This window comes from Sciurus carolinensis, chromosome 5, assembly GCF_902686445.1.
Source record: "Sciurus carolinensis chromosome 5, mSciCar1.2, whole genome shotgun sequence".
NCBI lineage: Eukaryota > Metazoa > Chordata > Mammalia > Rodentia > Sciuridae > Sciurus > Sciurus carolinensis.
This window is the reverse complement of record NC_062217.1, coordinates 103,159,326-103,303,504: the sequence shown is the minus strand read 5'-3', so window position 1 is coordinate 103,303,504 and position 144,179 is coordinate 103,159,326. Positions and strand designations below refer to the sequence as shown.

The 144,179-nt window shown below is 35.6% G+C and overlaps 1 protein-coding gene and 3 pseudogenes across 6 annotated transcripts; 1 reads left to right on the top strand and 3 right to left on the bottom strand.

Moving 5' to 3' along the window:
• Nucleotides 1-63,415: 63,415 nt before the first annotated feature.
• On the bottom strand, nt 63,416-106,527 carry LOC124984850 (serine/arginine-rich splicing factor 3-like; annotated as a pseudogene).
• Nucleotides 105,916-135,073, top strand: LOC124984851 (potassium voltage-gated channel subfamily C member 2-like). Of its 6 annotated transcripts, none has more exons than XM_047552940.1 (3): nt 105,916-106,908; nt 107,431-107,504; nt 134,974-135,073. In XM_047552940.1, exon 1 carries the CDS (start codon nt 106,312-106,314, stop codon nt 106,792-106,794), a length of 483 nt encoding a protein of 160 aa, XP_047408896.1. In that variant the 5' UTR covers nt 105,916-106,311; the 3' UTR covers nt 106,795-106,908; nt 107,431-107,504; nt 134,974-135,073. The 6 variants fall into 6 exon arrangements, with proteins under 6 accessions (XP_047408896.1, XP_047408894.1, XP_047408895.1 ...); XM_047552938.1 differs by lacking the exon at nt 134,974-135,073 and adding an exon at nt 110,996-112,412; XM_047552939.1 differs by lacking the exon at nt 134,974-135,073 and adding an exon at nt 107,666-108,960.
• LOC124984853 (UBX domain-containing protein 8-like) lies at nt 110,384-111,140 on the bottom strand (annotated as a pseudogene).
• Nucleotides 131,556-132,164, bottom strand: LOC124984849 (suppressor of cytokine signaling 2-like; annotated as a pseudogene).
• Nucleotides 135,074-144,179: the final 9,106 nt, after the last annotated feature.

Genomic DNA, 144,179 nt, shown 5'->3' with positions numbered 1-144,179 from the left:
GGGTACACTCATACATGGTTGGTGGGCTGCAAATTGGTTCAAGTACTCTGGAAATCAGTATGGAGATCCCTCAGAAAATTTAGAATGGAGCCACTGTTTGTCCCAGTTATCTCACACCTTGACATAGGCCCAAAGGAGTTAAAATCAACCTACTACAGTGACACAATCATACACTGTTTCTTGGAGGTCAGCTCATAACAGAAAAGCTATGGAAACAACCTGGGTGACCTTCAATGTATTAATGGATAAAGAAAATGTGGTAGATATACACAATGGAATATTTCTCAGCCATAAAAAAGAATGAAACTTTGGCATTTTCCAGTAAATGGATAGAACTGGAGAATATCATGCTAAGTGAAATAAGCCAATCCCAAAGTACCAAAGGCCAAAAGTTCTCTGTGATACGTGGATGCTAATCCAAATCAAGGGAGAGTGGGTAGAGGAAGAGCAGAAATCCATCAGATTAGACAAAGAGAAAAGAAGGGAAGGGAGTTGGGAGGGGAACAGGAAGGACAGCAGAATGAATCAGACATAACTCTCCATGCCTTGTATTTGAATACATGACCAGAGTAACTACATCATGTACAACCACAAGAATAGGATCCTAAATAGAATAAGTTATACTCTATGTTGTATAATTTCCCAAAATACATTTTACTGTCATGTGTAATGAAAAAGAACAAATTACAAAAGACAGTTAAGAAACCCATTACTCACAAAATAGTTTTCATGCCTCTTTATATTCCCTGATTAAGAAACTATCAAAGTGTTTTCCAAAATATTTCCACCATTTTCTATGCCCATGGTATGAGAGGTCCTATAGTTTTCTATCTTGAATATCACATAGTATTATCCATTTTTACAATTATAACCATTCTAATGGGGGTGCTCTGCACACATATACACATCAGTATGGTTTCAATATGCATTACACTAATGACAATTAATGTTGAGCATGTTGCCCTGAGCTCATTATTAATTTGGATAACTTTTTGGTCATTTATTGTTGGGGTCCTCTGTGTTGTGTCCTACGTGGAGGAGGAAAGTGTTGATTGCCAGAGGAGGATGTTGGCGGTTTTTCTGTCCATTTCTCAAAAAACTTATCTACTCAATAAACACACAAGACCCAATACTCTTTTTATGAGAGAGGGGGTGTAAGGGGTCTGGCCATACCAGCTCTGGCCTCTTTACATTAGACCTGAAGTAGCCCAACTCTCTTTTATTCATAGACACACAGGTAAAGGGGGCAAGGACGGGGAGGAGCTTCTTCTGTGATGGACAGGATAGGCTGGAGTTAGGAGAGCCATCCTCTTAGGGGGAAAATTCCAGAAGGAGACAGGGAACCACTCCCGTGCATCTATGCAGTTCCTAGAAGCCAGGCCTCTGCATCCCATTGCTTAACCTAGTCTGATTCTGTTAAATAAGGATGACTTCCCACAATTTATCCTTTCAACTCTCTTTGTTTATTTGTTCTTTTTAGTTATACATGACAGTAGAATCCATTTTGATATATTTATATAAGCATGAAATATAATTTATTCCAGTTAGGATTCTAGTCTTGTGGGTGTACACAGTTGAGATTCACTGTGGTGTTACAAATAAGTACATTGGAAAGACTTGTCAGATTCATTCCACTATCTCTTACCACTTAAAAAATTAGTTTCTTTCATTATTTGATGAGGATGGAGAGTTCATTATATGATCTGGATACCATTCCATTATCAGCTATTCTTTTAGCAAAATGTTTTCACCACTTTGTGGCTTGATATTTTCTCCTAACAGTTTATTTTTAAGAACTTCAGTTTTAAATTTTGATGAAGTCTAACATATATTTGTTCAATTACAGATATTGCCATTTGTGTTATAGCATTTTAATTTCTTTTGTAAACCATTTTATTTTTAGCTGACACAGTAATTGGATGTATTTATGGGGTAAACTGACATTTCAATTCATATATATAAGGTGTAATAATAAGCATGTTTCAGATATCTGTCACCTCGATTATCTTTTGTCTCTTTTAGAATCATGCATAATTCTTTCTAGAAAATAGATATTATGAAACCATCCTAGGTGCCCTTCAACAGATGAATGGATAAAGATAATATAGATATATTTGTTGTTGATTTCTGATCTGATGACTTTGTAATTAGGCAACTTACCGTGCATTGTTAAATCATTCTGACAATCTTTAATTACAATTTATTGTATGATGTTATCATGTGTTGTATTTTGGTGAGAAGAAAGGTGGTGGTGAACTCTTCTACATTCTGGCCGACTTTCTGCCTACTTTTTCTCTCACTTACTGAATAAGAGGCTTTGGGCTCTTAGATGATACCTGTACATTTGCTTATTACTGTGTGTAGTTCTATCAGTTTTTTTTTTTTTTTCGTGAATTTTGCATTTGTATGGGGTACATAAACACTCAAGATTGTGTGTCTTCTTCATTAATTGAATCTTTTATCACTGTGAAATGACCATGTCTATTGCTGTTAGTGTTTTGTAATTATACCTTTAAATTGCCATTCCTGTTAAGCCATATTCTACCAAGTGTCAGTATGGTTTGTCTTCTTCATATTTTTAACCAATTTGTGTCTGTATTAAAAAGGTATTTCTTGTAGGAAATTTATGATTGTAGGGAGCATATTTCTTCCAGGAAGTGTAGTTGAATCAGACTGTTTTGTCCATACTGCCTTTTAATTGAAGTTGTTAGAACTTTTTGATTTAATATGATTGTTATATGCATTTGACCCTTGAGCAGTCTTGGTGTTAGGAGAGTCAACCACCTCTGCAGCCAAAAAATCTGAGTGTATATTTGAACCCTGCAAAATCAGAGTTACTAAGGGACTGCTGTTGACCAAAACTTCCTTCATAATATAAACAACATTTTGTATGTTAAAGGTGTTGTGGGGGAGTATAAAAAACTGTGAGAGATCACTGCTTACAGTGATAGTCAATTTACTGGAGGTAAACTGCTCCCATGGAGTTGATTAGCTCAGGTGGCCTTTTAAGCAGATGCTTGTAACACTTGAGTTCACCTCAATACCCATAAGAGGTGACTACAAAATTACTAGAGTAGTGTAGTTATGTACTATGACATTTCCTGACTTCTCTGAGTTGTTTCAAATTGTTTCTAATTTCCTCAAATAACAAACAAATCCTTGTATAAGACAACCCACAGAGTTCAAACCTGTTTTGTTCAATGGTTAATGTAGTTGAGCTTACCTGTCATTGTGCTCTTTGATTTCTGTCGGTTTTCTTCCCTACAAGTGTAATTTGTGTTTCTTTTTTAATTATATCTTTCATGCCTCCTATTCTCCTTTTGAATTTTATTTTGGAATTCAGTTAGGGTACTGGTAATGAGCTTGATTCTTCCCAGTCTTGTTTTTATGATTTGTCAGGTGATTAACTGGTTATGAATTCTCCACTACTGGGACTTGTTGATGACTCTTCCCATGTCTTGTGAAATATCGGATATTCCACACTGACTGGTAGGAAGAGACACTCTTCCTGGCACTCTATGAACCGAAGGCAATTTCCTCCAATGCTTTGCAGTACTTTTGCCTTTGATCTCATGTTGCTTCTTGGCACTCATGGGTTTGTTGTCCACTGGTCTTCTAAATATTCAAAAGGGTCCCTCTGAAGATCTCCAGGATTCTCTCTGTACTGCTTTCTCCTCTCCTGCTCTATCCTGAGATCTCTCTGTGTCGTGGTTTTACCAGAATCTCAGTCCCATCATCTCAGCTCAGGGAGGCTGATAGACTCTACTGCTTGTTCTCCTTGAGTCAGGGCTGGAAGCTCTCTCACAACAGGGAGATGGCACACTTGCAAAGCTTACATCATTTGTTTCCTGTCTTCCGGGGAACATTGTCCTCATTGTCTGAAGTCCACTGTCTTGAAAATTGGTATTTAATGTATTTTGCCTGTTTGGGTTTGGGTATTTCAGGTGAGTATGTGTTACTCCATTTTGACCAGAAGCAGACTGCAATAGAGCTTCATTCAGTGCATGCTGTATGTTGACTGGAATGCTCTTCTTCACCCTCTACCCAGCTACTTCCTAATCATTCTTCATTTCTCTGTAGATTTGATTCCATTATGTGATTACAAAACTGTTTCCTTACATTATGCATTTTTTTGGTCTTCTCCTCTACACTTTAAGCTAAAGAAGAACATGGGTCTGGTAGGTACTGTCTTATTCCAAGGATGATTTTTAAGTTGTTTATAAAGTACATAATAATCAACAAGATCAGTTGAAAGTGTCACCCAGAAAGAAATAATTAAAAGTGTAATAACAGGAATTAGACTCCATGGACTAGCCTTGGGTTATATTAAAGTGCTGATATGTATTGTGTGAAAACATGTGAAGGTGCTATATCTTACATTGTGCATCATTTCTAAGAATATGTTCAATGTTTCATGAAGATAAAAGCTTATTTCTAGTAAACTTATAAACTGGTTTGTAAAAAATACATTTTTTAAACATCTTTAAATTATATTTATAATTGAGAAGGAAACATGACTTTGCCTGAAAGTTAAGTTTCAACTTGTCATTTTACAGAATCATCTCTAAATTCCTTTTGCATAATTTCTACCAGAGTTAATTATAACAGAATCTTAACCACTAATGGAATGTTCTTTATTACCTTTCTGTGTCTAAATCTTCTATATCTATATATAGAAATATCCCCTTTGAGAAAGATTGAAGAAGAAAATAAAATACAAAAACATGAAGGGAAATGTATTTGAGAACTCAGAATTTTGATTAGGATGATAAATTAACATGTGAAGAGCCAGATCACAAAATGAACTTTTCACTTTCTAGCAAAATGAATTTTAAGATAACCTATTTAACTGCAGGTGTGACCTACAAGAAGAAGAGAAGAGGAGAAGTAATGCTGTTCAGTTTTTTTAAAAAATTAAGACCAAGTTAAGAGAAAAAGAAGAGGATTATAATAAGGAAAGGGAAATAAAAACACAACTTGAAATCTCTCTTAAAACAAGAGATATGGAACTGAGTGCTGCAAGAAATAAGTTAATTGAGGTAAAGTAATCCTCAGTAAAGTCTCAGATTTCTTATTTCAGCATTAATTGTTTCAGCACAATTTAATATATGTAGTCATGTTTCACTTAATGATTAGGATAAGATCTGAGAACAATAGCATTGTTTAGTAATTTCATCATTATGCAATCATAAGCTTGTACTCACACTCACTGAAGATGTCTACCCTGCAGTATACTCTTATGATTCCACTGTTATATATCCAGTGTGTTGTCTATTAAAGAATTGTTATGCTATGCATGACTACATTATATAGATTTAAAACAAAAGACCATCTCATCCTAAAGATAAGTGATGGCCTTTATAGTTAAAATTATTTATTGCAAATGTTGACATCTAATAGATGCTCAATATGATTTCTGAATGTAGTAATGGAAGGTGAGTAGAGTTAACTCACTAACATAATTGTTAATTTGGGCATTTTATGTTATAATATAAGCTGAATCACTTTGAAAATATCAGGAGACTTGTTAAATGTTTTGTAAAATGTTGTATTTCATGATACTGCCTCAGTCTGCATTTAAGACATGTTTCTGCTCTGGCCAGTTTAGCTGTCATTTATGTGATTAAAATTTGAGCTATTCATGTGGTATAAAGTTCCACATGCCTTAATAGGCTCCTTCTTTCTAAAATATATTTATTAGAGTACCATAATTATACATCATATTTGGGTTCATTTTTACTAAATCTGACCTCAAGGAATTTGAATTCAAGCCCCTTTTCCCCTCTTTCCTCAGTTGCTTCCTTCCTGCTAGCCTCCCTTTCTTCTCTATTAAATGTCCTTTCTTTTACATATGCAGAAAGTGAAATTCCCTTTGGTATCTTTATATATGATCATAGTGTGATTTTGTTAAATTTAGTCCATTTATCTTCTCCTTTTCCTTCCTTCCTTCCGTCCTCTCATACTCCTACATCTACTTCACTATTCTTTCCTATATCTTTATGATCTCTGACCCCTTCCCCCACTGCCTTCTTTCCCTTATTTTGCTCTAACTTCCACATATGAAAGAAAACATTTAAACTTTGTTTTTCTCAATCTGGTTTACTTCCCTTAGCATGATTTTCCCTTTTTCCATCCCTTTGCTAGCAAATGCCATTCTTTCATTCTTTTTTAGGACTGAGTAAAACTCCATTGTGTATATTTACTACATTTTCTTAATATATTCATCCATTGATGAACATCTAGACAGGTTCCATAGTTTGGCTACTGTGAATTGTTCTGGTATAAACACTGAAGTGTATTGCTATGGTATGCTGATTTTAGATCTTTCAGACATACAAGGAGGAGTGGGATAGCTGTGTCACATGTGATTCCATTCTTAGTTTTTTGAGTAATCTCCACATTGCTTTCCAGGGTGGTTGTACTAGTTTGCTATCCCACCAACAATGTAATAATGTACCTTTTCCCCCACCATCCTCACCAGCATTTATCATTATTCATGTTCTTGACAATTACCATTCTGAATGGAGTGTGATGAGATCTTAGTGTATTTTAATTTGCATTTTCCTAATTGCTAGAGATGCTGAAGGTTTTTCTTATGTTGTTGGTCATCTGTGTTTCTTCTTTTGAGAAGTTTCTGTTTCATTTTTTTGCTCATTTACTGATTGAACCACTTGTTTTTTGTTGTTGTTGTTGTTTTGTTTTTTTTGTTTTTGTTATGTTTTTGTTTTTGTTTTTGTTTGTTATTGATGTTTTTGAGTTCTTTATATTTTTTGGATATTAGTCTCCTGTCTAAGAAGTAGCCAGCAAAGATTTTCTCCCATTCCGTAGACTCACTCTTCACTCCTTTACTTATTTCCTTTGCTGGTCAGAAGCTTTTTAATTTGAAGGCATCCCAATCTATTGATTCTTGGTTTTATTTCTTGCGCTTTAGGTGTCTCACTGAGGATGTCAAGAACTGAACCCATATGATGGAACGTTGACTATACGTTTTCTTAGAGCAGTTTCAAGGTTTCTGCTGTAAGTACTAAGTTTTTGAATGATTTTGATTTGAATTTTGTGCAGCATGAAAAACTGGGGATCTATATTCATTTTTCTACATCAGAATATCCAGTTTTTCTAATACCATTTTTATAAAGGCTGTCTTTTATCCAACATATATCTTGGCATCTTTGCCAAATACCTAATGACTATATAAATTTGGGTTTGTCTCTGTATCTTGTCTTCTATTTCATGGTCTTCATGATCTATGCTGCTTTTGTTACTATAGCTCTGTAATATGATTTGAGATCAGGTATTGCAGTGCCTCCTGAATCACTTTTCTTGTCAACAATTGCTTTGGCTATTCTGGTTCTTATTCTTCCACATGGATTGTAGGACTGTTTTCTCTAGTTCTGTGGAAAAAGTATGGGAATTGCATTGAATGTGTATACTGCTTTTGGAAGTATGGTCATTTTAACTATATTAATTCTGCCTATCCAAGAACATGGGAGGTCTTACATCTTCTGAGGTTGTCTTCAATTTTTTTTTTCTCAATGTGCTATGATTTTCATTGTCAAGGGCATTTACTTTCTTGATTAGGTTAATTCCCAGGTATTTAACTTATTTATTTATTTATACTATTCTGAATGGGGTTGTTTTCTTCATTTCTCTGCTGAATCACTGTTAGAGTATAGAAAAGATATTGATCTGTGAATGTTGATCTTGTATCCTGCTACTTTGCTAAATTTATCAGCTCAAAAGTCTTCTGGTGGAATTTTTTGGGTCTTCTAGATACAAGATTTTGTCATCAGCATATAGTAATAGTTTGACATCTTCTTTTCCAATTTGTATTCCTTTAATTACCATCTCTTTCCTGATTGCCTTGGCTAGAGTTTTGAGAACTAAATTGAATAGCAGTGATGAGAGTGAATGGTTCTATCAGATCATAATGGAATGAAAATATAAATTATCAGTAAGAAAATAATGAAGAAACCACATAAAGACATGGGAATTAAACAACACTCTTTTAAATGAAGAATAAATCCAAGGAGAAATTTTGAGAAAAGAAACCAAGAAATTCTTAGAAGCAAATAAAAACCAAGATATGACATATCAAAATCTTTGGGATAATATGAAAAAAGTACTAAGAGGAAAAATTCATTCCTTTGGAAGCCTACATTTAAAAAAAAAAATAGACAGAACCCAGATAAATAAGCTTATATGCCACCTCAAATCCTTAGGAAAAGAACAAATAACTTCAAAGTCAGTAAAAGTCAATAAATAATAAGAATTAGAGCCATAATTAATGAAATTGAGAATAAACAACAATTCACAGGATCAATGCAACAAAGAGTTGGTTCTTTGAAAAGATAAATAAGATTTATAAACCCTTAGCCAAACTAACCAAAAGAAAGAAAGAAAGAACCAGATCAATAAAAGTAGAAATGGAAAAGGAGATATTACTACAGATACTTCTGAAATCTAGAGGATTGTCAGAAACGATCCAATAAATTAGAAAATCTAGAAGATATTGACATGCTCCTTTTTTATAACAGTTTCTGGAGTTTTTATTTTATTTTTATTTTTATTTTTTATTTTTTTATTTTTTTTAATTTGAAAGTGCTGCTTTTAATTAAGCTTTTAGACTTACATCCCCCTAGTGGCAGGAGATAAAAAACTTACTGAAATGTATCTATATTTTAGAGGGACAAAAATGACACCCAGAGGCAATTTTTTAGAGACGAGAAAGCCAGAATATTGTAAGATGGGATTCTGGCAAATCATTCTTGCAAGCAACAGAGATAGACAAGCAAAAACAAAACAAAACAAAAAAAGCCTTATTACTTTCCTCTTGTTTTTAAAAATATATGTGTATGTATTCATATGTGTACATGCTTTAAACAAAAGCTCTATGCATCATGGAATGTGTAGAGAATTTTAGTGTCATCTATGTGTATCCTTAATGTACATATTTTTGGGATGGGGGTATGTTTATCCCATTGGATAAAGTACCATTCTTATTTCAACTAATCTTTTCTGCAGCAATTCAGTAGTCCCTTTCACAATGGCTTCATCCAGAGAAAATACTTTTAATATATTTCATAGCAATCGATAATTTTCTCATAATCTCTAAACCATTGCTACTAACAATAGATGTTCTAGTTTGGGGCAGTGATTTTAATCCCTTGGCATGTTAATGTGGAGGTCTACTTAAGAGTCCCACTAGTAAGCCAGGAGGAACAGTGTAGCCAGCAGAAACCTTAGTGTGAATATTCTTTCCTCCATTTTGAGAAGTGAAACAGTTTGCTCCAAGTAATCTCCTCTTTCCATACAAAGAGTTTCTGAAAACACCAATTCAGCATACCATATATCTAATGAAGATTTATTGGTACTTATTTCATTCCTAATAAAATAGGTCACTGTGTTTTCTCTATTTGTATTTCCTCATATTTCAAAAATTACAATGAAAAAATAAATATTACTGAACAGAAAACAATCTCAGGATTTTCTGAGAAGAGCCTTATACACTTTATTTGCTGTTAGGATTTTGAACCATATATGTTTAGAGTACAGAAATTACTGTCTTGGAGGATGAGAACTACAAATGGAATCAGAGGACTGAGAAGAAATTCTGAAGCCTATATCCACTTTTTGTTATTTGGGGGGGGTCTTTTTGTTGTTTTTCTAATTTGTTAAACAAAATAAGCCAATCCCAAAGAACCAAAGGCCAGACCTTTTCTCAGATATGCTGATGCTAATTCACAAGGGGGAGCTAGGGAAGAATAGAGGATTAGGCAGAGGATAGTGAAGGGAGGGGAGGGGACTTGGGTTTAGGAGGATAATAGATTGCTTGCACTTTCAGCCTCACTCTTCTTTTCAGAATTGTGGATTAAAAAGAATTCACTGGTGTATGTAGAATTGCTGAGCTTAGTGCCTGAATTTATCAATTATCAATAGATGTAATTCTTATAATGAAGTAAAAATATGTTAGAAAAGTAGAATATATGTAGAACATTTTCATGAAAGGAGAACCAAAAGAAGTTTGTGAAATTTTTATCTGTCATATATATGTACACTAAGGCTCTCACTATGGGTTGACTCTACATCTAAGTTATCAGAATGTAAACAGTTTTGTAACATGATCAAACCTATTTTTTTTTTAATTTCAAGTGTAAATGGACACAATATCTTTATTTTTTATGTGGTGCTGAGAATTTAACCCAGTTGCCTTACACATGCTAGGCAAGTACTCTACCACAGATCCACAACCCCAGTCCCATGGTCAAGCCTATTAATCACTTATTCTAAGTCTTGAGTCTGTTGTAATTCAGGAAAAGTGTTATTAATTTTGAGATTCTTAAAAATTACCATTTCTTTCGTATTTTTATAGATTCCTTTTCTTCAATTAACTTCTTGAACTTCTGGGAATGGTATGCTCTTATAAGATCTGAAGTTTAGATCTAATTTTTCTCCAGTTGGATATCCATTTACTGCAACCCTTTCACTGTACATATTATATAGGTTATCTTTCTATTTCAAAGTAAATCAAATCATTTTACTGAGTGTTAGCTAAATATCACCTTGTTTTTGCTTAGGTTTCCACTAGGGATGAAACAGGAAAACAGCTGTTGGATAAACATCACAGGATAAAGAATATAGTCACTATAATGAGACCAGAAGTAGACACAATAAAACATGAGAACCAAGAAAAGGAAAAGAAATACCTTGAGAGTATTGAAATTATAAAAGGAAAGTATGATGAACTTCAAAAGACCATCAAACTAGAGGAAGAAACACTTAGAATATATTCCAGTATAATGAACAATTTAATAATATGAAAGTTGAGATTACAATGCTTATATTTCAACTGGAGTATGAAAAACAAAACAGGGAAAGACTAGAAACAGAAGTCAAGTCATACCGTGCCCAATTCACTGCTGTTCCCTCCCATCTTCATGAAAGCCGGACATCAAATGGATACCAAGAACTTACTTTCCAGAGAGCCAGAGATGAATATTTGCATTCACAGGCCCAGATAAATTTTGATCTCTCTCACCTCAAAATTAATTATGAGGAGGTTTCCCAAGAACTTACTAAGTATAAAATAAAAGTCAGTAGCCTACAAAGTAAGCTCCATCAGACAAGACATGCTCTTAAAGAAATGACATTGGTTTTAGAAAATGTACAAAGAGATCTAAGGCAGACACAGTGCCAAATGGAGGAAATTACACACACATATCAAAGTGAACAAACTAAAGTGAATAATTATGATGGGAAGCAGGATTCCATGGAGAAGAGATCGCATTTGCAAAATGAAAATACATTTTCAACAGCAATTGCGTGAACTTCACAACAAATCTAACAGTAAAGACACAGTATAATACATATCCAGCAGGAATTTCATGATATTGTAGAAAAATTTTGAGCTAAGAATAAAAAAAAATCTCATTCTGGTAAAAAAAATTGAGAAATTAAGCAACAAATGCAATCATTTTGAAGAAAGACTACTTCAATATGAAAATGAGAAAACAAAAGTAAGTTTCAAGCATGAAAAACCCATGAATTTCCTTTGAAGCAAAATTTAAAGTAATGTTTGAATGGATAGAGGGCTGATTCTGTTGTAAGAGTGACTGGACATGAAGAGAATGTAAGAGTGGTTGGACATGAAGACAACACCTTCTGTATCCTTAACAGAATTCAGAAATAAATGTTTATCTCCAGAAGGTGAATTGATGTTTGTGGTGATATTTTTAAAAGAAATATGTAAGAGTTAAGTATTATTAACATACAGAAATAATAAGGTGATTTATACAATCATTAACACAAATATCAGGTGGTAGTGAGACCACTTCAACATGAACTGGCTTCACTACAATTTCATCTGATTATCACCTTAATTTAGAAGAGAAGACACAGGATTTAAGAAGAAACCAGATTAAGTCATAAGTGAAGTATCATGAAAGTGAGCATTTAACAGTCAATCTGAAGTTTTTTAAACAATAAAAAGTGTTTTAGGATACTAATTTCAGAGCACGGCATTCTTTGGCTTTCTATTATAATTAATTTTATTATCTTAATAGTGAACTTATTTATTCGTTTTTGTTTATCAGAACTAGGTGTTGAACCCAGGGCCTTCAACATGTGAGGAATGGACTTTCTCATATTAATCTTATAATTCTGATACTTGTCATACTACCTGACCATATGAATGTTGAACTGAAAAATGAAGAATGGGGAAAACTGAAGCTCTGATACTTAGTCACAGTGATAATTAAATCAGTGTACAACTATGGGGAAATGATATCTCATAGTAATGCTTTACAACATGAACAGTAACAGTGAAATTTTTGACAGAAAGAATGCAATAATAATAATTGTTTTCCATTCGCTACAGAATTTGAACCTAGACTTGCTAGACCTTCTGCAAATATAGTGTAGTAAAAATATCTACTTATTTAATAATCATTTTAAAAATCTTTTGTACCATGTGTTTTACTGCTTTCAAATCCTGACTTTATGTTTTTAGTTTATGTTTCTATTAAGCTTATTTTATATTTCTGATTTAACATTTCAAGTTTGCTTTTATTTATCCTTTCTATACATTTAGTTTTCCATGTTTCTTAGTTGTGCTTTTTAAATTATTTCTACTTTTTTAACTTTATTTTTAATGTACTTATCCTAGTTGATCATTAATTAGTAAATTTATATTACTCATTTTTGGACTTTGAAAAATAAATTCAGAAGACTGTTTTCTTTCAGTACAACTTGAACTATATTCACTGTGAAATATTTCTTTATAGGATATTATTTGGTCATTATTCCAAATTACTCTTTTATCCAGAGGCTATATGGAAAAGTGTTTGTTATATTTTTCCACTCAAGTGGATTTAAATTTTATTTTTGGCAGTGATAATGGTTATTTGGATGTATATGTGGAATACATAATTTCACAAAGTTGAATAAAGTGAGCATTTATTAAATTTTTAAAAAATATTTGAATCTTTCTTGGCATCTACAATTAAGTTTGAATTGCAAGTATGCAATCATTTCATTTTTATATACCCTAACCACCCAGAAACCTGCTGATTAAACACTACCCTAAGAACCAAGTGGTCATTAGTAACTTTATGAATCTAAATATCACATTATTGGTGGCTTATTTGTATTCTCCAATTTTTATTTCCAATATGGACCTAAAGATTTACACCAGCATTATTTTGCTATGTCCAACACTGTGGCCCATAACAATTTTTATTTTTATTAAAATTACTATAGTGTATTATATAGTTTTTTCAGTTTTTTACTGGTGCATTGTAGTTGTACACAATGGTGAGATTTGTCATTACATATTCTTGCATTCATACAATATAACAATATAATTTGGCCAACATCACTCTCTAACAATTCCCCGCCTCCTTCCCTGCCTTCCTCCCTTTGATCCCTTTCCTTTACTGATCTTCCTGAGATGAGACCCACATTTCTTTACCTTATTTCTTTCTAGCTTCTTGCATGTGAGAGAAAACATGCAACATCTGACCTTCTGAGTTTATTTTATTTAACATAATCCATTTTGCTATAAATGACATAATTTCATTTTTTTTTTCTGGCTGAATAAAATTCCATTGTTTACACAGGTAACATTTTCTTCATCCATTCACCTACTGATAAACACCTAGACTGGTTCCATAGTTTGGCAATTGTGAATTGTGCTACTAAAAACATGGTTATGCATGTTTCACTGTGGAAAGATAACTTTAATTCTTCAAGATAAATACTGAAAGATGGTAGAGCTGGGTCATGTGGTGGTTCCATGCCTAGTATTTTGAGGAACTTCCATACTGATTTCCATAGTGGTGGTACTAATTTGCCATCCCATAAAAATTTCAAAAGTGTTTCTTTTCCTCCACATCCTCTTCAGCATTTATCATAGGTATATTTTTTTAATAAAGATAAAATTTTATTTTGGCTCACAGTTTTTTTAAATTTTTATTTTGATTTATTGTACACAAATGGGGTACAATTTAGTTTCTCTGGTTGTACACGAAGTAGAGTCACACCATTTGTATAATCATACATGTACATAGGGTAGTGATGTTTGTCTAATTCTATTATTTTTCCTTCCCCCATCCTCTCTCCACCCCTCATTTTCCTCTATACAATCCATCCTTCCTCCATTTTTGCCTCCTTCCCTCTTCACTTTATGTATCATCATCCACTTGTCAGAGAAATCATTCAGCCTTTGGGTCTTTGGGATTAGCCTATTTCACTTAGCCTGATATTCTCCAACTCCATCCATTTACCTGCAAATGCCATAATTTTATTCTTCTTTATGAAAGAATAATATTCCATTGTGTATATATACCACAGTTTCTTTTTTTATTATTTTTTTTAATTTAACCTTTAATTTTTACAGACTGCATTTTGATTCATTGTACATAAATGGGACACATTATTTCATTTATATGGTTGTACACAATGTAGATTCATACTATTGGTGTATCATACATGTACATAGGGTAATGATGTCTGTCTCATTCCTCCAAAGTGGAATCTTCTTCATGTTGACTTAGGATCAGACTTCCTCAACAAGACTCCTAAAGCACAAAAAATTAAAGCAAGAATCAATAAATGGGATGGACTCAAACTAAAAAGCTTTTTATCAGCAAAGGATACAATCAAGAATGTGAAGAGAGAGCCTACAGAGTGGGAGAAAATCTTTTCCACACGCACTTCAGATAGAGCACTTATCTCCAAAATTTATAAAGAACTTAAAAAACTTTACAACAAAAATTGGGGTTTTTACAACAAAGAACCCAATCAACAAATGGGCCAAGGAATTGGACAGACACTTTACAAAAGAAGACACACAGGCAAATAATAAATATATGAAAAAGTGTTCAACATCTCTAGTAATTAGAGAAATGCAAATTAAAACAACTCTAAGATTTCATCTTACTCCAATTAGAATGGCTATTATCAAGAACACAATAATAGATGATGGTGTGGATGTGGGGAAAAAGGCACACTTTTACATTGCTGGTGGAGTTGCAAATTGGTGCAGCCACTCTGGAAAGCAGTATGGAGAATCCTAAGAAAATTTGGAATGGACCCATCTTTTGACCTAGTTATCCCACTCCTCGGTTTATACCCAAAGGTACATCCATGTTTATAGCAGCTCAGTTCCCAATAGCTAGATTGTGGAACCAACCATCTATGAAGGTCATCTAGGTTGGTTCCACAATCTAGCTATTGTGAACTGAGCTGCTATAAATATGGGTGTAGCTGTATTACTGTAGTATGCTGATTTTAAGTCCTTTGGGTATAGGCCAAGGAGTGGGATAGCTTGGTCAATATAGGTGTATTCTTGATATCTGTCATTCTGAGTGGTGGTGAGAGGAAATCAGTATAGTTTTGACTTGCAGTTTTCTTATTGCTAATGATGTTGAACATTTTTTCATATATTCATTGGCCATTTGTATTTCTCCTTTTGAGAATTTTCTGTTTACTTCATTTGCCCATTTACTAATGGTGTTATTTGATTTTTTTGGTGTAAAGTTTTTGAGTTGTTTATGTATTCTAGATATTAATGCTGTGTCAGAAGAGAAGCTAGGGAAGATTTTCTCCCATTTTATGGGCTCTTTTTTCACGTTCTTAATTGTTTTCTTTGCTGTGTAAAAACTTTTTAATTGGATGACATCCCATTTGTTAATTCTCAACATTTCCTAAGCTTAGGTGTCCTAAAATGTTTTGTTATACTTTTCCACTACAATGAATTTAGAATTTATTTTTTGTTGATGATAATGTTTGTGTGTGTGTGTGTGTGTGTGTGTGTGTGTAATACACAATTTAACAAAGTTGAGTAAAGTGAGCACATGCAAAATTTAAAAATATTTAAAACTTTCTTGGCACCTACAACTAAATCTGACGTGCAAGTGCACATCCATTTGAGTTTTACGTATTCACACTGCCCTAATGCCAGCTGATTAAACAGTACCCTAACAACCAAGTGGTCATTAATAACTTTATGGAATTAAAAGTCACTTATTAATGGTTTACTTGTATTTATTCAATTTTTATTTCTAAATATGGACCTAAAGTTTTAGGCCAACATTAATTTGCCATGTCACTGTGGCCATAGCAATGTTTTAATGTATTAGAAGTATTATAGTGCAATCAACATTATATACTTTATTAAAGTTTTCATCTTAAGCACTGACTTATGTTCTTTTCCTATGAGAAAGAATGTCTAAGGATTAAAATATGTCCCCTTTGTTTGTTTATGCAACTTTAATTTCTTGGAAATAGTCTTAAAATTAATGTTTCAAATTCTATTATAAAGAACTTTGTTTCCCTGAACCATTCAACAGTAAATTTCTGACAAGTGCCATCATTCATGATTGCTGAAGTATTTCTGGTAAGTCAGAACATGCTCCATAATTTCCATACAACTTTCATGGTGAAAAGTTAATACTAATACATTCTATTATAATACTTTCTATCACTTAATCCTCAGATTCTTTTCAAGGTTTTTGACTTGTCTGATAGTGTCCTTTATAGCCAAAGGGATTACATTCAGATCTGGGGGGAATGCACTTAGTTGTATTCCTTGGATTCCTGAAGTCTTCTCCTTCACACTTTCATGTGTTTGAAGCCACTCATGAAAGAGAATATCCAAAAAGAAATTGTCAGCCAAGACATACCAGTTTGAAGAGCACTCCAAGACAAGTCAGAAGCAAAAGATGATATGTACCGAAAAATTGGACTTAAAATGAGACATCTTAGTATTTATGTAAAAAGATAAGAGTGACAAAAATACTTCAGGCTTAAAAGTTCTAAATATTGGGCTGGGGAGATAGCTTAGTCGGTCGAGTGCTTGCTTTGCAAGCATAAGGCCCTGGGTTCGATCCCCAGCACTGTGCAAAAAAAAAAAAAAAAAAAAGTTCTAAATATTACTGACAATAAAAAATGAAAGACTTAGGAAATCCAATATCAGGAATAAGCTGTGAAAAATTTAAATGATCACTAAATTTGTAGCTCTCAATCTTTTTTTTTCTCCCCCTCTACAGCAATTAGTATGGAACCCAGGGTACTGTGCAATTAAGAAATAGTCCCAGCCTTTATTTTTAATTCATTGTCAGACAGGTTTGCACTAAATTGCCCAGGATGCTAAAAATTTGGACTCCTTCTGCATCAGCCTGGGGAACAGCTGAGATTTTAGGCATGCAGCACTGTACATAGTTTCTTAATCGTAAGAGGAAAGTGGGGAGTCAAGTGAAACTACAAAATTGGTAAGGAAAAAGAGAAGTAACCACAAGTCTAGAAGAGAGATATTTAATGTTTTTATTAATGCATTAGAGTTATACATAATATGGGGTTTCTCATTTTACATAACCATAGCATTCATGTTTTACCAAATTAACAATGCTAAAACTTCAAAAATGGTACAAAAATAATTATAGGTGATTGGAAATTTTAAAGACTATAATTAGAATGTTTGTAAGAAGAATCTACAAAAATATATTCTAAAAAAAAATCCAGAAGTGAAAAGAAAATTCCTTCTCAGATATTTAAGTCTAATCAATATAAGAAAAATCTGGTGATCATCTCAATAGATGAGGAAGGGAAAACTTTGGTAAGTATTTTTCCACCCCTCTGGTACTTGGGATTTGAACCCAGGGCCTTGTTCTTGCAAGGCAAGCACTCTACCAACTGAGCTATATCTCCAGCCCCTTTGGTAGGTATTTCTAATCAAAACAGTAGTGAGCCTTAGTTTATGGAGCCTGCTATTCTGGGGGCCATCTCCAGACTCCCTCTTATATGCTCAGGAGGCTCATTTGGTTTGGGTGCAGGTGCTGGAAGATCTGAAAAAGACACTGGAAAACTTGAAAGCCAGGAAATGATGGTGGAGTAGAGGAATAGTGCACTTCCCTGCAGTTTCTAAGCTCAAGACCTTAAAAGCAGGAAGACTTCTTCTCAGCAAGGTGGTCAACTGAATTCACTGAAAGTCAACTTTGGACAGCAAAATAATCATAGAGACACAGAATATTGGGTACTGTGAACACAAGTTATAATATGTTAGAGACATGCCAGCTTGGTTGGCACTGGTGTCACCAGCCCATGTCAGAGAGAATGGGGAGCGCAGGAAAAGAGAGAGGAAAACATGATGAAATTGGCTCAGTGGAACCTGTGGAACAGAGATTGAAGCTGACCTTAACTAACCCAGAGACAGTTGAGGAAGTTGTTGAATGAAAAACAAAATTAATTGACCAAGGAGTGGAGGGTCCAATCAGAATCAGTGTTGCACTGGCAGAAACTATTTTTGAGTGGCCCTGAAGGAGTGTAGAGGCTGGAAAAGTATAAGGAAGTTGCCAGCCTGACACAGCAGTTGTCTATTGTGGGGTCCAACATATGTCTGGACCAGCATGATTAAAGCAGGGCAGAAAGGAAGGTGCTAGGATGATCCAGTCGGGCATACTGATAGGACAGAGCTCCCTTTGTTACTGACAACCCATGTGAGCATCTCGAAAATGACAGTAATGCATCAGACAAGCATGTGTGTGTACTGTAGGTCTGATCCTGGGAAATTCACTATCATGAAGATGGTATATGTGAAGCCTTTTGAGGTTTAGACTACTCACCCCAAAAGTGGAAATTTTTAGCAAATATCGGTATCTTTTCAGAACAATGGTGGAGACCAAATCTCAAATACCCACCAACAGATTTGCCAAGGGTCAGTCAAAACTAACCTCCAGTTACCGGAACTTCAATTTTGAATTCTATACCAATCCCACTAAGGGAATACACCAATTGTCAACACTTCCCAGTCTATCCCATCCTGTAGTTGGAAATGGGACACCTAGAGTTTGATAACCAGTTTGGCTTCTGGTCACAATGACTGGCAGCTTGGGAGAAAAACTAAGATGTGGGACTAACCCCTATTTTTGACCCAAGCGTTGCAGAGACCACCCCTCACAATAAACACAAAGAATGGAACATCAGCATAAGCAGTTAACTTGAATCTTTGCCAATTGTTTTGATCACCTCAGTAGAAAGAGCCTATTGGTTTTTTCATCAGAATATTTTTTCAAGTTCCCATGCTTTTTCCTCCTATATCTTTAATTTTTATTCTATTTTACTTATTTATTTGAATTTTTAAAATGATTTTTCCATCCTCTGTGACTGTGTGTGTGTGTGTGTGTGTGTGTGTGTGTGTGTGCGCGTGCTCACTGCATGGATATATTCAAATATATACATATATATTTATTATTTAGCTTTGGCCTGACTTTGGTATGATAAAAATCTTCCATGGATTTGGTTTGTCTTGATCTTTTGCTTGCTTGTTCATTCCATCTTTTTTGTTGTTCTTACTCATTCTTCACACTCCTCCTCTATTCTCTACTAATACCTGAATTTTTTTATTCCCTCATCCTCTCTTCCTTTATTTCATTGCATTTAGATACTTTTTACTCCTCCATCTTTATAGCCATTATTTGCTTTTCCTCTGCTCACTATTTAAATATTTCAAACTTTCTCTTGCTTTTCAATAGTTTCTCTACCCTTAAGGAACTATAATTCCACTAGTGGAATTAGTTTTTGTAATTCTGACCCCATTTATGTTGCTGTGATTATTAATACAGTGTACAACATAGCAGACCCCTTATGGTTAATGTCAGATTTAGTTTATGGTTGTTTATTGTAAGCACTGATATCAAATGTTGACCCCACCATTCCTCTACGGATGGTAATTAGTGTTAGAGATGTCAAAGTAGACACCAGACATTTTTTTTTAAAGCCATACATCAGTTGTTAACAGTATTGCTGGTCCTTGATTCCCCCTTTTTCAAAGAGGAGCTGGGAAATAATTGGGATAATTCAAGTTCATAGCAGAAAGACCCTACTGATGAGCAACAACTCTGCCAAATAAGAGTGAACCTCACTAGTCTGACTTGAGCCTTGGCAATACTTCAACAAATAGAATAAGGGAGAAAAACCCCAAAACAACAACAATGCCCGAAATAGGAACAATTAGTGGGGATCATCGGGTCCCCTCCTGGACATCTACTCATACGGCAAAAACAGAAGTCCTGAGGATAAAAAAAAAAAAAAAAAAAAAAAAAAAAAGACAAAAGGATGCACACATAAATGAGGGGGAGAAAAATCCAACAGAACTGATATGTTTGAAAGCATGAGGAAACAGGAACACTAACCTCCATCCACCTCCAAATTTACAATTCCCCATCAAAGGAACCTACAGATATGGAAGTGAATAACACAGAAAGGCTAAAAAACTGATTATTAAATGTTCAATGAACTCAAAAAAGGCCTAAGAAATTAAGAGAGCAAATACAAAAAGTGAAATATCAATAAGAAATAGAGATACTGAACAAAAACTAATAAAAACTCCTGGGAATGAAATAGTCAATCGAATTTAAAAATTCACTGTAAAATATCATCAGCAAAATGGATTGCATTTTCACAATAGTCAACTTATGGAACCAATCAAGGTACCCTTCAACAGATGAGTGGATAAAGAAAATGTGGTATATATACACAATGGAATATTACTCAGGTATTAAGAAGAATGAAATTATGACATTTGCCAGTAGATAGAAGAAATTGGGGAATATCATGATAAGTGAAATAAACCAATCCCCCTAAACCAAATGTTGAATGTTCTCTGATATGTGGATGCTAACCCATACCAAGGGAGATTAGGGAGGGGAAGTGTAGAAGTTTGTTGGATTAGGCAAAGGATAATGAAGGGCAGGGAGGAGAATAGAACAGGAAAGTCAATAGAATGAATCAGATACAACTTTCATAGGATCATATATGTGACCAGTGTAACTAACTACACATCACGTTCAATCACAAGAATGGAATCAAAATTGTAATGGGATGCACACCATATACAAATAATCTATCAAAATACACTGTACTGTCATGCATATCTAAAAACAAAAAAAAGAAAATAGATTGCATAGAAAAGAGAGCTTCAAGTCTCAAAGAGAATTTCAGGTTCTGAAGACATGGTATATAAACTTGAATGCTCATTATCTAATAAAGGAATACAAAATAAAAGACCATGATCAGAATACACAAGAACTCTGGGAAAACATCAAGAGACCAAACTTGAGAGTCATTGTGATAGAAGAGAATATGGAAATACAGGTGAAAATACAGTGTTAAGCACCTCTTCAAAGAGATAGCAGAAAAATGTCCCCACAATAGAAATGAGATAGACATGTGTGTACAGGTTGCATATATGGTCCCCCATAGGCAAGACTGAAAAAGGTCCTCTTTAAGACACATTTTAGTCAAAATGCCAAAAGTACAAAATAGAGAAACAATATAATTGCAAGAGAAAAACCTCAGCTCACATTTAGAGGCAAACCAATAAGGTTCACTTGTGGCTTCTCAACTCAGACCCTAAAATCAAGAAGAGCCTAGAATAAGATATTCCAATCTCTAAAATAAAACAATTGTCAAACAATTGGATATAGCAATTGTTTGCTATATCCAGAAAAGCAATCTTTCAGAATTTATGAAAAATAAAAACTTAGTAATGAGGATAATCTAAAATAATTCATGACCACTAAGTCATTACTACAAATAATACTTAAAGATAAACTGCATAAGAAGGAACCCCTAAATATATGAAGCTCACTAGGACAGCAACCAACTAAATGAAAATCAAGATGGAATTAAATACAACAACCTAACTAAAATAGTATTAAATAACAATTGTTTATCCCCAATCACTATGAACATGTATGGTTGCAACTCCCCAATTAACAGTCATATCAGGAGACTCATATTATACTCAAAGACATACACTGAACGAAAGTTATAGGAAAAAGTGTCCTATGTAAAGGGAGTCTGAAAAGAAGCAGAGAGAGCTCTTCTTCCATCTGAAAAAGCAGGTTTCAAGCTAAAATTATTGAGAAAAGACAAAGTATGTACTGTTAAAGGGAACAACCCTACAGGAAGATATAACAGTAAATATCAATGCCCCATATGTCAATATACTTAATTACAGTGAAAAAATAAAAAACAAAATAAGACAAAACAACAATGACATAAACATCTCTTCACATTAAATCTCATATCCCAGTAAAATAATACTGGGTGATTTCAACACAACACCATTACCAACAGATTTGTCATACAAACATAAAACTTATAAAGCTTTTCTGATTTAAACAATATTACAAATGAAATAGACCTAATTAACATCTACAGAATATTTCACTCCAAACAGCTCAATTCACATCCTTCTTTTTAAATTTTTTTATTTTTATTTTTTATTTTGATTCATTGTATACAAATGGGGTACAACTATCATTTCTCTGGTTTTACACAAAGTAGAGACACCATTTGTATAATCATACATGTACATAGGGAAGTGATGTTTGTCTCATTCTATTATTTCCCCCCACCCTCTCCCACCCATTGTTTCCCTGTACACAATCCATCCTTCTTACAGTCTTCTCTTACCTCCCCCCACCACCTCCCAGTTATGTATCATCAACCACTTAAAAGAGAAATCATGCGGTCTTTGGCTCTTTGAGCTTGGCTTATTTCACTTAGTATGATATTCTTCAACTCCATCCACTTACCTGCAAATGCCATAATTTTATTCTTCTTTATTACTGAATAATATTTCATCATGTATATATACCACAGTTTCTTTATCCATTCATCTATAGAAGGACACCTAGGTTGGTTCCACAACTGAGCTGCTATAAACACTGATGTAGCTGCATCACTGTAGTGTGCTGATTTTAAGTCCTTAAGGTATAGGCCAAGGAGTGGGATAGCTGGGTCATATGGTGGCTCCATTCCAGGTTTTCTAAGGAATCTCTATACTGCTTTCCAGAGTGACTGCACCAATTTGTAACCCCACCAGCAATGTATGAGAGTACCTTTTTGCCAAAATCCTCACCATCACCTATTGTTGCTTGTATTCTTGATAATAGACATTCTAAATTGGGGTGAGATATAATCTTACAATAGTTTTGATTTGCATTTCTCTTATTACTAGAGATGTTGAACATTTTTTCATATATTATTGATTGCTTATAGATCTTCTATGAAGTGTCTACTCAGTTCCTTAGTCCAATTATTGATTGGGTCATTTGTATTCTTGGTGTAAAGTTTTTTGAGTTCTTTATAGATTCTAGAGATTAATATTCTGTCTGAAGTGTGTGTGGCAAAGAATTTCTCCCACTCTGTAGGCTCTCTCTTCACATTGTTGATTGTTTCTTTTGAGAAAAAGCTTTTTAGTTTGAATCTAACCCAAATATTGATTCCTGCTTTTATTTCTTATGCTTTGGGAGTCATGTTAAGAAGTATGGTCCTAAGCCCTATTAGGTGCAGGGATTCTGGTCTAATTCCTAGGAATTTGATTGATTTGGGGTTGAGTTTTGTGCAGGGTGAGAGATAGGGGTTTAGTTTCATTTTGCTGCATATGGATTTCCAGTTTTCCCAGTATCTTTTGTTGAACAGGCTATCCTTTCTCCATTGGATGTTTTTGGCTCATTTGTCTAGTATGAGGTAACTGTATTTATATGGGTTTGTCCCTGTGTCCCCTATTCTGTACCATTGGTCTACCTGTCTATTTTGTTGTCAATACCATGCCCTTATTGTTACTATTGCTCAGTAGTATAGTTGAAGTTCTGGTTTTGTGATACCTTCTGTATCACTCTTCCTACTAAGGACTGCTTTAGCTATTCTGGATCTCTTATTCTTCCAAATGAATTTCTCTATTTTTATGAGAAACATCATTGGGAGTTTAATTCGAATTGCATTGAATCTGTAGAGCAACCTTGGTATTTTGGCCATTTTGACAATATTAATTCTGCCTATCCAAGAACATGGTAGATCTTTCCATCTTCTAAGGTTTTCTTTAATTTCTTTCTTTAGTGTTCTGTAATTCTCATTGTAGAGGTCTTTTACCTCTTTGGTTAGATTGTTTCCCAAGTGTTTTTTTTTTTTTTTGTTTGTTTGTTTTTTAGGCTATTGTGAATGGGGTAATTTACCTAATTTCTCATTTAAAGTGTTCATCACTTACATGCTCCTCAGGCCCCACAGCCAGCCCTGGCTGCAGATTTGCCCCTTCACATCGCTCCAACCTCAGCCTTGGCATTCATGTCACATAAATTCATCTAATATGAAAACAGGACATACTTTTTAAGAATATAGCAGATTTGTTCATTTGTGCACATAATTTATTAGCTAAAAACTGCAAAGGCATACTTGCTTGCTTATATTTGTTTGTTGGTTTTGGTTTTACCTTAACTCAGGTCAACATTTAAAAAAAATTTTTCTCTTAATGAGTGATTAAAGGTGAAAAAAACTAATTCACTTAGAAAGACTTAATTATCTACTAAATGAGCAAAATTAATATTAGTTTTACCATTCTATATATAAAGGACTACATATGTACTATGGAGGCACCAATGTATATTTATTTGATAAGTTTGCAAAAATTCAAAACACAGAAAGATTCAAATAAAATCTCACTGCAATTTTCAAACATTTGAGAATTTATTTTCAAAAAATTGTTTGATAATACTAGACTGTTATATGTCAAAAGTGATGTCATTTAATATTATAATAGTAAAATCCCTACATAAACTATGGGGTGGTTTTGAAAGTTTATGGTGTAAAAATCTTCAATTAAACTAATTAAAACATAAGATAAAACTTATTTAAATGGCCTGAAGTGATATTTAATTAAAAAATTCAGAGAATAAATTTATAGAATTGTATAAAATAGGAAATATAGTATACACATTACAGATTTCAATATGTGTAATACAAATAACTCTTAATCTTGTTAATAGTTTCAGAGACAATCATAAAATTACACTTTCACTATTATGTTTTAAAACATGCAAGAGTAATTTAAAGTGCAATGTTCAAGGATCTATTGACATCATTGAGAAACTTAAGAATGAAATAAATTGTAAGGCATTTAAAGGAAGGAAGAAAAGAAGGAATGGAGAATGGAAGACCTCAAAACATTTATCTCTGAAATCCTAAAACAAAAAAAAAAAATAAAATAAAAGCATGAAATCTTATTTTAGATGCATTATGTTACAACTCAGGAACACTAATAATCATGAATGAATGACTCAATCAATCATCACATAATAATTAAATGTAGGAAATAGCATGCTCCATTTTCTTTTGATTCGTGTTCATTCCCTAGTTCTCTGATGACTATACAATGAACAACAGAAAAACCTAAATTGTATTTCCTCTTTTGGGGAGCCTCTTCCATAATATCTATGCATAAGAGCCAGCAAAGCTTTTAAAACTCAGTCCTGATTTTTTTCATGTAATGTAAATGTGATTTTTTTTTCAATTATACTTTTCCTTTTTATACTTTCAAGAAACTTTCAAGGACCGGGGTTGTGGCTCAGTGGCAAAGTACTTGCCTGGCACATATGAGGCACTGGGTTCTCAGCACTTCATATAACTAAATAATGGTGCATTGTCAACTAAAAATTTATATATTAAAAAAGATACTTTCAAACACAAGTGATTTACCTGTTAAATGTCTCAGAAATAGAAAAAGAAATGACTTTTTATTCTCTTTGATTAAACAGGGCCTTTTTGTTTATGCATCTACTTGTATCAACAAATATATCTTTTGGAGCACTAGTCAAAGTGTATCTCTTCAAGTGTGCAACACTAAAGCAGGGAGTTTTTCTTTGCAGCATTTGCAAAAACTGATTTTTGGGAACCTCAGACACATTTCTATTAGGCAAGACATCCATATAACAGCCATATTCTAAGGTGAGAATTTTCCTGAGTAACGTCATGACTATGATGCCATAAAACTAACCAGCTAACTGGCATCGTGTTATCACATCCAGTTTTATACCTTTAGTAATAATACATCAGGAGCCCCTGGAGTTCTATAAGACTGTGAAAGCTTTTCAGTTGCCTGCAATCCTCAGTCCTGTCAGATGCTGTGGGCCCTCCAAAGGGGCTTTCCTATGTCATGGAAAACAAGGATTAACTGTCAGTCTGCCAGTTTTTTGCTCAGCTTTGCCAAAGTCAGCTTGCTCTGCTATGATGCCTCAGACACCACAGAACTCTGCAAATATCTTTGCTCTTCACTCAACCCAAGGTGTGATAACTACAGTCCTGCCATCAGTAGGCACCCTGGGAAATTAAAAGGACAGAGAAAATTCCCAACTCATGAACTCAGAAACTGAAGGACAACCATACATATGGTCTAATTGCAGAGTCCTGGGTCTTTAGAATTAATTAAACAGCTCAAGTTCTCATCCATTAATCCATTTACACATTTTTTCATTCATTCCTTAAACTATGAAAATTGAGTTCATTCTATGTGTCTAGATTTAGACTAGGTATTGTTTGCTTTTTAAGACTGACACATTCAACATTTTTAAAGCATCCTAAATCAAGCAACACATACACAATAACCTGTATGCATGTGGTATTGCACTAACCTAAATGCATAATGACATTCAATCAAGGATGAAACAAAAATTAACTAGTACCTGATTACTACCAAGGTACTGGGGCAGAGAGGGGTTGACTTCTATATGTTTATTGAATGCAGCTCCTCATATAAGAAAATAAATGTAATTCAAATTTGCTTAGCTTGCTGTTTTTATGAGCTATAGGTGAAAACCCCAACCTTTCTGTCAGTTCAGTTTTCAAGGTCCTATTGCCATCAATGAACCCAGTATTTTTCAACAGAAAATTCTATATCAACTCTCTCAGATGATTAATGAAATGAAATCACATGAACAATCAGCAAACAATGCTCCAAAGAAAAACTCTTAACTCCATTTAAAAGAAAGCTGTTAGGAATGAAAAGATTGGATTAACATTTGACTATCACTGAATATAGTATACAAAAATTGCATAGTTATGTATGCTATAGTTACAAATATATGTTTGTATAAAACATTTGGATCACAGAATGAAAAAAAAACAGGAATTATTCAAACAAAATATATTAAAAACAGGGCTTGTTCAATTAAAACAGGGGTAATTTACCCTTCTCATATTCTGTGAGCCAGGAGGGTCCAGGGAAGAATTGTACAGAGGAGAAAACTTAGTGAAAAAACTATGATATCCCTAAACACCTGGTTTATGTGTGGGTAGTTCTTGAACTTGGGACTGTAAGGTCAGGGTTTTAGTTCAATTTTCACCACTGGTTTTAATTAATATTACATTTTAAAATCTCATAATTTAATTTTCTCCTTTTCTAGTGAGATAATATAACTAATAATAGAAAGCACATTGACAATGCCTGAGTATGTCATCACCTAGAATTGTTGGCTAAAATCCATTACATTCATTCAAAGGAAAAAGAAAATGTCAAATTACCACATATACTTTCTTTAATGATCTTTTTTATAATCCAGACTGATTTCTTCCATAAACTATAAAATTTTAATGAGGGATTCTAAATATAATGCCAACAGCCTCCATCAGTAATAATGCTGATGCATCACATCACATATTTCCATTTTTTTTTCCAATGCATCACATATTTCCATTTTTTTTTCTTTTTTTTTTTTTTTTTTTTTGCAGTGCTGGGGATTGAACTCAGGGCCTTGTGCTTGCAATGCAAGCACTGTACCAACTGAGCCATATCCCCAGCCCACATATTTCCATTTTTGAGACTTGAGAAAAATTTCTCTACATTCAGGAAATAGTGTTAAAAATTTTGTGCATTCAGCTGTAAAAAGCATGATAAATTCTATATGTTTATCACTATCACATCTTTGAATTATGATATTTCAGTTTCCAATATTTGGCATGAAAAAAGCTAAATAAAAGTAAATAGTAAGAGTCTGCAAAGACTATACGTCAGACTATAAATACTACACAAGTGATTATCAACATAATGCATACAAAATAATCTACTGAACTGTGTCAAAACTTGCAAAAGTAGCACTTTATTAACAGATGACATAAGGATATTCTAATGTTTTATTATCAGAAAACTGCCTGACTGAAAGTAATCTTAACAAAATAATCATGAGTCCTAAGAACTTATTTTTGCTTAATTTGAGCTGCAAGAATTAAAACCTTGTCAAAAAATAGTTTAATGAAGATTATGTCTATGAATATATAACAACACTACTACCTGCCAAACTGATCTTAAAAATAGAAAAGAATCATTCATATGAGTGATAAGTACAAAGATAACTCAAATTCAATTCCTATCTTTTAATATATTAGCTTAGTGTTTCACGAGTTTTTGTTTTCTAAATTTGGCCCTCCCAATCTTTTTTTAAACACTCTAAGTCAACACATTCTATTGGCAAAAGATAAAAATTTGAGTGTAGTACATCCCGACTGCAGCGGAACTGATATTCATTAACTCATTTATTCATTCTGTAAACACTTATCAAATGCTACTACTGTTGAGCAATGGTCCCTTCAAAACGTTCTTGCCTTCATTGCACTTTATGGTTTAGTGGAGAGATAAGTTAATCACAAAATAAGAAAAATATATATGTTGGTAAATAATAATATGTGAAAAGAAATAAATAGACATATGTATGAATGAATGAACAGGAAATGCCTGAGTAAAGATGGGAGGGAAGGAAATGATTTAGGTGTCAACAAGAGGGATATTTCAGGACAACAGAACAGCAAGTGTAGTCTTGGTGGAGGTGCAGAGTGGAGGGGGTGGACAACTTGTTTCTGATATCCTCAAGAAACAGCCTAGAGGCCTGTGTAGCTGGACAAAAGGGCACAAAGAAATGCATAGATATTAGAACAGTAATGAAAATCCAGATCACACAGCACTTTTAGCACAGCAGGGATTTTGCTTTTTATCATGAATGAGATGGGAGACATTGTCAGCTCTTGAGCAGGCTGGTGACGTGATTTGACTTCAATGTTAAAGAGCTCCCTCTGAAGGCCATGTAAAGAGACTGAAAGGAGTAAGACCAGATGCAGAACTGATCTGGTCAAATAGGTTTCCATCTGTGTAGAAATTTGTTGATGTCTTCGAGGTTTTCTGTTTTGTTGGAGTATGGATTTTCGAAATAGCTTCTAATTATGTTTTGTATTTCACTCGTGTCTGTTGTGATGTTTCCTTGTTCATTCCGAATTTTAGTAATTTGAGTTTTCTCCCTCTTTCTCTTTGTTAGTGTGGCTAAGGGTTTATCAATTTTATTTATTTTTTCAAAGAACCAGCTATTTATTTTGTTAATTTTTCCAATTGTTTCTTTTGTTTCAATTTTGTTGATTTCGGCTCTGATTTTAACTATTTCCTGTCTTCTACTACTTTTAGTATTGGTCTGCTTGGTCTGCTCTTCTTTTTCTACCGCTTTGAGCTGTAGTGTTAAGTCGTTTATTTGTTGATTTCTACTTCTTTTTTTGAATGCGCCCCATGAAATAAATCTTCCTCTAAGTACTGCTTTCATAGTGTCCCAGAGATTTTGATATGATGTGTCTTTGTTCTCGTTTACTTCTAAGAATTTTTTTATTTCCCTCCTGATGTCTTCTGTTATCCATTCATCATATAATAGTGTATTATTTAATCTCCAGGTATTGGAGAAATTTCTGTTTTTTATTGTGTCATTTATTTCTAATTTCAATCCATTATGATCTGATAGAGTACAAGGTAGTATCTCTATCTTCTTGTATTTGCTAACAGTAGCTTTGTGGCATAAAATATGGTCTATTTTAGAGAAGCATCCATGTGCTGCTGAGAAGAAAGTGTATTCGTTCTTTGTTGGATGATATATTCTATATATGTCCATTAAGTCTAAATTGTTGATTGTGTTGTTGAGATCTATAGTTTCTTTATTCAATTTTTGTTTGGACGATCTATCCAGTGGTGAGAGAGGTGTGTTAAAATCGCCTAGTATTATTGTGTTGTGGTCTATTTGATTTCTGGAATTGAGAAGGATTTGTTTGACGTATGTGAATGAGCCAATGTTCGGGGCATAGATATTTATGATTGTTATGTCTTGCTGATTTATGCTTCCCTTAAGCAGCATGTAATGTCCTTCTTTATCCCTTCTGACTAGTTTTGGTTTGAAGTCCACATTATCTGAAATGAGAATGGATACTCCAGCTTTTTTGCTGTGTCCGTGTGCGTGGTATGTTTTTCCCCATCCTTTCACCTTTAGTCTATGGGTGTCTCTTTCTATGAGATGAGTCTCTTGCAGGCAGCATATTGTTGGATTTTTCTTTTTAATCCAATCTGCCAGTCTGTGTCTTTTGATTGATGAATTCAGGCCATTAACATTCAGGGTTATTATTGTGATATGATTTGTATTCCCAGTTAATTGACTCATATTTGTTTTTGACATGATTTGGTTTCTCCTTTATTTGGCTATTCCTTTAGGCTAGCACCTCCTGTTGCTGATTTGCATCGTTGTTTTTCATCTCTTCCTCATGGAATATTTTGCTGAGAATGTTCTGTAATGCTGGCTTTCTTTTTGTAAATTCCTTTAGCTTTTGTTTATCATGGAAGGATCTTATTTCATCGTCAAATTTGAAGGTAAGTTTTGCTGGGTATAAGATTCTTGAGTGGCATCCGTTTTCTTTCAGGGCTTGGTATATGTTGTTCCAGGCCCTTCTAGCTTTTAGGGTCTGGATTGAAAAATCTGCTGATATTCTTATTGGTTTCCCTCTGAATGTAATTTGATTCTTTTCTCTCGCGGCCTTTAAAATTCTGTCTTTATTTTGTATGTTAGGTATTTTCATAATAATGTGCCTTGGTGTGGGTCTGTTGTAATTTTGTATGTTTGGAGTTCTATAAGCCTCTTGTACTTGGTTTTCCATTTCATTCTTCAGATTTGGGAAATTTTCTGTTATTATTTCATTGAATAGATTGTTCATTCCTTTGGTTTGTTTCTCTAAGCCTTCCTCAATCCCAATAATTCTCAAATTTGGCCTTTTCATGATATCCCATAATTTTTGTAGATTCTGTTCATGATTTCTTAGCATCTTTTCTGTTTGGTCAACTTTGCTTTCAAGATTAAATAATTTGTCTTCAATGTCTGAGGTTCTGTCTTCCAAGTGTTCTATCCTATTGGTTATGCTTTCTATGGAGTTTTTAACTTGGTTTATTGTTTCCTTCATTTCAAGTATTTCAGTTTGGTTTTTTTTCAGTATCTCTAACTCTTTATTGAAATGATCTCTTGCTTCCCGTATTTGGTCTTTTAACTGTTGATTGGTGCGATCATTTAATGCCTGCATTTGCTCTTTCATCTCCTCCTTCAATGCCTGCATTTGCTCTTTCATCTCCTCATTAGCTTCCCTGATCGTTTTAATTACGTACATTCTGAACTTCCTTTCTGACATTTCTTCTGCTGTGCTGTCATTGGGCTTTATTGAGGTAGTATCTAGGTTTGTTTGGGACATTTTCTTCCCTTGTTTTCTCATATTGGTCAGCTGTCAGTGGGACCCTGAGATATTGCAGTTTTCCGCTATTGGCTTATAGTGTCCCGGTAGATTTCCAGTGTATCACCTCCCAGCCTTCAGTAGCCTGATGTCTTGGAGGAATCTGATAATGCAGTGCATCCGAAGAAAACTGCCCCTAGCCCCCTACTGGTTCCACGGTTTGGAACTGGCTCTGTGCGGAAAGGCTCTCACTGTGGGCCTGCACCGTGCAGCTGGCCTGGTGGGAGGAGCCCACTGCTGAAGTGTGGAAGGCTACCTTGGGAAGACTCTAGCTGCCCTGCCCAGCTCCGATAAGCCACCTCTATCTGGGCCTGCCACCCGGGCCGAGCTTTACCCAGTGGGCAGACTCACCTGTGGCTCTATTTCAGTCCAAGTCTCTGAATGCCTCCCCTTCTTAACTCCTGGGTTCTGGAGCGACTGGGGGTGCAGTCACCCTCTAGACCACCATCTTGGATCCTCTTTAATCATTTGAAAGTAAACAATTGATCTGTTGTTAATTAACTAATGAAATTACACTATTTGGTGGTTAATTCTAAAGTAAATAACACTATTGAATATTTCTTGATTTTCAAAAAAGTTATGTTATTTCCTCAGGAAAAAAAAAGTACATTCAATTTATCTATTTCCTGTCTCTGGTAAGGGTGATACTGTCTTCCTTAAAATGTCATTATTAACATCTAATAAGCATCAAAAGTAAGTAGTATTTACAAAGAGAGTAATTGCAAAGAATATTACAGTTATTGTGAAATGGTCTATAAATTCTGAGAATAATGAACTATTTTAGTGAATCATAATTTCCTTGCCAACTGTATTCCTTCACTAAAAAAAAAAAAAGATTTGAAGAACAATCCACAAAAGATATAAATTTAAAAATATGGTCTTTGATGGTCAAAGTAAACATTAATTTGTGAATCAGTTGTAAATGTGCATTATATTGATGTAAGTGATTTCTGGGTTTTGCTTTCAAGAGTAAATCAGAACTTGACATGGGGACTCTGCAGCTTCAGTCATGGTCATATATCTGGAATCACAACCACTCCTACCATGCATATGTGCCTTAAAAAGACTTAAACAGATGGCAACCACTCTTAGTGTGTTTCAAAACAAAATTAGTCCACACAACTGGGAAAATCTCTTGATGAGTTTAACTGACAAATAATTTTTCTGAATTAATGTAAAATAAAGAGCACAAAGCTTCATTTACTGTGGCAGGATTCAAGGCAGTCTGACACATTTCACAGGTAAGGTATTGAAATAATATAAAAGGTCTATGGACGAAACTCAGTGGTAGGGCATTTGCCAGGCATGCACTGAGTCCAATCCCAGGTCTACACCCAACCTCATGCAGCAGCAATATAAATCACAATGTGAATATTCATCTAAAATTTAGACTTTTTATAAATGTATGTTTGGGACATATAAACAGATTATTATTAGTATTATTAGAGGGATTTATTTTTATTCTGATAGAGTACCCCCTTTTATAACTGATCTAAGTAGTCTAAGTAAATCTCTATATTTGTCAGCAGAACTTCATTCAGATGTGACACCAGAGGATGGGGTGAAAACTCTCCATGGTACTCAGAAGAAGCAGGCAAAGGTTTGTAAACTTGTCTAAGTTCCTGGTTTCCTATAGTTTTGCTTGCTTTAATAATGAAATTCACTTTCTGAATAGTCTTAGAATCCATAGGTCATCATTTCATACTTAAGTCAAAAAGCATTTCAACTGAGTTTAGAACTACAATTGCTTTCAGAATCCATGGTATCATATAGAACATTTTTGTCTTTGTGTTGAGGCACAGTTTTCTGATGATTTCTTGTGCTTGCTGTGGATAACCACCTTCTATTATCATTGTGTAAACAACAAATATAAGAGCTTAAAATCCATGTGGAATTTTGAACAAATAGAGTAGCAGTGGCCACTGAATGCATTTGTGGTAAAGGTTGATCAATCCCAGTGGATATAAAGGTTAGTTTCATATTATGAGTCACTAATGCTGAGGTCGCAGATGTCATTGTGCCTTGACTTCAGTGTCTAGGTCAAGGTAGGGTAGAGGTTCCTTATGCATACCAACTGCCCTTTGAAAAATCAGCTTGCAGGATGGGACATTTGCTCTGAGAAATTATTGCTAACAATAATTTCTCATTTCATTTTGTTCCCAGTAGGAAAATAATGTAATTGTATAAATGTTATTTATCAGAACCCTTCAGGAGATGTAAGACTATAAATGTATAAATTCAGATATTGTTGAATTTTGATATTTTGGAGGTATGTTAAGGCCCTGTTTTGTATTGTGGTCTGTAGAGTTATGCTGAGGTTCGTGCATGCATTTGGAAGAATTTCTCTTCCTCTGTTACATTTGAGCTCTTTTAGAAAGCTGATTTTTCGATTGGAGGTTTTGTGAGTAGGGGTTATATGTCAGTGAAATATCCTCAAATTCTTTCTGTGATATGCAGATGCTAATTCACAAAAAAGGGAGTCTAGGGAACAATAGAGATTCTTGCATTATCCTGAGGGTAGTGAAGGGAGGGGAGAGGGAATGGTGGGCAGGAAGGATGGTAGAATGAATTGGACATTATTATCCTAAGTGCACATGTGATTACATGACAGGTAAAATTCTACTTTCCAGACAACCAGAACAATGACAAGGTATACTCCATTTTGGGATGATGTGTAAAAGTGCATTCTACAGTTGGGTACAACTAATCAGAACAAACAACAAAAATATACCAGCATTTGAAATTATATGTGAAAATGGTACAGAATTGAAGACAGAGGCAAACCCACACCTTTTCAGTCATCTCATCCTTGACATAGGTACCAAAATACCCACTGGAGTAAAGACAGCCTCCTAAACACACGGTGCTTGAAAAACTGGTTATCCACATGCACAAGAATGAAACTAGGAACTTGTCTCTCACCTGCACCAAAAGCAACTGAAAGTGGATCAATGATCTAGGAATTAGACCCAAAACAATGCAACTGCTAGAAAATAAGACAGAGTCAACGCTCTAGCCTATAGGCCCAGGCAACCATTTTCTCCACAGGACACCTAAAGTTCAGGAAATAATGTCAAGATTTCATAAATGGAGTGATATCCAATTGAAAACTATCTGGTATTAAGAATGTGATCAAGAATGTGAACTAAGAGCCTGGAAAATGTGAGAAAATTGTTGCTAGCTATTCTTCTGACAAAGGACTAATATCAACAATACAAACAGAACTGAATAAATGTGACACACCAAAAACAAATAATGGAATGAATCAATGGCCAAATGAATTAAACAAGCTTCTCAAGAAGAGAAGTACAAATGGCCAACAAACATGTGAAGAGACGTTCACCTCCTTGGACACTGGGGAAATGCACATCGATACTACACTCAGATTTCATCTCACACCAGTCAGAATATAAGTCATCAAGAATACCAACAATAACAAATGCTAGAGAGCATGTGGATCAAAGGAGCACTTTTACACTCTCGGTGGGATTGCACATTAGAGTGACCATTATGGAAAGCAGTATGGAGGTTCCTTAAGAGATCAGGCATGGAACCACCATAGGACCCCACTATATCACTCATTGGTATTGATCTGAAAGAACAGTCATTATGCAATGGGGTTACACTCATAGCCAAGTTCATTGCAGCTGATTCACAATAGCTGTTCAAACAGGGAACAAGCCTACATGTCCATAAACTAATGAATGGTTAAAGAAAATGGGGTATATACACACATAATGGAGTTTCATTCAGCCATAAAGAAAAATGTAAGTGTGTCATTTGCAAGAAAACTGATGGAATTTGAGACGAATATGTTAAGGGAAACCAGCCAAACTCAGAAGGTCGAGGGTGTTGTGTTTTCTCTCAAATGTGGAAGCAGACAAGAAAAAGGAAAGGAGAGGCAGGGTGGAGGGACTGGGGGTGGGTCATGCAGGGATATCAAGAACTTCAGTGGGAGACCAATAGAGTAGAGGAAAGGGACCAGGGAATGGAGGAGGGGAGGGGAAAAGGAAATCCTGGATAATGATAATGCCAAAGTCATATTGGCATATTGTGTTGCATACACATGTGTAACCACCAATCCCAGCATTATGGTCAACTACACTGCACAAAAAACCAATGTGGAAAAAGATTTTAAAATATGTACATATATACATATCTTAGTGAAGCAAATACCGAAGGTCCACTGGATAAACAAGGTCAGAGTTAATGGAGTTATTCTGACAAGTAAATATCAAAAATCTACAAAACAGTCACCCAAAAAACATGGCAAAGGATAAAACTGACCCAGGATTATGAGCTGGAACATAAACTCTGGAATCATATGGCAACATATGACAGCATTTCAATGGCATTCTTTAGCAAGCTGAGATACTTTCATTCCTCAAATCTAACAACTATGACAACTTCTTACAGAAAAAAGTTCTCACAATTCTAGGTAAACATTTCCACAAAAGGAAAGAGGTGTTAAAACTTTGCATATCTGAAGTTGCAATTACCATGTTGATCAAAAGGTTTGTAAAATAATCTAAGAAATATACAGACTAACACACAAATGAAAATGGATGCAAAAATTCTGAATATAATATCGGAAAATATATGTCAATAATTCATACAAAGAACGCATCAGAAACACTGGGAATTTATCCTGGAATGTAAAGTCCATGCAACATTTGAACATCAGTCAATCATTCACAACGTTAAGACATTTACAAAAAGATACCAACAATGAACACTCACAAGGGCAACATCATGACTTGAAAACACTCTTAGGTTGAAAAAACTCTCTTGGCATCCACAACTTGAAAACTGTTGAACCAGATCACGCCTCAAGAGGACCTAACACTAACAACGTCTTTTCTGGTGAAGGAAGAGACTTTTTTCCCTTCAGCTAAGAAACAAAGCTAAGCTATCTACTCTACTTCTATCCAACATCTCACTGCAGGGATTACCAACACAAATAATAAAGGCAAATATGTTTGAAACCAGACCTACGAAACCTCATTGTCCCTGTAGAAAACTTTTAGCACCCTTCAAATACTTTATAAAATTGATGTGTGGTTCATAATGTTCAAAGATATCTGATCAATATACATAACAATATCATTCTTATTCAGAGGCCATCAAATTTAGAAATTTAAATTAAGAACATCTTTCAGGATAATGTACGGGAATGCACTGATGAAAGTCATGAACGACTTATGAAATAAAAACCATAAAACCTTCCTCGAATAAAACAAATAGCTAGTATGTTGAGTTGTAAGCCACAGTGATGGGTCCAATTCCTTTGCTTAATCTACAAAATGCTTTTTTAAAATCCACACAACGCTCGATGGTTGACATACTCTGTACACTTGTAATCATCCCTATGTCAAATAAGGGGGTTGGTTTGTTCACAAAGTCCAGAGTATTGTCAAATCACTTACCAATCAGCAGTCTTGCAATGACCTTCTCCTCCTCCTGACAGTCGTGTGTCCTTGTCCTGTTCTTTTCGAGGCTGGAGGAAAGCGGCGAGCACGTCATTTTCCTATGATAGACCCAGGTCTTCTCAACAGGGGTAGTAAATCTTCCAAGCGGTAGTGAGCATGTCAATAGGTCAACGTGGCACGTCCCTCGGGCCTTTCTCTCTTTGGCTGCACTGAGAGCAAGCGCCCTGGACCTGGGTGTCCTCACCTTCCAGGAGAAGTCCATCAGGCCTTTGCTGGGGCTGTGAACTCAGGCTGGTGGAGCAGGGCCCAGGTGTGCGGGCTCCGCGGGCTCCTCAGGCTCCAACTGACTGATCATCCCGGCAGCTGTTGCCACTCTCCACCTCACCAAGTCCTTGGCGGTGGCTTTGCCAAGCGGGACAGGGTTAGGCCTGGAGAACCAGCAGCCCGCGGGCTCTGGGCTCCCACAGGTCGCGAAGCCACACTTGCCTCCGCCACCACCACCATCGCTGCCGCCGCATCCGCCTCCTCTGCTTGGGGAGAGCCTTCCTGGACACACCACTGAGCAGTAGCACAGGACCGCTGGGCATGTGCAGGGCAGGGCTTCAGGCCTGGCCCCGAACCAAGAATGCCAGTATGCAATTCTGATTGGACAATCCAAAACAACAGTAATACAATTTTATTGATATATATTTATATACCAATGATTTATTGATTTAGAAGTGAACTTTGGATGGGGGTGACCTGTCTGTTCCACACAGCAAACTGTGATCAAGGTTAATGCTGGACTTCCCTAGCAGTTGACTATTTGGGAGACAATATCCACTTTTTTGGCAGGGAGAATACCAGGGATTGAACTCAGGGGCACTCAACCACTGAGCCACATACCCAGTACTATTTTGTATTTTATTTAGAGACAGGGTCTCACTGGGTTGCTTAGTGCCTTGCTAAGTTGCTGAAGCTGGCTTTGAACTTGAGATCTTCCTGCCTCAACCTCCCAAGCCACTGGGATTACAGGTGTGCACCCCTGCTCCCAGAAATAATATCCACTTTGAATGGAATAGTGCAGACTCAGGGGTATATTTTACAAATCATGTTCTATAAGCACAAAAGGAATCTAATAAACTGGGCAAGTTGCTATGGTTATTTTGTGTTAAATTTTTAAAATAAAGTTAAATATCTGCAATAATTTTAAATTTTACCTTTGAATATAATAATTACCATCACACATGTATGTAATAATTTAGAATATAAAAAATAATCTCTACAGTTATCACAATAGGACATTCAAAAATCTTCAAATAAGGATTCTATAAATCAGTTATCTTGTTATTACTGACTACACAAGTTAATTCTCTTTGTGTCAGATTTTAATGTCAGAGGTTGGAAATGTTTCTTAAACATGGTAGTCACAATTAGTCAAATTCATGTGGGATTTAGAAAAAAGAAACAATTTTAATAAGATGCCATTATTTCTTCACTTTTATAGGAGGTGCCTCTGCTGATACAATGTGTGTGGACTCTTTCAAACAAAGGACTTTTCTCATCCTAATGTGCCTTTGAATAAGACCACTGTGCTGAAAGATCCCTATAAAAACAGATAAGTGTCATTGCTCTCCTATTTTATTGAAAAAAAAAAAAAACACTTCATTGATAACTCTAGGGACATAATGATAGAATCACAGCAGTTACTATGTCATTATTCCATAATTTATTAAAAATGGAGTGAATAGTTAAAGCATTTGAATAGTATACATTTAACATGGTTTTTGTAGGAAAAGTGTCAAATACTGTTATTAATATAAAATGTTATAATTCATTATGAGACAACTATAGCACATATCCATTATTCAAAATTTAATAGATAATTCAAAATACAATTTGATGTGAGACATCAAGATATTAGTGTTATATTATTTATATATCATGTAGTATGATAGACATAATATAATCATAATAATTTAGAAATAACTGAATACTCCAATAATTAATTAGGACAAAATTTTAACAATATTAAAGATAAGCAATAACTAGAATTGCAGACAAAAATCTTATTGTGCTTTTTGTCAAGAAATTTGAATATGGGGCTGGGGTTGTGGCTCGGTGGTGGGATGTTTACCTAGCACCCATGAGGCCCTGGGTTCAATCCTTAGCACCACATAAAAATAAAAATAAAGTAATTGTGTCCACCTACAACAAAAAAGAAAAAAGAAAAAAGAAATTGAATATGTCTCATAAAAGTACATAAAATTTCTACCTAAAAAAGGGGTGAAAACTTGTTTATGCCTGAAGCAGTGAACTTATTTCTCATAGCTTGCGTTTTTTTATGGAAATAACATTTTAGTTATATGGGTAATACATCTTTCTTTTTATCATCCTGTCTTCCAGAAACATTTAATCTTATGTACTTTAGAATTATTATTCTTGCAGGCAAATCTATTTCTAAATTTCAAAAATGAATTAACGTTTCTGTTTGATTTTGTGTATCTACCCAGTATGTTCTTTAAGTAGCCCTTTCTCATTCTAGGCTATAAATTAAACTTTGTTAATGTGAACAGCTAGAGGAAGCACAACTCAACATTTCTTTAAGGATTTTATTTTTCATTCAGGAGTCCAACCTGACTGATCAGCATGTGTTAGCATCTCTTCAGGGATTAATTGAGAAGCTTGAAGCTTGGATCCAAAGACAGATGAACATTTGTACCACAACACAGTTACCTTGTTTTATTATGTGTAGAGCTCTGTCACTGCTGTTACATACCAGTGACACGAACTCTGTGAAACCATCTAAAAAGATACTACATGTCTGTGTCTCTTGATAGAATTGTCCCAGTGACAGGTCAGCTTAATGTCCCAGAGTGAGAAATTAAAAAACATAGGCAAGTCTGAGATATGACGTGAGCTCCCTCCTGTCATGGTCAAGGAGCTATACTTGGTGGTGATATGTGATGACTAAACTGGTATTTATTAACTTGGTTATCTTTTCTTTTGCAGAAGAAAATGATTCTTTCTAGGGATAACAAAGGAATCTAAAATCTGCTATAAATAATTTGTCAATGTTTTCATAACAAATTTCTTAATACAGGGGCTGGAGTTGTGGCTCAGTGGTAGAGCACTTGCCTGGCATGTGTGAGGTCCTGAGTTTCATCCTCAGCACTGTATATAAATAAATAAATAAAGGTCCATTGTCAACCTAAAAAATATTTTTAAAATGATTTTAAAAACTTCTTAATACACTCATAGCTCTTATTCCACTTCAATTTTATTAAAATATATTTGTATATTTTTAATATTAGAAAAGTTGTATCACTTTAAAAACCTTAAATTTTCAGTAACTTGCCAGCATTTATATAGATTAAAAATATGTGTATGTGTTTACAAAAACTATTGTTTTGAATCACATTATTATGACATCTAGGATGGATGCAACCAAAGTTGTTTCGGAAATGCCTTAAAATTTTTTTTGTTTGGAATTTGTTAATCCATAAATCTTTGGAAAAGGTTCAGGAAGATCCATGTGTATGTATCAGAAATAAGTTTTGTAAAGCTTCTAAGGATGATTTTGTAGTTTTTTCAGTTTTTAACTTTTGTATTGATTTTCAAAATATTTAATTTTGGTAATTTTCATATTATAAATTTCATAATTTTCCAAAATCAAGAAAAAGCTGTATCTCATAAATGAAATCTTATTTATGAGCTACTCTCATAAATGCATTATTTGTAGTTCTTTAAATTTGGGGTAGATAAAAAAAAGAAAAGTTGTTAGAGTTTGATATTTTTTAATTGACTTAAAAAATTCCATTTTTTTATGGTATCTTGTGATTTAGTTATCAGTGTTTTGGAAATGTGGAAGCTTTATTGAGATAAATATGTAACTGAAAGAAAATCATATAAACATTTTGAAAGTGAACAAAATATAAAATATACACACAACTCACATAATACCATACATAACAATGAAGTAAATATATATTACTCAATAGTCACTTCCCAATTATTAATGAGATCATTTAAAATTCTTGATTAAGCATTCTAATATTAAAAAGCATAACTAAGAAAAATGTAAACAAAATCCATATTGCAATCTATATTGCATAGATGAGCTATGTCTGGAAAGTACTGATTAGTTTTCACAAATATCTACATGTTGAATTGAAATTGTTTAGCTTTATTCAATAAAATCTGTAATTTGCTGAATTGAATAAAAATTCCAGAAGAGGAAGAAGTTTACTCTCAAATGGAAAATACTTTTTCTCAGGATGCATAAATTGGATCCTATGAAATGACATATAATGACTTTCTAAATTGTCTTTAACATATGGAAGATATAGATGCTAAATCCACATTGAATTTTAAATTTCATCTTACTCTATGATTTCCTATTAATATTTTTCCTATTTGTATGCAAGTTTTCATATGAATTGATTATCTTAATTAAAATCAGTTCTCTAAACTACTTCCTTAAGTAAATAAAGTACAAAAATTAACTCTTCTCATGCTAAATAGAAATTTTATTCAATATTTGAACACATTCTTCAAGATACATTCATTTACCAATTATGAGTAAATGATGCTTCCTTTGTTAAAATTATAAAAGAATAATATGAAAGTAATTATATTACTGTCAAACAGTTTTTAATTAGCAACATATCATTTCTAAATATGCAGTGTATATAAAGGCATTTCACTGGGTTCCTTTATTTTCTAAAGAAGTTCTACTTTTTCATAAGTAAAGGCAATGAATAATTTTTCCCTTGTCTTTTCTGATAGGAACGGAGAAGTGATGATAAATATAGTACTGCATACTGGTCTGTTTGGTCGTAAGTATATCATCACAAGAAAGCACTTTTATGGTTTACTCAGTTGACTATCCCATGAGTTGGCCATCTGAATCTTGCAGAGAAAACAACCATAGATGAGATCCTATGCTTTCTTTTTCCTCCTGCAGCAATCTTGTTATTGTTGTTCTTTGTTTTGTTTGTTTTGTTTTTTTTTTATTGTAAACAAATGGGATACATGTTGTTTCTCTGTTTGTACAAGGCGTAAAGGCATACCATTTGTGTAATCATAAATTTACATAGGGTAATGTTGTTTGATTCATTCTGTTATTTTTCCCCCTCCACCCCCTCCCACCCCTCTTTTCCCTCTATACAGTCCTTCCTTCCTCCATTCTTGCCCCCTCCTTAACCCTAACTCTAACCCTAACACTAACCCCTCCAACCCCCCATTATGTGTCATCATCCACTTATTACAGATATCATTTGTCCTTTGGTTTTTTGAGATTGGCTTATCTCACTTAGCATGATAATCTCCAATTTCATCCATTTGCCTGCAAATGCCATAATTTTATCATTCTTTATGACTGAGTAATATTCCATTGTATATATATACCACAGTTTCTTTATCCATTCATCAACTGAAGGACATCTAGGTTGGTTCCACAATCTGGCTATTGTGAACTGAGCAGCTATGAACATTGATGTGGCTGTATCTCTGTAATATGCTGATTTTAAGTCCTTTGGGTATAGGCCAAGGAGTGGGATAGCTGGGTCAAATGGTGGTTCCATTCCAAGTTTTCTAAGGAATCTCCACACTGCTTTCCAGAGTGGCTGCATTAATTTGCAGCCCCACCAGCAATGTATGAGTGTACCTTTCTCCCCACATCCTCGCCAACACCTGCTGTTGCTTGTATTCTTGATAATCGCCATTCTAATTGGGGTGAGATGGAATCTTAGGGTGGTTTTGATTTGCATTTCTCTTATTACTAGAGATGTTGAACATTTTTCCATATGTTTGTTGATTGCTTGTGTATCTTCTTCTGTGAAGTGTCTATTCATTTCCTTAGCCCATTTGTCGATTGGATTATTTGCATTCTTGGTGTAGGGTTTTTTGAGTTCTTTATAGATTCTGGAGATTAGTGCTCTATCTGAAGTATGATTGGCAAAGATTTTCTCCCACTCTGTAGGCTCTTTCTTCGCATTGCTGATAGTTTCCTTTGCTGAGAGAAAGCTTTTTAGTTTGAATCTATCCCAGTTATTGATTCTTGCTTTTATTTCTTGTGCTATGGGAGTCCTGTTGAGGAAGTCTGGTCCTAAGCCGACATGTTGAAGCTCTGGACCTACTTTTCTTCTATAAGATGCAAGGTCTCTGGTCTGATTCTGAGGTCCTTAATCCATTTTGAGTTTAGTTTCGTGCATGGTGAGAGATATGGGTTTAGTTTCATTCTGTTGCATATGGATTTCCAGTTTTCCCAGCACCATTTGTTGAAGAGGCTATCATTTCTCCATTGCATATTTTTGACCCCTTTGTCTAGTATGAGAAAATTGTATTTATTTGGGTTTGTGTCCGTGTCCTCTATTCTGTACCATTGATCCACCTTTCTATTTTGGTACCAATACCAAGCCGTTTTTGTTACTGTTGCTTTGTAGTATAGTTGAAGATCTGGTATTGCGATACCCCCTGCTTCACTCTTTCTGCCAAGGATTGCTTTAGCTATTCTGGGTTTTTTATTCTTCCAGATGAATTTCATAATTGCTTGCTCTATTTCTGTAAAGATCTCCCATGTTCTTGGATAGGAAGAATTAATATTGTTGTTCTTTTTAGTTATACATGACAGTAGAAACCAAACATGGAATGTATCCTATTCTAATTAAGATTTCAGTCTTGTGGATGTACACACTGTTGAGATTGACTGTGGTGTATTCATAAATGTGCAAAGGAAATGTATGTCAGATTCAAGAAATTGCTTTCAGTCCTGTTTTCCAAAGTTTTTCCTCAAGTATTAAGTAGAATATATGTGAAAGATCAATTCTAATTTACATATAATTTGCTTTTTACTGCATTCCTTTTTATTTCCCTCAAGTACTGTGGACATTGCCATATATGTTGGGAACTGCATATAAATTATGGGTTTGTTTAAGTCATTGAGGCAGGGATCCTGCTTTTCTGGGAAGTCCTGGGTGAAATTCCCCACTTGGACAAAGCCCAGATCATGCTGGTGCCCTGCCTTAGCTCACAGTCCTGGGATCAAACACAGCCACCCAGAGATGGGGTTAACTGCCAAGCACCAAACAACTTGTTTACCTCAAGATCCCTGCCACCTGAAACCATTGAACTACTTCCCCTTAAATAAGGGATTGGGGCTTTGTTCAATTATTCAGTTCCAGTTTCTCTCAGGCTAGAAGACCCATCAGGCACCCTGCTTTAAAAATCTAATTTCTAGCTTTCTCTTTTATTCTTGCTGATTATTTTAGACTTTTTATTTTCCCAGGTATCTCATACCTCAAAACAGGAATATACTTTACTGGAGTGCAGGTAACCTCAGCATATATATTATTTTATTTTTTGCTTTATTCAATAAATATTTATTAATTTTAATTTTATTTTTGTTCTTTTTACTTATACCCAACAGTAGAGTATAATTTGACTGATTTATACAAACATGTAGTACATCTTATTCTAATTAGGATCCCAGCCTTGTGGTTGTATAGGTTGTAGAATTCACAGTGGAGTATTCATATATGCACATAGGAAAGTTATTTCAAAATCATTCCATTGTCTTTCCTATTTCCTCCCTTCCCTTTGTTCTCCTTTGTGTAATCTACTCTACTTCTATTTCCCCCCACCCCCTTTGTTGTGTGCTAGCATCCACATATAAGAAAGAACATGTGACCTTTGGTTTTGGGGAATTGACTTGTATCACTTAGCATAATAGTCTCTAAATCCATTCATTTTCTGGCAAATGTCATAAAATCATTATTTTAATGGCTGACTAATATTCCATTGTGTATATATACCCCACTTTTTTTACCCACTCATCTGTTGTAGGACATGTAGATTGGTTTCATAGCTTAGCAATAATGAATTGAGCTGCTATAAACATTAATGTGGCTGCATCACAGTTGACAGCCATGTACAAATTATGGTTTGTTTGAATCATTAAGGCAGGGAAGTTGCTATTCTGGGCACTTCTGGGTAAAATTCCCTGGTTCAAGAAAGCCCAGATCATGCTGGTGCCCTGCCCTAGCTTACAGCCATAGCATCAAACACAGCCACCCAGAGATGGGTGTAACCTGCCAAGTACAAAACAACCTGTTTATGGCAAGATCCCTGCCACACTGAAACTTTATCCCTGCCACACTGAACGCTGTGATGTACTTCCCCTTAACTAAAGGATTGGGGATTTTTTCAGTAGTTCAGTTCCAGTTCCTATAAAGACTGAGAGACCCATATGGCACCCACCTTTTAAAATCTAATTTCTGGCTTTGTCTTTATTTATTACCACTTATTTCAGATCTTTTCTTTTTTTCAGGTGGCTCACACCTCCTAGCAGGAATCTGCCCTACTGGGGTACTGGTTACCCTGGCATGTCACTGTGATGTGCTGTCTTGAAGTCCTTTGAGTACATACTGAGGAGAGGGATAAATTATTACAAGGAATAAGTGGGTACCTAACTGCAATGAATTTCATGATATTTGCATCACCTTTTTCCTTTATTATTGCATAACTCTTGAACTCTGGAGAAATTATGGCTGAAATATCAATATCAAAACTGTTGAAAACCAGATAAAAATATTTGGGAGAAAATATAAAAGTTAAACTGATGGGAATCCTAAACTTTGTCTTGAAAAAGCATTTAAACTCTGTGAACTGTTATCAATAGCACAGAAACTCTGCCACCTGCACCAACTTTAGTCCTAATTGTTTTCTTGAATATTGTTTTTGGTGAATAAAATATGGTACTAATTTAAATATGATCAATCATTTTCCTAAAAGTATATCCACAGGGTGTGAATTATGTGAATAACATCATTAATGAACTAGTTAAGCAGTGGACTTCTGAATTAGGCAGATTTTATAAAATTCAAGATTAAGGGATAGTTGTAAATATCTCCATTTCTTTAATGCCGTTCTTTGTGCTTTCATTTCATAACCTACATGACAATGTGACAACATGTATGATCAGAAAATAAGAGATTACACTCCATTTATGTATGATCTATCAAAATGTATAAATGCATTCTACAGTCATGTACAAATTAGAATAAAAATTAAAAACATGACAATGTGTCTTCTTTATGCCCTTCATCTTGAACCTTCTTTATTGTTTCCTTTGTGTCATTTACTTCTCCTAATTAGTTGTTACCTCTCCAAAGGAAAAGTTCACATGATTCCTTCTTTTTCATTGTGTAAAAAGTACCTTCTATGATAATCGAAGAATACTATTGCAATGCCAATTTGATATCTGCATTTATTGAGCATATGCATTAAAAGACAATGAGAGTTGCTATAAACACTGATATGGCTACATTATTGTAGTATGCTGATTTTGAGTCCTTTGGGGATAATCGGAGGAGTGGGATAACTGGGTCAAAAGGTTACAGGAATGATGTGAATCTACATCCTGTACAACCTCAGAAACAAAGAGTTGTACCCATTTGTGTATAATAAATCAAAGTGCAGTATGTAAACATTAAAAATTTTAAAAATTATAAAAAAGAATGAGAAAAGACTACAAGATGAAATTATCATGCTTCTCAATAAAATCCTTCAAGGATTTTTGAAAATAAAAAATTGAAACAGTTTAGCTTGACAGTCATCCATTGTTTCACCTGGTCATTAGCTCTTACCCTTTACTGCTCACTTTAATATTCCAACATCCACAGTACCTAAGACACAACCTTCCTTATCATGCCCTGCAGGTCCCACACACTGACATATCACTTTATCTCTGTCATTTTGTTTGCTACATAAAACTACCACCAAAGATTTCCTGAGGAAATACAGTCCTCCTATAAAACATGTCTTTTGTCTCTTCCAGTTGGAAGCTTCTATTTTGTTTTTCCATTCATGTTCATTTCCATGTGGTATGTTTTATAGTCCATTTTACTTCATGTTACTCCATAATACATTCATTGCATTCAAACATGTTTTTCCAATCAGCTGTCAGTTCCCAAGGCCTATTCCTCCTCTTTGCATTGCACTTTTGAAATTCCACATAGTATTTCTAAAATAGTATTTTCTGAGTTTGTGTTGACTTGTTTGCTTCTCATGTTCTCCCAACTAAATATAGCTATCCACATGACACTTTCTTACTTAAACTATATTGGTTTTTAAGGTCTGTGCTCCAATGTCCATCTGTTATTAAACATTTCAATTTAGTATTCCAGCCTTTATTGTTCTTTCTGTACTATATTTTTAGATATAATTATTTTAAGCTTTCAAATTCTTAGTTAAATATTACCTTTTATTTCCTGGAGGCACATGTCCTTACGATGGGACTTACAATTCTTTAAATTGGAAACATGACATTATGTTTCTCATGAATCTCTAATGATTTCTCATCAGAATAGGTAAATAAAATGTGCTCTATAAATACTGAAAGATTTATTAACATGGTCATAGAGAATGAACAGATTTTAAGAAATGAAAATTGTGTCAAAATCATATTTTTGATGTTTTTACAAATTTAGGAACAAAATGGTGCTTTTTTAAAAAAAAATTTAAATGTTAAGAGACAAAAAAATAATGCCTTTGAACACAAGTGATAGCATCTGATAAATATAATGAAGAGTCATTTGATATTGTTTTCAATCTCTTCAATAGTCTTAATAATTTGAGTCCATCCCATTTATTGATTCTTGCTTTGATTTTTTCTGCTTTGGGAGTCTTGTCAAGGAAGTCTGATCCTAAGCCAACATGATGAAGATTTGGGCCTATTTTGTCTTCTATTTTGTGCAGGGTCTCTGATCCAATCCTAACCCCTTGATCCATTTTGAGTTGAGTTTGGTGCAGGTTAAGAGATTGAGGTTTACTTTCATTTTATTGCATATGAATTTCCAGTTTTCCCAGCATCATTTGCTGAACAGGTTATCTTTTCTCCATTGTATGTTTTTGGCTCCTTTGTCTATTATGAGGTGACTGTATTTATGTGGTTTTGTCTCTGTGTATTCTATTCCGTGCCATTGATCTGCTTATTTTGGTGCCAATACCATGCCATTTTTGTTACTATTGCTTTGTTGTATAGTTTAAGGTCTGCTATTGTGATATCTCCTGCTTCACTTTTTCTGCTGAGGATTGTTTTGGCTATTCAAGGTCTCTTATCCTTCCAGAGGAAGTTCATGATTGCTTTCTCTATTTCTTTGAGGAATGTCATTGGGATTTTAATTGGAATTACATTGAATCTGTATAGTGTCTTTGGTAGAATGGCCATTTTGACAATGTTGATTATGCCTATCCAAGAACATGGGAGATTTTTCCATCTTCTAAGGTTGTCTTCAATTTCTTTCTTTAGTGTTCTGTAGTTTCCACTGTAGAAGTCTTTCACCTCTTTTGTTATATTGATTCCCAAGTATTTTATTTTTTAATGGAATGGACTCAAACTAAAAAACTTTTTCTCAGCAAAGGATACAATCAATAATGTGAAAAGAGAGTCTACAGAGTGGGAGAAAATCTTTTCCACATGCACTTCACATAGAGCACTTATCTCCAAAATTTATAAAGAACTTACAAAATTTTACACCAAAATACAAAGAACCCAATCAATAAATGGCCAAGGAACTGGACAGACACATTATAGGAGAAGACATACAGGTGACTAATACATATATGAAAAAGTGCTCAACATCTCTAGTAATTAGAGAAATGCAAACTAAACAACTCTAAGATTTCATCTTACTCCAATTAGAATGGTTATTATCAAGAACACAAACAATAATAGATGTTGGCATGGATGTGGGGAAAAAGACACACTTTTACATTGCTGGTGGAGTTGCAAATTGGTGCAGCCATTCTGGAAAGCAGTGTGGAGAATCCTCAGAAAACCTGGAATGGACCCACTTTTGACCCAGTTATCCCACTCCTTGGTTTATACCCAAAGGACTTAAAATTAGCATACTACAGTGACACAGCCACATCAATGTTTATAGCAGCTCAATTCACAATAGGTAGATTGTGGAACCAACCAAGATGCCCTTCAACAGATGAATGGATAAGAAACTGTGGTGTATACACAATGGAATATTATTCATACATAAAAAAGAATAATATTATGGCATTTGCAAATAAATGGATGGAAATGGAGAATATCATGCTAAGTGAAATAAGTCAATCCCAAAAAAAACCAAAGGCCAAATGTTTTCCCTGATGAGTGGAGAATGATATATAATGGGGGCTGGGGGTGAGGAGTGAAAGAAGAATGGAGGAACTTTAGATTATGTAGAAGGAAATGAAACAGAGTGGGTATGAAAATCGTGATATGACACAGACATTATTACCCTATGTTCATGCATGATTACTTGAATGGTATGAATCTACATCATGTACAACCATGGAAATGAAATGATGTACCCCATTTGTGTATAATGAATCAAAATGCAGTCTGTAAAATATAAATAAATAAATAAATAAATAATGTTTAAAAACTCTTAATAAGATCATGTGCCATTAATTATCAACAAAGCACCCTACATAGTTTGTGGGTGGATCCTAGAAGAAGCATAAAAAAGTCAGAATACATAAATAGTAACATTGTCCCTCTACTAAAGTTTTCATTCATTATAGATATCTACAACTTTTGATGGAGACAGGTAAGAAAAGGAGGGCAATACTATAGTTCTCTCCATAACTGTATGAAGGTAAGGTATTTCCTAGTACTACCCAGAGTCTTTTCTTCCAGTGTATTCTCATAAAACAGCTACTATTTGGCAGTGGGTTTGAAGCTTTTCCCCACAGTAGCCTTTCATTCCAAGCAGAGCTGTCAGCAGTGTGAGGTGAGATAACAGCCCCATGCTGAAAAGCTTCCTCATTGCTGAGAGAGCTCTCAGGATATGGATCCTTTGAAGGCTGTCAGAGCAGGGTGAACTTCTAAAGAGATTTTTACAATAGAAGACTGGGCATTTTTTTCAAAAATAAATGTGCTCCTTTTGTAAATTTATATCATCATTTTATGCAAAAATACTTCATGAGGAATATAATCTAAATTATACCGCTTAAAAATGAAAATACACCTTATGTAACAGCATGTTTATCAAACATCAAATGGATTGTGAGAAAACTTCTTCAAGATAAACAAAACCAAAGTTGTGGGTAAAACAACCCATTAGAATTTACCAGCTTTTGCCCATAACTCTCTACCTCCAGGCAGCAGGTGTTTTGAAACCAAGGTTACTAACTGAAAAAATGTCTTGGCTAGCAAGGAATTTCCCTTTGAACAGGGTGACACCATAAGACTGGGCAGTTCTCTTGTCACTTTTGCACTGAGAAATTCCAAGAGAGGCACCAGCCTCTGTCTCTGGACAGTTCAAAGGCCATGATTCATTCACCACTCCTGGCATGTATACTTGTATATGTGTGTGTATCTATACTTTTATACATTTATAGGTACACTTTTATACATACCTATATTTGTATACATATACATCTTTGAATTTTAATTCTCAGAATGTTTATGCATCAAAGGACACAATGGAGTTAAAAGGAAACACTCAGAATGTAACAAAATGTTTGCAAATTATATCCCTGATATGACCTTAAGGCTCAGAAAATATGAAGAACTTCTATAACTCAACGACCACCATGAAAGGTCAAATAACTTAGCTAGAATATAGGTAAAGAAACCGTTTCTCAAAAAAAGATATATAAGCTACTCACAAGTGTATAATAAGATGTCCTACTTCACTAATAATCTTGGAAATGCAAATCCAAACTAAAACGAGATACTACTTGACATTCATTAAAATAAGTAAGAGGAGAATGAAGAAAAGGAGAAGGCACTGGAGACTGAGAAAGAGGAGGAGGGGGAGAAAGCAGACAAAAACGAAAATAAGTGTTGGCAATGGAGAAACTGAAACCCTTGTTCACTGAGATGAGAATGTAAACATTTGCAATCCCTATGAAGAACTATATAGTGTTTTCTCAAAAGAAAATTAAAAACACTTTTGGTGCCTTTGTCACACACAAAATATTTTCTTCTGAACTGGAATTTACTACTCCAAAGTCCGCATTTTTTTTTCCAGTTTACTCATTTAATCTTATCATCTCCTATACTCTGAAAATATTAACAATAGTACATAACAGTAATAAAAATACCTTCTCACAGGTTGGGGCTGTAGCTCAGTGGTAGAGCACTTGCCTCACATGTGGGAGGCATTGGGTTCGATCCTCAGCATCACATAAAAATAAAGATATTGTGTCCATCGACAACTAAAAGAAATTTTTTTTAAATACTTGGTCATTCTTACCAATCTGTCAAAATCAAAAATAGAAGTTGGTTTTTAGATGAGCCTGTTGCAAGGAATTGCACTGTGTATTAGCCAGGGTTCTCTAGAAGAACAAAGCCAACATTACATATATGAAGAATGATTATCAAAAAGGGGTTAATTAGATTGACTCACATGACCAGAAACTGGATAGTCCCTCAATGTCTGTCTGCAGGCTGGAGAGTTGGAGGTACAAGCAGCCGCTCAGTCTAAGAAGCTCGAGCCTCTGAATAGGAGGGACCAAGATGCAACGTCAGTCCAGGACCAAAGGCCTGGAAACTCCCTGACCACCCTCCAGCCAGTCTGCTTTGGGACAGTGAAAGAGCTGGAGGCTGAAGTCCTCGGGAGATCACAGCAGCAATCCAAACACCAGCTCAAGAAGAATTGAGCTGTGTCTGCTGCTGCTTCCTTCTTCCACCTTTTTGCTCCATCCAGGCCACCAACATGTTAGACTGTGCTGCTCACATTTAGGTGGGCCTCCCCCTCAGTTTGTAATCCCACAAATGAATCATTCCTAGAGAGACCCTCATGGACAGACCCAGAAGTCTCAATCTTAGGGATCTCTTAATCCAATCAAGTTGACAATTCAGACACATATGCTAAAAATGTCTGTGCCTATGTTTTAATGTAATCTACCCTCACCCATTCCAACACAGTGAAAAATAATTGTGTCTTTACTTTTGAGGAGTACTGCACACCATGTCAGCTCAATATTTTATTAGAAGGTCTATACTTAGGCTTCTCAAACTTACTGTTTATAAATCCCTGGAGGACCTTGTTGTAATGCAGATTCAACCTTAGTAGGACTGAAATAGGGCTGAGAGTCTGAATTTCTGACTGTTCCCAAGTCATACTCATAATGCTGATTTGTGAATAAATTGGGAAGTGTCAAGGTTATATGGTTATGCCTAATAAACAAAAATGGGACACCAAACTGATTTCTAATATGCTGTATTTCTTTAAGGGATAATAATGCTGGATTACTGGCATTATATGTTTACTTATACCAACCTTGTTATTATAAGGATGCACCAAAACTTAAATTTGAAAGAAAAGGCATTTAAGTATTTCAGTAGAATATATAAGAATGAATTAATACAGAAATGTGTATCATGCTAATATCACTATGAGTTTGTTAAGGAACATTCAAGAATTTGTAACTATGATAGTGACACATGCTATAGTTCATTCTAATAGTTTGTAAAGGTTAGTTATTAGATTCTTAATCATATGCTCAGAGGAAAAAGTCATTTTGTGGTTTTATATTTCAAAAAAGAAGGCATTTGTTTTGGGGTGTGTTTTTAAATTTTTTGTATCTGATAAGCTCAGAATTTTGAAGAAGATCTAAATAACAGAATAATTTATACATAATTTCTATCCCAGTATTATCAGCTGTCTCTGTGAAAAAAGTCAGTCTACAAAAGGAAGTTTTCTCTGGAGTATATGTTGTGGATAGATGATTTTGCCAACACTGATGTCCTGACATGCAATCTTCTTTATTCCTTGGCCCAGTTTATATGAAGCATGTTCTAGTTTATTATATTTTGAGTGAAGAGAAGGCCTAATCAAAACTATCTTAAAACTAGGTATTTAACCAGAACATAATAAAAATACATGTCATCTGTTTTAAATGAACAACCCTGCTTTTTCTACTTTAAAATAGCTATATTTTTTCCCCAAACTCAAGATGTTGCTTGTTACAATAATAGACCTGCTGGCTTTGCAAGACTTTACATTGTCATGTCAACTATTTTATAAAAAAAAAAACAGTGAATTTAAAATAGGTATTGAGTTTTCCAGTTTCAAATTGTAATTACAAATTGTGAATGTGAAAAATACAGTAACCTAAATATGAGTGAAAGGGGAAAAAAAGGTACTTAATATGTATTTATTTCAAAGGCCACATGTCCACATTTCTTAAACATTTTTCAAAATCACAACCCATGTCTGTTATTTCCTTTGATTATTTAGCTTTATTACTAGTGCTTTACTAAATAATTCAGTCTACATCTGGATGGCAAATAAAAATATAATAGCTATTACATTTATAAAGCACCCTTCCCCTTTGGTTACTCAAGCAGCCTTTGGAACTGCTCCTCCTCAGCACTGGGAGCCTGTTCTTGGAAGGGTTCCATGTCCTGAGTGCTGGGTGCTTATTCCCCTCCTTCTGGGCGGGGGCTGTGTGGGGGCGATTGATCCGTGGCGGCCACTGAGTGCCACAGAGCTGGCCAGGGCCGCCGGGTGCTCCCGGTTGGGTGGCTCCTTGAAGATCAGGCCTCTACTGAGCGCCGGCTGGAGAGGCTACGCAGAGCCCGGGCGAGGCGCCTTTCCACGGTTCAGTCCGACCTGGGAGGGCTTTCTTCGCAGGGAGGGCCTTCTTTGCCAGACTGGCTTGGCCCGCCTGTCATCTGGAGCAGCAGAGTTAAGTAGAGCCTCAGCCTTCCTTCGCAGCTCCGGTCCGGCGTCCCAGCTCCACCCGCTGCCGCCTGCCACCCGACCTGGGACCCCCGCCATTCCACGCGCAACCCCCTCGCTCTCCGTCCCTCACTGAGAAGGATGAGATGCTGCTGCTGAAAATCCCTGGTCGGTCCTGCAGTCTCCACGCCGAGCCCAGACTTGCCCTAGCCTCCCTTCCCTAGTTTCCCGGAAGGAAATTCATTTAACTTTCCTCAGTTAGAAGCCTGCCCCCCCACCCCTCCCAGGCACAGTGGTGGTGCCTGCCTGTAATCCCAGCGGACTGGACCTTGTCCACTCGAAGGATCGTCCGCTTATGATCGAAGGATCACAAGTTCAAAACCAGCCTCTGCAAGTTAGTGAGACCCTAAGCAGTTTAGCGAGAACCTGACTCAAAATTTAAAAATAAAACTAAAATGTGATGGGTATGTAGGTCAGTGGTTAGACGCACCTGGTTTCAATCCCCAGTACCAAAGCAAAACAAAACCACACACATACACACCGGAAATGCGGCCTCTATGGTGTCCCAACTCTCCCTTGCTTTACAGACCCTTGTTTGGGGGTTTTACCAGTGTCAGAATTTGCAGGTCTGTGAGAACTTATTTCTAGGAACTTACAGCTGGAGTTATTACTAATGGTCTTTATTCAACTCCCTGCTTTCCTCCTAACATCCCTTCCCCTGCTCATGTACTCTTCAAAGAATTGCAGGGGGCTAGGCAGAGCAGAAGTGGATGCTACAGCCTTATTAAAACGCCTGGAAATCGTAAATCTTAGAGACAGCATGGGACAAAAGGCTGTTTTTGCTGTGGGTCTTGTATCTTTTTTTTTTTTTTTTTTTTTTTTTTAACAATATGAAAACCCTTATCCAGGAAAAAATGCACTCCCAAATAGGATTTTTATGTCCTGAAATTTGAGTCCAAGTGCAGGGGAGGGGATGTTAGGGTAAAGAAGGAACCTCAATAACCAGACTATTAGGGTGGTACTCTCATGGTCATGGTCATACTCTAAGGGGAAGAAAGTTTTACAGTAGGACTGGAAAGTGAGAGAAAAGATCGACAGATTTTGAGAACAGTCGTAAAGTAACTGAGAAAAGTTATATAATGTCTTGAGATTTGGAGTTAATAGATAAATTTTCTAACTAGTATTTGAGTGATTTGTAAGATTAATATTCCAGAAAGTAACCTCCAAGGTGATATCTTCTGCTGCATTCTGTTCCCAGATTTGAGTCATCAAATGCATACTGCCAAGATACTAATTATATCTTGTAGAAAAACAAGGAAAAGACTTTGCAAGACATTTTGGTTAAACTCTCATTTGAAGAAAAGATATATTTTTGTGTTACATACTATCTACATCTAATTGAGCTGGTGGTATGAGGATAAAATTGGCTATCACATTGTGCAATAGACATTTTTTTAGCTAAGGATGCAATGAGAGTCTTTTGCATTTTTAATGTCTGTTCAAAATTACATCTATGTTTAGCTACTAATTCAAGAAGACTACTCATTTTAAACAAAGTTCACAGTTTTAAGACAAGAAATCACAGGAATGAGATGTCAAAGGGGACATCTTTTGAGAGTAGAAATTAATGTAAGAATAATGTAGACTAAAATATTTAACATATATAATATATATTTTTTGTCTCTTGCCTTGGTAAAGATTTCAAAAGTGATTCTGATGAGATTCTATTCATCTCTGTATTTTATTCACTTTCCTTATGTGTACTACAAAGACAAAATACTTTATGGATTTCTCTATCCCTGGTTCTGAGTAGTAACTTAGTGCTTTCAAAGGTCTGCAACACAAGAATGTCAATAGTGGTAAAAGTGAGACATGTTCTCTAATGTTCCTAATGAAATATTCAATTTCAGATTCTCCTATAGAAAAGTTGCTGTTATCAGTTAATCATTAAATATAAAGCTCTGCTCTGTTTTAGTTATAAGTACCTTATAATATAATATAAAGCTGCTCCCTTTACACTGCAGTCATTTCCCCGCCTCCCAACTTCTTGTCAGTCTGTGAACATCCTAGCTAGCTATTGGGTTTTCAGTCAGCTTGCAAGTATCCTTCTCCGTTATTGGTCCCATTAACCCGTGGAAAGGATAGCTCCCCGCCATTTTCTCTCTCTCTTCTCCTCACATTCATGCTTTCTCTTTCCTACTCACTTTCTTTCTCTCTCCTCCTCACTTTTCACGATCTCTCTTGCATGTGTTCTCTCTCTTTTCCTCTCATTTTCCCTCTTACCCTGCAGGGAGACACTCTGTTTGCTTAATAAACCCTTTTATGTGAGTTCCCATGTCCAGAGTGGTTTCTGGGTTCTTACATACCTTAGTTATAAAAATATTTAAAATCATTTTTGTTTGAAAATACAGTGAGTTCTGAAACACAGCATTGTTTTAATCATTATCTCTTTTTTTTAGCCCCTATTTAGCATTTTGTCCTTCTTGTATTCTTCCCTAACCTCACTGTAGAATCCACTCATTTTCTTATGTGTTAAATAAATATTATGGAAGGCCATTGTTTTGGACTGAGCTCCTGGACTTGGCCTCAGTAAACCAGACCAAATAAAAATGAATTCAGTCATGCTAAATGCTAAATCATCAGACTGAAGCATCAAGGAAGCAGATAAATCCCACACAGACAAATGTATCCTAGAAAGAGATGATTCTAGTCTGTCTGAGCCAGTGTAATAAGGAAGTCTATGCTTTTAACTTCATGAAAAGGTAACCTGAAAAACTCATTTGTGGTTTTTCTTTCCATTTGTCTGTTCCCTTTATCTACCTTATAAAACCCACTATCCTTCTGTTACCTGTTGAGAGTTTTTATTCTATTTGGTAGAATGGTAACTGTCTTGATTCATGAAATGTAAATAAAATCCAACTAGAATTTTAACTCAATTTGTGTAATATTGTCTTTTGACCTAAAAAATTCTGATTTTTTTTACTGGAGTATGGTGTTTGAAAATCAAGATTTGCATGTTAAGGGTGCTCACTGATACTAAGATTTCATTTTGGGGGGGCACTAGGAAATGTGTATATGAGCACTAACCCATAACTGTACACTTTTGCAGTCATTTTGTGCCTATCCATATTCAGATAACTATAGGGGTTGTTAATTTTATCTGTGCATTTGTAATATACAGAGTACTCAGATGAAGTTAGCACTAGCTTCCAGACAATACAATCATGGGACTTCTTAGACCCCATAATTGCATCAGCAAATTCTCATGATAAATTTGGGTGTGTGTGTGTTTGTGTGTGAGTGTTCTGTCACTATGACTGTATACCTGTGTAAAGCAACTTAGAGCAATGCTTTATTTTGGCTCTCAATTTCAGAGGTTTCAATCCATGGGCACTTGGCCCCATTGATTGGGCAGAATGCCATGGTGGAGAGCATGTGGTAGAGGAAAGATGCTCATCTCATGGCAATGAGGGATAGAGAGAGAGAGAGAGAGAGAGAGAGAGAGAGAGAGAGAGAGAGGAAGGAAGGAAGGAAGGAAGGAAGGAAGGAAGGAAGGAAGAAAGAAAGAAAGAAAGAAAGAAAGAAAGAAAGATTGAGATTGAGATGAAAGGAGCTGACACAAGATATAGCCTTCAAAATCTCACCATCCAGAACCTATTTTGTCCAACTAGCCCTCCCCCAAGGTCTACACCTACTTCCCAGACTTTCAGTCATGCCATCTTCAATGGATTAATCCATTGATAAAGTTAGAACCCTCATGATACCATCACATTCCAAAACCACCACCCACCCCTGACACTGCTGCCTTGAGAAAGTAGCATTGAACACATGAGATTTTGGGGAACATTATAGATCTAAAGTGTGTGTGGTACAACCACACACACACACACACACACACACACACACACATTCACAGTACGTGTTCTTAGATTTTGGGGAACATGACAGATCTAAAGTATGGCACATACACACAGACACACAGACACACACACACACACACACATTCACAGTACCTGTTCTTAAATTACACCATGTTTCTCCTTCATTTTATAGGTCAGAAGTCACTCCTCCACCCTGCCATTGAGAGGCAGTTCTATCATGCACCGTGTGCCAGTTGCAAATCTCAAGAGGGAACTCTCTTCTAGAATTCATAAGCCGGGACTTTGCTTCAGCCCCACTTTGGAACCCTGTTAGTGAGCCCTTCTATGACCTCTTTTTTTTTTTTTTTTTTTTTTTTAGTTGTCAAAGGACCTTTATTTTATTTATTTATTTATATGTGGTGCTGAGAATCAAACCCAATGCCTCACACATGCTAGGCAAGTGCTCTACCACTGAGCTACAACATCAGCCCCCTTTCTATGACTTTTAAGAGTTCATCTTTAAGGGTTAAAAGGAAAACTGTGTGTATTCACATCTTCTTGGTTGGAGGTTAATATTTGTTTCCTATCCAAATATATCACTCCATCCATTAGCAATTTTTGTCTTGTTTATAGTAGCCTGTTTTTCAACATTCTCTTTAGAAAGCAGCTTTGGTTTTTATTCCAGAGTGAAACAGCTATTGAATACTGCTTTGCTTAATAAAAAGAAACTCAAATTCCCAAATGGCCCAACTAATAAAAACATAGTTTTGCCAATTAATAAAAGTAAATTTGCCCAGGAACACTTCTGATCATTATATTTCTTTTATTCTAGTATCTATAATTTTGCTTTTCTATATAAGCCCCATATAAAGAGCAATTGTTTTAGAAAGTTTTGTCAACTTAACTGTATTTTTCATTAACTTTCAGCTACTAGAAACTTTTATCAGAATTCCTATGAGAATCTTGTTTTAAGGTATTTTTGTCATTTACTTACCTGTGTAGGAAGATGAAATGAATATTTCATAAACTATGTAACACATCCAAAATTTTGTATTTCTGGACATATACTCATTCCTAACAGTCATCAGGAACACAAATTTCTACAAAATTAGTCAAATTAATAAAATTGGTGAAGAATGTTCACTGTAGACTATGACATCTAAAGTTGGGTTCTCCTCTAAGAATGAGCTGTGCTATGGATTTTATGGGTTAGCAGTATGATTGATCAGCATGTTTTATGGTTACCAGATGTCTATACTATGCATATTTATTCCTTATTTTATTTGTTGGGCTTAAGTCAAAAACCCACATCAAGGCCCCCAAACCATATGTTCAATTTTTTTATATATATACTTTTTGTAGGTGGACATAGACCTTTATTTTATTTATTTATGTGGTGCTGAGGATTGAACCCAGTGCTTCACACCTGCTAGGCAAGTGCTGAGCCACAATCCCAGCCTCATATTCAAGTATTTTTACGTTTCAGTCAAGCACGGCGGCACATGCCTGTAATCCCAGGTTCTTGGAAGGATAAGGCAGGAGGATGACCAGTTCAAATTCAGTCTCAGCAATTAAAGTATTGTAGTGAGACCCTGTATCAAAATAAAATATAACAAAGGACTGGGAATGTGCCTCAGCTGTTAAGTGCCCCTGGGTGGTTCAATCTCTGATATGTGTGTTTAAAAGAACTTTTTAAGTTGCAAATTAAATTTAAAAAATGCTTGTAAGCCTTTTAAATTTTAAGAAAATAATTCTGTTTTCCAATAAACTTTCAGGAAACTCAGAAAGACATGCTCCAAATTTACATTTATTTAACTTTAGATGGTTTCCAGTTTAGGGTGCAGGAACTAAGAAAGGAAAACGGTACCCAACCTTCTGCTTAAACATTCTTATCTTCCAACAATAACTATTTCCTACCCATACTCCCTGAACATTTGGGCCTTTCTCAACAAGCAGAGGTACACATCCCTTGACTATCATTTGACTACCAAATGGTGTAGTTCATCCTCAAATTTCCTCAAATGACAAAAGATCAAAAATTTAGAGCTCTTCTCATGTAAAGAATTCAAAATAGCAACTTCATTCATGTGGGCATGTCCATCAGGGCTGCCTTACATGGAGTCTGATGAGCCCAGGTAAAAACCCAAATCATCAATCCTCTGTAATTATTAAGCTGGAGATGAGCGAAGTGGAGTCCCTCCTGAGATTGCTTATCCTGCTGTTTACTTAGGAATATCTGTACTTTCTCAACAGTAGAGACCTTACAGATTCTCACCACTACTACATGAAAATCCTCAATCTCACTGATAAAAAGTATAAAACTAGTACAAAGTGCAACACTGTTCTGTACACACCTGGTCACAAACAACATGATTGATCAGCATGTTTTATGCCTACCAGAGATCAACGCCATACAGGCTCATTCCTTATTCAGCAGAACCATGGAAGCCAATTCCAGGCATGGTGGAAGTAACTACAGCACTTTGTGTTACTTTGCAAGTGGCACAACCTATTTACCTCTTTAATAACTGCAATATTCAATAAGATTCATCACTTGTCTTTTTTCCTTTTTTTTTTTTTTTTTTTTTTGCGGTGCTGAGGATTGAACCCAGGGCCTTGTGCTTGCAAGGCAAGCAACTCTACTCATCAATTGTCTTTAACAGTGTACTGGTTATTCTCCACATCCTTCCCTTTATAATCAATTTTAAAATTAGATTGGCAAGTTATATTACTTCAAAAAGAAAAGAAAGCAAAAAGTAAAACAACAATACCATTTGGGGTTTAAATGGGATAAGATTGAAATTGTTATTTAATTTAGGGAGATTGGATTTTTTCAATATTAAATTTTTTTCACATTTGTTCATATCTTCCTTAATCCTCTCATTAAAGTCTATACACGGCTTCACAAAGGCCAAGAAATCTTTTATTGGTTTATTCTTAGTTGCTTCCTGTTTCTATTGCAATTAGTAACATTTTAGAAAACATTTAAAAACAATGTTATTGAAATATAGAAACGTGAATGGTGTATTCCAAAAAACTTGCCAATTTTGTTAGGAATTCTAATATTCTATATTATGGTTTCTACATAAACAATGAAATTATATAAAAAGTATGAGTGTTTTTTTCCTCCTTTTGAAAGTGATCCTTTTCTGTGCTTGTTCCCTCAAATAATCATAGAACTTGAAATATTTGCCACGAGTTCCACCACAATATTGAAACGAAAATATAAAATTAATGACAGTGGATATAATTGTATTTATTCTAAAAGGAAAATCTTGAAATGTTTCATAATGATTTTGTTTTTTATATTTCTATGTATTTAGAAAAATATGAGTCTAGAATGGTGATTTCTATTATTGAATGTTTTCTCTACATTTTTCCCTTAGTTTTTGTGCCATATTATTTGAGCATTTTTGAATGGAATGTTACCAACATACTTATTAGGAAAAGACAATAAAATCAACAATATGTAGGGTGTGATTTTAGAAAGCCCTCAAAGGTAGATTTGACATATATTAGCCTGCATGTATGTGAAATGCAGAACTTCACTCAATGCCACCTCACACCTCACACCTGAGAAAGCATTACCACAGTCAAGATAATGAATATATTTCTCACTCAAAGAAGACTTCATTTGGACAATATGGAAGCCTTTTTTGCACCTTTTACCCCACAATCTATTACAATCTCCAGGGAATTACTAACTGTCCTGATTGGAAAACTCAGCATGGGATGATTACCTGTTTTCAAACCAAGGTACATCTATTCCAGCAGGGAACTCTAACACAGAGACACCATATCTAGAGGACAGTACTGTGGGAACAGCATAGAGGTAGGTGTGGATTGGCCAGGGCTCCAATGTACAGCATGATGTCATGAACTTTACTCCAAGCAATGGTCCATAGTTTTACTCTATGTCTAACGATTAATCTCACTTCCAAGGTAGTATTGATTATATTTTAGAGGATGTAGATGTATACCTTCTCTAGTGCATAGTCACTATTTCAGAGGGTCTGGCAACAGATTCCTTCTGGAAAAGACTCAAAGATACTTTTAAATATTGCTTTTGTAGCTTCATTGAACACTATAAATGAGTAATATGAACAAAATTTGTAATCTAATTTTGGGCATATTTTATTTCACTATGTGAATTTATTTAAATGTTAAAATTGTATTCAGTTTTCATTTAACCCAGAAGTACTTAAATAATACTTCTTTGGCAGCTCTGTAAACAGGTAAAATGAAAATAGAGGAAGCATGATATGATGAAAATATAAATGCAATAAGAATAAAATAAGGAGAAATAATGTATTAATGCAAAATGTAGTGGTAATTTATTACATTTAATTTAATTAAAATATTAACTTCATATGGAGAGACCTTGAGATGTCATACTACCAAAATTCTAAAACTATCAAAGATGAAACTTCTAATGAGAAGATATGGACAATGTTTGAAGTCAATTTATTGTATGTAACAAAAATTATATCAACATCATTGTGTCCCATAAATACATACAATTACTATTTATCAACTCAAAATAATTTAGAAAAGATACAAGAATCCCAGATTTCCCTTCATATCTGAAAATGAGGCACAGTTCTCAAGTACATTCCAGCAAACAACCTTCCATTTATTATCAGGAAAGCTGCTATCAGAGACAGTCAATATGTAAATAAAATAGAAAGACTAAACATATCAAGTATTTTAAAAATATATAACCATTTTATAATAGGAACTGAGCATGCTGCAAGATTTACTTGACTCTCTGGGGAGAATTCCTTACTGGGGTAAAAGATTATAACATACATATACTGATGCCATGAATCTCCCTGCACCCCTGTAGTTACTCACTTAGCTGTTTCAGAACAATGGAGAAAAATCATGAAATTTTCCAAAGAGGGGAAGAAAATGTCATGTACAAAGTTTCAGCAACCAGAAGTATTTTGTTCTTTTTAAAAGCACCATTAGATTCTTGACAATATTGGAGGAAGTTTGAAGGAAGTGATATTGTAGTTAAGTCTATTCAAGTGGAAGGTACTAATCACATGTAAATGTATGTTCATACATAAAAGACTTCAAAATCATACATTTGGTATATCTTTGTAGGCAGTTAATGGACATGTTCAGCAAACTCCAGGAATAAACTAAGAAAAAGAAATACATGAAATAAAGGAATTATAAGAATCTATAAGATAATCTAAATAATGATTGAAAGTTAAACAAAACTTTAGATACTCTATGCCTACCTTAGAACTCATTAAGCAGAGATTGCGCTAGAAGAGTGCAAACATAAAGGAAAGAAAGCCATAATATTAACATGAAAGAAAAATATTAACTAAAGTATGCTTTAGTATTTTGAGTATAGAACAAAAATTCTTGCACTGGAGAGGTATTGGAAATAGAACTGTAACACATGATTTGTGGTTTTTTTCTGTTTTTTTTTTTTTTTTTTGTTGTTGTTGTTGTTGTTGTTGTTTGTTTGGTTGATTGGTTTTTTTGTAACCAAAACTTTAATCCCAATGATTCTCACAAAACATATTACAAATGACAGCTTGAAAAAAAAAATCTTGCACAGTAACTCAAAAGTTCAGCTCTACAATGTACCCTTAAACTGACAGGACATTGGTATTTTAAAATCTCAAATTTCCAAATAATGAATGATACAAATAGCTATGTATTCACACATAAGCAGAAACATAAGAACTTACAACCTAAGCAAAGGTAAACTTTCTAGAAACAGATTCTGTTACCAGCTAGGCAACCTGTGCTCAGGGTGAAGACTAGTTGGATTTTATACTAGTTTAATAGTGCTTATTTTATCTTTACATGCTTCCCTGTATTCACAGCTGAATTTCAAAATGCTTATTCATCTACAACTGCATGCTATATCCAGCTATGAAAAAAGTAAATCTTGCTTTGATTTTTTTGTCAGTTTTGTTCCTACAACATTAGAGCATCACACTTTAGCTGGGCAGGATTTAGAGGTTTATTTTCAGTCTGTGCAAGACTAAAGTTCAAATTCAATTTTGCTTAAGGGAACATTGTAAAGTAACAATTCTTGGTATTACATGCCTCATATGATCCATTTCAAACCATGGAGAATTACACCGTTATGTGTCACTGTTCTAAGAGACAAATAAATTTGAATAGCTAAAACATCTTTAAAAAGCACCAAGCTTATGAAGTCGCAAACAAAACTTGAAATTTCTGTACACACTCCTGTCAAATGAAGTTATCTCCTGTATGCCACTTCTCTTGCAAACTGGTCTTCTACTTCCTTTCATTTGACCTAGATCGGCTGAGACCTAGAGAAGGCTCCGGACGGCTTGTGATTTCTCTTCCGAGACAGCGATCTCGCTCTTCTATCTCTAGAAAGGGACCTACTCCGGCTACGAGAGAAGTTTCTCCTTCTTGGAGATCTGCGACGAGGTGGAGGACTCCTACGATAATCATCTCGAGGGCGAAGACCTCAGGAGGGAGGTGGGCCACCCCTTTGACTCCTTTTTTCACCATTCGACAGTTCCACTCCTACACGGCAGCCACAAAGTGTTCTTCCATCCAGCTCTCGGACAGCATCGGCTGCATCTCGGGGGTCTTCAAATTCAACAGAAGCAAAGCCAGGAGGGTTTCTGGAACCCACACACTTTGGAGTGGTCCATAGTAACCAAAGCCCGTTCCAATTGGGTCTTGTTGCCATTGTTTCCAAGATTACCTATATAAACCTTACAGTCCAATGGACAAGAATCACGATGCATTTCGAGATCGTGGGTTGAAATACAGAAGCTCAAATCCACAGGATCCATGGGTCTTGCCGCTCCTATTCCGACTCAGCGTCCACAGATGCCCTAGCCCATCCGGCGTCCATGAAATGGCCCATGATTTGGTTTTAATGGGAGGCAGAAATGCACAAGAGACAGCAAAGAAGCCTGCATAATACTATAATAAAAGTAATGGAATACAAAAGAAAAAAAAAGTGATACTTTTCTCTTTGGAATAATATTAAATAAGGCTAACATAAACAGTTCATACATTATAATTGAAATATGATACTTTAATAGCAGTAAACATGGGACTAGGGGACGATTATAGGTCAATTGAGGAGTGAGGGAAAGGATGGATACAGAGGTGAATCACAATAGAAGCCTAACTGATCATTGAGATAGATGCATAATGGACAATATGAAGAAGGAATTTCCTATGTTCACATGTTATTTATAAACACAGAGGTATGTAAAAAAAGAAATTACTGAAGTAAATAAAAGTGACTTTTCTTTGAAAGTATTAGAGTTGGAAGTTGTGAAGGTGGGTGAAACCTGTTTTCCTTTAGTCTTTTGCAGCAATTTTACTTCAAAGGGGAAGTAACACATGTAATAGTGAAAATAATGTTTAATAAAACAGATGTTTCCTTTGTTCATCCAACTGTCCAACTGTAAACCACTTTTCCATTGGAAAGTCCTGATGAGATTTTTCCACTGACTTCAAAAATTGCATGTATATATATGTGCAATTGTATATAGTACTCTGCCCTCTGTGACTCCTGTACTCTGGAACCCTGCCAACCCAAGCACAGCTGAGGTGGCAGCAGCCTAGCGGGGTGGAGGGGGCCACAGGGCAGCCCGCAATGCTTCAGACCCTGGCGCTTCAGGGCACTCTGCAGGGGACCAACGCCCTCCCTCCAGCCCCAACCCCAACCAGCCAGGCCCCAGGCCCAGGCTGTGTGACTGTACTCACCCCCTCGCTCAGCACCTGTGCCCATCATGATTTAAAAATTTAGTTTCTCTTTGTTTACTCCAGGGAGAGGAATGGGGAGAGGAAAGATAGTAGAATGAATGGGACATTACTTTCCTATGTTCATATGTGGATAACCGGAAGAATGGGAAGTTGTTCTCCATATATGTATAATATGTCAAAATACATTCTGTGTTGTATAACTAAAAAAGAACAAATAAAAATTTCCCTAGGTATCTGAAATGTGTTATATTTAATATATTCTATTTATGACTAATAATCCATCCAAAAAGCATAACTATGTTACTTGTGTTTTCTTAGATTGACCCCAATACAGATTTCAATTTGGGGAATGACAATATTTTATGAAAGTGTTTATTGACAGAGTGAGAAAATAAGAGATAAAGGAGAATAAAATATGGCATTAAAATAGACAGTTTTTTGAGTAAACTTTTCAATAGTTCATTAATGAAATAAAACTATATGTCTTTGATAAGTATCACAATGTAAAACTTTAAATATTTTTCAAATAATTTGCATTTAAACATTACAACATAAAAATGTTATACATTAATATATATCTGCAGTTACCTATATTTTCTTCAATTGGTAAAACACATTCCTGATTTTGTCAATGATATGAATTTGTAAGCAAACTCAGAATTCACTGGGAAATATTGAAATTGTTCAAATTTGCATCAGACTAACCAGTATAATCTCACCTAGACAGTGAACATCACCTTATTATATTTTCAATTCTTGTCCTCCTGAAGATAAAATCACTGTGACACACAAATATAACTATAAGAAATTAAACTACATAAGAGAGCAGCAGTGGTGGACAAAGACGATATAAAGGAGATTCACTGCTTTTACATCTACCAGAATGAACTGAAACTGCTGCACTAGGGGCAGCTCACAGTCCAATAGCCCCCCAATAGCACAACACAATGACAACATTCAGGAACTGTCACAATGAACTCTTAACTGAGTCCCATTCCCAGGATGATAGATGGCACCAGTGCCAGATGAAACCGCTGTTTTATTTACAGCTTTAATAACCTGGGTTGCAGAGATGGAAAAATTCTAGGAAGTGCCTTTGAAAGACATTTTACTAACCTTTAGAACAATGTCATTTCCATGTTTACCAGGTGCATTCCAATAGAGGGCCATGTGGCAAAATATTTCTGACTTAGATTAGGTCTTTATCAACTGTCAGAGGAAAATGCATTGTGACATTAAAGTCTTTTATGTTTCACATTTGTCGTTTTATTTGACAACTTATTGAGCAATGAATGTAAATAGGATACTGTTGCCTCACTATCAGTAATATTTAAAAAACTGAAACAAGACTATTTTATAAAGTTTTAAAGTGTAATTTGGAATTTAAAACTCTACTAACAATTCTGCCATATTTGCAAAGGAGGAAAATTTTTTTCTCCATTAATTTAGCACTTTCAGATTTTACTAAGTGTAATTTTCCTAAATCTAATTGTTTCCTGTATTAACTTTAGATGGCACTGAAATTTTTTTCATGACTGGATAATTTTAGTAAACATAGGAAGGAAATTTAATGTTCTCGTTATAGATATAAGACTTTTATAACTTTTAAATTATATACAGAGCACATATTAAATGAAATAATTATAAATATGATTTTATACTTTGGTTTTTGGTACTGAAAAAGAAATCTCAGATCCAGTTCCCTTAGGCATTTCCCCCTGGCATCATTGGTGGCATTATCCTTGAAAGTAGGAAGGAGAGAATTTCATAATGCAAATAAACTTTGCTGTGAGCTTATTTCCTCGACTTGAAAGTCAGTAAACAGGAAGGAGATTAGGCAATGTCTTAGAATAGAGGAAGCTATGGGATGTCAACCTCCTTAGACACTTAATTCAAATCTAATCAATGTGGGTCTAAACAATCCTGAAATCAGTATGGTTAAATGATGTCTGATGACTCTGGAGGGTACATATCCAATTGATTTTCTTGAATTAGGTACTATGCATGGGGACATAAAATCTGGTGTCCTACCACTCATTTTCAAGAATTAAAAAAAAAAAAAGTTGGAGACAACAGAATCATCAATCCTAGTACACCAGGGCAGGCACAATGAGAGAAGTAATGTTTTTAAATGGATACTGCAGCTACAATAGGACATTTTGGAAATATGTGACTTTTTTTGACATAATGTTATATGCTGTCATTTAGTGGACAGAGGTAAGACATGAGAGATGTCTTCTAATATACTGATAACCCCATACAGAAAATGATAATTCAATGTCCCATATAACTAAAATACCTTGAGACTTTCTTTGATCAGTTTACATAGATTCTTATTTTTGAAGAAATTGCAAGAAATATGAAAATTGAGAGATGATATGTTTAGATTCTTGAAATATTTTCAAGAGCAATTCACATTAAATCATAGTCATATCAGTGCAATCAAAAGATGTGTCCATTTGTGACTGTTTATGTAACAGCATGAGATTCTTTTTCATCCATTTTTGGTACATCTCAGAATTGCTTTTTAAAGCTAAATAATATTCCATTGTTTATATATATCACATTTTTTCCAGTCATACTCAGATATGGAATTACTGATAATTACAGAATTATCATAGGATAATTCTGTTTTTAAACACCATACAGTTCCTCATAGTGATTGCAAAAGTTTACGTTTCCATCTCAGTGAACAGGGGTTTCAATTTCTCCACTTGCCAACACTTATTTTCTTTTTTGTCTGCTTTCTCCTCCTCCTTCCCAGTCTTCACTGCCTTCTCCTTTTCTTCATTCTCTTCTAAGTCATTACTTAGTTTGGATTTGCATTTCCCAGATTATTAGCAAAGTAGAACATCTTTTTATACCCTTGTTAGTCACTTATATATCTTCTTTGGAGAAGCATCTGTTCAGGTCTTTAACCTATTTTCTAGTCAAGTTATTTGACTTTTTGCTGTGGTTTAGTTGTAAGAGTTCTTTATATTTTCTGAGCATTAAGGTCATATCAGGGATATAATTTGCAAACATTTTGTACCATTCTGAATGTTTCCTTTTAACTCCATTGTGTCCTTTGATGCATAAACATATGTTTTATCCTGAGAATTAAAATTTAAATATGTATATGTGTAATGTATATATAAAAATATATATAATATATATAATTTTTTTGAGAAAGAATCTTGCTATGTTGCCCAGGTTTGCTCTGAACTGTTGCCCAGGCTTTCTTTGAACTCTGGAGCCACAGCACCAACCAAAGATGATGTGGTTCAAGATGGAAAATCTATTTACATAAAGAAATTGTAGCTTCTCACTGAAATCACATAAACAATATGATAAAAATGCTTACATTTTGATCTAAAACAATACAGAGAGAAATATTTGAAATAAATAAAAATAAAGCCCAAATAAATTGTCAAAAAATATTGATTCTTTCAGATAATAGTTTTAAATATATGTTCTAGGTTACTTGAAATAAACTTTAAAACTCTGTATAAGTATGAAAATATTTGATTCAGGAAAGATCTGAGAACAGCATTCGTGAAGCAAGGGAGAATTTTAATCATGATGTCATTGAGAAAATATCGCTGAAGCTTGGGTGTTGCTAAAACATTTTTCAGTCATGAATTGAGTGAAGCAGTCTATACCCTGAGTTCATCAGTGCATGAACCAAAATGAGCTACTTTCCTTCTTTTATTGGTCATAAATGATTTCTCCAACTGGTGTTGGTGTGTATGAAGGAAGAAGTGCTTGGGAACATGGGAGAATGCATGGGAGTCTGGATGCCTCATCATAAATCTTCATTGTGCCCTCAGTCTTTGTAGATGGTTTATTTTAGATGCACCGCTGTTCTCTTATGATCGATTGCTGCTGGGGTTATAGAGCCTTTTCATTTGGTGAGCATATCTAGCTCCTGAGCAGATGTCCTAGGATCTAGAACTTGATGTTTTGTGCTCATAACCTAACAGTATGTCTTGTCATTTAAAAAATGGTTCTAACAATTTTTAAATGGGTAGGTGGCATTGTTTTGTTTTAGTGCCCTTGAATACTATGTTGTGATTATCTTTTTAGGGTGTGCCATGAACACTGCATGACCTCTGAGTTTATCATAGATTTTTACATAATATTCTACATTTTTTCTATATCTTGGCTGAAGTAGTAGATTTGTGTTCACCTTAGCCTGCATCTTATGAAGAGTCTTTCTGTGTTACATTAGCATTCAAAGTTAATATTCTTTTCTAGACTTGTAAATTAGTAGAGGCAGAATTCTCAAGTATGGAGTGTGTTAACCAGGAGAGGCATTCTATGTATTGCATTTATTTTAAAATAATGAAGAAAACAAGTAAAATAATAAAATAAGATATAATTTAGTAAATTATAGAAATAAAATAAGGTAATTAATTTGGTTCTTTACTTTGGAAGACATGGCTTGATTGCACCAAGCATTTCAATCCATGTGGCAAATCTTTATAACTTTTCCTTTCAGTTTGTCTAAAACTGTATGTATCTTCTACATTCCATTTGCTTAATGAAATACCACTCCCTGTTTTACACTCTTTCAACAACCACTCTAATGACACAAATGTCATTATTGTAGTGTAACACTGTGATAATATATAACAATTTGAGATATTACAAAGTCTTTGAATTATTATAATGGGGATAGGGACAGAGGACAATTAATTTGGTTTCTCTTTTGTGGTTGTTTTTCTCTATGAACACAAACTGGTATTGAGCATCAGTGATGGTTGGCAATAGCAACTCACTTCACTTTCAAAAAGGTCATAGTTATGATCATTACTAACTTCATGCTAAAATGAAAAATTGTGTCAAGTTGTTGTCACTTCAATGTAAAAATTAAAATATACGAGGTGCCATTGTTCTGGCATTCTGATTTTAAAAGACCTCATTTACAAGTTAATAACTGATCCATGTCAGGAAGGCAAAGAGCTCAAATTGAAATCATGCTTCTGTGTAGAAGTTGCCTCTTTTTTGTCAGAAATTCCAATCAACAAAATTATCAGTCCATTATACTTGTACTCAAAGGGGTCATTAAGGATATATTTCTGTATGTGCAGCACTTTCTGATCCCTATCATTCCTTCTGGCACTTAGAGGATAGGGAATCATAAACAAATAGCTTACCAATTATAATTATACATTCCCAGGTAGAAGCAACAAACATTGAATTTGTTTAAAGGATCATAGTTACAAAATCATTCTTATTTTGTATGTAGTAAGATTTTTACTGACTATTTTTTAATAATTTCTTTTTATTACTAGTTTTGAGCATTAGATTATGATGTATCTCAGAACAGTTTTCTTCATATTTTTTGTCTTGGAATTTGTTGAGCTTCTTGGGTCTATGAGTCATAAGGTTGTGCTGCCTGGCTAGAGGAACAGGCATTGTGCCCAGTCTCCTGTGGATGCTTGCAGCTATTATCTCTATTTTCTTTAGGTGGCTCATATCCCAGCTTCAGGTGGTTGTCTCACGTGTGTGTTCTGATCAATACTCTACTGAATACAGGATGCCCTGGTGCTCTCCACATGCACCAGTCTCTTCTTCATTGCTCTGTCCTGTAAATTCTAGCTGCCTCATCTTATCCCAATACCCAGCTACTCAGGGTGTCCATTGACCTTTTCCAGATTCTCCTTCCTGGTTAACAGTAAGGAAATTTTCTCAAGATGATAAGCTTGAGTGAATATAAAGCTCATCTGGTTTCATTCCTGTGCCTTTAGATGGGTGACCTTCACTGATTGCCTTATGTTTGGTTGTTTCAGGAAGGGTAGTGAGTTTGGGTCTTCCTACCCCATCCTGACATTTCTTTAATGTTGCTGCAATTCTGTTTAGGAAATGCTTATTCTTACAGACTTTTGACATAAAAATAATTATCTATAAAACAAGAATAAGTATCCCATATGAACAATACAATGTAATTTTTATGACCTTGAATGCACTTGTTGTTTATTCATTTAGACAGGAATCTCTCTTATTTTGCATTTTAAAATCCTGCATTGCTAGTTCCTCCAAATCAGGTTATTACTGTTGTTATAATTTTGCTTCTTATTTTCTGAAATGAGACGTCATTGTAGAAAATTACAGATATATTTACTAATATCTATATATCTAGATAAATACATAGAAGAGTGTTATCTTTCTTTAAGTTCACCTATTAGCCACTGTGAAACTACTTAGTCTAAATAGAAAGTACGTTTCATTAATAGAAAGTAATGAATAGGTTTTGAGCACACTTAAATTATTTAATTATTAGGTAAAGGAAAAACCAGCTCCAATATTATTGACATGTCCTGCTTATGATAGTCTTGATTGTAAAAATCTCAGAAATTATCTTTAATGAATAATGAAACTAGCCAGCAATTAAGTTGTCACTTCATGCTCGCCATAAAGATGAACAGATGCTTCACTAATTTGTCATCAATGTACTCTTAGAATCATTTAATTACTAATGCACATTAAGGTTTCATACTGGGGAATTCTTAGAATGAATATGCTGATTAGTAAATTATGCTACATTTTATAGAAAAATGTACAATATGTCACACATATTAAAATCAAAATGGTAAAGTCTGAGTAGAATAATTCCCTTTATTTGAAGTGCTTGGTTGGTTTTACATTGAAATGTAAAATGGTTACTTTTCATAGAGATTTCAAAAAATAATTTGTTTAAAAACTAGTTCAGAAATTTAGGGTCTATAACAATAACACTTCCCATTTACTTTTTGTTAAATTTTCCAATGTCCAGTTGAATATTTAAATGAATGCCAAATAATCAACTAGTGCACCATGGAATCTGTTCCTCATATTATTGACTGAATCTTATGGACATATAGATTATCATATTTGTTATTTGCTTCTGCATTAAAAAATGTATACGTAAATGTATGCTTTAAATATGACAGAAATTACCTTGGAAACCATAATGTAAGTATTTCTTTGTCTTAACCAAATTGATAAGGAAAATAAGATTTATCTTTAATTATTGCAAAGACTATACATATGAATCAGAAATTTCTGTCTCAAAGAATGTGTTACTAATAACTGCTGGGATTTTTGCCCATAATTAATACAGTTTTCTTAAGATTAAAGATTGTTATATAACTCTGAAGAATGTGGATTAAATACTAAGTTCAATTTCTTTTTTGGTTAGCCCTGAATATGGAGCATCAAATTATTTGTTGTAATAAGCTCCATGTTCTGAATACATTCCTTGGGGATTATAACTTACTAGTGAAAATATTAGATTTTTAATGTAATCTACCACATTATTTTAGAACAAGAGATTTTACTATTGTTTTTCTCCTTCTCCAAGTCATTGAAACTGTGGAAGAGAAATGGTAAGGCAAATCACTACTATTGAATCGATGACTCATTTCTGATGTCTTTGTCTTTACTTTCCGGTGAAAACAAAGGAGATAGCATTGTTTTTCAAATCTTATAATTTCCAACAAATATTCTGTTGGTTATTTATGTAGAAGAGGTTTATTTAACATCAATCTTATGAGAAAGACATTCTCAGGTCCTAATGTATCCTAGTGAAAAAGTCAGGTAAATCCTCTGAAAAGCTACTATTGTTACAAAAACTAAACTGCCTTGTACATGTATATATAAGTGACCACAGACATCAGAAAGTAATGTTTTTAAATTGAAAATGTTTCTTTACAACATTTGATTTGAGCTTCTAATTATTATAAAATCTTTCCAATGACGTGCTCAGTTTTGTGTCTGCTTCTCAAAATTCCCATTAATCTTGCACACGGTGTACACATTATTATCAGGTAGATAGTTAAACAGAATTTTATTAGAAATAAGCATTGTATTATGTTTTGTTTTATTTTAAAATATTTTTTAGATATTGATAGACCTTTATTTTATTCATTAATGTGGTGTTGAGAATGGAACGCAGGGTTTCACACATGCCAGCAAGTGCTCCACCAGTAAGTCACAACCCCAGCCCCAGAAATAAGCATTTTAAGTACAAATTTCCATAAGAATGCTTTCAACAATAGAAGACATAATTAGGTGTAATTAGAACACAGAAGGATCATTATGTGTTGCTAACAATTCCTTCAAATGTTCAAATGTAAATAGATCTTCTAGTGTAGGTGCAAGTTGAATGTAAAAATCTCATTTCCCTGTCCTAACATGAGATATGTGTTGGCCTTCCATTTAATATTTATCAATTAGAATTTTCCATGTGTGCTAAGATGTAAGCACAAATAAATATTCTTACTTTTCTCCAACTTTGTGATTGAAATTATGATACTCAAAGATAATTCCTGTTCTAATGACTTATTGATGATTTAACTACTAGTTGAAAAATACTCATCCAAAGTTCTACCATGATGATATCTGATTACTTAAAGTAGCAAATGATCACAAAGATTATTGCAAAGTTATGTATCTAATCACATATGTGAATTCAGTGTTCACTTTTTCTCATTGCAAAATATTCTTGCCATATAACCATGATATTTTCTAGTCTACATTATGCTTTGTATTAAAGATGAAATATTCTAGGTAAGTCTATGAATTTCTAACTTAGGCCAAGATTTTTATTATTCATATATAGGAACTAAAATTTCATGTAAGATTAGAAAAATTTGATCTTAGAAATTAGTCTAATTTATTATACATTCATAATAAAAGTTGCACATTACCATATAAAATATATTTCATCAGTGAGTAGTTAACACATATCATCTTGATCTTTTTCTATATCACAGAAACTGATGAACTTGTTTGATGTCAAAGTGTTGCATAATGGTTTGAATGAATATTATATGTTTGAATGAAAATTAACTTTTGCTTACTTTGACTTATTGCCTATTCTCACTAATTATAGATTTCATTTCTTGGAAAAATTACCATTTAGATTTATTGTACTTTACATTCCACTCTGTAATTGCATGTAATAAAATGGTCAATGTACTATCCTAAACTCACAGAGCTGTAATTTTGAACTTGGTATCCTCAAGAATGCTGATTTTATGAGATTTGCAAAAACAGAATAAAATTACCATTCAGTAGCATCCGCAACCATCATCTCTCCACAGACATAGGCATTCAACAACCCTCACAAGAGCTAAGGAAACAAGACAAAGAACCACAGTACATGATTTTATTAGAACAATAAAAAAAATTGAAGAAGGCAGGAAAAAATTTCCCATATCAAACACTGCCCCCCCCCAACTCCACATCATGTGGAACCAAGCTTAACATCAGCTTTGGAAACCAAGTGACTGCCTTCACCAACACTGCCCCAACCTTGGGTAGTAGAGCAAGGAACAAGACTTCCTTCACTGGTGGTATTTTAGGGCAGTATGAACAGAACTTTGCCTTGGAATTCAATGCCAGACTTCTGAAATGGAATACTTGGGAAGAAATTAAGTCCTCTAGCCATAAGTCAGTTCTTATGGACAAGACCTCTGAAAAAGTCCAGTGCCGGGTGGAGAGAGGCAGTCCCAGTCTATTTGACTTCTGCTCTGGTCAGCATCACATGCAGGTGGTTGCCACGATGTTGGTCCATGAGTCTGCCTCAGCAGTAGTCAGTCAATAGTAGTATGGGTCTTGGTTCTATCCAGTGCTATGATGGTGTCAGTGTGCTGAGACTTGGGACATGCCACAGCCTGGTGACATTCATGCTACAGGTGTGCCATTGGATGATTAGAAAGGTCTCCTCACAGAGATTCTTCCTGAGGCCTGGTAGAATCACATAGTCCTAGACCACAGTCAAGTTAGCATGGAAGAGAGAGTTGGGCTTAGGTTGACTTAAGGAAGAGGCTTGCAGGGATTGCCTATGGTTTTTCGGTGGCTAAAAAAGACATACTGAACAACACACTGCCATGACCAGCACAGCACCAACAAAGATCACAAGGAGGGGCAACAAGAGATTAAGAAAAACAGACATTTTTAAGAAAAGCTGAAGTCAGGTGGGACACTGTCCTCTAATAGAGGAACAGTGACTCAGGACTAGCTCAGCATTTTTATTATACAGGGTGCAATTGTCAGGAAGTTAAACTACAGAAGTTCTGTAAATTGTTCAAAGCTTGTGAGTTATCAAGAGGCTTCTTTGTGCACTAAAAAGTTACAGAGTGAGAAACATCTTGCTGCTATCTTGTTGTTACAGTGTTAGAAAATCTTGCTGTTACCCTACTGTACCTAGTAAACCCGTTGTACGGGAACATCTGTGTGATAACTGTTGGCATCAGAGCTGAGTATCAAAGCCGTCCATTCACTTATCCTCACTTTTTGACAAAGAATATTTTCCAGACTTGGCTTTTGCTGGCACCACAGGATCAGCTGATGACCTGGGCTTATTTATTCTCCACAACATACCACCATGGCATTGGCATAAACCTAGGCTTGGATTGCCCTCTAATACCCAAACGGGGATAATACACCAGTAGACTGTAGCATACCTGAATTTAGGGCAAAATTGAGTGCTATAATAGCAGAAGGGGACTGCAGAATCAGATGACATTAGCAGTCTGCTTATGATTTTGTGGAAAGACAGGTACAAACAATGTCAAATTATAAAGACTGGAATAAATAGCTGATCCATGAATGTGTAGATGGCATTACACACCAATAAACAGCAAGAACTTTCAAATAAATATGACTTCACGTAAAGGTTAAAAGAAGGCACTAGATGCTGACAAAGTATTTACAAATTTAAGCACTTTTTAAAGAAGACTTTTTAAATTACTGTTTTAAAGAAAATAGGCTTCAACAAAACACAGAAAGGAATGAAGGGAATGGAGGTGGGATGGGAATAGGCGTCGCGTTCCCTTCTGCCCGCAGAGAGAGACAGGACACACTGGTTGTTCGTCAGAGCTCTTTATTGTTCCTCTTCTTCCTCTTTCTCCTTTCTCCTCCTTCCCTTACAAGGAAGTCATGGCCATTATATATGAATCATGAGCCAATCAGGTTACAGAGCATGTGGGGAGAGCATGATAACAATGTAATACAATAAGGGCAACAAGAGGGCACCCAGCGAGCATGAGTCACCTTGTCCAATCAGAGCAGTCCATTCTGGCACTGGCTTAGTGCCTGGCCAACTTCCTTAAGCAATGTTAGCTGTTTGTTGCAAACCAGGGGCCCCGGCTCAGTGCCAGACTAGGGTGGGGTCCGCAGTACCCCGACAAATAGGAAAGACAGTAGAATGAATTGGACATAACTTTCCCATGTTCCAGTATAAATATATAATCAGTGTAACTCCACATCACGTAAAACCACAAGGATGAAAGTTACACTCCATTTATGTAAGACATGTCAAAATACACCTTACTGCCATTATATCTTTTTAAAAAATCAAAAATTAAAAAAAAAAAACAGAAAAAAGATTTAATACTCCACATCAGTAATTATCAGGGAAATAAAATTAAAATCACAGTGAGATATTATTTTACTCCAGTATAAGTGGCTATTAATAAAAGGCTAAATAGAATAAGAATTGGTGAGGATGTAGAGAAAATGAACACTTGCACACTATTGGTGGGAATGTAAATTAGCATAGCCATTATGGAAAAAAGTAAAGCATTTTCTAAAATTATTAAAAATTGGACTCTCTTATCCAGCATTTCCACTACTGAGAATATATCCAAATTAAATTAGTATGTCAAAGGGCATCTGCCTTCCTGATTATTACAGCACTATTCACAGTGGCCAAGAGATGTAAACAATCTAAGTCAACTGATAAACGATTGAAATGATGTAGCATGCAATGGAATACTATTTACTCATAAAAAGAATGAAATCTTGTTATTTGCAGCAACAGGGATAAAAATATAAATAATTGTTTAAAGTGAAATAAGCCAGGTACAGGAAGACAGATAATACAGGACTTCACTCACGAGTATTATAAAGGATGATCTCATCAAAGTTGAGAATAGAAAGATGTTGGTGAAGGTTGGGTAGAGTAGGGTGCAGGAAGGAATGGGAAAAGATTAATCAATGTGTAAAAGTTGTAGTTAGATAAGAGTAAGAAGTTCAAAAGTGCTATTTTGCAGAGTGACTACAGATAATGATAATATACTGTTTCAACACAGAGAAACAAAGTATTTGGTAAATGATGAAGTATTTGAGAAAATAGAAACACTTAAGCATTACACAATGTATATATGTATCAAAACAACACATGGTATTCCATAAAAATGTATAATTTTATGCTTTAAATATCAGTTAAAGATATGTACGTATATATATATGTATATATATATATATATATATATTTTTTTTTTTTTTTTTTTTTTTTTTTTTGCGGTGCTGGGGATCAAACCCAGGGCCTTGTGCTTGCAAGGCAGGCACTCTACCAACTGAGCTATCTCCCAGCTCTAAATTTAATTATGACAAGAGGAATTTGAAAATAATGTGTAATGTTTTGTCCTGTGACTCTCAGATTAGAAAAGCTCATCATATTTCCTTATTGTCAGCTGACTTCTTCATGGAGTTTTGTCACTGCAGGTTGTAGAAGCAGAATAAATAGCTAGCCTAGGAAGACAATAATTTGTCCTTTCTATTCATTTTCTTCCATTGCTTATATTATTTTGGCTAAATTTCTCTATTCAACCACAGCAGTGAATTTTGCTTGGCACATTTTCTATCTCAGCAGAAAAAGTTCTTACTGCTCTACAGGTGCCTCAGTCCAACTCTTCAAGAGACCATATATGAACTCCAAATATACCAGTATCTCTCATTGCAGGCTTCTCTCCAGAGATCTGAACCCCAGTAACACAACCTTTCTCAGAGGTCTGGGAACTAGTTCCATTGTACCACTCCCTTACACACTTTTATATTTGTATCAATGAACAATGTCCCCTCCTCAAAATTTGGGATCTGTTTTCAATGGGGACATTCTTCTAAAGATAATGTAGAATTCTGATTTCTTCCAATAACTTACCTGACCTTAGTGTTTTGTTCAACTTTTTTGCTTCTGTGACCAAAAGTCCTGACAAGAACATTTTTAAGGAGGAAAAGTTTAGTTTGGGGTCATGGTTTCAGAGGTCTCAGTCCATAGAGGACTGGCTCCATTTCTAGAGGCTTAGGTGAGGCAGCACCTCATGGTGGAAGAGTGTGGTGGAGAGAAGCAGCTCAAGACATCACAAAGGGAGAGCTCAGCTTAACAAATATATACCCCAAAGCTAACCTCAAATGACTCACCTTCTTCAGCCACACCCCACCAGTTATTGTCAACACTCAGTTAATCCCTATCAGAAGATTAATGTACTGATAGAGTTAAGGCTCTCATAACCCAATCATTTCACCTCTAAACCTTGCATTGTCTCACACAGGAGCTTTGGGAGAATACCTCATAGCTAAACTATAACACTTAGTAATGATATCTCTTTTCTCTAGTTACTACCAAAGTAGCATATCCCTATTTAATCTTTTTTTATATTATGGTTCTCTAATACCCTATTAAAATAATAATCATTTTGTTTCCTGATAAGTCTTGATTAATATAATTGCTACCAGGAATGGAGAGCTAGTCATGAAAACTCTCTCTCTCTAAAGACCTGTATTTTGAATTATGAATAATATTCTACAGCTAATACCATAGCTTTGTAGTTCAGTAATCTAATCTCTGAAAAAATGTTTTTTCCTCCCATTTTTTGACCTTTAGTTCTAACAGCTATTAAAATATTTTAACTATGTTTCATTATGATTCTGTAGTAAATAATAACTAATCCTTGACAGCACAAATTTACAATCATGTATCATCCAAAGTAAGAGCCAAACAACATAGCTTTGATTTGCTTTAAATGCTTGGATAGTACAGCATTTTATTTTATGCTTTGAGTAATTACACATGTGTAATTTATTAATGGGCATAGGAGCTCTTAAATTTGCTTCATTTATTAATTGTTTTTCAATCTTCTCATGTTCTTTTGGATTGGATATTGAGGATTTTGTTACAGTTAAATGTTAAAATAATAAATGTTTAAGAATGAAGATTTATTATTTTCCATGTATCATAGATAAATAATCTTAAAACTGTATAAAAATGTGATATCAAATGTTGAATCATTTTTGTTGATTTTGGAAGGAATTAAGGGCTGCTTTTTGTTCCTGTACAATTACATAGTTTTGGTTATTCCACAATATCCATGAGTTTTTAAATCACTACACATTTGCTGAATTTAGGAATAAAAATAGCTATAATATGCAAATTGCTTTTGTTTTAGTGATAGCTCAAATATCTCTTCAAATAATGTTATGTTTCTTCATGTTTTGCCTAATTCTTAATTTTTAATATGCATTATTACTCCCAAGGGTTCTTTTCTCTTCTCTTTCAAAGATTCTCAAGGACTTTCAGTGGTTTCATATTCCGACAATGAGCTGTCATCCATTTGACAGGACAGTGGTAAGAGCAGCGTGGCTAAAACTGATTCCAGAACTTCATGGTTCATCATAAATTAACAACATTACCTGTCCAGATAAGTTTTGTATTTATACTTAGATTTTTGTGTCCCAAAAGATAGAGTAAATGTAAATTTTATGTAGTAGACTCCGTTGAAAATCTTGAGAGAAAGAACCGATGCACCTTTTATATCTGAGGATGAATTTATTACCTCTATGGTGTCATTGAGATAGTTCATTGATGTTGATTTAATTCAGCACATGGTGGAATTGTATTTCTCTGCTTATGGTCTATGCCTTGCTTTATACATAAAACGTTCTGAAAGAAATATGTGATTTTCAGGCAGAAACTTTAAAACTCACATTGAAACTCAGCACAGTATTTTTTCAGTCACTGAAATATGGGATATCATGTCCAGCTATGGTCACTATAATCTATAGATTTGATCTAATTGTGATGGTCAGAGTTTCCTTGCCAACCCACAGTGGACATGAACAGGACAACAGTGCTTTTCCAGGGTGTGTGTTGACATAGTAAATTCTAGCGTACTTCCTCAGGAATACCCCTTGAGGGTCTTTAGCACCTCTTTGATGGGTCTTTAGCACCTCTTTGATGGATATAGACTCTGAAACCAATTACAGGAGCCTATCCTGTCTATTCTCCTAGTACCCATCTCTCATGTTTGATTGTGAACTGAATTCTTAGCTTCTTTTACTATTTCCAGAAGTTAATGAATTAGTCATTTTTACTTCATATTTAGTTCTAAGATAACTTTATCTTTGATGATCATCTAGGTCATCTTTCTTCTGTGTCTTAGGGGTTAACAAATTAGAGAGGAGATTTGAAAGAAAACTTTCAATTTTAAATTTAGCTAAAGCACATACCATACTATCTGTGGTATTGGTAATAGTCATGGAAAAATTTTATACATCATTTAGTTTTTCTTTTTTTTCTCTCTCTCTCTCTCGTTAGCTCCTAAACATTTATTAGCTCCTAAATATTGTAAGTTATGCTTTACAATCCATACATATTTCTTTTCAGGTAGACATAGTCATTCCTTTTTATTAAATGTTTTCAGAATGAAAGATGCCATGCAACTTTAAAAAAAACAACAAACAACTATTTACCCCACACCTAGTGGAAGAAATAAAGACATAACAATTCAGCTGGAATTTCCTGCCAATACCACTTTCCAATCACATCCTCCACCTTTGGTGTCTGCCCCATAGAGAATAATTTCCCATTTGGTTTTGACAATGCATGAGCATTTCCTTATATTTCTTAACACATTTGTATATATCTTCACCAGTAGGGTTTGGCTTTTATATTTTTAATTTTTCAATTTTGTCTTTATAAGCAATTACATAAACATTTTTGCAGACATTCTCATATAGATGTGAGATTCTTATGGGTATTTGCTTAGGAGGAAAATCATCATCTTATGACATATAGACCCTCATTAATGGACATTACCAATTTGTTCTTCAAACTGGTTCTGCCAATTTACATTTCCTTAAAAGTGAAAAAGAGTTTTCATTTTTTTGCAGTTGCTATCATTTAAAACATTGCTAGGATATAAACATGTTTCCCATCTGGTGAGTATAAAATATCATTTGGTGTTTGCATGTGCAGATTACTGGTAAATGTAGTGATTTTTATTTAATAAATTACCACACATTTTAAAGTTATGGGCTTCTTTTTTTAAAAAAAAAATAAAGTATATTTTGTAGTTGTAGATGGACAGCATGCCTTTATGTTATTTATTTTTATGTGGTGCTAAATATTGAACCCAGGGTTTCACACATGGTAGGCAAGTGCTCTGCCACTGAGCTACAGCCCCATCCCTCAGTTACAGCCTTCTTGTTGCTATTGTTGCTACTCTTAATTTATTGATTACTTGAGTTTTATTAACATCATCCATTACTATTAATCAGCACTTATCTAATATTTTATTATGCTTCTATTCTAGATGTCTTTAATCTCCATCATCACTAATTATTTTATCCAGCTTATTTAGATAAACATGTGGTGTTTACACAGGTGCATTCAGGATTTTAAGGGTCCCCTTAAGAAAATTTAGTACTTCTGACCTTGGTGACACACATCTATAATCCCAGCAATGCAGGAGGCTGAGCCAAGAGAATCACAAGTTCATAGTCTCAGCAACTTAGCAAGATCCTGTCTCAAAATGAAAAATTAAAAGGACTGGAGATGTGGCTCATCTGTTATGTAGTTCTGGGTTCAATCCCTGGTACCAAAAAAAAAAAAAAAAAAAGTTAACACCCCCAGGTATATGCTTGTTTGTAAACAATACCATTTCTATGGCCACTATTACATTTTATATATTTTATTGCATAATACCTCACCTCTGTAAGATAAGCATCATTCATGTACACATTCTAAAGTTGAGGAAATTATATTGGAGAAAAACTTAGCAACATGCCCTGGTCAATATGTAAGTAAATCTGTGATTTGTTCCTATATACTCTGTTTTCAGAACTCACCCTTGTGAAAACTTTAGGGAATTTTACAATGTACAGTATTTATGAGATATTAATGCCAAGCAAGTTCCAAATTAAAATAAAATGTACACATGTGGGGCCATAATAATGTTCAACCTTCAATCCTTTCTTAAACAGTGTGAAATTTGTAATTGTGCAAACATGAAAAATTCACATTTTTCTTTATGGAGGGATGCACATGGTAAGGCAGCAAAACCTGAACTGCAAGATTACCAGTTTGAATTGTCGGCCTCATTCACACTGCTGAAAAGAAAATGTTCTGAGGCCATAATCAACACAATTCATGATCAAACATTAATTGTATTCCTGGGCACTTGGCGAATTAGAAAAATAAGTCAGAATTAAAATAAGATGAATTGGAAGTTCAAGATCAGTTTTGTGATTCACTTTCTCTGCATTCACTAAATAAACATGAAGACCATTAAGTCACTGAAACTGGGTGACTTTCTCTGTCTCCTCTTGGATATGAGGAAGAAATGTGTACTTTCATCAACCCAGTCGCCATGTATTTCTCTTGTTCATATCTGACCTGTGCAATACCACCTGAATATCCAATTAAACTACCACAGAAACCATCCAGGAATTCCAATATTTCACACACCTTAAAGATTCTAGCCACCAAGCATGTTAAAATTGGAGTTTTGGGATAAAAATGGATTCATATCTTCCATGGATAGGTGGAGTCCGCACAAGCTTCAGGTATCTGTATCGGAGAAGTATTGCAGTTCTTAATGGCAGGCCCATGCCCTCCAGTGTTGTAGCAGAACCCAGCAGCTCATCTTCAGTTTCTCCTTATTTCTGTGTTCCTGTCTCCTGAATCAGAAGAATGAAATCCACGGAAGAGGATGAGTGAAGATATCAGTAGGATATATTGAAGAACAGGGACAGAATTCTTGCACCACAAGTGGGGACCCAGGACTGTGCTAGCCTAGGGGTTTGCATAGCACATGGTTCCCTGCTTTTGGTTCGTACTTATGCTAATTAGGGTTTGGAAACCTCTAGTTGCTATTGGTTTAAATATATGCTAATTAGACTTCGAAATGTACTAAAACTATAGGCCAATTTTTAAGTCCCAACTTTCATTCAAATTTGTCCCACTTCGATTTTCTCAAGCAGGTCAGGAAGTGGGAGGTTGAGGTCCTTGGAGTGTGCTTCTGTGGCTGGACTCCTGGGCTGCCACAGGGTGAGGAATCAGCATAACCTTGGCTGATCTTGGGACTGGCTCGCTGCACCTTGCCTGTATGGCAGGCTCCACTTGGCAGGACCCTTCCGGGCCCTCCCACCCACTAGGGATGCCACTTTGCAGCTCCACGGCTCTGCTGCTGCTTCTTATCAGGAACCAACTGGCTGGCTGGGTGGCTTGGCAGGCCCAGAGCCTTGTCAATGTGACTAACGCAATGATGCATATGACTTTGCTTTTGCTGCCCTTCCTCTATCAGTCTTCAACAGCATGTCATACATAGACATGTTATCTGCAAAGAATTGCTTCTGATGTAAAATGAATCCTTCAACCAAGAGGCTCCAGCCTTACAAAAATCTACTACAAAAATAATGTGGTTGCCACCTGGATATAATCTCTTTGATGTTGGATTGTTCTTCTATCAGATGTGCTGTTTGAAGCCAGAATGTGCAACCAAAGGAATCAAAGAGATTAAGGGGAGCTAGTGCTCTTATAAATACATTAAATAATTTATTCAAAGATTTTCCTTTTTTTTTTTTTTTAACAAATCTGGGATATACTTGGGTAAAGGTTTTACTCCTTATGCCAGTATCCCTTCTTGAATAAGCAGATACCAACAGACTGAGGAGAGTAAAAGGCCTCAGAGGAGTAATGAAGAGGGTGATGATTTGAGCAGCACCACCTCGTATACCACATGGATCTGGCACCAGCTCAGCCAACTAACAGGATCTCCACAGGATAGGCAACCCAGAGGAGTCCCATGTTGGGCAGAAATGGCTGTGCCCTAGCGCTTTTGTAGTATTCAATTTTTGGCTATGAGAAAACTGGTAAGAGAATAGACTTTACTCAGATGTTGTGTGCAGATCTCCAAAATAGTACTTGAAGACTGTATGGTTTATGTACTGTTTGCAGCCAAGTGGCAAGTTTTCTTCATTTCTCTTTCTTCTCTCTCACTCTTTTTTTTTTTTTTTTTTTTTTTTTTGTTTGTTTTGTTTTGTTTTTGGGTGTGTGAGTGGTACTGGGGTTGTGAATTCAGGAGCACTCTACCACTAAGATATATGCGCACTCCTTTATATTTTTTATTCTTTTTTTTTTTTTATTGTAAACAAATGGGATACATGTTGTTTCTCTGTCTGTACATGGCGTAAAGGCATACCATTTGTGTAATCATAAATTTACATAGGGTAATGTTGTTTGATTCATTCTGCCATTTTTTCCCTTCCCCCCTCCCCTCCCACCCTTCCCCTCCATCTATACAGTCCTTCCTTCCTCCATTCCTGCCCCCCTCCCTAAACCCAACTCCAACCCCAACACTAACCCTTCCCACCCCCATTATGTGTCATCATCCACTTATTAGCGATATCATTCTTCCTTTGGTTTTTTGAGATTGGCTTATCTCACTTAGCATGATATTCTCCAGTTTCATCCATTTGCCTGCAAATGCCATAATTTTATCGTTCTTTATGGCTGAGTAATATTCCATTGTATATATATACCACATTTTCTTTATCCATTCATCAATTGAAGGACATCTAGGTTGGTTCCACAATCTGGTTATTGTGAACTGAGCAGCTATGAACATTAATGTGGCTGTATCTCTGTAATATGCTGATTTTAAGTCCTTTGGGTATAGGCCAAGGAGTGGGATAGCTGGGTCAAATGGTGTTTCCATTCCAAGTTTTCTAAGGAATCTCCACACTGCTTTCCAGAGTGGCTGCACTAATTTGCAGCCCCACCAGCAATGTAAGAGTGTACCTTTCTCCCCACATCCTCGCCAACACCTGTTGTTGCTTGTATTCTTGATAATTGCCATTCTAATTGGGGTGAGATGGAATCTTAGGGTGGTTTTGATTTGCATTTCTCTTATTACTAGAGATGTTGAACATTTTTCCATATGTTTGTTGATTGCTTGTGTATCTTCTTCTGTGAAGTGTCTATTCATTTCCTTAGCCCATTTGTCAATTGGATTATTTACATTCTTGGTGTAGAGTTTTTTGAGTTCTTTATAGATTCTGGAGATTAGCGCTCTATCTGAAGTATGATTGGCAAAGATTTTCTCCCACTCTGTAGGATCTTTCTTTGCATTGCTGATAGTTTCCTTTGCTGAGAGAAAGCTTTCTAGTTTGAATCTATCCCAGTTATTGATTCTTGCTTTTATTTCTTGTGCTATGGGAGTCCTGTTGAGGAAGTCTGGTCCTAAGCCGACATGTTGAAGCTCTGGACCTACTTTTTCTTCTATAAGGTGCAAGGTCTCTGGTCTGATTCTGAGATCCTTAATCCATTTTGAGTTTAGTTTCGTGCATGGTGAGAGATATGGGTTTAGTTTCATTCTGTTGCATATGGATTTCCAATTCTCCCAGCACCATTTGTTGAAGAGGCTATCTTTTCTCCATTGCATATTTTTGGAACCTTTGTCTAGTATGAGAAAATTGTATTTATTTGGGTTTGTGTCCATGTCCTCTATTCTGTATCATTGATCCACCTTTCTATTTTGGTACCAATACCATGCCGTTTTTGTTACTATTGCTTTGTAGTAGAGTTGAAGATCTGGTATTGCGATACCCCCTGCTTCACTCTTTCTGCCAAGGATTGCTTTAGCTATTCTGGGTTTTTTATTCTTCCAGATGAATTTCATAATTGCTTGCTCTATTTCTGTAAGGTACATCATTGGGATTTTCATTGGAATTGCATTGAATCTGTATAGCACTTTTGGTAGTATGGCCATTTTGACAATATTAATTCTGCCTATCCAAGAACATTGGAGATCTTTCCATCTTCTAAGGTTTTCTTTAATTTCTTTCTTTAGTGTTCTGTAGTTCTCATTGTAGAGGTCTTTCACCTCTTTTGTGAGATTGATTCCCAAATACTTTATTTTTTTCGATGCTATTGTGAATGGGGTAGTTTTCCTAATTTCTCTTTCTGAAGATTTATCGCTTATATATAAAAATGCCTTAGATTTATGTGCATTGATCTTATATCCCGCTACTTTACTGAATTCACTTATGAGATCTAAAAGTTTTCTGGTGGAATTTCCTGGTTCCTCTAAGTATACCATCATATCATCAGCAAATAGGGATAGTTTGAGTTCTTCTTTTCCTATTCGTATCCCTTTAATTTCTTTGGTCTGTCTAATTGCTCTGGCTAGAGTTTCAAGGATGATATTGAATAGAAGTGGTGAAAGAGGGCATCCCTGCCTTGTTCCAGTTTTTAGAGGGAATGCTTTCAGTTTTTCACCATTTAGAATGATATTAGCAATGGGTTTAGCGTAGATGGCCTTTACAATCTTAAGGAATGTTCCCACTATCCCTATTTTTTCTAGTGTTTTGAGCATGAAGGGGTGCTGTATTTTATCAAATGCTTTTTCTGCATCTATCAAAATAATCATGTGATTCTTGACTTTAAGTCTATTGATATGGTGAATGACATTTATTGATTTTCTGATGTTGAACCAACCTTGCATCCCTGGGATGAAACCCACTTGATCATGGTGCACTATCTTTTTAATATGTTTTTGTATGCAATTTGCTAAAATTTTGTTTAGAATTTTTGCGTCGATGTTCATTAAGGATATTGGTCTGAAATTTTCTTTCCTCGATGTGTCTCTGTCTGGTTTAGGAATCAGGGTAATATTGGCTTCATAGAATGAGTTTGGGAGAGTTCCCTCCTCTTCTATTTTCTGGAATACTTTGAGAAGTATTGGAATGAGTTCTTCTTTAAAAGTTTTGTAGAACTCGGCTGAGAACCCATCTGGTCCTGGACTTTTCTTTGTTGGAAGGCTTTTGATGACTTCTTCTATTTCATTACTTGAAATTGGTCTATTTAAATTGTGTATGTCCTCCTCGTTCAGTTTAGGCAATTCATATGTCTCTAGAAACCTGTTGATGTCTTCGAAATTTTCTATTTTGTTGGAGTATAGATTTTCAAAATAGCTTCTAATTATGTTTTGTATTTCGGTCGTGTCTGTTATGATATTTCCTTGTTCATTCCGAATTTTAGTGATTTGGGTTTTCTCTCATCTTCTCTTTGTTAGTGTGGCTAAAGGTTTATCAATTTTATTTTTTCGAAGAACCAACTATTTATTTTGTCAATTTTTTGTATTGTTTCTTTCGTTTCAATTTCGTTGATTTCAGCTCTGAGTTTAACTATTTCCTGTCTTCTACTACTTTTGGTGTTGGTCTGTTCTTCTTTTTCTAGGGCTTTGAGCTGTAGTGTTAGGTCATTTATTTTTTGAGTTTTACTTCTTTTATTAAATGCGCTCCATGAAATAAATCTTCCTCTAAGTACCGCTTTCATAGTGTCCCAGAGATTTTGATATGATGTTTCTTTGTTCTCGTTTACCTCTAAGAATTTTTAAATTTCCTTCCTAATATCTTCTGTTATCCATTCATCATATAGTAGCATATTGTTAATCTCCAGGTGTTGGAGTAGTTTCTGTTTTTTACTCTTTCATTAATTTGTAACTTCAATCCATTATGATCTGATAGAATACAAGGTAGTGTCTCTATCTTCTTGTATTTGCTGACATTAGCTTTGTGGCATAATATATGGTCTATTTTAGAGAAGGATCCATGTGCTGCTGAGAAGAAAGTGTATTCGCTCTTGGTTGGATGGTATATTCTATAAATGTCTGTTAAGTCTAAATTATTGATTGTGTTATTGAGATCTATGGTTTCTTTGTTCAATTTTTGTTTGGAAGATCTGTCCAGTGGTGAAAGAGGCGTGTTAAAATCACCTAGTATTATTGTGTTATGGTCTATTTGGTTTCTAAAATTGAGAAGGATTTGTTTAACATACATGGATGAGCCACTGTTTGGGGCATAGATGTTTATGATTGTTATATCTTGCTGATTTATGCTTCCCTTAAGCAGTATGAAATGTCCTTCTTTATCCCTTCTAACTAACATTGGCTTGAAGTCCACATTATCTGAAATGAGGATGGATACTCCAGCTTTTTTGCTGAGCCCATGTGTGTGGTATGTTTTTCCCCATCCTTTCACCTTTAGTCTATGGGTATCTCTTTCTGTGAGGTGAGTCTCTTGCAGGCAACATATTGTTGGATCTTTCTTTTTAATCCAATCTGCCAGTCTATGTCTTTTGATTGATGAATTCAGGCCATTAACATTCAGGGTTATTATTGAGATATGATTTGTATTCCCAGTCATTTGGTTCATATTTAAAATTTTTGACACATCTTGGTTCCTCCTTTATTTGACAGTTCCTTTAGGATAATTCCTCCCTTTGCTGATTTGCTTCTTTGTTTTTTATCTCTTCCTCATGAAATATTTTGCTGAGAATGTTCTGTAATGCTGGCTTTCTTTTTGTAAATTCTTTTAGCTTTTGTTTATCATGGAATGATCTTATTTCATCGTCAAATTTGAAGGTAAGTTTTGCTGGGTATAAGATTCTTGGTTGGCATCCATTTTCTTTCAGAGCTTGAAAAATGTTGTTCCAGGCCCTTCTAGCTTTTAGGGTCTGGATTGAAAAATCTGCTGATATCTGTATTGGCTTCCCCCTGAATGTAATTTGGTTCTTTTCTCTCACAGCCTTTAAAATTCTGTCTTTATTTTGTATGTTAGGTATTTTCATAATAATGTGCCTTGGTGTGGGTCTGTTGTAATTTTGTGTATTTGGAGTCCTATAAGCCTCTTGGACTTGATTTTCCATTTCATTCTTCAGATTTGGGAAATTTTCTGATATTATTTCTTCAAATAGATTGTTCATTCCTTTGGTTTGTTTCTCTAAGCCTTCCTCAATCCCAATAATTCTCAAATTTGGCCTTTTCATGATATCCCATAGTTCTTGCAGATTCTGTTCATGATTTCTCACCATCTTCTCTGTTTGTTCAACTTTGTTTTCGAGGTTAAATATTTTGTCTTCAATATCTGAAGTTCTGTCTTCCAGCTGTTCTATCCTATTGGTTATGCTTTCTATGGAGTTCTTAATTTGGTTTATTGTTTCCTTCATTTCAAGGATTTCTGTTTGGTTTTTTTTCAATATCTCTAACTCTTTATTGAAATGATCTTTTGCTTCCTGAATTTGCTCTGTTAACTGTCGATTGGTGCGATCGTTCAATGCCTGCATTTGCTCTTTCATCTCATCGTTTGCTTCCCTAATCATTTTAATTATGTACATTCTGAACTCCCTTTCTGTCATTTCTTCTTCCATGCTGTCGTTGGATTTTATTGATGTAACATCTAGATTTGTTTGGGGCATTTTCTTCCATTGTTTTCTCATATTGTTCAGGAATCAGTGGGTCATTAAGATATTGCAGATTTCCTCTATCAACTTATAATGTCCCTGAAGATTGCTAGTATATCCCCTCTTATCCTTCAGTAGCCTGAAGTCTTGGAGGAGGTTGATAATGCAGAGCTCCACGAAGAAGCTGCCTCTCTAGGTGTGGTAACCCTCAGGTGGCGTATATTCCCTGCTAGTGGGCAGAGGTGCCTCCACTTGTTGACCAATGGTCATCCAATGGGGAAGTAGACTGTGGGCTGAGGCAAGGCCTGTTTGTGCCTATGTCTCTGGCTTTACCGTCCCTGTGGGAAAACCTCCTCCGCCCGGGAAGAGTCACTCGGTGGGGACGTCTCGCTGGTCAGTTGCCCTCCTAGAGGTTCCCCTCAATCTACAACTACCACCTGGGCTGGGCTGTCTTCCTCTGCAACGATCCCAGGGGCCCGGACCTACGTCCTGGGCCTGGGAGCCTCACCCTTCGCAGGCGAGTCTCCTTAGGCTGCCTCTCCCAGAGAATCTGCCTGCCGCCCTGGAAACATCGCTCCGCCCCTAGGCGTGTCTCTGTGCGGCTCTTCCAGCAAGAAGCCACCTAGCTCCTGGGTCCCTGCTCTGCACCAATCGCCTGGCTATGCAGCCCCTCCCCTGAGCCACCACCTGGAGCCCCATACAATAGCTCCGAGACACAGAGACCCGCCACACACCTCCTCCTCCGGACAGCCGCCCGGTTTCCGACGCAGTCACTAGGAATCCAAACAACTCACTTCGGGTCTCCTCCTCCCGCCAACCACAAGTGACCCACCCTGTTCCTCCTCCTCCTCCTTGGGGTAGCCCCCCGGGTGTTCAGGAGCGGTGGCTCCGAGACCAGGTGACTCACCATGCTCTCCTCCAGGCAGGCCACCGGTGTTCAGGAGCAGTCGCTTTTAGTCCAATCAGCTCACCACTCGCCTCCTCCTCTGGCAGCCGCCTGTGGTTCTGATGCAGTCACTCCCAGACTAAGCGTCCCACTGCTCTCCTCCTCCAGGCAGGCCACCAGTGTTCTGGAGCAGCTGCTCCGAGTTCAAACAGCTCGTCACGCAGCTCCTCCTCCGGCAACCGCCCGTGGCTCTGATGCAGTCACTCCCAGGTCAAGCAACACGCCGCGCTCCTCCTCTTCCTCCGGACAGTCCCCCGGCGCTCAGGAGCGCCCACTCTGAGTTCAAACAGCTCACCACGCAGCTCCTCCTCTGGCAACCGCCCGTGGCTCTGATGCAGTCACTCCTAGACCAAGTGTCCCACCGCGCTCCTCCTCTTCCTCCAGGCAACCCCCCGGTGTTCAGAAGCGGTTGTTCTGGGTCCAAACAGCTCGCCACGCAGCTCCTCCCCAGGCAGCCGCCCGGAGCCCCAGCGGCTGCTCGAGTCCCTATATTTTTTATTCTGAGACAGGGTTTTGCTAAATTGCCTAGGCTGGCCTTGAAATTTTGATCTTCTGCCTCAGTCTTCTAAATCATTGGGATTATGGTTATACCACACCATGCATGGCATGACAATTTTTTAAGGGACATTTAAGTATAGAACTTTCATAGCTGGCAGTGAGACAAGGATAGAATAAATATTAACTTGTGACTGGCATCTTGCTATTATTGGTTTCATTCCAGTTTAGAAAATAGGGGTAGAGTAAAATTAGCATTTACAATAAAGTATAGAGAGGTGATTTAATGAATGAGGACAGAGAAGGATAAGTGCAAGAGATTTAACACCAATTTTGCTCACATATAATGATTAATAGGAATTCCTGCATCCCATAAAAACAGGAACTCAGCTAAAAGGAAGTTAGAGTGTAAATATTATGGTCACTTCTCTTGTCAAAAATCTCTGATCAGAAAGAGATTAAATTATGTGCATGTATGAATATGGCATAATGAATCTCACTACTAAATATAAATATACTGTGCCAGTAAAAGTTAATTTTGAAAAATCCCTGATGGGGTAAAATTTCAGTTGAAGTAAAGATGAGCATGGAAAAGATTTTGGAGATTGAAGTCACATGTGATTTATGACCTAAAAAAATATTATACACACTCATGTACATTACGCACACACACACATTTGCATAAATATTAGTGTTTTTATACATGAATAGTTAATGATGTATTCATCCAAAATTATCTTTTAGAATTTATGCTGTCTTACAGAATATGAGCAACAGCAACAACAAAACAAGGGGGAGGAAAGGACAGTAGTATCTACCTTCATTGTTCACTGCTGAACAATGGAGAGAGATCTTTGTTATCTTTGGCTTTTCAGTCTATTAACCATGAATTCCAATCATGACTTTAGTTATTCTAGCTTGTAAACTTGTAAATTTAAAAATGAATCCAATATATTGGGCAGTCATTGTTTTAATCACATGTAATCTCTTTTTTATCTAGTTGTAGATGGACACAAAAACTTTATTTTATTTATTTATTTATTTTTATGTGGTGCTAAGGATCAAACCCAGTGCCTCACATATGCTAGGCAAGCACTCTACCACTGAGCCACAATCCCTGCCAAAATGGTATGTATTATCAACTGGAACCAAATCCAAGTCCATTTTCACTAAATGAATTCTTTTAGACAAATCACATTATTTAATTTCTTTTTTTAGGGGATACAGGGATTGAACCTCGGGGCACGTAACTACTGAGACATATCCTCAGCCCCCCTTTTTTTCGGACAGGGTTTCACTAAGTTTCTGAGCCTGGCTTTGAACCTGCTGTCCTCCTGCCTCAGCATAAGCCACTGGGATTATAAGTGTGCACCACTACACCCAGCTACTTTATCTGCTTTCTTAACTGTAAAATGAGAGTATTACTGAGCTGTGAATACTAATAATACTGTTCAAAATTTATCTATGTACAAAAACAATATTTGGCATTTAGTGAGCAGTCAGCATTACCTTTTTATGATGATTGATCACTTAAATTTGGAAATATTCTAAATTTCACTGCCTACTATTCATCACACACTTATTTTTCTTTGCTTTGGAACATGTTAGTTTATTCAGCTTTCAGTCTCTAAAATCAAAACAGATCCCCACTGCTTGTATGAAATTTTATCTGCCCATTGACATTAAATATTTTGAAGAATTTGACTTTAATCTCCTTCCAGGATGTACTATCCCTAATCTATATACTCATCCCATTGCCATTAATTAATGGAAAATCGTTAGATATTCCCATCTCTGATCATTTAGTCATTCTCCTTTTCCAGAATTTCTTCTTATTACATGTATGCATTTAGAAATTTGAGGCAGTTTTATCTAAATCACATTTTCTTTGTGAAATATAATTAGATTTTTCTTAAGTAGATAAATTTATCAGTCTACTATAACATTTTGGTACACTTTTAAGGTAATTATGCTTTGATTTTGTTTTGTAATATTTTTATATAAATGTCTTGATAACCTACTTATTAGATAGAGTTCAAGGAAGTATATAGTGGCTTTGTAATAATAAATCATTGCTGAAGTAAATGGAGTATTTCAACTGGTCTTTCCTATTTTCAAATTTTAACAGAATGTGTACATGATTTGAACTTATTTCTTCTACTAAAATTTTGTATACTTTGATGGATATCTCTCCAGTCCTCCCCAACACCCACTACCACTCAGACACTGGTAATCACCATTCTACTTCTATGAAATCCACATTTTTACACTGCACATATGAGTGAGATCATGTGATATTATTCCTTTTGTGCCTGGCTTATTTCAATTAACATAATGTCTTCCAGGGTCATCCACATTTTACAAATGGCAGATTTCCTTCTTTATTAATTCTGAATAAATATTCAAATATTCCATTGAACACACATGTTTATTTTTTCATAATTTGGGTTGAATATTTTAAGATATTTGGTTCAGTAGACTCTGTACCATATATTAGTCAAAACTTCATAACTTTATTAACATGTTTTTATAATTGTTCTGTCCAACTCCTTATACTATCAAAAATTGTCCTTCAACTACATTTTTAAGTGTACAAAGAAAATTTTCTGTGAAGCTATCAAGGTGACTTTTGATTTATGGAATGAGTCAAATGACCACAAATATTAGATTGACTTTTTTGGTTTTTTTTGTTTTTGTTTTTGTTTTTGTTTTTTGGGGGGATGGATGGGTACTGGGGATTGAACTCAGGGGCACTTGACCACTGAGCCACATCCCCAGCCCTATTTTGTATTTTATTTAGAGACAGGGTCTCACTGAGTTACCTAGCACCTTGCTTTTGCAGAGGCTAGCTTTGAATCTGTGATCCTCCTGCCTAGGCCTCCTGAGCTGCTGGGATTACAGGTGTGTACCACTGTGCCAGGCTAGATTGATTTTTAATTATTCGCTAAGTACATTATATTTAATACTGCTTATATTTTAAACTTAAGTTTTTATTGTTATGACATTTTAAATTTAATTTAAATATTTGAAACTCTTGAGCAGCAAACAAAATTGATCATTATGAGAAATTGAATATCTGCAAAATAACTTGTAATAAATGTTAATTCTTTATGAATAATAAATCCGGGACCAATATTTCAGACTTCAGGTGTCTCCCATCTGTCTTCCAAACACTTATGGAAAACTTGTAGAAGTAAATGATAGCAACAGGAAGTCATTAGGAACATTAGATGACTTAATAAAAAAATAAAATTATCAAAAACTGGCTATAATTCTCTATATGAGAAAAAATATATATGGTGAGGGTTAGAAGTTGGTTACCTGCATTAAGTAATATGGGTTAAAATTTTAGTGTTTCTTGGAATATCAGTAAGGAAGAGCACTTATTATAATGGCATGGATATTCTTCTCTTGTTATTTAACATATAGAGCTAATGTATAGAGCTGACATTTTCTGTTTTGCCACATTACTGATGCAATATTCCACCAGATTTTTTTACTTGAAAAATTATCAAAATGCATATTATTTCTTTATCCTATTAGTCACTCATTAAACTGCACACATAGAACCTTTGTCTTATTCTTATATCATAGTCCCTATTACAAAGGCAGTAGATACAGCTCTGTTTAAAAAGAAATCTGAAAAAAGTTGTTATGAGTCAGGTTGTATTACACATCAATTAGAAGAAAACAAAACAAAACTTGGAAGCTTTGCTTTGTGACATGAGTAATTGACCATAAATTAGGATGCTAGTTCACATCGATATCATATTTCAATTTGTCAGTTCTAAAATTAAATTTCAAATTATATAAACTAAAATAACAATCTTATAAATTGAAGCTTCATTTAAAGTGAAGATAACAAATAGGAAATTATTGAGTGACTGAAATATAGAGAATATGTTATAAACAACAAAAATGAGTATCTTTTGTCCAAATATACAAACCAAATAAAAATTAATGGCAGTAATTATTAGAATTTGAAATGTAATGCAGTGCCCAATGGAATTGGTAAAGAATGCACTTTATTATTATGCTAATTAAAATTTGTCAAAAAGATTAAGAGTATAATGTAAAATCAGAAATTCCATAATCATGATTTTAAGTTGCCTGGAACGTAAATCTCCATCACTTTGTCAAAACAACAATTTCCTTTTAGGAAGATACATTTGAATTTAATCAAAATATACTTAATACAATTTTTTAAATTCCATGTAGTGTCCGGAGTGATGAATGAATCCTTGCTTTAAACTGCCCTGAGACAGAGGTGACTCCTCTCTTGGGAATTTCTCCATGGGAAGCCACTGGTGGAAAACTGACCAGTTGATGGTGACACCCTGTTAAAAAGAATTCTGTGCAAGTCACGAAATTTATTAGTTCATTGTCAGGAGTTCAAATGCCAGCTGCCTGGAGATAGAGTGTGGACACTTGCTGATAAACCCTAATGGAGCTGTTTTACCCGCAACTTCAATTTTATTGATCTTGAAGAAGCTTTCTCATAATAAATTCTTTTGATGTTTAAACCTATATAATGAAGCTGCTGAGCCTAGTGTGGTCAGTCTTCCTCCACGAGAGTCAGGCTGAACCACTGAGTCCCTCTTTTTCTATTTTTGTATCTGTTTGTCTGTTTTTCCCAATCTCCTTACTGCCTGGTTCAGGAAACTGAGTAAACGTTGTGCCAGTCATGACAATATAGAAAATGCCAAATAAAATGTGCCAGACCTCACGATAAATCCTGTGTTAGGTGGATTACCTTAATTTCTGAAACTAAATTGTAAATTCAGGGTTGATATGAAATCCGTGTGTAATGCCTAATATTTACTTTTTGCTTTATTTTTAAAATTCTGACTTTGCAAGTTATTAATTTTTATAAGACTGCATGTGTATCTTCTTTTATGAAAAATCTTCAATCTTAACAACATAACTGCATATTTGTTTTATCAACCAAAGTTGTACTGTCAATATTGAATAATACCAAGGCCACCACCAAAAATATGCTTATTCTAAATATCTTAATATTATTTTTACAGTTCTTTTTTCCATAAGGCCTATTTAATGAGTTATAGGAAATGAAGTTACAATGTTTTAAAATTAACTAAACTAGTCCTTCTATGTGACCAGATGACATTGCATTTTCTTTGTTGACCTAGGACTTCTTTGCTACCTCTTCAGATTTTAGAGGAGCATAAAGGACACTTTGGAATAATGCTCTGGCTCATTTAACAAATTACTTGGAAGCATCAAGGTTTGGATTGCACAGTAAGAGAGGTCTTGGCAGCAGGCATATGCTGCAGTACAGCTCCCCTGAAATCTGAGCCATCAGGCAAATTAGAAGGTGCTAGGTAAGGATGTTTTCTGACTGTATAGCATGTTTCTGTGAGGGAGTCACAGTATAGACTCCAATGTTCTGGAGGAAGCCCTTATTTTCTGTGGCATAATATCTACTCTCTTTGAAGTGCAGAATTTAAATAGCTACTAGATCATAGTGAATTTCTAACTTGACCAGAAGATATCAAGATTCTGCAAGAAGATTTGAACATTATAAGAGGTATTATAAGATCTGGAGTACACAGAGTGGCCATGCTGGCAAATATGAAAGCTGTGCATAGACCAGAAAGAAAGAGCAACTTTTAATTATTGCTTCTTTAATTGTTTCTACTGACAAACCTCCCATCTCTTAGGAGTTGATAGATTCTGAAGTCTTGATTTTGCATTCTCTATCAAAACAGCCAGCATTCATCACAGACACATTCATCCTGGCCAAGGGAGTGCCAAGTAGCTATGGGATGAATAAAAAACATTACTGGCCATAGAGGCAGCATGCTTTATCACTAAGGATTATATACCTAGGTTGTGGGACATAGAGCTAAGGTTAATTAATGTTTGTCATGACCAATCAAAATGTGTCTTACATTTAGAATAATTTCCATAAGATCAGAAAATATAATATTTAAGGTAATTTTATTTGAATGATAATAATTTGCTTGTGATCTTCCCTGAAAAAGGTTATAAGACTATATTTCAAAAATTATTATGACTTTACTCTCCTGAATTGTGGCTGCTCATTAAGTTAATATTAATATAACTGCACTATTACAGAAATTTAATATTATATTATTTCTGTATTAGGATTCTTAACAAGAAGTATGATTATAAAAAGGGGATTTATTTGATTATCTTTAAAAAATCAGAAGTTGGGTAGTCCAGAATGGCCATCTAAAGGCTAGAGAGCTGCAGGAAACAGTAGTTGTGTAGTCCAAGATACTGATGCCTCAAAAATAAGAGGGATCAATGATGCTATCCCAATCTGAGATCAAAGGTTTTTGGAAACTACTTGCAGAATTACTGGGAAAGTCCACTTTGGAAGAGTGAAGAAGTGAGACTCTGACATTCTCAAGGCAATGCCAGGAGCAAACAAGAACCTGTTCAAGAATTGAGCTTGCAACTGTTGTTACTTCCTTGTTCTTCTGACTTTTGTTCCATCCAAGTTCCCAAACTAACAGTGGTGCTGCCCATTCTTGGGGGGCAGGATTCTCCAATTTAGTTCACTACCCCACACGCCAATCATTTCTAGACATACCCTTATTCACACATCCAGAATTCTCTTAATCTTTGCCATCTCTTAATTCAATCAATTTGGCAATTCAAATTAAACATTACAACGTCTCATTTCAAATGATGACTATAGAACAAAGAATAAACTGAATTAGCATTCAAATGATATTTATATGATGTGTTCAGAGTACTAGCATGCAAAACAAACAAATTTTACTTGATTCCCTTGATTTTCAAAACCTTTCCTTGGTAGTATTCTTTATGAATGCTCAACAAGGAACCATAATATTAATATTGAGATAATTGTGTGGTATCAAGAATCAAAAATACCATGGATTTTGTATTAAATGCTTGAATTTCTTGTCATTTTTCAGCAAAAATCATTCAGTATATTATTTACTTAAAATTTGATTATTTACAAATACACATAAGCATGTGAGTATAAATGTATGAATTCTTTTGGTAATTTATCATTATATTCTTATCACTAAAAATGTCAACTCCAAAGTAAGCATATAAAGATACCTGAAAATAGATACTTCAAATTAGTTCTGATTACAAATGGCTTTTGTGATGCAGAATCTACTCATCTACCAATCAATAAATAGAAATTTCAAGAATAAAGGCTTATTTAATATCATACTGTATATACATGCATCAAAATATGCTGTATACCACAAGTATATAAGATTGAAATTAAGTTTTAATAAACTTTTTATTTATTTTTATTGTTTTACAAGTCTTTACCAAGTGCCTGCTATGTATTAGGTCTCACTGTGGAAACTGGAACTTTCGCAAGGAAAAAAGAAACAAATGATTCTCAGAACCTTTAAGTAGTATTGTAGCTGAAAGACACAAGCTTGCAGTAATGAGGTTTGAGTAGAAATTAGAGAGCAAGTGTCATTATTTTCTATGTTCCCATATTGTCTAGCCATCCAGTCTTTCCCTTCCCAACCATTGTCTGTATTTTCAGTGATAGCTAGAGAATTGGGGGGATAACTTGGATAATTTTGGATAAGACTTCAAGTTCCTATAAATATTTCAAGTCATTTCTCTGAGGATGAGTAATCAAAATAAAAGGATAATTGCTTGGCATCTGCTTCCTCTCTGTTACCCTTTCCGCAGCAGAGAAATGTAGAGGTACACTTGATCCATGCTGGGAATTCAGAATCTCTGCACTGTTAGTTTATTTTGAAAGGCACAGAGACTGAAGTGCATTAAAGACTCAGAATTCTGAGTTCTGTGTTCTTATTGTTTGAATATGAAGTATCCCTCCAAAGCTCCTGTGTTAATGCAGGAATATTCAGAGGTATTGAATTGAGAATTGTAATGTAATCAGTCCATCCTAGTTTGAATGGACTAAGTGGGTGGTAATGATAGGCCAATGGAGTCTGCTGGAAGGAAATGGGTCACAGGGGGGCATATCCTGGAAGACTTCATCTTCCCTGTGGCTCCTTCCCTTTTCTCTATTTCCTGACCACCATGAATGAAGCAGTGCTCCTCCACCATGTTCTTCCACCATGATGTGCTTCCTCATCTTGAATTCAGAACAATGCAGTTGACCAACCATGGACTAAGCCTCTGAAACCATAAGCCCCAAGTCAACTTTTCCTCCTCTAAGTTGCCCTTGTCTGTTACTGTGGTCACAGTGATGCAAAGTTGATTAACACATACATCAGTGTATTTTAAATAGCTCTTCTCCTTTGTTTTATATCCTAGAAATATTCTAATAAATTACCTCTTATTTATTAACTTAGGTTTGATGATTTCTTTTTATATATTAAAAGGAAAATAAATATTTGTTTATATAAAATGAAAATCATATTTGAAAATTAATAGAGTGAGAAAGAGGCCCAATGAAATCTAAATAATTCCAATAGTCAGTTCAGCACCCAAGATAACTCCTCTACCTGTATGTAAAACCAGATTAAAATTTAAGAGATGCTTCATGGCAATGTAGCCACAAATGCCTCCAAATAAGGGGAATTCCTCAAAAAAGTTCACTGAGGGATTCATCAAGCCCAAATCAACCAAGAAGCACAATACACACAGCTCCAATCAAAAAGTAATGTTTTGTGGTTGCAGAGTCAAGAGATTCCCAAAATAAAAGCACTCACATGAAGTTTAAATACAGAGAAATGTTCAGAAGTCTATTAGGTTGAACAAAGAGCAACCCATAAGCATCAACATTGCATTAGCATTGATTCTAGTTCTGCTGCTTGATTCTTTTGTTGGATTGACCTGTTCTTAGGTCATAAAGATAACCTCTTGTTTTGGTACTCTGATCACCAAGCATCCTTACCCTGGTCATAATGCATCTCTATAAATTTTAGAAATATTACCCTTCCAAAAAATCTGTTTTATTTGTTCTTTTTAGATACACAGGACAGTAGAGTATATTTTTGGCATTTTATACATGCACTGAGTATAACTTATTCTAAATTAGGATCCTATTTTTGTGGTTGTCCATGATGTAGCATTACCCTGGTCCTGTATTCAAATACAAAGATAGGAAAGATATGTCTCATTAATTCTACTCTCCTTTATATTCCCCTCCCCCTCCCTTTCAGATGAATGGAAGAATATTACTCAGCCATAAAGTAGAATGAACTTTTGACTTTTCCAGTAAATGAATGGAACTGGAGGATATCATGCAAGTGAAATAAACCAGTCCTACGAAACCAAAAGTCAAATGTTCTGTCTGATATGCACATGCTAACCCTTCCAAAAAATCTTATCATGTCTAAGCATAAGGTCTAGATGGGGCTGGAGATATAGCTCAGTGGTAGAGGGCTTGTATGTGGCCCTGGTTTTGATTCCCACATATCCAAAACACAGATTCAAGTAGGGGATAATTGTGGAAAAGTTAAAGTTTCAGTTATTGAATTTTTATTTGTGAAATCTACCTTCACTAAGTGGAACATATTATTGAATTTGGTATTTCTGAATGGTATTATCCTTTTTCTCATGCTGATATCTACCTTAATTGTTGTAAGAAAAAATCCAATGGATTGGATCACATTCTCTGTTGAACAGATTATGCAGGGAAGCACTCTTGAGTAATTCACCCCAAATCAAGACAAGAGATGGGTATTTTTTTTCAAAAGGTTATTTAAATTTTTTTTTATTTAACCAAAATTTTGGGAAGAAAGATATAAAAATGTATGCTTTGTTATAGGATTATGATGATTTTCTTTTCTTTCTTTCCACTTGTCTTTATTTTCTAATGTTGCTACAATGGACATTTGTTACAAGGAAAAAAATTTATAAAAAGGAGGAAAAATGCACTTAAAGATCCTTTCCTTGCCCCCTCCCTGTATTCTTTCCAAGACTGTCCATCACGACCTGTGTATGTGGTCTCCAACTGGTAGGGCATGCTGCCACCCTGTGGGCAGTAGTGCCTGGGCAACATGTCCAGGTGACTGCAATGGCTGGGGGTCAGACAGCCAGGCTCCCACCAATGTGGTCAGCTGGACTCCAGCAGCACGGGTCCACACTGCCAGCACCGCTTCCCAGCAGGGCTGCCAGGCCGTTCTCCACGTGGCCAGCCCCACTCTCGGCTCAGGTCACATGCGGGTTGTTTTTCTTACTCTTATCTCTTGAAGTTTGCCCAACACATCACTGGTCAGCAGACATGTCCCTCTCAACCCTCGGTTCCCCAGCCCTTCACCTTTCTCTCTACCTCTCAGCAGACGCATAGCTGCCCTCTCTTCCTGCCTGCCTAGAGCATCTCCAAATGATAGCAGTCAGGAAGACAACAGGGATGAGGAAACTCCCCATTTAAATGAAGACCCTGCAGCAGCTGTGCTGTGCCTCTGGAGTTAGATCACAGCTAAACAGACTTTACTCCAGCCCCAGTGTCGGGGGTGGGGAACTCTCCCTGCTGGGAGCCCTGGGAACACCTGGATGCTGGGGAGACTCACCCGGCAGCCTCTCACTGCAGCACATGTCCAGGGCCCCTCCCTCGGAGGCGTCAGCAGCATGGCTCTCTCTCTCACTCCAGTCTGAGCATGCTCCGGGCGCCCGCCAGCGGGCAGGCAGGCTGGCGGGAGGATGTACACGCGCGAGTGTGCGTGTGTCTGCCGAGATGCGTATTTTTGAGAGGCAGTTATTTGTCCCTCAGTACAATTTGCTTAAAACTCTAACATTTACATATAAATAAGCTTGCTTATTGTTATTCAAATATTTGAGATATGATAGATATGTTTCATTTAAACATTATAGATTAGAGAAAAAGTTCAATATAATATGAATTAATGTAATTCTTCTAAATGGTGTTGGTTATAAAACTCAGGAAGTAATTTTATTAATTGAGCTGTATTGGATTAACATAAGGTGAGCAGACTCCCTTGAGTAACTTTTTCAAAATTTTCTGAGAATCCCTATCAAAATAGGGTTGGATTCCTGGCAATCATTCTTTAGATATTTACTTCTGATATAGCATTTAAAAAGTTACATCCTTTTTCCCTGTCTAGGTTGGGTTTTCCCATGTGGTTGTGGAATTGTGATAAGGCAGAGTGAGTTTCTAATTACTGAATAATTCTGTTGATAAGTTGTAGCCTTGTATGATTTTATTTCAGTACCTACTAGGTTATAATTATTACAAATTCCATTAAAGTGGCTTGATTTAATACATTATTGGTAAAATCAGTTTTCTCTTGTCATCTTTCTTGACTTCAGAAGTTCTTCTAAAACATTCATCAAAATTTCCAGAAAATTTATTCTCATCTGTCTCTGTGGTAAGATAACTTTTTGCATCCTTAATAATGCAATGTGTGCATTATTGCAAAGCACAGCACACTCTCATAATTAATGGAACTTAATTTACTTGTTCATCATTATCAGAATTGTAGCCAACTTTAGTCAATGACAGTAATTTACTCATCCTATTGAGTAAAATTCAATGTTGGTCATTGGGCTCTTGACTACACAGTTGGCTTTCTGTTCTATCTGCTTTCTAATCCTTTTGAAGTCTGTCCTATTCTGACCCCATGAGTCTGCTTCCCACACATGCCTTAAGACATTCTTATTTGTCACTTTATTTGACATATTACTCTGAAATTCCATTTCCATCATTATCCTGCCATATACAGCATAGAACCCTCGACAGGACCTGGTGGTGCACATCTGTACTTCCAGCTACTCAGGAGTCTCAGGAAGGAGGATTATAAATTCCAGGCCAGTTTTAGTAACTTTGTGACACACTGTCTCTCCAAATTAAAATTTAAAAAGGTTGAGGTTGTACCTCAGTGTTCTACAAAACCTGGTTCAATTCCCAGCACCTCAAAAAAAAAAAAAAAAAAAAACAAACATATATATATATATTCTGATATATACATATATATATATCAGAAAAAAGGAAAGAAAGAAGAGCCCACAGACTAAAGATACATTTAACGGTCCTTAATCTGATAATAAGTTATTAAAACAAAGAAAACTAGTGCTGTTCCATGTAAATATGAGTAGAAGCAAAACATAAGAAGGATGGGTTTTATGTTTTCACGTTTTTTTGATTTTGATGTGCTTAATCTATTGGAAATAGATTATATGTAGTAGCTGCCCCTGTAGTAAAGAGAGTTCTATGTCTTATCACTTTCTTTCCTAATGAGATTTTGCCCTAATAATTGTCTTTATTTTTACAGACTCCATGATTACATTTTGCATTTAATAAATGTGCTCAAAATCTCAGCTTTTCAGGGGATATGGTGACCCAAAAGTCAAATGAAGTTATATAATTTTTATAGAATATTTAACATAAAAAAGCAATTGTAAATTAGAACTTGAAGCAATAAATATCCTTTGGATTTATAGCTTATTTGGTTTCTCAATATGTCATGTGGCTTCAACGATTTGGGTATATATAATATCTAAATATGAATTCTAAATTGTTGGAAAATTCTCTTTTGGGACCCAAATAAGTGAAATTCTCTCTGCAGGTTTATTTTCAAACAATCAATTGTCCATACTTCTGCTGAACCTGTGTCTTGTCTGTTTCTCAGAATGAATTGGCCCCTCCCATGTCAGTTGACTTCCAGCTGAGACTGGTCAATTGCAGGCCAGGGTAGGAGGTTGAATGTGTATGGGAAGGGAGGAGTTCATGGATTTCTCTGTGCCTTTGGTTACATCTTTAGCATTAGGTGGTTAAGTTATGTAGTTATAATTCTTGACACAAAGACCTATCATGATTCCAGCTTCTACAGGTGACCTGGCATATGAGCTTCTCTTAACACTCCATTGTCCATTTGTCTCTCCAAGAAGCAACCTACTACTGGCCTCTCAATTACTTTACAGTTTTTCAACCTACTACATCAATTATCATTCCTCAGCATTAAATTCTCTTAACACCCAGAAAGCTTTCTTTCCTAACTTGACTCAGATAATCAGTATATATATATTTTTTAATCTCAAATTGTCATGCTAAACATTCTTTTGTAATTTAGGGTATGAAAGCATTGCCATTAGACTCTAGGGTTGTTGTAAGTTCCACTGCTAATATAGAAACAGCTTTTTGGAAGTTTTCACTCTTTTCTAATTTAAATTCCTTCAATAATGTTGACTAAATCTAATTTTAACAGTGAGAGTACTGTAAGCATTTTGGAGAAAGTTAATTGATGACCCTATGAGAAATTATCTCCATTAAGGCTGGTTCTTTATTTATAATAGGAAAATCTTGGCGAATTTTGTTTTAGTGATATCAATTTTACTTCAAATCAATCCTAAATCATCATTTTTAAGCAAATTAATGGAATGGTAAGATTGTACTCTCATTTTTTAAACATGAATTTGAGCCATATAAATGACTCAACATGAATCAAGCTTAACAAATGGCAATTCACTTATGTTCTGAGAATTAAATCATTTTGTACCCTCCATTTAAATTTGTACTTTTTCTTCTGAGTTTTTTTTTTTTTTCCAGGTAATAAGCTCACTTTATCTTTTATTATTTTACATCTTATTTTGAAATAGTTTCATTTCACAATGATATTGGTTTATCTTTGGAAACTAGTCCCAAATTATCTTAGATCTGTAAAAAAATTTAATTACTTTTACATTTTTTTGGCATTTTTGGTTATGATGGCAGAAGTAAATGAAAATCAAGTATTTATCCCACTTGGGCTTTTTAGTTTCTTGCTAGTTCATCTATCTGCCAACATAACAATTTATTTTTCAGTTCTTTTAGAATATTTGTACTTTCCTATTTCACTAATTCAAATTTATAACCAACATAAAACTATCACCAGTCATAAGGGTTATATGTTAGCATTGATAATTTTGCTTAAATTAGCAGATTTTTGTCTAAAACATTTTCTCTCAAGAATTTATAATCATGAAATTACATGAAAAAAATTGATTAAGGAGCATTGGAAGTAATCATCTCCAAATAATTTTATGTTATTTAAAATCTTATTTTCTCTGCTATTTCCTATGAAGTAAATTTATAAGGATGCAATTCAGGTATTTTAATGGGATCAAGAAAACTGGCAAAACAGTCAAGTCCTATGCTTTGCACCACAGAGCACATTTAAGCAATATACTGATGATATATCATAAATTTCACTCTAGTAATGTGATAAACAGCAAAAACAATGAAGTCAAAATAATACTGTTATTTATAACACTATGAAATGTTTAGGAACATATATCTGGGTACAATTAATTCATGCAATTTTCTAATAATTATGTTAATTTCATGCAAAAAAACCCTCCCAAATCAATGTGAAATGTCCAATGTTATCTTTTTAAGAATATTTTATATTTACTCATCTATCTTCCCAAAGGCAGATGTATGCTTCATATTCTTTCACTCTTAGATGTTAAAAAAGAGGGTACATGCACATTTGGTTTTGCTTGAAAAACACTGTGGGCCATAATTATAAATACTCATTTATGTTTGAAACTTTCATAAACAATGATTCTACAAGTCAAGCTTGAGCATTCTTGGCTCTGCCTTCCACCCTCGGCAAACCATTCCACTTGATGAACACCACCTGTGGCACTAAGCATTCATTGTAGCAGGAAATAATTTCCTTTGAATACCCGTTGCTAATAATTATTCCCAAGATAGACGATTATATATGACTTGTAAACATGTTAGCTATAAACTTGAAAAAATTAATTCTAATATATTCTGTGAGATTCATTGGTAACTCAATGACAACATAAATTAATGGAATTCTCTTAAAATGGCATGGATTTAATTTTGGTGAAGTAATAAAATTAAACAATTTTTTGAAGATTTTTATATAGTTCTTAAATGATTATTTTAAAAATAGAAATAGCTGTAGGTCCTGATGATAAGGGACATGAAGAAATCAGTAGTTAACGATGGAGGTGGTTGTTTTTCTTGTATTGAAAACATTTTCAAAAGTTTGAATTAAAGTGCATAACAGTTATACATGCTAAACTAAACGAAAGAAAAACAGCAAACAAAGCGTTAGACATATTTAAAATGCAAATCGCGATCAAAATCCAAGCTGCGCGCCTGCACCTTAGAGTGGGTGGCGCTCTCCTGACCGAGGCTAGCCTTCACTCCAGTCTCCGCCAGCCCATCTGTTGGCTCCCGGCGGGTCCGGCAGGCCCGCTGGACCCGCCCAGCGCTCCATGATCTGCCCAACCCCGCGCGATGGTGACAGCGCAGAGGTTGATGCTGGACTAACCCACAGATCACAGAATGAAGGCGGGGAGCGCGGCCGGCGGGCAGCAGGGGCTGTCTCCCCGACTCCCAGCCCAGAGAGGCGGTTCAACTACCTGAACCCGGAAAACGCCAACAAGTAGCTTGTCGAGAAAGGAGAAGGGAGACTCAGCTGGCCGCCAAGACTCGGTCCAGCTGCCCGGAGAACCTGGTCCCTTCGGAAACTAAAGCAGAGCCTTTTCTCTTGGTCTTAAGTCATGTCTGAGCCACAGAGATAGACGGGCAAGATCGAGAAGGAGGAGAAGGTGATCCTCAATGTCGGGGGCACCCGACACGAAACCTACCGCAGCACCCTCAAGACTGCCAGGAACGCGCCCGGCTCTTCTCGCCGCCTCGGAGCCCCAGGGCGCCTGCCTGACCGCGGCGGGTGACAGCTGCAGCCCTGGCCCCCTCCACTCCTTCACCACCGTGATCTCCACCGCCTCCTTTGTCCCGGGTCCCGGTGGCTGCTCGGAGGGCGGCGCGAGCAACTGCAGTTCCCATGACCACCCTGCAGGCGGCAGTTCTTATTTGACCGGCCTCCAGGACTCTGCCTGTGTGCTCAATTACCAATGCGCCAGCAAGCTCCTGTGCCCCACTGACGTGGGCCGGCCACTGGTCCAGGAGGAGCTGCCCTGCTGCTGGATGGCCCACTTGCAGCATCCCAACGCACAAGAGGCTCTGGACGTCTTCACGACCCCCAACCTGATCGGTGGCGACCCTGGCGATGACGAGGACCTGGCGGGCAAGAGGCTGTGAATAGAGGACAAGGGAGGGCTTGGGGCACTGGCCGGCAAGACTGGCCTCTGGGATAGACTGCAGCTCCGCTTGTGAGCCCTCTTTGAGGACCTCTACTCATCCACAGCTGCCAGGGTAAGGCCGGAATTCACCTTTTCTGCTGCTCCAGATTCTCCCAATTCCTTTTCAACTTCTGTTCTTTGCCACCAAGGGCCACTAGGACGAGCGGTAGAGAGAAGGGGGCTCCCCAGAGATGAGTTTCTCAGTTTATCTGGGGCGGGTAAGCACTGGGACCCTGGTCCCTATCCTCCCATCCTCCCACCATTCCGCTCCCCGTCTATTGTGAAGACAATACTGTCTGTCTCTTCAAAGGGAGAAGAATTTAGTATTGGGATTACTTACCTCAGTGAGCTGACCTCTGTAAAATTCTATCTGCTCACTTAAGTTTTGAATGTGCTGCCTTTTTTCATGGGTGATATCTATGTTCCTTATAGGTTGAACCTGGATACTCACTTTGATGACCCTAATTTTCTAAGTTTGAGTAATTTAAATTGTAGAAAACTTTATTTTACTTTTTGTATTGTGATCCCAGCCTCATTCTCCCCCTCCTCCTCTTTCTTCTTCTTTTTGTTTTTTTGTTTGTTTGTTGTTTTCTAGATTACATGACATCTTAAATTTAGTCCTTGGCACTCCCAATGATTTCTTCAAAATCCAATGAAAGGACTATGAAGGTAAACAAAATGATTTCTGCAGTTTAAAGGAAATTTTAAAAATATATAAATAACCAAAAATTATACAGTATGTGAATGGGTTTTAATTATATGTGAGAACAGAGTACTTATGTAGATAAATCTTTACAATTGCTTGTATCTGGTTTGCTTATACCACCCAGGAAAGACATCCCCTTGAACAGAATGGGAATTCGTCCAGCTTTACTTTGGCTTTTTCTTCATTATTATCTTTCTTTGCATGTCAGAAATTCTGCATACTAGATATTATGAAGCTCTCCATTGTCAGAAAATGTGCTTTTGATACCACTTTGGAAGTCTTCAGATGTGTTTTGTTTTCAGTGAGGAGAATATAAAAGAGACTATTTAAATTGAATGCATACACAAATTCTAGTATGTCTACATTCTTATGAACTTAGAATTAATAACTTTAACTTTGAAATCTTTCTTTTGAAACCATTCTATAAATTCAACAACAAAAGTTTGCATTTTAAAAAAAGTGTGTTATTTATTTAAATTAAATCACAGACTCATGACCATTATATCAGTGTTGTTTGGTTTCCAGATGAGCACCATGGATCTCTTTCCACTTGGCTGTTAAAAAGATACTCTGAATTTGTTTTCAGGCTCATTATGTAGTTTATTCCCTTCTTCTCCAGATTGTGTGCTAGAAAAAAGATGTGATATTTTATTATCATTCCTCATAACCTAACATATTCTCATGTTTTATGTTACATTTTATTGTAATCAAGTTACATAGCAAAAACTTTAAGTTGTTCAACCTTATCATTGCTGTGGAATTTGATTCTATTGATTATTGATCAGAAGGGTAGTCCAGTGACTTGAAAATAGTTTGTTGGTTTAAAATCTTAGATTTTATTGTAATTATAATGAGGATTCAGCCTGCATCTATTTTAGATGAGGAAAGAACATAGATAGATTCAAGATTAACACAAGATCACAAATCAAGTGGAAGTAAAATCAGCTAAGAAACACTGACCTGAAAAATGTTTTCAAAGTCACTCAGTCACTTTTCAATAAGTTATCTTCATTTTGTAGATGAGGAAAATAAGGACTGAGGTGCTAAGTGATGGCCAACATCAGATGTCAAATTAATAGCAGAATTAAAATTGTTCAAGAGGTCTCATGATGCCTTTCCCAGGCCCTTTCCACCAAAACTATTGATTATAACTGACTGAAATGTGAAATCTGTGCAGATGATGTCACTCTTTTGATTTAATGTCACATAACATATTCCCCAGAGTTCAAATTTTGGGACAGAGTTTATAATTTTCAAAAATATGTGTATTCTAGGAATTTGGTGAAATTTTTACCTTGTGCCATCCAACAATAGAATAAAAATATGGGATTTGACTAAGCATTTTAAAGTGAAAAAGATAAAAAATAAAATAAAATAAAATAAACTACATTGTGTTTAACCATAGAAATGAAAAGTTGTACCCCATTTGTGTACAATGAATCAAAATGCAGTCTGTAAAAATAAAAAATAGAAAAAATAAAATGTAAATCACTTGTGGAAATCAATTAAAGTTCACTTCAATTAATTGCTTGTGTATTAACTGAAGTTCAAAAGAATTTAACATGGTTGTTTTAGATATTCTTTTACAAATTATAGATGATTTCTAAAAGTGTGATATATATTTGCATGTATGCATCATTTTATAAACTTTTTGATATTAATAAGTGGTGAATTTTTTACTTTTTGTTTGTATTTGGTGCATGTATTTGTGTCTGTTAATGTTCTTATTCATTTTTTGCAACTTAGGAGTTGTAATAAAAGGGCATGTATGTCTATAAAGGGTGTGATATGGATATTCATAATCTGTTAGTCTGCTACAAAATGATGGTGCCTGACAGTTCATTTTTTCCCATCTCTTTGTTATAGAGAAGCTATAATGGTTTAAATTACACCTTATAATGGTTTAAATTACACCCAGTAAAGCGATTTAGAGTATTAGCTGAAGACAGAACAACATTGTATGTAACCTATGCAGGGAGCGTTTTTCTTTTTCTTTCTTTCTTTCTTTCTTTCTTGCGCCAGGGATTGAACTCAGGGCCTTGTGCTTGTGAGGCAAGCACTCTACCAACTGAGCTATATCCCCAGCCCAGGGGTGTCTTTCTTAAGGGAAAAAGGTAGCTTTGCTATAAAGTATAATGAGCTCTGCTTCCAGAAGCTGACAAAATTTGGTCACAGAAGATGCATGGAGATGAAATTTTATTTCTCCTGGTTAAAGCAGGCTAAAATTGAATGGATTTATTTGTAATTTTTTTTAAATTTTAATATCAAATATGTACTTGTACAAAATTATAATCTGACTTTTTTTCTGTTAAAATAGAAAGATTTCTTGGAGTATTGTTTCTCTTTAAGAGTTTGCAAAGGTTCTTCTTTACTTTCTGAGAACCTAAATATATGGAAAGATTTTCCGTCTTATAATATCCTCTGTTGGATATTGACTTTAAGATGTTCTTAATTATTAGTAGTATTTTGGTACTGGGGATTGAACTCAGGGGTGCTCAACCACTGAGTCACATCCCCAGCACTAGTTTGTATTTTATTTAGAGACAGGGTCTCACTGAGTTCCTTAGTGCCTTGTGATTGCTGAAGCTGGTTTTGAACTTGGGATTCTCCTACCGCAACCTTCTGAGCTGCTGGGATCATAGGCTGAGCCACCGTTCCCGGCTAAATGTTCTTAATTATTTAAAAGAGCAAAACCTCTTCATTTTTGAAAGAGTGAGTCCTTTATACACATATTGCCTCTTACATTTACTTTCTTTTTTTTTTTTTAATGTGAAACCTTTATTGTCCTGCAAGGTCATGGCATAACTGATTTTCAGTAGAACAGGTAGTTCTCATTTCTTTCCTAGTTGCTCTGCTCCCTCACTTCCATGTTAAGTGCAGTATCCAGTTATTCCTACATTTGCCAGTGACCCATCTCGCTTCACTTCCGGGACCTTCTGGGACAGGACATGGAAAGGCTATATAGGGATGAATAATACCAAATTTTCATCATCCAGTCAGATAAGATCTGTGAACTCCAAGACTTAAAAAACCTCTTCTCAGGAGTTCCCACTTAGACATCAGAGAGCAACAGTAACTACTTTTTCAGTTGTTTCAGAAGGTTCTTCAGGTAAAACAGGAAGCTGCTCCTGTGAGGGCCATTCAGCAGGTGGGAAACTTCAGTCAGAGGCTTAGGCAAGTTCAGTCTCTTTGCAGCTTCTCTGTTAGTTGTTTTAAAAGATGTCTGACTTGCATTTTCAAGCACCAATTCTTCATCACCCCCAAGTCTGTTACTACTGGTTAACTTCCAAGTTTTACCCATCATTTGATAAAAGCACTCTTCCAGTTTTTTCAATCTCATTTCTTGGTGAGCTTTTAAAACATTCTCTATGTATCTACTGGCCTTTTCACCTTGTGCCTCTTGCTTTTTTCTCACAAGTTTTTGTCTATTTTCATTCTCCTCTTCTTCTTTCAGATAAACTTGGGGAAATTTACATGCGTTAAGTCGTGGAAAATAATTAAAGAAAGAAGAGAGCCAGCAGTAAGAAAACCCAGGCACACGGCAAGATGAGATCTTTAATTTCTAGGTCTGGGGTCCTACTCTGGTGCTCAATACACAAAACAGGGTGGGGTGGGGATGCAGAGAGCAAGACAACAAACACCAAGGACCCATGAAGTCATGGTGCCTTACATTTAATATTTTTTGTAATTGAATATTTTGTAATATTCATTGTAATTGAATAGGTAACCTAGTATTTTGTTCATAATAATGCAGCATCTTATTTAATCAAGGTTCAAATGTGTTGACAAGTTTTAATATGTATTTTCCCACTCAAAATTATACTCTAAATCTCTTTTCAACCAAAAACTCTAAGATTTTCCATAAGTCTCCCAGAAATCACAAAGGATTCTTCTTTCTTTCATTTTTTGGAGAGAGTTGCAAGAAATAAGTAAGATTCTTATGTCACTATGGATAAGGAGCTTGGCAAGCTTCTTCAACTCAGATGTGTTGCTTAGGCCTCCGAGGGTAAAGGAGTAAGAGTAAAATGTCTTTCAAATTTTTTTTTTTCAGAAACTGTTTCATGGGAATTTTCAAAAGATATGTCAGTGTCCCCATTGTCAAATACGTTTACTATTACCATAGTTGTGGTGTTTGTCTATTATTAGATAATAGTAATAAAGTGCTACTAAATATGAATTCAGTTATTTAAAGAAATATTAACTTAATTAAAGCTTTATTTGATGCCTGTTTATTTTAGGCCAGGTGTTTTCAATTGTGGATTCACCTCACTTATCTATGTGTTTTATTAATATGCAGCTTTTTTAAAAAAACTTTTTAATTAGAAATAAAAATCCTGTCTATGTACAGTGTAAATATCATGTTCTGATATCCATATACATTGTGAAATTGCTGAATCAAACTATTGGATATGTGTATTACTTAAACATATTTATTTTGTGATAAGTGCTCTTAAAATCTGCACTCCGAGTGATTTTAAAATGTGTAATATATTTTATTGACTCATAAACCACAATCACCTTTATATATAACAGATTTCATGAATTATTCCTCCTCTGTAATTGAAATTTGTACCTTATGACCAACACTTTTGCCATCCCCCAACTTCCCAACTTCTGATAAACACCATTCCATTTCCTGTTTCTCTCAAATGTTAACATTCAAGATAAAAATGAATACATGTGACCTCTGTGCTTCTATGCCTAACTTATTCCACTTTTAATATAATGTCTTTCAGATTCATTCATTCATGTTATCAAAAATGACCTGATGTGCCTTTATCTTAAGACTGAAATAGTAGCCAGGAATGGTGGCACATGCCTGTAATCCCAGCAGTTTAGGAGGCTGAGACCAGAAGATTGCAAATTCAAAAGCCAGCCTCAGCAATTTAGTGAGGCCCTAGGAACTTATGTAGAATCTTTCTTAAAAAATAAAGTGCTGGGGTTGTAGCTCAGCAGTAGAGCACTTGCCTAGCGCATGTGAGGCACTGGGCTTGATTCTCATCATCACATAAAAGTAAATAAACAACATTAAAGGTATTTTAAAAATCAATAAAAATAAAATTAAGGAAACAAAACAGCCTGGGATGTGACTTGGACATAAGCACCCTGGATTCAATCTCCAGCACACACACACACACACACACACACACAAACAAACAAACAAACAAACGAAAAAACAGAATAGTATTCTGCTGTAAGTACATACCATATTTTCTTTATCAGTTCATCTTTGTAAGACATTTAAGATGATTCCACATCTTGACTATAGTGAATTATGGTGAAATGAGCATTGAAGTGTTACTATGTTTGAGATACTGGCTGTATATTCTTTGAATATATAACCAGAGGTTTTTACAGAACATTAGGATACTTGTATTTTTAATTTTTCAGTAACATCTGCACAGCAATACAATGTGCGTTCCCACCAAAAGTGTGAAAATCCCTCCATATCCTTACCAATACTTAGTTTCTTTTTTTCTTATATAGTCCACCAAAGCTCCTGTATGAAATAATGCAAGAATTTTCAGAGGTGAAAATGATTGGTAATGAGATTTAACTTAATGGGTGGATTAGTCCACTGCTGTAGGTTAACCGGGCAGTAACTGTAGGCAGGTAGGGTGTGGCTTGGGGGTTTATATTTTGTACCTGATGAGGGGAACCAGCTGTCTACTTTCTGGCTGTCATGTCCTGAACTGTTTTTCCCCTCTATGCCCCTCTACCATGATGTGCTCCTTGGCCTTGAGCCCAGAGCAGTACAGTAGGCTGTCTAATAGACTGAAACCTCTGAAACTGAACCAAAATACTCTTCCTCCTCTATGTTGTTCCTGTCAGGTTTTGTGGTCACTGAGATTAAAAGGCTAAAACATGTCTTCTTTTTTTTTTTTAATTTATTTTATTGTACACAAATGGGATACCTACTCTTTCTCTGTTTGTACATAAAGTAAAGGCATACCATTTGTGTAGTCATACTTTTACATAGGATAATAGTGTTTGATTCCTTCTGTTATTTTTTCCTTTACCCCCACCCCTCCCACCCCTCCCACCCCTCTTTTCCCTCTATACAGTTCCTCTTTCCTCCATTCTTACCTCCTTCCCACCCCCCACTATGTGTCATCATCCACTGATCAGGGAGATCATTCGTCCTTTGGATTTTTGAGATTGGAAAACGTGTCTTCTTGATAGTAACTTTTCTAACAAGCATGAGGTGATATTTCATTGCGGTTGTAATTTGCCTTTCCAGGGTGCTTTGTATTGAGCATCATTTTAGTTTACTGCTCATTGTTCATATGTCTTTAGTTCTGATGAAGATAATAAGATAATATCTTATTCAGGTCACCTGCTTACTTTTTAACTGGGCTATTTATTTCTTAAATTTTAGTTAAGTTCCTCAGATATTTTGGATATCAAACACCTATTAGATATATTGTTGTGAAGACATTCTCCAATTCTATGGAGATTTTCTCTTCATTCTATTGATTGTTTCCTTAGCTGTGCAGAACCATTTCATTTGTTGTAATTCTATTTTCTCCTTTTACTTTTGTTGCTTAGATGTTTGTGTTCATTTCTGAATATCATTGGATGTTAACTTTTCTGTTCAGCTTTTTTCTAATATTTTCATGGTTTCAGAACCTACATTTGTGAGTTGACTTTTGAGTATAATGAAACATAAGTATGTAATTCTTTATTCTGAATTTGACTATCCAATTTTCTCCAAGTCAAAGAAACTTTATTCAGTTTATTAAAGAAATATCCTATATCTCATTGTATATTCTTGGCATCTTTGTCAAAAATCAATGACCATAAGTGTATGGATTTATTTCTAGGTTTTTGATTCTGTTGCATGGTCCATTTTTCTATTTTTATATCATACTGCATTGCATTAATTACCTTAGCTTTCTAATATTATTTGATTACAACTAGTATGATACCTGAATTTTTGCTTTACTCATGACTGCTTTGGATTTTCAGGATAATTTTATGAACTTTTGGATATTGCCCTGAATCTCTAAATCTCTAAATCGTTTAGGGTAGTATGAATATCCATAAGCATGGGATAGTTTTTATGAGTTTGCATTTCCATTTATCAACATTTTATAGTTTTCCATGTACAGATAATTTACCTTGTTGATAAAAATAATTTCTCAATATTTATTCTTATTTGTAAGCTATTGCAAATGAATTATTTGGTTCATTTCTTTTTCTAATATTTCACTGTTAGTGCATGGAAATGCTACTAGTACTTCTATTTAATTTGGTATTGCACAATACTACTCAAGTTATAAGATCTAATAGATTTCTCCCTCACTTCCCAATTTTTAAACCATGCACTTAAAAAACTTTTTTAAATAATTTTTTCTCTTATTCCTTTGGTATGTAACTCTACTCTCAGTCTGATGCCAGATTTACGTCCCAGGAAAGTATGTCATGAAAATTGGTAACCATACCTTTAAAATGGAACCATCATGAAAGACAGCACCATTGTCTGCCCGTTCCTTTTGGAGAGTAGTAACTTAAATTTAATAAGCAGTAGTTAGCAATCACAATGACTTAATCATAATGACTGATTCCTTCCCCCAACACCCTCTAATACCTTTTCACTTGCTCACTAGTAATTAATATTCCTCCAACCTTTGTTTCCAGAGTTGAAGTTAGTATCTTTCCAATATAGCAAAAGTCTGGACTAATGTCTTTCTTACCTGTTTAACTCTGGTCCAACTTTCCAATGACATTTCTGAACTTACTATGGATGTTTTCAGGATATCTAGGAGGTCTTCCTCATACACAGTCATTCCCAACACTGTAGCTAAACTGCTACTGAAAATTATTTTCCCCACTCAATGTTTCCCTTTGGTTCCTTCTAGTTAACTGAGCAACTCACTTCACTGCTCAGGTTATTCAGGATATGTAATGAGCATTTCTATTCTCACAAAAGCTACAGTGTACTTGCCACTGTCAGTTCTCAGAAAAAGAGAACAGGCCAAGATGATTATTAAATGAAAACTAGCTAAACTCTATGGGGAACTCAATCAATTTTCTTAAAAGTCTTACTTTATACTTAACTTGATGATACTTTGATGCCTTCTGTTCAAAATAAATTATCCAGTTACAAAATGACAGTCAAGTCAATAAAGATCACTACACCTTTTGTGCCTTAAAGGACTCTATCCTTAAAGGACTCTATTCTGCTCTACCTTCCATCTTTAAATACTGCTAAGGGCTTATTATATATGTTCATACTTACCACTAACTGATCAAATCTCTATATCCTATGTATACATGCTCATATTATCCAATAATGTAATCATTTCCATTATACCTATGTCTACTAAAATTTGGTGTCATCACTAATTTAAATAGAAAATGATTTTAAAATTTTTTACTTAAATCCCCCTTGTATCTCAGATCCTCTTTCTAGAACAATTTTCCTCTTAATTTATACAATAGACAAATTTAGACAATAGACACATCTATAATGTAAATCTATTAAAACATTCATTTTTTGATAATCAAAACATCTTTGCTTTATATCTGGTCTTCTGAAGTAATATTATTATTATGTGCTAAACCTAAACTTTCTTTACTTTTTTTAAAGGCTTAAGGCAAAATTTTATTTTCATAATAAATTGATTTCCACTACAGATTTTTTTAAACTGGTAAATACACTTTAAATGTCTCCAGAAATTTGTCCCATCTGCCAGACAAGATTATCATTCCTTAAGGCAGATAACACTATCTTTATTTTACATTCCTTTTAGAATATACCTCACAGAGCAGCATATACCTCTGAGCATTTACTGCTGAGATTAAAAATATAGCTAGAAACCTAAATTCCAGGTTAGATTCACAGCCTTAGAGCCACTCAACAAGCATATTTATAGGTAAAATCTGAAGTTCCAACAGATCCATCACAGGACAGAACCCCAGCTTCAGGGACAAAGTGAACATTTGTCCCAGAGTGAGCCTAAGAAACTGAGCCAGCCTAATTGGTTTGAGCCTGATGAGACTGCAAAAGGACATGCCTGCCTGGCAAATCTCAAGTGGCCTCTGCATAAGAAATGTGAAATGACATGGTCAGCACTCAGAGGAAATCTGGGAATTCCAGCTCTGGCTCCTCAACTGTCAAAGTTGTTTTACACAACTGATTAGTAAGAAATACAGTGAGCTTTTAATCCACTCATTTGAAAATTAGTAAGGAATGTAATATCACAATATACTATTTTGCTGTACAAGATAATAATCAAGAAAAATTTGGATATATGTCATGTGGAACATTTTTATTTCTAATTTATACTTTGTAAGATGTGTGACAATGTACAAAAATATCCAGTGGTGATTTTTTTTGGTATTGATTTATTTGTAATATTTTACCACATAATAAGAATTACCTTTAAAAAATTTAGCTTTCGTTCTATAAAGGCCATTAGGATAATTTTTTTTTCATTGTAGATGGACACAATACCTTTATTTTACTTATTTATTTCTATGTGGTGCTGAGCATTGAACCCAGTGCCTCACACGTGCTGGTCAAGTGCTCTACCACTGAGCTACAATTTCAGCCCCACATTAGAATAAATTCTTAAGCCTACAAAAGACACCTTGGTACCATTGCTCCCAGGCAAATCTGACTCCAAAGCAGCATGCATGTAGTTACTTGTTCTAATGATACACAGTCATTCTGAAGCACAACCATTTAATTAGATCGGCAGGGGGCAGTGGAAGTTCAGGCAGTCTTATAGACCTCTATGAGAGGTACACACCAACCTATTAATAACGTCCTTCTAACTGTGCCAACTTTGGAATGGGACCACCATGCCATCTTATCACACTAAACGGGGATCCCCTGGAAAAAATGAGGCAATTTTCTTAATTTTGGAAAACATTTTCACAATAAATTTCTGAATTGATCTGTCACCACTCATAAATCATTTAGTATTCTAATAACTTTTTTAGATTATCTCATTTATATTTGTTGACTTAGAATCTTTTAAAATCTTTATTGTTCTTTCTATTAATTCTGGAAAATAATCTTTCAAATTCTTGATTCTGTATGTTCATTTCTTCCTTTGAACAAGAAAAATTCTCAGCCATTACATATTTGGCTATTTTCTCTGATTAATTTCTGCATTTTCTATTCTTCCTATTTATTCTCAGTTTTAAGATTGGGTGATTATAAAATTTTTCTTCCAAAAATTAAAATGATTAAGTTATAAATTAAAAAGTGACATAGGAAAATTTGTGTAACCAGGAATTTCCAAGCAACAAAAACTGGTAAAACTGCTCCAGTAAGGATCCAAGAAGCTCACTGACCTGGAACCAATCTCTCTTAGCATGCTGACTTACTGTATATATGAATATGCCTTACTTTCCTACTCTTACATGCTTATCTCTGATGGTTCTGTTTCTACAGCTTATTAAACCTTCAAGGGAACGATATCTTATTCATGGTTTATGTCCTGCTCTTCTCAAATGTAGATTTAAGTCACATTTCATGAATATCCAAATATTTTGCAGTAAAGGGATCACCAAGAAATTTTAATTCTAGATACACAAATTTTGAATAGCACCATTTCAATATTGAATAACACATTTTTTATTTTATTACATTTCATCATTAAATATTTTGCTTAGGGACCATCTAATTTCTCATAGTAAATTTAGAGATAGAAAAAGTATTTGCTATTCCCCTTAGAGGAATAGAATCTTAGCTTATATACTAGTAATAAGCCTGGTAAGTTAATTCCTCCCTTATACAGTGTTGTTGAAATAAGTAACATAAATTCTAGTTGTTTGAACTATGAAATGCATATTTCTTAAAATCTGTATGGTCACTCATGAAATAAATTTTAAGCAAGATTTTTTTCCTCTGTGAGCTTTTTTTGAGTTAAAAATATTTCATGTTGGATATTTAGATATATATTATGTTTTAACTGTAATATATCACAGGGGTTATTTTACTCAGTTGTGTGGAGTATTCACTCTGTTTTGACATCTCTGTCTTAGAAGATATCCATAACCTTTCCCCTCTGTTTATAATTTTGCACAAAGGACAGGGGATATTTATAAAAGCCAGCCAGTTCTTTTGGACTATTATCATGCAATTATGCTTAATCTATCTCTATGATATACTCTTCTGTGTCTAAAATTTTCTTTTTCCATCTTTTTTGTTTTGTTTTGTCTTTAGCTTGTTAATTCTTTTAATTTTTCCTACCATTTAAAATTGTCAGCATTATATTTTTGTATTGGCTATGCTATATATTTCATCTTCACAAAATTAGCAAATATTAGAGTTATTGACTTAGTTTACTAATCATAACATAAAGTCGGGTTTGTCAACTGAAATCCACTATCAAGTAGAACTGGTGTAATCAGAATTACAGTGTGAGTAATTCTCAAATGAAATAGTCATTTATATTTCTAAATAGTTCACACTTCTATAGCAAATTATATTTGTCAACCTGACTAGGGTAGGCCATATTACCTACCTATTTAATCATATAGCATTTATGTTTTGCTGTAAAGGCATCTTGTAAATGTGTTTATCATCTATATTAGATGATTTTAAGTAAGATTACATTTAATAATATGATTGAACAAAAAGATCACAATGAATCCCAATTTTATGTATAATTATAATGTACCAATAAAAATAGTGTGGTTGCTTTTCATCTAATTAGTTGAAAGATCTTAAAGCCAAAAGATATTCTCCTAGAGAAAAGATTTATTATAAGGAAAGGACTCGTGGGATTGTGGGGTTGTCAAGATGGAAATCCCTAGATCAGGTGGGGAGCTCATACTAGAATTAACTATTTTCTTGAGACAGAATTTCTTCTTTTCCAGAAATCTTGGTTTTTGCTATTAGGGCTTTTCAACTAATTAGTTTTGTTGTATTTCCTAGAGAACTCTGACACTGATACCCACTTACAATGTTCCAACTTCTGCAGCACTGGTATTACACAATGGAAAGGAAGTGATCACAAGGCCATCTTTCCTCTCCCTTTTCTGTGAAATTTGTCTGGAATCAAAATAATGTAGCTTATAAATTTTATAAATGCACAAGTAAATGACACAAATCCTTTGTGGAAGAACACCAGGCTTGGATAAGGACCTACACCTATAACCTCATTTTACCTTAATAACCTCTTTCAAGATCTTCTCTCTAAACAAAGTCACATTCTCAGTTAATGAGGATTAGAAGTGCCACATATGAATTTCACAGGACACACTCTAGACTATAGCAATGCAACCTGGGCATGTTTCTTCAGAATCCTAATACTACATTTTTCATGCTTGATCTTGCTTGTCCTTTGTTTCTATGGGGCTAGTTGACTGACAATGGGATCTCAAATAACTTGCAGAGCACAATACTATTTAAGAATAAAAAACAATCTAAAATTTTTTAAAGACTTCACCCTCTCCCCTCCAAGTCTCTAACTCTTAGTCCTGACATTCCAGAAGCTGTTCATCTTCTGTGACTAGATTTACTTTAGCTATGAGTCATTTAGGCTGACTTTTATAGCTGAGACAATTCATTCTCAGAATATTAAAGAGCACAGAAGGGGAAAGTGTCAGGGTGAAACCAAACCAGTTTTAATGTTAAGACATAATTCTAGAATGCTATTATTATAGATACCACAATGTTTTGATCCATTCTTAAAATATTTTTAGGCAATCTCATGTGCTAAATTTTCAACTCAAAAAGTACAGGAAATAAATCATGTTCATTTTTAAATGACATTGTATGATTTGTGACCAATTTTGGGAAGGACATGAGTTTGAATGCTTAAACAGGTGTGCTAACCTTTTGTTATGATTTGTGCATCTGTAGTTCATGAGATATTTTTCTCTGCTTTTCACCTATGGAATGCAATTATTTGTTCTACTACATAAAGAAAGAGGGAGGTTGGTGAGATCTCTGATTTGTGCTTTGATTTGAAAGTTCAATACTTTTCAGAGTCAGAAACCCAATTATTTTAGATATTTTGAAATGGAAACACAGGTATATATAAGAAAACAAAAAAATCCCTGCTGGATGGTACTAGAAAAATGTCAGTGACATTTGATACAAATGTTAAGATGTTCTAGAATGTTCTTTACACTCTAAGCAATGACATAATCTGATAAAAGAGGATCTAAAAAATATTGGTAATGAGGCTCGTAATGGTGACTAACACCATGGCACAGGAAAACATGTAAGTTCTTTACATTTTAATTTTATTATATCCTCATTAAAAAAGTGATCAGGTATTTCATTACAGACCTGACAAACTCAGGGAGAAAAAGTTCATGACCTATCCAAGAAAACCCTGCTACCAAGTGGCAGACTTCTAATTTAAAAATCAGATATAAACATACACTAATATACAGATGAACATGTTCTCATCTTTTTAGAATAATATGTTCATTTAAGTGAGTCATGCATAAAGTGTAAAAGTCTTCTGTGTTGCTCCATTAATTACCAGTAAATTAAATGAATTCATGGAATCCCCAGAGATGTAAAATTAAACACTAACAATATCTCAGCATTAGTCTGTCCCCACCATTAGTTGCAGAGCATTTATTACTATCTTATATTATATTATTACATTTTTGCTTATGTGCATATTGTTACTGTTCCCCACTAAATCAAAAGAAATAGGAGATATGCTCACTGCAATAAACTCAAAGCCTAGGCCACTGCCTAGCATCCAGGTACTCAATAAATATTTACCAAATAAGTGAATGACAAATTAAGCACTGCTGAATCAAAGAACAAAGCATTCAAATAAAATACATCAGACAGTGCACAGTTACCAACAAAAGTTCTAGGATTAAATTCATCCATGAAATTCAAACCCCTATAAGCATCAACAGGCAAACATCTATACTAATGACAAACTTGTTACTTGGATCCACTTCTTCAGAATCATATAATGAGAGTTCAAATTAGTATTAGGGATCTACTTAAATATGCCATCTATCACCAGTGAAAGCAATGTTAGGAAATCAGAATGGCAGCTATCAAGAATACAAGCAACAATAAGTGTTGGCGAGGATGTAGGGGAAAAGTTACACTAATACTTTGCTGGTAGGGATGTAAATTGGTGTAACCATTATGGAAAACAATATGAAGAACCCTAAGAAATGTTGGAATGAAACCACCCTTTGACCCAGTGATCTCACTCCTTGGTTTATACCCAAAGGACTTAAAATCAACATACTACAGTGACACAGCCACATCAATGTTTATAGCAGCTCAATTCACAAGAGCTAACTATGGGACCAACTTAGATACCTAGAAGCCCTTCAACAGATGAATGGATAAAGAAAATGTGCCATACACAACACACACACACACACACACACACACACACACACACACGCACACAATGGAATATTACTCAGCTTTAAAGAACGATGAAATTCTAGCATTTACTTGTAAATGGATGGAGTTAGGGAATATCATGCTAAATGAAATAAGCCAAATCCTAAAAATCAAAGGCTGAATTTTTCTCTGATATGCAGACACTAATCCACAATAAGTGGGGGGATAGAGAAGAATACAGTTACTTTATATTAGGTAGAGGGGAAGAAAAGGAAATGGGGGAAGGAATGATAGTAGAGTGAAACAGACTTTATTACCTCATGTAAATGTATGACTGCATGAACCATGTGACCCTGCAATATGTATAATCATGGGTTTGATTTTCATCACCACATGTAAATAAATGAATAAATAAAAGACTATCGACATCTAAAAAAAATTTAAAAAGAAACCTCACTTAAAACTCAATTACTTCACAATTACTTGGGCCACCTTACACTAGGGCAGAAAAAGTAGTACTGCCAAATACTCATGATTAGCTTTCACCGGATGTAACCTAATTAGAGGATTAATACCTTTTAGGGATGAATAATCTGAAAGGGCTACTGTTCTGGGTAAAAACCACAGGCAGGGAATTGGAGGAAGTAGGTCATTGAGGGTGTGCCTTTAGGGTTTGCATTTTGTCCCTGGCACCTCGTGCTCTGCTTCCTGGCTGCACGAGGTAAGCAACTTTCCTCTACCATGCTCTTTTACCATGATGGTCTGCCTTACCCCGGGAGCACAGCAACAGAGCCATTGACCATGAACTGAGATCTCTGAAATGATGAGTCCAAAATAATTTTTTTTCCTCTAAAGTGTTCTGGACATTACTTCAGTCACAGAGATGTATGTAATACACCATATTAGTGAAGAAGAATCTTGACAAGAACTAAAATATCCCCAACTGTAAACTTTCCAACCTAGGTAAATCTAAATGTTTTGTGAAAATATCAGATACTGAAAGTTACTCTCCAAATGATGCATAGCAAGACAATGCAGAACAGAACAGGAAATCCTAGAGCAACACCTTTGACATCTAGGAACACCTAATTGCAACCCTCTCGCACATGTCAAATTTTTTGAATTTTAAAAAGTTTTAGCATATCATAGTCAAGTTCTTAGGAATATTTTATTTCATGCTGGAGATTAAAATTTATATTTCATATGATCACTTGAATTTCTGAAAGTTTCAAATCATTTCTTCTCAATTAGATTGAATAGCAGAAATTTATCTAATAAAATATTTGATTCTACCCTAGGAAAATTAAAGTGTAGAGGAGCTAAGAGTCTGGAAAATGGACATGAGATTCTCCACTACCACTCATGTGCCTCCTCCATCCTGACCATTCAGAGCCAGCCCAGGAACAGACACTGCAAATGTGATGACATCAGTGCTGAATGGAATTAAGAGTCTTCTACTCTCAGAAAAAGTAGAGCCAGAGAATAATTGGGGAAGATCACTGGAAAGAATGTTGCTGCATTTTTTCTCCTGAACTTCTTCCTCTAGCCCTGCCATTTCAGGACCATGGGTATTCATTCCTTCTGGGGAAGAAAAATGTACCTTAGAAGAAGAGATTATTCCTGAGTTTCTGGTAGAAAATTGAATTTCTCTTAATATCTCTAGTGAGATGATAGTTTCAAAAGGCATGTGGTTCACTCTGAGAGCTGTGTACTTAACAGGGGGAAAATATCAATGCTCTCAAAGTTTTCTTTTTTTCCTAGCAGGCTAGGAAGGATGCAGAATACAAGGGAAAAAAGAGTGTCAGAGAGAGGGAAGACACAAAAGTCCTTCCTGGGCCAAGGGAGAACTTACAAGGAACCACAGAGACAGATTCAGGATTTAAATGCCACTCTATAGGGTGTGCTCCTTTCCTCCTTCCCCAGATAGAAATGAGCTGGGGAAGAGGTATCTGGGGAGTGAAAGAAGGAAAAGTGAAACTGGGAAGCCCAGAGCATAGGATTTTGTACCCAATTTCCTGTTTGTACCTCAATGAAAAGTTTACTGCATGTCTTATTAACAATAGGAGCAATCTCTGGAGAGTAAGAGTGGTGCCTGGCACATTTAGACATCAAGCACTTCTGGGAAAGTGTCTGGATTTGGAAACAGTAAAACGGTGACATTCAAGTGCTTAGTGGACATATTTTCAGGAATCTGTGCTACATCACACATTTTTCAAATGACTGAGAAATTCACATTAGATATAAATTTCTGTGCAACTCTACAAGGGGAGAGAGAGAAAGAGAGAGATTGTACTATATTATAGGCAAATATTATGTTATATTTCAAATTTCCAGGAATAAGATGGTGGGATGCCCTGCAGAGGAAAATCATTTCTTCCCAAACTGTACATGAAAATACCCAAAGGGGGCTATAACAATGCATTTCCATTGAACTATATAAAACTTAAGCTCAAAACAAATATCGAGTTTAAAATCTCAGTCCCATCCTTAGCCCTCTGTCTTAGTTGCTGGAGTACTCATAATGCTTTCTTGGCTTTTCACAAGGGGCTCTTTCTAAGCCTGAGGAAGATGTCTAACCATAATTGTTTAAAGTAAAACAAATGACTCACATATGTTGGTAAAGTTTTTGAGATTGCTTTGACAAAGTCACACCTTTTAACTTTCTAGTCAACCAATACTATATAAATAAGGATTCAAGGACAAAAATCAACATACCATTACAGCTAATAGCCCTAATATTCTGGACTTCTTCTCTTGGAAAAAATTAATTTTTAAAAATGCATTGAAAAATAATTCAATCAATATACAAGGACATAAAAAGTAGAAGCTCCTCACACATTAGTACAAATATTATCCAAACACAGTCACTGGTAACTTTCTACAAGTCTACACAGATAAATGGGGGGTGGGCAGAGCACACAAACACAAGATGTTTACTTGTATACAAATAAATGATTTAGTTTTTTTCTTCACAAACCAAATGAGCCAGTACCATATTTATTATTTTGTATTTACAGATTTTGCAAAGCAATAATCCCAAAATGTTTGCCCAGGTTCATAGGTATAGATCAACAAACATCCTTTTCAATAGCTTCATCATAACATAATCTAGCTATAATATCATAAAGTAGCTATTTTTCTTATTGATGAGTATTTCTAAACCTTTCCTATCCAACTATTACAGCAAACATTGTTATATGACTATTTCCTCAAACTTATAAGTATTTGTTGGGTCTACTTTTAGTCACATGTAAGTAATAATCTCATTCCATATGAGAAAAGATACATGACCAGTTTACCCCTGGTAGCACAGTTCCTCTAGTGTTGAGTCTGAATGCAGTGTTCCTTTTGGTGTTTGTCCAAAGTTTTGCTTTGGTAGTTTATCTTTTAATCATAATAAGGATCAGCATTTTCAAAGAATCCTAGAGTGTTCAGTGAGAAGGAACTCTGGTAGATTTGTAATTGAGAGCTGGAGAACAGACCTCCAAGGCAACACAGCTACTCAGCAGTCAATGCGAGAATAGAAATATGCTTCCTAATTCCAGACCACTTTCACTGGATCATACTCCACCTGCTTGCTGGAGGAGACACCCATGCTTAGAAACCTTCTTATGAAAGCAGCAACTGGAACTGTAAGAGCTCCTGATGTGGAGCTTCCCCAGGGGATCCCTTCTCGCCACAGGAAATCTTAAGCAGTTTCTTTCCTTCACTTAATTCATCACAAGACACTGATAGGGTCTGCTGGCTGGATATAGAAAAGCAAAATGTGTGCCTTGTTCTTAAAATACTTCATTTGAAACAGGAACAATGAGGTTAGTAAATTTTTCAAAGGATTTCTTTTGCCCCAATTCTTTGAGGACAATCAAGGAAACAGAAAAAAAGATCAATGGACCACTTTGGAGGTTCAAAGCAGTCAAAAATAACATCTCACTAGATGAGTCAGAAAAGTCTTCATGGAGTGTATTACCTGTGACCTTTAAAGATCAATAGGGGAGAGGATTAAAAATGTGATCCTTTTCTCTCTCCCCTATGAAGTCACTTTCTAAATATAAACATTTTCATTTTCATTTGCATACACACACACACAAAGAAGTAAAATACAATTCTAAGAAAGTCTTATGTAGATGTAGAAAAAATGTTGAGTAAAAATTACATATATTCAAAATGAAAGAGCTTAAGGAATTTTCAGTCCTATTCAGTACAAATTGAAGAACAGAAAAGTTTGTTCAAAAACTTACCATCCCACATGCACTCCTCTGGCATCTGTAGGATGAAGACAAACCAGCGCTCAGAGGCAAGCAGAATTGCAATGATCCAATTTAGAGAGATGAACTGATTGATGAATTGACTTCTTCTGCCTTAGGGCAGTGCGATTTTTGATAGTTTGCTTTAAAATACACTTTAGGTAGAGACAAAAATTCCAGTGCTGAACACTAATTTCTTTCAAATAGGTTTTTCTCTGTGTTAGAGAGAAAACAGCTTTAGTACTTCCCACCTCTTTCTGAAGAGAGAGGGAAAGACTCTGGAAAGAACTTGCCCTTGGCAATCAATCTTGCCAGGCTTGTAACTGGTCACTAATTAGCCTTTAACACCATAGTCCATCTTGCAGGTCAGCAACACGGTCATCATCATCCACGTTCCTGTGCCCCAGGTGGGTAGGCATTTCCGTAGTGTGACAATCTTCCTCTGCCCATACAATTCCTACTGCTGGACAGGTCTTCTCCTTTCTCCCTGTTCTCAAAAGTCATATATTCATCACTTAAAGCAACTCAAGTGTTCCTCTGAAGCTTTTGCAATCAAGCCAGGCCTCGTACTTCATGCTGACATTGTCCCCCTCACATAATATGCTCCAGTCACACTGAAATGATGATGGATCCTAGACTCTTTCCAACCTAAGGATCCCTGTTCATGTTATTTCCTACTCTCAGAGCTCTTATCCTTCCATTCCTTGGTTGGCTAATTCATACTATTCCTCTGAGTCCCCATTTAAATATCATGACTTCAGAGTCCTTCAATGTGATCCTCTCCTAACCAGCACCCACACTCACACGTTCACTCAAAAAACATGGTCATTTTTTTTGTCTCATATCTTATAAATGTTCTCAATAAAAAGACTTCTATAAGAATGTTTTATTCTAGAAACTTTCAAAACATCTTTTTACATTTTTTAATGTTTAATTTTTAATTTTTTTATTTTTACAGACTGCATTTTGATTCATTGTACACAAATGGAATACATCTTTTCATTTCTATGGTTGTGCATGATGTAGATTCACACCATTTGTGTAATCATACATGTACATAGGGTAATGATTTCTGGCTAATTCCACCATTTTTCATGCCCCTCCCTCCTCCATTTTCCTCTCGGTAACCTAAAGTTCCTCCATTCTTCCACCCCCACCCCTCCAACCCCATCATATATCATCATCCACTTATCAAAGAATACATTCAGCCTTTTTGTGTGTGATTGCCTTATTTCACTTAGCATGATGTTCTCCAATTCCATCCATTTATCTGCAAATGCCATAATATTATTCTTCTTTATGGTTGAATAATATTCCATTGTGTATATATACCACAGTGCCTGTTCAATAAATGGTGATGGGAAAACTGGAAATCCCTATGCAATAAAATGATATTATACCTCTATCTCTCACCCAGCATAAAACAGTTCAGGATGGATCAAAGACTTAGGAATTAGACCAAAGAACCTGCACCAAATAGATTGACAAAGTAGGCTCTACTCTTCAAAATGTTGGCTTAGGATCAGCCTTCCTTAACAAGACTCCCAAAGCACAAGAAATCAAAGCAAGAATCAATAAATGGGATGGATTCAAACTAAAAAGCTTTTCCTCAGCAAAGGATACAATCAACAATGTGAAAAGAGAGCCTACCGAGTGGGAGAAAATCTTTTCCATGCACACTTCAGATAGAGCATTAATCTCCAAAATTTATAAAGAACTTACAAAACTTTACACCAACAATACATAAAACCCAATCAATAAATGGGCCAAGGAACTGGACAGACACTTTACAGAAGAAGATATACAGGCAATTAATAAATACATAAAAAAAGCATTCAACATCTCTAGTAATTAGAGAAATGCAAATTAAAACACCCCTAGATTTCATGGTCATTTTCTTTGCCTATTTATCATCTATCTTCTCTATTAGATTGAATAAAACATAAAGACAAGAGGCATATCTGCCTGTATTAGCACAGCATCCTAGAAGCTAGAACAGTCCTTTTGTACTGTCATAGGAAAAAATGACATTCTTGCTTGGCTGACTAGATGGTCAGCTGGATGAATGATTTGCCATGATTAGCTCAAAAACCCAAACCCTAGCTCTGCTTTTTGAGAGCTGAAAATGTCAAGACTAAGCAGTAGCAAGCCTTGAGGATGTATGATTTGTATATCCAATTTCAGTTGCTGAGGGAAAACAAAAAGCCACAATAGTACTAAAACTTAATCCCTTGATACAACAGGGACCTCAGAGCTCTGCTGAAGTCCTTAAGCACAGAGTTGCTTAAGGCTCTTAAGAAATGAGAAGGCTCTTTTTGTCAGAGGGGTATGGATGGGAAGTGTCAGGAGGTACAAGTGAGGGTGGTAAATGTGGCACAGTGGTAGAGCTTGCCTAGCATATGCCCTGGGTTCCATCCCTAGCACCACAGAAAACTAAACAAGGTCTGGGTACAGGTGAGTATTCCTGTCCTGTGTCCTTCAGAAATAAAGGATAACATTTTCTATAATAATCATGAATTTTATCATATGAAAATTTAAAACCTAGAAATTTAAATTTAAAGAGCAAGTTTCATTGATAAACAATAAGTTTATGTTAAAAAAAGAATAATAGCATTCTGGCTATGTTAAGCAGGCAATGAAATACAGAATACGGCCTCCATATAAAAAAGAAAATATTTTTCAGTGATCAAGACATTACCCAAATAAGACAAATGATGTTTCATTGCCAAAGCATGTACGGCTCTCAAAATTTTCATCTACTAAATAATAAAATGATAGTTACAGATCTGACCAACTTTATAATCCCATAATTATTTAACAATAATTCCCACCTGTGGAACTTCTGATACAATAAAACAAAGCACAGTGATTCTCATGTGTTGTCCTTTCAATTAAAATAGTTTACCTACAAACAAACACTGATGCAGCATTTTACACTTTACAAAGCACAAATTCCATTTTGTAACCAAATTCACAATTATAATGGGAGAAATGATGAGAATGAAGCTTCACCAATACAGATTAATACAGTTCCATACACTATCACTTCTGCCAAAAAATAGATTGTACTTGAAGTTGAGGCTCAATAAATAGCATATGAAATATTATGTTTATAATAATTCAAAAAAAACTTCTGAAGAGTGTGTGTGTGTGTGTGTGTGTGTGTATATATATATATATATATATTACATAGTATACTAATTATCCTACAAATAAATAGCAAGTGTCAAAGAAAGCACTAGGATCGTTATTTCAAAGACCAGCAAACACATGAAGAGAAGTAACATATTGCTGGTAAGTACCGGTCCATGTTTATCTACTTATCTATCTGGACAGTTATTGTGTGCAACATTTTATGTAATCATATTTGGAGTTGCAAAATTTTTCCAAAATCATAATTACATACATGTGGGAAGCCATTCATGTTGACTCGTATGAGAACCAAGCATAGTTTGAACCTTTAACCAGGAGTCTTTGATCTCAGGAACTCACAGTTGGATAATCACTGCTCAAAACACCTGAGTCCCATGTTTATCCTGTGATAGCTCACCACCCAGTTCAAATATAAGCATTGGATGTGGGAGTGACCGACCAGAGCCAAATGACTTGCTTACCTCCACTCTGTTTTTCTTGAAGAAGTTTCTACTGGTCCCCTTCCATCTATACCACTATAAGTAAAGCAAGCTCAGGCTCCTTCCTTTGTTAGAGCTAGACCCTTCTGGACAGCTCAACCGGTCACACCCCTGCTCTTAAGATAATTTTGCCATCTGTCTTTATTTTTGATAAATAAATTTCATACTTTTATTTTGCAGCCAGCCCCTCCCTCCAACAGGAACCCTTTCCCTCACCCACGTGGGACATGGGATAGAATTTGCCTCTCCATACCATTGTAGTGTTAAATCAAAAACTGTCAATCAGTACCATTCGTTTATAATCCCTCATCTGAGTCCATTGCCTCAGTCTGAGCATTCATAATAAGAATGAAGAAAGTATATCTATAACCACCTAATCTTCATCAACCACACTGGTGCATGCTCATTAACATTCTATCATCCCACTTTCCACTGTGACACAATTCATAAAAGAATAACTCACCGATGATTGTTCAAGAAAGCAGCTGACCAGGCAGAGTGCTGAGATGAACACTCTCATAGATTATAGAGTACAATAATGCATTATAATTGAGTCATCAGCTCATGTTCAATAGTTTTGAAAAGAAAGAAGTGTCATTAACACAAACAGCAATCTCCTCCAACTTTAACTGTGTGTAGCCTGTCATCTGGTTCTCTTAACACTTTACTATTCTGAAATAAACCACTGACACTGGTTACTATACTTTCACAAATGGTATGGATACTTCTGATGTAGTATAGTCAGATGTAAACTAAGCTTATGATGTAATGTATTTTTACATGCTTTACCAAGAAAGGAGAGTTTCATATCTTTCTAATAACTGCTTAGTGTTACATCTCATAAAATTATTTGATTTTATTTTTTAAAGTCATATTTCTTCCTTATTTAATACATTCTAATCAAATAGTAACAGCAGTAAATAAACACTGAAAAACAGGCAGGTATCCCCCTATAGCTGGAGAAAATATTCCACATGGTAGAAGCGGGGCAACTGCTGATGTCTGTGGTGAGACAATTCAAGGACTGAGAAATTTCTAAAGACAACAATGGCAACAGGTTGGGACATAGCTACTTCAAAGAGTAAAATGTCTATATCTACACTGCTTTTTATTAACCAGGATTGAGTTGCACCTGTAGAGCATGACATTCTTGTCTTTAGCCTTAAAGGAAAAGAGAAAGTCTTTTCCATTTGCACCAGTTTGAAATACTTTTGAAATAAAGCTCCCTTGAAATGAATTACTACAGTACTCTTCACAGGACAGAGTTTGTAAAAACACAAATACAGGATTTCATGATCACTTTGTTTTTAGGTTGATTTGGTTAATTACATAAAACGAGGGTCAAATACAAGCATGATGTGTTTGACAAAACTATGTACATCAGGAATGCAACATATAAAATGTCCTTAAAGATACTGATCACCAGGCACATAAACTCAAGGTAAGCCTGCTTCAGCTTGGTTTCTTTTGCTTCTTCAGTACTCCACTGGAGCTCTTTGTTACTGATCCTTGGAGCTTGGACCTTGGACCTAATGCAAAGGAACTTCAGAAAGACCAATTATCTGATAAAATGCTCCCTCAGCCTTCAGTTGGGGGCATTTTATTTTTAATTTAAAAGGATCAACTGGTCTTGGGCAGCATTAGGAAAAGAAGCATCACTCAAAGGGAACTATCTAGGAGAAGTTTACCTAGCTACCTCTTCATGCCTTTAGATTAGGTTGACCAGCTGTTCTCAGAATTCTGTGCAGTTAATCCAGTGGCTCAAGTTTTGTTGCTCTTTTACATGGCTACATTTGGAGATACTCTATATGATGATGCTTAGAAAAACAGAAACACTTATACCTGGAATTTAGATTCTTCCAAGTAATCTTTTAGTCTTCTTAAAGGCTTAAAGACTTAAAGGCTAAAGTCTCCAGATGGTACCAGTACATTTTTTAATGTTGAGTGGACAGAGATGCTGAAGAAATGGTACAGATGTGTAGAGTGGTTTGATCAGATAAAGGTGACCAGTCCCATTCCGGGGATGCTTCTAGGCAGGATTGCTTATCCTTGTACATCTTAACATATTAATCAATCAAGATGAAACATACTGTCAAATTGCTTAAGCTTGGACTTGATACGTATGATAGAATCCAATCGAAATTTCTCATCTTGGTACTAAATTTGCATATAGTTGGTCCAGCTGATGTTTTAACAGATACTGTTAGTAGGTCGTCTGAATGCAAACTATCTCTAATGAAGAAAGTTCCTCTTGGGACCTCTTTTAATTTCTCTTTGGCTTCATTAACAGTCATACTGCCCCAGTACTATGCTGTTTGACCCAGCTGGCGCAGGACCTTCTCCAGAGGCCCACCTGGGGATGGTTCCTTGGCTGACCCCGTGGTCCCCCACTGGCTCCATCCCATTTGTGTCATTCCCAGAGGCCACCAGGCACCGCAGGGTCATGGAAGAAGGGTCACCGCAGCAGACAGGTGTCCACCCGAGTTGATGTCACAGAGGGGCTCCCTCCTTCCTGGAACTCAGAGAGAACCCCAAAACGCATCCCTGCAGGGTGTCCGAAATGGTAGTGGAGGGGGGGGGGGGTTGGGGAGTTGCTGGTTCTTTCTCCCCAAGTCCCAGCGGTGGGATGGTGAAAATCTCCCACAGATGTGGTCACCCACAGATCGCCCTGGCCAAGGCTGCCGCTGCTGCCCCAGCACCAGGCAGCTGCCACAGAGGACATGGGATAGTAGGGGGTGGGGGGGACGAGGCTCCGAGAGGAGGGGTGTCCGCCTGTGTTTCCCCTGTTGACCTTTAAGTTGGGACTGAGATGCCTGGGAATACGACTGACCCTGTGCTCTGCGGAGATGGCTGGACTTCTCGGTCGCGACCGCCCTGGCTCCGTGCTCCAAGGATCCTGAGTCTGTGCGTCCTGGTTCTGGTGCGTACAGTCCGCTGCCCGCGCATGCTGGTGGCTGCCTCTGAGGAGGCTCATGCTTAGAGGGAAACCCAAGGTCCATGAGCCGCGGTAGCGAGGTGACTTGGCAAGAGTTAAACGGCGGTCCCCCGAGCACTGTGTGTGTGTGTGTGTGTGTGTGTGTGTGTGTGTGTGTGTGCGCGCGCGACTTTCCACTTCGAATCGCCTCCCTAGCTCCCCGTCTCCCTCCGGCATCTGCGCCCAGCACGAGCTGGGCCCGGCGCCTGCAAAGCTGCTTTCCCGGAACTTTCCAGGAATCCGCCTCACTTGACCACAGCTCCCAGCCCCCGCCCAGCTTTAAAGAGACTCCGCGTTACTGTGCCGGCTTCTAGAGAGAATTGCTCAGAGCGCCCGGGTGTGGACAGCTGCCGTGGGGACGCCTGAGACTCGTCCTCCAGTGACCCCACACCTCGGGGGCCTGCGGAACAACGGGGGGAAGTGGGAGACGTTCCCTGTTACCGCCAACCGAGTTTTGGCGACCTGAGCATGCCCCCACCAGCGCCAGCTGGACAGTGAATAGTACCAGTCCTCGCCCTTCTGCGGGGAGGGTGTTCCTCTTTTCCACTCCCTTGTCACCTCCTGGACTTGACCCTCCAGGCCGCACTTTGCTGGGACAGCAGCGGGGGCGGGGGTGACGGGGAGCTGGAGGGGTTGTGGGCCCTCGTAAACTGGCCCCACCCCCTCTAAGACCTATTGAGGAGGTTGTGCCTCAATGGTAGAATGCTTGTCTGGAACCTGTGAGGCACTGGGTTACATACTCAGGACCACGTAAGAAAAAATAAAGTTCTTATATCCATCTACAAATGAAATTATTTTTAAAAGAAGACGCAGTCTCATTGAAACAACAGCTCACCCTATTCCCTTATGATCATCTCTTCAGTAATTTCCTCACAATTCTATTTCTAACAAAAGCCCTTATTCTGAGTTGTGAAGGCAGAGCAAAAACATATGCTTTGGAGTATATAATTTAACCTATAAGATTCTCTATTTCCATTTTTCTAAGAGTTTTTATTTGTAGGTATTTTGTCATGATTTTTCTACATCAATCCATACAATTATATGGCTTCCTAGGCTTTGAAAGAAATGAATTATATAGGGATTCGTGTGTCCATGTTCATGATGGACTTTAACCTGTCAATTTGAATTTTCTTCCATTGATTTTGGCAGTTTCTTTTATGATTTAATGATCTGCTAATACCAACTTCATAAAATATGTTATGAATTGTTTCATGCTTTTCTGTTTCCTGGAAGTGTCCACATAGAAATGGTACTGATTCTTCTTCAGATGTGTGTTAGAATTCTCCAGGGATATCATTTGTACCTGCAGATCCTTTTGTAGATTTTCAAATTAGGAACTTAATATCCTTAGCGGGCATTGGATGATCTAATGCTCACATTCTTGTGGTAGAGTTCATGCTTTTCCAAAAATTGTTTTGGTTAGTCATAATTATAATTAGTATGTTCATTGTGGTTCAGTTGTACTAATCCATTTTCTGGTACTCTCATGAAATATTTGATGCTGGGTGCAGGGTAAGAAAAAGAGGTTTAGGACTGAGATTGTAGCTCAGTGGTAGAGTGCTTGCCTAGCACAGGTGAGGCACTGGGTTCAATTCTCCGCACCACATAAACTAACTAACTAAATAAAATAATTGTATTAAAAAAAGAAGAGAGGTTTATTTAGCTCACAGTTGTGGAGGGTACAATTCCTAGATGGAGTAGCCCCATGTGTTTGCTCTCTTAGGAAGGCCCAAGAGCAGATGATATCCAATGGTGGAGCACATTCAACACACTAAAAAGAGATTGTGTGCAGGGGCCAACTCATTCTTTTATAATAATTCTATAGGAATTAAGGAGGGTCCAAGAAGAAATACCTGATCTCCTTCCAAAGATGATCATCAATGACACCATCATATTTCAGCTGGGTTGGCCTCTTAAAGATTCCACACCACCTGCCAAAAGCACCACACTGAACCAAGTTTCTAACACTTGAACCATTGGAGGACACCCTGTCATTTGAACTCTTTTTCTCCTACAATTATAATTTCTTCAGTGTTTCAAGAATTTTTTCTGACTTTAGTTATAACTGCTAATTACAACACTTTTATAAGTGGCGCTTTAAAGGTCTTTTCCAGAAAATTCTAGCATATCTGTTATCTGTTAGTCGTCCCTTTTTTTTTTTTTTTTTTTTTTTTTTTCATCGATTTGAGCTGCTTGCTTCTTGGTACAAGAAATGTTCATATTGAATTTTGGACATTTGGATATCATTTTATAAAACTCTTCTTAAATCTCTTATTTCAGTCACCTTCTTATGCCATAGCTTTGGTGGAAGATAAAGCTGCATCTCATCAACTACCACACAGGATTAGAATTCTGAGTCACCCTGTTAGTGAACACTGAATGGAGAGGCTCCTCTTTAGAGCTTGACCTGAGTGGGGGTTTGAGCTTCCCACTAGGCTCCACTGATGCCTTCCTGACAGAATGCACCGCCTCATTAAATTCCTGATGTAACTTCTACTGGTACCACAGAAGGTATGGGGCTGGGTTGTTATCGCTGGGTGGTAGTGAGTCCTGACTCTACTGGCCTCCTCTGAGCTGTCAGTGGGGAAGGTAAAGAGTGCCACATACAATTACCTAAGTAAAGAAATCCAGTCTTCCCACCTTGTTGTTTGATATTATGGGTGACAGGGCCACAGTTTTTTCTGTGCTTTTTGGAAGTTACAGAAGAGTTATTGCCAAAGATTTCTGTCTCTTCTTGGATGCCCCTTTTGAGGACCTTTGGTTTAAGAGAGCATGAGTTTGTTGGAACATGTTTGATCCATGACCATTGACATTTTGGGGTTTCTGACTTCACCTCCAAATCTGACAAAAAGAAAAGCCAAAAATTTACCATTATGTCTTTCTTTGGATTCCATGTTCCATAGACTATCTGCCTTCTGATAATTGTTTCATATACAGTGAACCTGTCTTTCGTTATGTTTAGTAGGAGGAACAGAAAAAAACACATTTTCTCTGTCTTCCCAAATATACTGTTCTGAATTGTCCACTGTTACCATGTGAGAAAGGCAAAACACTGGGGAATAGTCAGCAATAGAGGTAAGAGGAGAACTAAGTAAATCTAATATTTTAAATATTCTTAGTGAGCCAGGCATGATGGCATATAGCTGTATTCTCAGTGACTCTGGAGCCTGATGTAGGAGCATCTCTAGTTCAAAGCAAGTCTTAGCGACTTGGCAAAGCACTATACAATTTACTTAGAACCTGTCTCAAAATATAAATAAATAAATACATAATTAAATAAGACTGGAGATGTGGCTCAGTGGTTAAGTGTTCCAGGGTTTAATCCCCAGGAATACTCATTCCTCCTGCCAAAAAAATCTTAATAACTGAGAGCAAGCTTACAAAGAGGAGAATCAAGAGTCAACTGTTGAGATGAGGTCAAATTAAAAAACAAAAAAGATTAAAAGTTTCCAGAAAATTCTGTGCATGTTAAATCTTAATTACACTAAATAAATGGAAAAGGACAGTGAAAAAAAAAAAGAAAAATTATTCTGGTAGGAGTTGGGCGAAATGTGAACTAGGAGTAAAAAGAGACCCATCAATGATTAACATAGTGTTGGAGAAACACTATGGCAAAAAGTAAGCAGAAGATGAGAAACAAGAAGATGGCTACATAACCTATTCAGGGTCTATAGATGATTCCCATTTAAAAGGCAATGATACCTATAATCTTGATGTTTAAAATGCTCATGTATGTTAAGTTTGAAAGTAGAAGTGATACAAAAGGCATTTCCTATCTTTATCCAAATTTCTTTTACTCCCATGTAGGTATATGTACAGGCATCTGGAGCTACACACACATATTCTTGGTCTTCCTCTACTTAACTCACTGAATTAGCTACTGTTTGTGTGGGAATCACTATGAGACCTAAACCTGACTGCAGAAAAACTCAGAAAAGATTCATTTTTAATTTTCTATAGCAGTAGATGTGTAAACAACAGTACATGAATGGAAAATATCATCAAAAAGATTTTTAAAAGAATTCTGCAATCAGATGACTTGGTATAAGCCTCTAGGTTCTCGCTCCACTTCAAAACACCACTGCCATGAAGACAACATACAATGGGTATGGCTGATGCAATCAGCAATTGTCTAGTCCATGAAAAATTCAACATGTCATATAAAATGTCTAGAGAAATAGTGATTATGTTTTGAAATGATAGAGTACATTTGTATCGTTGATTTTATGATTCCATGCTTTAATCAACATTTTCAAATAATCAAACAGTAGCATTAGGCAAGAGAATTTAATTTACATGCACACAATCTACCCCACCATTAAGCTGCAGTGTCTAAGTGGTATTATGCTTCCTTCTTCATTTTGCTTTTCTGTATTATCACATTTACTTTTTAATTACCATGTGTTCAATTATGATGATGGTAATGAGAAGAGTGATACTCCTTTCTTCCTCTTATTTCTTCATTATTAATACCTAATGAATATATAATAAAAGTGACTCATACAGTGCATATCAAGCCAGTTAGTCATATAAATAATTGATTATAACTTTGGCAAAACAACTCCTCAGGGAACAGAATGAATTCAACAAAGAGGAAATTTGAGGATTGGATAAAAGATAAAATACAGTACTAGTCGCTTCCAGAATATATAAATAACTCACACACAATAAAGAAATATTTAAATTCTTACACAATACTTTCCCAATTCTATAGAAATTTGAAACAGCAGAGCCCAAGATCAAGCCATCTGGTCAAAGTTTTCTTGCACTATTTTTACATAATGTTTCATCCCCCTTTCTGAAATTAGAAATAGTCTTTGTGATTGTAGAAACATAAAATTTATAAGTACATAAGTGTAATGGGAATCCTTTCCACTTCCTGGAGATGTCTGATTATGGCATGGCTCTTAACACTAGCCAAAAAAGAAATGTAAATGAGAAATGAATATCAATGTTTTTGTCCCAGAAATTTTATTGTTTGTTAGCAAAGATAATATAATTACCATTTAAAATTAATTAAAGGAAGGAGATTCATTAATGTTTGCCACTCTACTAGACAGTCAAGTCCTCTTTATTTTTTAAATTATTCCAGAAGTACTTCAAGGCATTAAATTAAAGATTAAAACCAGATCCATCCATGTACTGAACTAAAAAAAATGAAAATAAAATACCATTATGTGTTGCAGTGTAACTCAAGACGTATATGTTCAGATTATAATACTGTGTCAGTATAATCTCTTGCAATCCCTTGTAATAACATTGCAAGGGATTATACTGCTTTTGATAGACCATGATGTTTACTTGAAGGAACAACTCCATTAACTCTGATGTTGATCATCAAATGCATCATTGATATTTGTTTCAATTATATATATATGTATGCATGTATATATATATATATACATATATATGTATATATATTCCAAAGGACCTCTATTTTCCATAGCATCCACACCTTATAGTGAACTGCATTGCAAATATCAAAGAAAACTGTCAGCTTATGGTTCTTTGGCATGGGCTTATTTCCCTTACCATGATATTCTCCAGCACTGTCCATTGACCTTCAAATGCCATAATTTAATTTTTCCACAGGGCTGAGTAGTATTCCATTGTGTACATATGTGTATATATATATCAAACTTGCTTTTATATTCACCTGTCAAAAGGCAACTTGGTTTCTTAGTTCAGCTCTTGGGAGGTAAGCTGCTGTACACACTGAGTGGCTGTGTCACTGTACTATGTTGATTTGAAGCCCTATGGTCTAAAGTGAGGTATTGTTAAACTGGGTCAAATGGTGGTGACATTCCAAGTTTTCTGAGGAATCTGCATACTGCTTTCCATTATGATTATACCAAATTATAGGCCCCCCAGCAGTGTAGGAGTGTACCCTTTCCCCCATAATGTCAACAACAATCTATGTTCATTTTCAAATATATAAAATTATTAGTATATTTATATATAAATATATATATATATATATAATATAATAATATAAAAAACAACCTGCTCTCCACTTCCCCCCCCTGCTTGGCAAAGAAGAGGACAAGGAGAATATGACTGTGAGGAGGAGGAGAAGACTGCAGATGGGTAAGCTATTTGACAGTACTTTGTACTTAGTGGACACTCACCTCTTTTGAAACATCTTGTGCTCCTGGATGATTACAAGTGTACAAAGTATGTTAATGGTAGAGCATTGTGTACATTAAAATAAAATCATTTTTTTAGATTAAGAAAAGGAATTGGACACATCAATATAGCATGTATCTCAGCATATTTAGATATTGTTTAATTTGAGGAACATTTCATGGTTTTTGTTATGTAAATCATTCACATCTTTTATCAATGCATTCCTGTATTTTATTCTAAAAGGTGTTTTTTAATTTTAATTTGTGCATCTGATTGCCCCAGAATAAGAATAAAATTTAGGTTAGGTATACCAATCAGACATCTTTGAATATTACAGACCCCACATGGGATGTTCTAACTCTGTGTAGGATACTAAAAATTTTCTACAGGGATAATTATGTTTCATCTGTATGGTTTTCCATGTTTGCCTTTATTCTTTGTGTTGGTGAATCCCTAGAGTGAGATACTGGATAGAAGTAGAGGAGAAAGCCTTGCTCTGTTCTGAGCTGAAGGGAAAAATGTCTCTTCCTTCACCACAAAATATGTTGTCAGTTTTATGTTCTCTTGAGGTGCTATCTGGTTTGATGGGTTCCAAATTGTGTACACCAAGAGTTGTAAATATGATCTGATGTAAGATTGTTGTCAAGGCATTATATTGCCTGTGTGGAGATACTTCGTTGGCTTCTTTTCATAAATGTCTTAAGATTGTGAATGTGAAGATTGTGATTTTTGAATATTCCATCAACTTTGCTTTCCAGGCTAAATTCCCAGTTGTTCTGATGCATTCTTTGTATTGACTATTGACATATATTTTTCAACATTGTATCCAGAACTTTGCCTCCATTTTCTTTGAGTGTTGATTTGTATATGTCTTACCTTAATTTACAAACCTTTTGATCCACCTGGTAATTCCGACTTCAGATATGGGAAGTTTTCTCACCTCTTTCCTTTTGTGGAAACGTTCACATAGAATTCTAATATCTTTTTCTTTATGAAGTTGTCCTAGCTGTTAGATTTGAGGAATGAAACTATCTTAGCTTGTTCAAAAATGTCATTATATATTGCAATGTGATTCCAGACTTTATGTTCTAGATCATAATCCTGGGTCAGTTTTCTCCCTTGCCTTGTTATTTGGGTTGCTGTTTAGTAGACTCTTGATATTTATTGGACAGAATAACTCCATTAACTCTGACCTTGTTTATCCAATGGAATTTGATATTTGTTTCAGTGAGATATGTATACATTTGTATATTTTTAAATTTTTTCCACATTGGTTATTGATGCATTCTAGCTGTCCATAGGTTGGGATATGTTGTTACATATTTTTACATGCACACTATATGACAATATGTGTTGGGCATTATCATTCCCCCATATTTCCCTTTTCCCTCTCCTCCTTCCTTCCCTGGTCATTTTCTGTACTCTATTGATCTCCCTTTGACGTTCAAGATATCCCTCAAGGACCCCCCACCCCCAACCCAGCCTTTCATTTCCCTTTTCCCATCTAGCTTCCACATTTGAGAGAAAAAGTTAGCACCCTGGACCTTCTGAGTTTGCCTAATTTCCTTAACCTAATAGCTTAAATTCCATCCATTTCTTGCAAATGACATACTTTCATTTCTCTTGATGGCTGAATGAAACTCCACTATATATACACCACCATTTCTTTAACCACTCAGTAGTGTTTATGGACACCCCAGCTGGTTCCCTGCTGGCCTATAGTGAATCCAGCTGCTATATACATGGGTATTCATGTATCCCCATAATATAATGACTGTTCTTTTAGGATCAATACCAAGGAGAGGGTTCATATGGTGGTTTGATGCCTAGTCTTTTGAGGACCCTCCATACTAATTTCCATAATGGTCATTCAAATGTGCAATTCCCACAAGATTGCAAAAGTGTTCCTTTGATTCACATGCTCTGTAGCATTTGATCTTGTTTGTATTCTTGACAACTACATTCTCATGGGTATAGGATGAAATCTGAGTGTAGTGTTGATTTGCATTTTCCCAGTGACTGATGATGGTGAACATCTTTTCATGTATTTGTTGGCCATTTGTACTTCTCCTTTTGAGAAGCTTCTGTTTAATTCATTTGGTTATTTATTAATTGGGTTATTTGATTTGGGGCTGTAATGTTTTTTCAGGACTTTTGTATTGCAGATATTTATCCTTGGTCAGAAGAGTAGTTAGCTAAGTTTTTCTCCCATTCTCTAGGTTTTTACTTCACATTCTTAATCATTTCCTCAGTTGTGCCTAAGGTTTTTAATTTAATGCCATTCCATTTGTTAAATCTTGGCATATTTCCTGAAGTTTAGGGGTCCTATGGAGAACCCTGGGCTTTTAGGCTGAAGTGTTGACTCTACATTATTCTTTAGAAGTTGCATCATTTTTCCTCTAATTATTAGATCATTGATCTAGTTTGAGTTGCTTTTTGTGCAGGGTGAGAAATAAGGTTCCGGATTCATTCTTCTTCACAGGGAGAACCAGTTTTTAAGCACCTTTTGTTTAGAAGGCCATCTCCACCCCAGTGTGTATTTCGGCATCTCTATCAAGGATCAGATGACCGTAAAGGTGTGGGTTTGTCTGTGTCTTCTATTCTGAACTCTTTTTACATGGAATTTCAGATATATATTGATTTTTGTTATTTGTTATTTTGTAATTAGTTATATACGACAGGAGATTGCACTTTGACATATCATACATAAATGGAGTATAACTTCTCATACTTCTGGTAGTCCATGATGTAGAATTACACCGGTCATATAATCATATATGCCCCTAGGGTAATAATGTCTGATGCATTCTAGTATCTTTCCTACTCCTATTCACCTCCTCTCACTCTCCTCTTTCTAATGCTAAGGACCTCCTTTCTCCACTATCTGCCCCCCTTCATTGTCAATTAGCATCGGCATATGTTCTTTGGCTTGATTTATTTATCTTAGCATGATATTCTCCAGCTCTGTCCATTTAAGTGCAAATGCCATAATTTAATTCTTCTTGAAAGCTGAATAATATGGCATTCTGTATTCATACCACATTCTCTTCATCCATTGACCTGTTGAAGGGCGCCTCAGTTGATTCCCTGGTTTAGCTCTTGTCAAACTGCTGTACACATTGACGTGGCTGTGGCACTGTACTATGCTGATTTTAAGTCTTTTGTGTCTAAATGGATGCGTGGTGTAGCTGGGTCAAATGGTGGTTCCATTGCAAGTTTTCCAGGGAATCTCCATAGTGCTTTCTGTAATGGTTGCACCGATTAGAAGTCCCTCCTGTACAGCAGTGTACCTTTTCCACCACAGTGTTACCACTATGCCTTGTTTATTTTTAAATCAATGAAATTAAGCAAGAAAATTGTATTGTGATTATTTCTGGCTGACCAATCAGAGTCACGTAAATTCTGGGGGTGGGGCCAGGCACTGACCCCTAGTCTACGAACTCTGCGCCGTTGCTGCACGCTGCTGGTCAAGGAGGGCTCACCCCAGCTTGGGCGACCTGATGGTGGCAGTCACTATGACCTGTGGGAATCCAAGCCTCACGGGGTGCTTTTTCTCAAGCCTAATCCTGTTCCACTAGGTGAAGCTGCCACCCAGGACTTGTGCTGAGAAAAGTGACAGCCTCTGCCCAGGCTCTCAGCCAGCTGGAGCCAGCCGGATCCCGCTGGAGCCAGCGGGAGCCAGCAGAGCCCCCACACCTGCGCCCTGCTCACCCACATTGGCCCACAATCACAGGCAAAGGCCTTTACTACCCCTGGAAGGTGAGGAAGTTCCTGTCTATGGTGCATGGTCTTGGTTCTACCCAAAAGGGTAAGGCCAGAGGATTCACTACCCATTTGGAGAAGTGCCTATCATAGAAGAACACCCTGATCCCTGCTTTCCCCTAGCCTTGAAAAGAAGAGGACAAGGAGAACAAGGCTGCGAGGAGGAGGAGGAGGAGGAGGAGGAGGAAGAGGAGGAGGAGAAGGTCTTCTACCAGACCCCTGATGGGTAAGTTATTTTACAGTTCCATGTACATAGTGGACAAACTGACCTCCTTGTTTGAAATATCTAGTGTTTCTGGATGACGACACATGTACAAAGAATGTTAACAGTACAGCATTGTGTAGATTTTTTAAAAATGCATTTTGTAAGAAAAGGAATTTGACACATCACTATGGCATATATCTCAACATATTCAGGTATTTGTGTAATTTGAGGAACATTTATGGTTTTTATTACATAAACCATTCACGTCTTTCATCAATGAATTCCCACATATTATTTAGTCTAAGAGGTGTTTTCATTTTAATTTGTGAATTTGATTGCCTCTGAATAAGAATAAAATTAGGTTATCTATATCCATCAGACATCTTTGACTATTACTATTATTTTATGAGTTTTTGTGGGATGCTGAAAATTTCCTATCGGGACAATTATGTTTCATATGTTTGTTTTCAAACGTATTTGCCTTTATTTTTTGCATTGGCTAATCCCTACAGTGAAGTGTTGAAGAGAAGTAGAGTAGATAGCTTAGCTTTGTTCCTGAGCTAATGCGGGAAATGTCTCTCTCTTCAACAGAAAATATGCTGTCAGAGATATATTTTCTTGAGGTGGGATCTGACTTGAAAGGTTCCAAGTTGTGTATGCCAAGAGTTTTAAATTGTGATTTGGGCATAAGATTGTTGTCGGGTCAGTTTGTTATGCTGGGGAGATTATATGTTGGTTTCTTTTGGTAAAGTTCTCAGGATTGTGAATGATTTTGACTGATTTTTCAAATGTTAAAGCAACTTTTTATTCTGGGCTAAATTCCCAGTTGTTCTTTTGTATTGTTTGTATCCATTATTGATATTGATAGTCCTAAATTTTGTTAAGAATTGTTTCCTTTCTCATTTGGGTGTTGATCTGTATATTTCTTACATTATCTTACAAACGTTTGGATCAACATTGTAATGCAAACATGAGATATAAGTTTTCACACCTCTTTAATTTTCTGGAAATGTTTGCACAAAATTCTGATATCTTGTTTTTCAAGTGTTTGTTAGACTTTCCCAATGAAACTATCGCAGCTTACTAAAAAGTGCCATTGAAATGCCATTATATATTTCAGTGTGATTCCAGACTTTATGTTGCAGATCATAATCCTGGTCAGTTGCATTTCTTGTCATGTTATTTGGGCTGCTGTTTAATAGACTTTTTATATTTGCTAGACAGAATAACTTCATTAACTCTGACCTTGATCACCAAGCATCTTTGATATTTGTTTCAATGATATATATATATATATATATATATATATATATATATATATATGTATATGTATTATTTTTTCCATATTTGTTTTTGGTGCATTGTTGTACATAATGATGGAATTTATTGCTAC

Excerpts from the sequence above, each read along its gene's own strand:
- LOC124984851 (XM_047552940.1), top strand. The coding sequence starts at position 106,312 with ATGTCGGGGGCACCCGACACGAAACCTACCGCAGCACCCTCAAGACTG.